Here is a 144,179-nt window from a genome sequence, read left to right as displayed (position 1 = left end):
TAGCCTTATTCAGTTTTGATTTAATGCACCCGGATGTACTAAATGGCACGGATCTGTTTAATTTCCGTTTTGAGATCCTCTGCCGTTTCTCAAAACCAGAATTAATAACGCAGATGTGAAAGTAGTCTAATAAATTAAGCGCATTCTACGCCAGCTCAGGGGATATAAAAAACTAGAATGTGTCGGCAGATAAGAACCATTTGGCCCATCTAGTCTGCCCAATATACTGAATACTATGGATAGCCCCTGGCCCTATCTGATATGAAGGATGGTCTTATGCCTATCCCATGCATGCTTAAACTCCTTCACTGTATTTGCAGCTACCACTTCTGCAGGAAGGCTATTCCATGCATCCACTACTCTCTCAGTAAAGTAATACTTCCTGATATTACTTTTAAACCTTTGCCCCTCTAATTTAAAACTATGTTCTCTTGTAGCAGTTTTTCTTCTTTTAAATATTCTCTCCTCTTTTACCTTGTTGATTCCCTTTATGTATTTAGAAGTTTCTATCATATCCCCTCTGTCTCGTCTTTCTTCCAAGCTATACATGTTAAGGTCCTTTAATCTTTCCTGGTAAGTTTTATCCTGCAATCCATGTACCAGTTTAGTAGCTCTTCTCTGAACTCTCTCCAAAGTATCAATATCCTTCTGGAGATATGGTCTCCAGTACTGCACACAATACTCCAAATGAGGTCTCACTAGTGCTCTGTAGAGAGGCATGAGCACCTCCCGCTTTCTACTGGTAATGCCTCTCCCTATACACCCAAACATTCTGCTAGCATTTCCTGCTGCTCTATGACATTGTCTGCCTACCTTTAAGTCTTCTGAAATAATGACCCGTAAATCCCTTTCCTCAGATACTGAGGTTAGGACGGTATCACTGATTTTATATTCTGCTCTTGGGTTTTTACGCCCCAGGTGCATTATCTTGCACTTATCCACATTAAATTTTAGTTGCCAGATTTTTGACCATTCAAAACTGGCATACAAAATGCTGGTCTTCATAAATGACCCCCTTTATATTTCAATTTCTCATGATCTTGCTTGACGTCACAGTGCTAAAAACTACAGCCTTGCCTTCAGCCCTGAGGAATAAGAAACCAGCTTCAGAATTGTTAGTTGTCAGTGAATGGAAGGACTGTTTACATTCATAGACCAAAAACTTAGAGTGATCTTGAGGATGTTTAGGAACTGAAACAAGTGGTAATAGAAAGTATTTACTCCATACACATTTTTGAACGGGTTGGAAATTTCTCTCCCAAGAAACAGCAATGTCTGTCGACGAGCCGCATCTAGAATTGGCGCTCAGTCCATAGATGGGTGTGACAAAGTGTCGGGGAGAGGAAATATTTTTGCTAATCTTGGACTGCTCACTTGGTATTTTAACAAATACCTGAATATACTAAGTATGCCTGATTGTTACTACAGCATTATAGGTGCACCCCTAAGCTGGGAAAATATGGGATGAGGGTTAAACAGGCAGCTATAGTTGCAAGAAAAACTAAGTGAACCCTTTGGCATTACCCGATTTCTGCATGATTACTCATAAAATGTGATCCGATTGTGGTTGTCTGGGATTGGCACTTGGTTAGCAATCTAATAATACGCAAACAGTTGTACCGTCCACACGTTTTATTAAGTAAACATTCAAAGTGCAGAGAAAAAGTAAGTGAACCTCCATGTTAGGGCCGATGCACACGACCGCTGTAGTTTTGCGGTCCGTTTAACCACTTCAGCCCCGCTAGGTGAAACCCCCTTCATGACCAGGCCACTTTTTACACTTCGGCACTACACTCCTTTCACCGTTTATCGCTCGGTCATGCAACTTACCACCCAAATGAATTTTACCTCCTTTTCTTCTCACTAATGGAGCTTTCATTTGGTGGTATTTCATTGCTGCTGACATTTTTACTTTTTTTGTTATTAATCAAAATATAACGATTTTTTTGCAAAAAAATGACATTTTTCACTTTCAGCTGTGAAATTTTGCAAAAAAAACGACATCCATATATAAATTTTTCGCTAAATTTATAGTTCTACATGTCTTTGATAAAAAAAAAATGTTTGGGCAAAAAAAAAATGGTTTGGGTAAAAGTTATAGCATTTACAAACTATGGTACAAAAATGTGAATTTCCGCTTTTTGAAACGGCTCTGATTTTCTGAGCACCTGTCATGTTTCCTGAGGTTCTACAATGCCCAAACAGTAGAAAACCCCCACAAATGACCCCATTTCAGAAAGAAGACACCCTAAGGTATTCGCTGATGGGCATAGTGAGTTCATAGAACTTTTTATTTTTTGTCACAAGTTAGCGGAAAATGATGATGATTTTTTATTTTTATTTTTTTCTTACAAAGTCTCATATTCCACTAACTTGCGACAAAAAATAAAAAATTCTAGGAACTCACCATGCCCCTCACAGAATACCTTGGGGTGTCTTCTTTCCAAAATGGGGTCACTTGTGGGGTAGTTATACTGCCCTGGCAATTTAGGGGCCCAAATGTGTGAGAAGTACCTTGCAACCAAAATGTGTAAAAAATGACCGGTGAAATCCGAAAGGTGCACTTTGGAATATGCGCCCCTTTGCCCACCTTGGCAGCAAAAAAGTGTGACACATCTGGTATCGCCGTACTCAGGAGAAGTTGGGGAATGTGTTTTGGGGTGTCATTTTACATATACCCATGCTGGGTGAGAGAAATATCTTGGCAAAAGACAACTTTTCCCATTTTTTTATACAAAGTTGGCATTTGACCAAGATATTTTTCTCACCCAGCATGGGTATATGTAAAATGACACCCCAAAACACATTCCCCAATTTCTCCTGAGTACGGCGATACCAGATGTGTCACACTTTTTTGCTGCCAAGGTGGGCAAAGGGGCACATATTCCAAAGTGCACCTTTCGGATTTTGCAGGGCATTTTTTACACATTTTGATTGCAAGGTACTTCTCACACATTTGGGCCCCTAAATTGCCAGGGCAGTATAACTACGCCACAAGTGACCCCATTTTGGAAAGAAGACACCCTAAGGTATTCCGTGAGGGGCATGGCGAGTTCCTAGAATTTTTTATTTTTTGTCACAAGTTAGCGGAAAATGATGATTTTTTTTTTTTCTCTTTTTTCCTTACAAAGTCTCATATTCCACTAACTTGCGACAAAAAATAAAAAATTCTAGGAACTCGCCATGCCCCTCACGGAATACCTTGGGGTGTCTTCTTTCCAAAATGGGGTCACTTGTGGCGTAGTTATACTGCCCTGGCAATTTAGGGGCCCAAATGTGTGAGAAGTACTTTGCAATCAAAATCTGTAAAAAATGACCGGTGAAATACGAAAGGTGCTCTTTGGAATATGCGCCCCTTTGCCCACCTTGGCATCAAAAAAGTGTGACACATCTGGTATCGCCGTACTCAGGAGAAGTTGGGGAATGTGTTTTGGGGTGTCATTTTACATATACCCATGCTGGGTGAGAGAAATATCTTGGCAAACGACAACTTTTCCCATTTTTTTATACAAAGTTGGCATTTGACCAAGATATTTTTCTCACCCAGCATGGGTATATGTAAAATGACACCCCAAAACACATTCCCCAACTTCTCCTGAGTACGGCGATACCAGATGTGTCACACTTTTTTGCTGCCAAGGTGGGCAAAGGGGCACATATTCCAAAGTGCACCTTTCGGATTTTGCAGGGCATTTTTTACACATTTTGATTGCAAGGTACTTCTCACACATTTGGGCCCCTAAATTGCCAGGGCAGTATAACTACGCCACAAGTGACCCCATTTTGGAAAGAAGACACCCTAAGGTATTCCGTGAGGGGCACTGCGAGTTCCTAGAATATTTTTATTTTTGTCACAAGTTAGCGGAAAATGATGATGTTTTTTTTTTTTTTTTTTTTTCTTACAAAGTCTCATATTCCACTAACTTGCGACAAAAAATAAAAAATTCTAGGAACTCACCATGCCCCTCACAGAACACCTTGGGGTGTCTTCTTTCCAAAATGGGGTCACTTGTGGGGTAGTTATACTGCCCTGGCAATTTAGGGGCCCATATGTGTGAGAAGTACTTTGCAATCAAAATGTGTAAAAAATGGCCTGCAAAATCTGAAAGGTGCACTTTGGAATATGTGCCCCTTTGCCCACCTTGGCAGCAAAAAAGTGTGACACATCTGGTATCGCCGTACTCAGGAGAAGTTGGGGAATGTGTTTTGGGGTGCCATTTTACATATACCCATGCTGGGTGAGAGAAATATCTTGGCAAACGACAACTTTTCCCATTTTTTTATACAAAGTTGGCATTTGACCAAGATATTTTTCTCACCCAGCATGGGTATATGTAAAATGACAACCCAAAACACATTCCCCAACTTCTTCTGAGTACGGCGATACCAGATGTGTCACACTTTTTTGCAGCCTAGATGCGCAAAGGGGCCCAAATTCCTTTTAGGAGGGCATTTTTAGACATTTGGATCCCAGACTTCTTCTCACGCTTTAGGGCCCCTAAAAAGCCAGGGCAGTATAAATACCCCACATGTGACCCCACTTTGGAAAGAAGACACCCCAAGGTATCCAATGAGGGGCCTGGCAAGTTCATAGAATTTTTTTTCGCATAAGTTAGCGGAAATTGATTTTTTTTTGTTTTTTCTCACAAAGTCTCACTTTCCGCTAACTTAGGACAAAAATTTCAATCTTTCATGGACTCAATATGCCCCTCAGCAAATACCTTGGGGTGTCTTCTTTCCAAAATGGGGTCAGTTGTGGGGTGTTTGTACTGCCCTGGCATTTGAGGGTCTCTGCAATCATTACATGTATGGCCAGCATTAGGAGTTTCTGCTATTCTCCTTATATTGAGCATACAGGTAATGAGATTTTTTTTTCCGTTCAGCCTCTGGGCTGAAAGAAAAAAATGAACGGCACAGATTTCTTCATTCGCATCGATCAATGTGGATGAAAAAATCTCTGCCAAAAAAAAAATGATGATTACACTTACCGGTAATCGGATTTTCCTGACCCCACGACAGCACCTTAGAGAGATGGCTCCGCCCCAGGACAGGAAACCTGCAGCATAAAAAAGGTGGAGCCGCTCTCCCACCTCAGTGAGTTTCCAGAGCATGAGAGGGACTCCCCCTTACGTTAGTTTAATTTACATACTGTATATATATATATTTTTTTTTTATTTTTTTTTTGCAACACCCGTGAACACACCGACTTACACCAATAGGGTGGGAATAAAGAGGTGCTGTCGTGGGGTCAGGAAAATCCAATTACCGGTAAGTGTAATCATCATTTTTCCCCTCCCCCACGACAGCACCTTAGAGAGAGATTTCAGAGATCATCCTCAGGGTGGGTGACAGAACTCAAAACCTTAGTGCCAAAAAGAAGGTCAGAGATAGAATCCAGCTGAAGCCTATAGTGCTTATAGAAGGTGGACGGAGAAGACCAGGTGGCTGCCCGACAGATCTGTTCAATAGATACACTAGCCCTCTCCGCCCAAGACGTGGATACCGCCCTCGTGGAGTGAGCCCTCACCGAAATCGGTGGAGACACGCCGGTTACTGAATATGCCAAGGATATAGCTTCTCTAATCCACCGGGCAATAGAAGCCTTAGAGGCAGTATTACCTTTTCTTGCCCCACCGAACAGAACAAACAAGGCAGAGGACTTCCTCCAGTCTTTAGTCACCTCTAGGTACTGCAAAATGCACCTCCTGACATCCAGAGAATGTAACTCCTTCTCTCTATCATCCTTAGGCTCTGAAAAGAAAGCTGGGAGAACTACCTCCTGAGTCCTATTAACCCTGGAAGGAACCTTTGGCATAAACGCAGGATCTGGCCTAAGAACCACTCTGTCCTCCCTGATGGACATAAAAGGGGGGTTAATAGAGAGGGCCTGAATCTCCCCAACTCTTCTGGCTGAAGTTAAAGCTACCAGCAAAACTAACTTAAGGGAAAGTATTTTGACCGAGCAAGATGCCAGAGGTTCAAAGGGATGTCTGGTAAGGGCATTAAGTACTAAGTTAAGGTCCCAGGGAGGAAACCTAGGGCCTGCTACTGGCGTAATCCTATCCACTGCCTTAAAAAACCTAACCACCCAAGGGTCCATGGCCAAACTTCTTCTCCCCAGAACTGATAAGGCTGACACCTGCACCTTTAGTGTACTTTTTGCTAATCCGAGGGACAATCCCCTCTGTAAGAATTCCAACACCTGAACTATGGAAAATTCTAACGGCCAGGGAACCACTTCTGTGCCTATAAAGGACAGGAACTTTCTCCATACTCGAGCATAAATAACATTTGTTACCTCCTTCCTACTTTTCATCAAAGTGGAAATTACTTCCTCCGAGAATCCCTGACTGGCTAAAAATGACCTCTCAAATTCCATGCTGAAAGATGTAGGGACCCTACTTCTGGGTGGGACACGGGACCCTGAGATAATAGATCTGGAATTTCTGGGAGGATCCAAGGATCCGAGACTGACATCGCTCTCAACAGGGAAAACCACGCCCTCTTCGGCCAGAAGGGGGCTATCATGATCACCCTGGCTCCTTCGTACCTGATCTTCCTTACTACCAGAGGAATCAGCTGAAGTGGAGGGAAGGCGTAGCCTAGTGGAAAATCCCATTTCTGGAGAAGGGCGTCTACCCCAGATGGGCACTCCTCTGGACTGAGGGAGAAAAAATCCCGTACCTTTCTGTTCTCCCTTGTGGCGAACATATCTACTGAAGGTAATCCCCATAATCTTACTATCTGGGAAAAAATCTTGGGATTTAGAGACCATTCTCCCTGACGCAGTCTGTGGCGACTCAGAAAGTCTGCTCGAGAATTCTCGACCCCTCTGATATGAATGGCCGAGAGATGAAGCACTCTCCCCTCTATCTCCTCGAATATCCATCTCGATTCCCTTAGTAAAGAATCTGACCTGGTCCCTCCCTGGCGATTGAGATATGAGACCACTGTCCGATTGTCGGACATCACCCTCACATGTCTGTTCAGGATCATCGGAAGAACCGCTCTCAAGGCCAGCAGGACTGCCCTCAGCTCCTTCCGATTTGATGAAAACTGTTTCTGACCCTGGGACCACTCTCCCTGAAAGATCCGATCCTCCACATGAGCCCCCCAACCCCAGGGGCTGGCGTCTGTAGTAACCACCACCGGTTCCGGAAAGGCCCAGGGAAGTCCCTGATTCAGATTTTCTACCTCCTTCCACCAATCCAGGGAAGAAAGGGTCACCTCTGACAAGCTCATCACTGACTCCAGGGATGCCCCCGCCCGTCTTGTAGCAGCCAAGATCTCTACCTGTAACTGGCGGGAATGTCTCTGAGCCCACTGGACTGCTGGTATGCAGGAAGTTAGAACTCCTAACAGAGACATAGCTTTTCTTATAGACAGGTTCCGTTCTAATTGAACCCTCTGAACTCTTCCTTGAACCCCAGCTACCTTCTCGTCTGTGAGAAAGGTTCTCTCCAGCCTGGAATTCAGAACCAGACCTAGAAAAACCTGGCTCGTTGCCGGCTCCAACCTGGACTTTTGGATGTTTAACAGCCAACCCAGAGACCGAAGAACCTCCATAACCCGATCCAGAGACCTGGCACACTCCTCCCGAGACTGGGCTACTACCAGAAAGTCGTCCAGGTAAGGCAAAAACGTGATGTCCTCTCTTCTGATGAAGGAAGCCATCTCCGCCACTACCTTGGTGAAGATCCGAGGTGCCATGGAGAGGCCAAAGGGAAGGGCCTGGAACTGAAAATGAAGAAGTCCCACCTCGGTTCTCACTGCCACCCGGAGGAATCTCTGGTGATCTGGATGGATCGGAATATGATGGTAAGCATCTTTTAAATCCAGAACTGCCATATGACACCCTGGAGATAAAAGATATATTGCTGATCTGATAGTCTCCATCTTGAATTTTCTGGCTTTTAAGAACCTGTTCAGATATTTGAGATTTATGATGGTCCGGTATGACCCATCTGGTTTCTTTACTAAAAACAGGGTGGAATAAAATCCCTGCCCTAGCTCTGACTCTGGGACAGGAATCAACACCCTCTTGCTTATCAATTTTTTTATTTCTTGCAGCATGACAGGGGAAGACCTTGACACCACCAATCTTTCTGCGGGCCAACGCAGGAATTCCAAACTTAGACCCTCCCGCAGAAGACACACTAACCATCTTCCTGCCATCCTTTCCCAAGCAGGAAGAAAGAACTTTAACCTTCCTCCTACTGGGATCATGGCGTCATTGCTTACCCTGTTTAGATGTACGGCCTGTGGCAGATCCAAACAAAAATCCCTTATTTCCTGGTCTGGGCCTAGAACCCTGTTCTTTGTCCCCCATCTGCCTCTTACCCTGGAACCTTGACGGGTTCCGAAAGGGCCGCTTATATTGTTTAAACTGCGTAAGAGATTCCTGGGGAAACTTCTTCTTCCTATCTGCCGCCTTCTCGAGTAAAGAGTCAAGCTCCGACCCGAAAAGAAACTGGCCATCACAGGGAATGCTACAAAGCCTCAACTTGGATGACAGATCTCCCCCTTTCCAATTCTTCAGCCACAAAGCACGTCGCGCAGAATTAGAAAGGGAAGCGGTCCTTGCTTCCAGCCTTACCGAGTCCACCGCGGCATCCGCAATAAAATCCGCGGCTTTCTGGAAGGTCGGAATTGAAGCCAATAACTGCTCCCTAGGGCATTTTTCCCTAATCTGCCCTTCTAACCTTTCCAACCATAGCGACATAGACCTTGCAACAACCGTGGCAGCTATACTAGGTCTAAAAGCAGCCGCAGAAGACTCCCATGCATTCTTAAGGGAGGAGTCAATTCTTTTATCTAAGGGGTCTTTTAAAAACCCCATGTCCTCAAAGGGTAGTGAGGATTTTTTAGAAATCTTGGAAATGGCTACATCCAGCTCCTTGTCCCAAGATGTAGACGCTTCCTCCTCAACCTATCACTGCTGAGATAGACCTATGGACTGGGAAACATCTACGCTTCCTTTCCCTAAGGCCTTCAAACATAACATCCTCCACCGACCTATCCTCCCTGGTATCTTCTAACTCCAAGGTAGATCGGATAACTTTTAATAATTTGTCCGTATCCTCCGCAGGAAATAAGAACTTCCCTTCTTTTATATTATCTTCCGAAGAAAGGGAATCATCAGAGTCCTCCTTCCTGGATAAAGAGTCGCTATCCTTCGATTCGACGTCGGACTCCTGCCTTACTGTTTTTCTCCTCTTCCTACTTCTCAAGGAACTTTTCACTTCAGACATGATAGACTTCAGGTCTTTCAGAAGACTTGGAGTCTCCTCCGCCACCGTCTTCTCAATGCACTGCTGACAGAGCTTTTTAGTGTAAGAAGAAGACAGCGGGTTTTTGCAGATAGGGCATTCTTTATTCTTTTTCTTTGCCTCCACCTTCTTAGGCACCGTCTAAGAAAAAACGGAACACAATACTGAGGAACAGTCCAGATCTCTCTGACAACCGAGAATAGGACTCACAATACCGGTGGCAAGATCTGCACATCCGCACTTTCAGACCTCTTCTCTTCGTCCATAGTGGGGGCAACAACCTGCACTGATAAACAATGCCTTTATTATAAATTGCCACCAAGTGCTACTCTCACCTGAGAGATCACTGCTTCTGCAGACCCACCACGCTCAATTTGTCCAGGAACCCCTTTCCGGCCTCTGGATATCCGTCCCTGGCATCCCGAACCACCCAGTTATCATACCTGCCTGGAGCCGGGTTTAAAAACTACCGGGAAGCCGAACTTCCGGTCACCTGACCGGAAGTGCACTGCCGTGGAACGCACGGCCGTGGACCGCATGGCGCTTCCGGTTCGCCATTTACACATCCGGCGGCGCTTGGTGAGTCTGTAAGTCAGCAAGGCCCTCTGGCCTTCTTCAACCGCCGGCGCCGTCCTCCTCGCCTGAGGGACCAGCACCTTCCGCCCTGGATCCAGAGAGACGCCTCGGCCGCCTCCGGAACTTCATCCCCGCGCCTGTGGGGAACAATCGGGCAGGTACCGACTGCCGCCCCGACCCTCCGGCTTCTACCGGGACTTCAAGGTCAGGACGACACTGCAGGCTCCCGTACCAGGACAGGAAACCTCACTGAGGTGGGAGAGCGGCTCCACCTTTTTTATGCTGCAGGTTTCCTGTCCTGGGGCGGAGCCATCTCTCTAAGGTGCTGTCGTGGGGGAGGGGAAAAAAATGGAGGGGAAAGGCGTCTGCCAGGACATAGGAGCTCCGCCCTACATCCATACCCACTTAGCTCGTATGCCCTGGCAAACCAGATTTCTCCATTCGCATCAATCGATGTGGATGAATAAATCATTGCCGGGATTTTTTTTTTATATATATATATATATATATATATATATATATATATACACAAAATGCTTGCCAAAGCATAGGAACGCCGCCTCCTCCTCAGCTCGTATGCCTTGGCAAACGTATCTGTCACTGCAGAGGAGAAAATCCCGTCTTGCAGCGCCGCATACACCGACTTGCGTGTAATCTGACAGCAGCGCAATGCTTCTGTCAGAATGCACATCGGTGCTGCAGCTAGTAGATCGGTTGGTCCACCTGGAAGGTAAAAAGACAAAAAAAAAAAAAAAGAAAAAACCAGGCCACAACGCAATACTTTTATTAACTTTGGAACAGAACATGTAACTTTAACTTTTGGAACTAAACATTAACCTGTTTGCTTACCTTTTTTTTTTTTTTTTTTACCTTTATAGAACAAACCTCTCCTTCCCCATGGGTCAATGTGCAAAGCGCAAAGCGCCCAAAGATGTGGCGAAGTGCGTTATGCACTTTGTCCCATGTGAAAGGAGACGTTTGCAGCAGCTGTGAGTGAATGGGCCCTAATAGCCCTGTGTGCCTATCCTGGTGAGATGTGATCCCTATGCTAGGTGTACCTGTGTGTGGTACTTTCGGAAACACTCCCCTAAGCATAGGGCAGGGTGGTCGGGACAGTCAGGACAGAAATAGCGGGTGTCACGCCTTATTCCACTCCTGCTACAGACACGACATTTTTTTCGGGGTGGCGGTCGGTTTGAGGTACCAGCAACGACACTGGGGAAGTGTCGCTCGTGTAGACGGCTAACTACACTGGTGGATGGGGCCACGGAACCTCCTGGGTACAGGAGGTTCGCGATGATCTCTTCCTGAAATTTGAGGAAGGATCCAGTTCTCCCAGCCTTACTGTAGAGAACAAAACTATTGTACAGAGCCAATTGAATTAAATATACAGACACCTTCTTATACCAGCGTCTGGTGCGTCGGGAAACTAAATACGGAGCCAACATCTGGTCATTGAAGTCGACCCCTCCCATGTGGAGGTTATAGTCGTGGACTGAGAGGGGCTTCTCAATGACACGGGTTGCTCGCTCAATTTGTATTGTCGTGTCTGCGTGAATGGAGGAGAGCATGTAAACGTCACGCTTGTCTCTCCATTTCACCGCGAGCAGTTCTTCGTTACACAGTGCGGCCCTCTGCCCCCTTGCAAGACGGGTGCTAACGAGCCGTTGGGGGAAGCCCGCGCGACTAGTTCGCGCGGTACCACAGGCGCCAATCCGTTCTAGAAACAAATGCCTAAAGAGGGCCACACTTGTGTAGAAATTGTCCACATAAAGATGGTACCCCTTGCCGAATAAGGGTGACACCAAGTCCCAAACTGTCTTCCCACTGCTCCCCAGGTAGTCAGGGCAACCGACCGGCTCCAGGGTCTGATCTTTTCCCTCATAGACCCGAAATTTGTGGGTATAGCCTGTGGCCCTTTCACAGAGCTTATACAATTTGACCCCATACCGGGCGCGCTTGCTTGGGATGTATTGTTTGAAGCCAAGGCGCCCGGTAAAATGTATTAGGGACTCGTCTATGCAGATGTTTTGCTCAGGGGTATACAAATCTGCAAATTTCTGGTTGAAATGGTCTATGAGGGGCCGAATTTTGTGGAGCCGGTCAAAAGCAGGGTGGCCCCTGGGACGGGAGGCGGTGTTGTCGCTAAAGTGCAGGAAACGCAGGATGACCTCAAATCGTGTCCTGGACATAGCAGCAGAGAACATGGGCATGTGATGAATCGGGTTCGTGGACCAACATGACCTCAATTCATGCTTTTTTGTCAGGCCCATGTTGAGGAGGAGGCCCAGAAAAGTTTTAAATTCGGAAACTTGGACTGGTTTCCACCGGAAAGGCTGGGCATAAAAGCTTTCCGGGTTAGCGGTGATAAATTGTGTGGCATACCTGTTTGTCTCTGCCACGACTAAGTCTAAAAGCTCCGCAGTCAAGAACAGCTCAAAAAATCCCAGGGCCGAATCGATCTGAGCTGTCTCAACCCGAACTCCAGACTGGGCGGTGAAAGGGAAAACTACGGGTGCGGCTGAAGTTGGGGACTGCCAATCAGGGTTTGCCAGCACCTCTGGGATTCTAGGGGCTCTACGGGCACGTCTTTGCGGTGGCTGCGACGGGGTCACTACTGCACGTGCCACCGTACCAGCTTCAACTGCCCTTCTGGTGCTCGCTACTTCACCAGGTTGTACGGCAGTGCTGGTACTAGGTCCAGGAAGGGCTGGGCTGCTGGTGTATGCCTCACCACGTAATCCGACAGCACCAGCCCCACTCTGCTGCTCTTGAAGCGGATCCTGCGCAACCTGTGGTCTAGCGACACAGGGCCGGGTACGCCTGCTGCTATCAGGGACCTCAGCCTCCTCGTCCGAACTTTGGGTCAGAGAGCCACTGCTTTCTACAGGTTCGTATTCTGACCCGCTGGATTCATCAGATGAGGGTTCCCACTCCTCATCCGACTGGGTCAGAAGCCTGTAGGCCTCTTCAGAGGAATACCCCCTGTTTGACATGTGGGCAACTAAATTTAGGGGTATTCCCTGAGACTACCCAAGAAAAAAAAAGCAAGCCTGTCTTACAAATGGGAGGCTAGCGAAGTACCGGAGGCTGCTGCGGTTGATAAAAAATATCAAAACTGATTTTTTTATCGCCGCAGTGCGTGTAAAGTGAATGTGCAGTGATCAAAAAATAATAATTTTTTTGTCACTGCGGTGGGGCGGGTGTGGGCAAACGCACAGGCCTGATCGGGCAAACACTGCGTTTTGGGTGGAGGGCGAACTAAAGTGACACTAGTACTATTATAGATCTGACCGTGATCAGTTTTGATCACTTTCAGATACTATAAAAGTACAAATGCTGATTAGCGATACGCTAATCAGCGAATAACGGACTGCGATGCGGTGGGCTGGGCGCTAACTGATCGCTAACTACCTAACCAAGGGACCTAAACTATACCTAAAACCTAACGGTCAATAACAGTGAAAAAAAAAAGTGACAGTTTGCACTGATCACTTTTTTCCTTTCACTAGTGATTGACAGGGGGGGATAAAAGGGGTGATCAAAGGGTTAATTGGGGTGATCTGGGGGCTAAGTGTGGTGTAGTGGGTACTCACAGTAATGATGTGCTCCTCTGCTCCTCTGCTGGAACCAACCGACCAAAAGAAGGAGCAGAGGAGCACAGCAGCCATATAACCCCATCATATTTACTAATATGTGGGGTTATATGGCTGCTGATTGGTTTTTTTAAAAATCATCAACCTGCCAGCCAATGATCGTGGCCGGCAGGCTGCTGACGAAATAGTCTTCTGCGAAATGCCGGCCCGCGATGCGCATGCGCGGGCCGGCTGTGACGTAATCTCGCGTCTCGCGAGAGGACGCGCCGATGCGTCCAGGAGGAACTAAACAACCACCTCCCGGACGCATCGGTGCGTACAGCGGTCGGGAGGTGGTTAAACGGATTCGTTGTTCTGTATCGAAGGTTGTTTTTTTTTCTGTTTTGTGGCCGCCTCCATTGTTATGCCACAAAACATATCCATATGCGATCCGTTTTTTGCGGATCACAAATAGAAACAGGAAGTTTGTTATCATTCGGCCTCATACACACAACCGTTGTGTGTTTTGCAGTCCGCAAACCATGGATGGCATCAGTGTGCGTTCCGCAATTTACGGAACAGCACGGACAGCCATTAATATAACTGCCTATTCTTGTCCGCAAAATGCAGACAAGAATAAGACAGGTTATATTTTTTTTTGCGGACCACGGAACGGAGCAATGGATGCGGACAGCACACGGAGTGCTGTCCGCATCCTCTGCTGCCCTATTGAAGTGAATGGGTCCGCATCAGAGCCGCCAAAACTGCGGCTCGGATGCAGACAAAAACAACGGCTGTGTACATGAGGCCTTACTGTAATGTTTGCAAACCGTAAACACATGGGCAAAGTGGGAACGGATCCGCAAAATACAGATGACCTACGGATGTTTTCCGTATTTTTTGCGGACCCATTGACTTGAATGGAGCCACAGACCGAGATTTGCAGACAATAATAGGACATGCACTACTTTTTTGTGAAACAGCCAAGTGGATATATGGAAACAGAATGCAAACTGAGTCATTTCTGTTGTTTTTGCGGACCCATTGAAGTGTATGGTTACGGCCTGCAAGAAAAACTGAACGGAAAGAAAATACATTCTTGTGCATGAGGCCTTAATGACTTTTCCAAGAGCCAGTTGGTAAAAGTTGTTTCAATTAAGGAGGCAGACTTGGAAATATGGGTTTCACAGGTGCTTTGGGCACAAGGGCTAAGGAGGAACGTGGAAGAAAATGGCATCATCCACTCAGGCGGGATCCATGATTTGTGGGCCACGAAATGGATGCGGTTGTGTGCATGAGCCCTTAAAGGCACACAGTCTAGTTACTGACAAATCTCCGATTGGTTAATGTGATCCATGCCGCAACGCTGATGCACAGCTAAAGACATGAAGTATATCAATCCACAGGGAGACAAATTATCTACAAATGTAGAAAATTTAGGACTGCTGGTACTCTTCCTATGGGGAACATTTATCAACCCCTGTATGCCAGAAAACTGGTGTAAAAAAGCAAAGCTTGGCACACAGTTTAGGGCTCTTTCACACTTGCGTTCTTTTCTTCCGGCATAGAGTTCCGTCGTCGGGGCTTTATGCCGGAAGAATCCTGATCAGTTTTATCCTAATGCATTCTGAATGGAGAGAAATCCGTTCAGGATGCATCAGGATGTCTTCAGTTCAGGACCAGAACGTTTTTTGGCCGGAGAAAATACCGCAGCATGCTGCGCTTTTTGCTCCGGCCAAAAATCCTGAACACTTGCCGCAAGGCTGGATCCGGAATTAATGCCCATTGAAAGGCATTGATCCGGATCCGGCCTTAAGCTAAACGTCGTTTCGGCGCATTGCCGGATCCGACGTTTAGCTTTTTCTGAATGGTTACCATGGCTGCCGGGACGCTAAAGTCCTGGCAGCCATGGTAAAGTGTAGTGGGGAGCGGGGGAGCAGTATACTTACCGTCCGTGCGGCTCCCGGGGCGCTCCAGAGTGACGTCAGGGCGCCCCACACTCATGGATGACGTGATCGCATGGCACATCATCCATGCGCATGGGGCGCTCTGACGTCATTCTGGAGCGCCCCGGGAGCCGCACAGACTAAGTATACCGCTCCCCGCTCCCACTATGGCAACCAGGACTTTAATAGCGTCCTGGGTGCCATAGTAACACTGAAAGCATTTTGAAGACGGATCAGTTTTTCCGGATCCGGCGTGTAATTCCGGCAAGTGGAGTACACGCCGGATCTGGACAACGCAAGTGTGAAAGAGGCCTGACTTAATCAAAGATTTTATACTTTTTTGGGCTTTAACCATTTAGAGCCCTACTCACCAGAGCAGGGAGGCCATAGCCTGCCTGGCACATTATGATCTGTGCCAGGAAACTGGCTTCCTTGCTGGCAAAGATTCTTGGTTTTGGATGGATCTAAAAGCTGTCAAAATATTTCTAGCCACAGAAAAAAAAAAATTGGAGGAGGGTTGACAAATGCAAGGGTTCACTTACTTTTTTTCCACCTCCATTGTGCATGCATGCTCGCTCACCAGTCCATTATTTCAGGGGACTCGGGCCATGGTTCTTGTGATCAATGTGGGTCCCTGTGCTCAGATTTGTATCCCCTATCCAGTGCTTGTATCTTGGGACGACCCCTTTAACAGGACAGTTTCTGCATTTTGCCACTTCCCATTTATTCTTATTGGAAGCAAGTGGCACTTGTAGTCATAAGACATAACTGGGGGGGTAGGACTGATATTAGGAGCATGCATTTCCCTTTAACATAGAACTAAAAAGAGAGAATACACACGATGGCTGAAACGTGGCACGCAGTATTCGGTATCGATGATGTCACTTATTCCAGATGAATAATGAAAGGCTCTATAAATAATTCAGCACCTGCCAGAACGTGTCTTTCTCATGGACGGGTTCTGGGTGAGGAGATCATCTACGCATTCATTATTACTTAACGGTGTTGGCCTCCTTAGTAAATAAGGAGTGGGGGGGAGGAGAGCTCAGGGCATCCAGTTATTACAGGCCTCCCAGGTTTGGTGGCTTGTTCTGGGTCAGTTTCCGCATGGAAAATCAACACACTATGTAGTACCAGTATATGCTAGGCACAAATCTGCAGCATTTATTATTTATATACGTACCCTATAGATACTTAATATGTTGCAGCATGGTGGTGTTTCTCTTCACCACCACAATATCTCCTATAGAAGGGTTTCTCAATTTTTCGACTAGGGCCTCACCAGTAGTGGTCAAAAGCAGCTCCAGAATTAATATTGCTCAATTTACTTTTCATTTGTCTCCTAAATTCTGTAGAAATGTTAAAAAAGGCACAAAATGAGTCAATTATGTTAAACAGATTTCTGCAGCGTGGACAGAGCAGTGCTTTTAGGCTCGGGCTACACTGGTCGCAGCCAGGATCGGTGATTCCATAGAAATGAACAGCATCACAGCGACAGTCGCAAGAAATCCAACACAGATTTAGAAATTTATCTTTTTGTGGAACGGATGAATGCAGACCCGTTCAAGTTGAATGGGTCTGGATTCATCCCGGCGGCCTTACGGAGGTTGCCTGTGCATTGGGGACCGCAAATTGTGGTCCCCAATGCAGAGAACGGCCCATATATAGCTGTGTGAATGAGCCCTTAGGGATCATGTCATTATAGAGGCCTAGTATCCTCCCATAGTCCATAGGCTTGGCTGCATGTGGACCAGGGGAAAACTGGGTACAGATTTCAGTCACAGGTCACAACCAATGCCAAAAAAACTAAGTAAGAAGGGAAAATAATTTTTTTTAAAGACTATTCAGCATAGTTACATGTCACTATGTGTAAAATTCTGTACCATTACATTTCCTAACACATCACAGAACTTTATACTGTAGATGTAGCAGGTCATTTGGAGATTAGTCAGAACAGTGTTCTTTTACAAGTTCTGCCTGTTACCACTAGGGGGAGCTTGAAACTCATACAAGGAACTTTTACAGTATAATGGAATCAGTCAGTGTTTGGTCAGTGATTACCATCAGCAATTTTGAGCCAAAACCAGGAGCGGCTCTAAACCCAGAACAGGGACAGATCTTTCCCTTATACCTTATGTCTGTGGAGGCTCCAATCCTGGTTTTTGCTCACAATCACTGATGGAAATGACTGACCAAACACTGACGTGTAAGGCTTTCACACTAGCGTTCGGGGCTCCGCTTGTGAGTTCCATTTGAAGGCTCTCAGAAGCGGCCCCAAACGCATCCGTACGGCCCCAATGCATTCTGAGTGGATGCGGATCCGCTCAGAATGCATCAGTCTGGCAGCGTTTGGCTTCCGCTCAGCAGGCGGACACCTGAACGCTGCTTGCAGCATTCTGGTGTCCGCCTGGCCGTGCAGAGCCAAACGGATCCGTCCAGACTTACATTGCAAGTCAATGGGGACGGATCCGTTTGAAGTTGACACAATATGGCTCAATTTCAAACGGATCCGTCCCCCATTGACTTTCAATGTAAAGTCTGGACGGATCCGTCTGACTAACTTTCAGACTTAGAATTTTTTCTGAAAGATAATGCAGACGGATCCGTTCTGAACGGATCACATAGTTTGCATTATAGGAGCGGATCCGTCTGTGCAGACACCAGACGGATCCCCTCCTATATAACTAGGTAACATTATCAGTTTACTACTGCTGTGAGGAGAAATGTTAACAGCAAGGTGATCATTATAATAGTGTACACTTTCTATGACACAATATGGCTCAATTTCAAACGGATCCGTCCCCCATTGACTTTCAATGTAAAGTCTGGACGGATCCATCTGACTAACTTTCACACTTTGCATTATAGTTCTGAAAAAATTCTGACTGATCCGTTCTGAACAGATCCCATCGTCTGCATTATAGGAGCGGATCCGTCTGTGCAGACACCAGACGGATCCGCTCCGAACGCAAGTGTGAAAGTAGCCTAAATAAGGCCTAATGCTGAGAAAAGCACATAAGCTAAAATGTACTCAAGGCTGCATGCACAAAACCATATCCGTTTTGCACTCTGCAAATCGCAGATTTGCATAATAGAGGTGGTCCATGTTGCATCTGCATTTTTCTTTTGCTGACCCATCGACTTCTGCATTGTGTGTAAATATCTTTTTGTGTAATGGACATACAGATGCAGAAAGCTCCCAGATGATCTGTGCACCTTCTAGATCCATAGGTCTGCTCCGCAAGAAGAATATGTCCTATATTTGGCTTCAACAGGCCTACAAAAATGCGGATGCAGCATGGTACGGTATCCGTATTTTGTGGACTGCAAAATACATACTGTATGTCGTGTGCATGAGGCCAAAACAAATCCCTTAAAGGAAAAAAAAAAACGACTTCAGACATTTTACATTATTTTATTCATGTTTAAGATTACAGATTCTTTATTGCTGATCTAATACAATCACTCATACATTAAAATGTAAAAGACTCTGTCTGGGGGATGGGGTGACCCCTGCATCCCCATTCTGACTGCAGGACTATAAATGCAGACTTCAGAGAAGCCTGCAGTGGGCTGTGCATTGCAGACCAGCAACATGGATGTGTATTCTATTAGGTAGACAATGCCCAGAGTGTTCAAAGAAATTCTGCTGGTATGTATGTCCTGTTAAATGTGGAATTCTCAGTTATTATCCATAAAGATCATCTTCAGACACCAAAACATTGATTAGGAGGAGTGGTAAAATGCAGGCAAAGTGTCAGAGACCTGCAGAAGGTGCGCATCTATCTGAATGCTAACTACAGTGCAGAAGCCATACCGGAATCGGAATATATATTCTCATTATCAATCCATTTAGTCAAAAAGGCCTGGTGGTTTTCTTGCTTTGGATTTCTAGTTCCTAGCGATTTTGATCCACATGAATACCGATTCAGACAATAAAACATCTGGCCTCCTGTGTGTTTGTGCCTGGAGGCCCACATTTACTAATCCTATAGATGGAGACCGGCACCAGATTTATCACAGTGGCTCAGATTGGAGGATAAATCTGGTGCAAGGACAGAAACTTTTCGAGAACTATACCAACTATTGGTTGGCTTACTTTGAGACAAGTTTTTGTGCCAGAATTATGCAGAAATTTTCAGGTCCTGTCCCTTTCCCAGCTCTGCCAATGTTCAATTAATCCCCAAACTCCTTGAAGAGCGTGTTGAAAAGCAGAGAAACCCTAGATGCCCCAATTTGCACCACTTTGTTAGATATCTGGCGCACTCACACATCAATCTGGGCCAAAAGGAAAAAAAAACAAAAAAAACACTAATTTGAAAGATTAACAACTTGTAAAATATATTTGGAAAAAAAAAACACTTTAAAAAGTACTGCTAGCAAACCACAGTGTGGCCGTACATCAGTACCTTTAGTTCACAAGGACCACTTGGCCTGAAGTATATATGTGAATATTGGCTGTGCTGCATATATCTGTACATATACAGTTTCTCAATATCCTCCATAGCACTGGACATCACGGTATACAGTCTGAACCCTTGTTACATAGCAGCAGAATACTGCATGTGCAGTAAAAAGGAACAAAATCTCTAGATTAACTTACATACTAAAAATGTGAAAAATAGAATTACCAGATTCAATATAAGAAATCAGCAAATAAATCTCTTTTCATTCAAGCTTTTGGGACAGGACACAAATCAAGAGAACTGCAGCTTATCCCTACTGGGACCTGACATGGCTGCCCCTTGGAACAGGTCTGGAGGAATTCACAGCTTCTGCAGGGAATGTGTAGGGTCCCTATGGTGGGACTAGGAACTACAGCCAAATAATTAAGGGGGTTTCCAGTACTTTGATATTGATGGCCTATCCTATCCATCAGATGGCGCCAGAAAACGATACAGTGGGCTGCATTGGAAGGAAAAGGTTTTGCGCACTGTGTAAGTGGCATGCTGGGGTACTGCAGCTCGGCTCCCCTTCAAGTGAATGCCAGCTGCATAATCTACACCGTGGATGAAGCCTTCCTTTCACTGTATAGTTTCTGGTGGCTGCCCAAAATAGGCGATTGGTAGGGGTGAAGGGTGCAAGACTGATGACCTACCCTGAGGAAAGGCCATCAATATTTAAGTCCCGAAAACCCCCATTAAAGACCTCCAAATCAGGTGAAGGGCAAAAACCAAGACTAATTCAGTGGTCAGTTGTGAACTAATGGGCTACCTTGCAAATTCAGGAGCGACGGACATGTACTGTACATTACACATTAGTGTCATTTAGCAGCAGTTATTTTCTATATGCTTCCTATTGAGTACCCTATGGCAGAATGAAGAGACTTGCCATGCTCCAGAACAATGAAAGAATCAGGAGGTTGGATGGGAACATGTGCGGAGCCTGGCAATGGTCAGTAAAGCTACAGATACAGGCAGAATCAGCTATGGCCTGATGCAGTCCACTTCTCAGGTTAAAGTTTAAGACTCCAGGATAAAAGGGATCATTGTACTTTACTTATACAGATCAGGAGCCAGAAGAAAACGGATTATCTTACTAGCAGTTTATTTCACTATGCTGAACACATTTGAACCACTACATCTCTAGCCAATATGGCATCTTCAGTTTTTGGCTAGAGATTCACTTGTTTGTTACCCTTCTAACTGGGTAGACAGCGCGAAAGATTCAAGAATTCCCCTTCTCCTCTTGATCTCAGGAAAAACAAAAAACAAAACATGGGGACCATGGGTGGAGATGGACTCACTAATCCACGGTGTTCCAAAGTATTATGCATGTGAAATATTAATAGGATTTCACAAACTTTTTAAAAGCCATTGCACCTAAATTTAAGCACAAGTGGCGAGGCCAGGACCAGCGAGCTCAGCATACAGCATCTTCTTTTACACCAATTTTCTGGCATGAAAGACAACTGCTCCGAGCTGGCATAGATAGACTACTGGAGGATGTGCTTAATATATGATGAGGCATGCGCCCCCGACAGACAGACATTCTTCCTCCCCACATGCAATATGGGGAGGAAGAAAGACCTTTCTGAATATGAAAATTGTAAAATAGCTCAATGTCTTGCAAAAGGCATGAAAACAATTGATATTTCACAAAAACTGAAGAGAGATCATTGAGCTGTGTGAGTGATGAAGGCTCCCTTTAAAGGGCACCAGTCAGTAGTTTTGTACCTATGAAGTGGACTGACCTGTTGCATGGGCGCTTGGCAGCTGAAGGCATCTGTGTTGGTCCCATGTTCGTATGTGCCCTCATTGCTGAGAAAAATGTCTTAATATATGCAAATGAGCCTCTAGGAGCAATGGGGGCGATGCCGTTACACAGCTGCACCTTCTACAGGACCAGGCAGTGAACCTCTCGATGCAGGACCCTCCACAGGCTGGCAGTGTATAAGCCTGTAGTTTGGCCGCCACTAACCAAAGCTCCCGAAGAGAAGCGTTTTCAGTGGGCTCAGAAATACAAGATGGCTAATTTTCAAACCTTTTTATTCACTGTTGAATGCTGTGCTATGCTGGATGGAGGTCTGGTCAGCTTGTGAACAGCCACTCTGTTCCTCCAAGACTGCAATGTCAGCAAGGAGGGGGCAGAGTGAGGATTTAGGCCAGAAGGTTCTTTAGGGTCCCTGCTGGTGTCAAAGTGAACAATTTGTGGAGTTTCTGCCACGATATAGAAATAAGAATCATGCCTTCCAAAATAAAATCATGTTTCATGAAAGATGATCCACCATCCCAAGCTGCAAAAAAACAACAAAAAAAAACAGACCACTGACTCCTTGGCTGCTATGGGCATAAAAAGCAGGTCAAATAATTGTTCGGCTAACATAATTTCCTGACCTCAATCCTATTGAGAGCCAGCACAGGCAGAGCACAGAATGTAGGCAGGCTATCATAGCTAAATGATAAAGTACATGGAAGTCATACTATATTGGTACTCAGTTTTGGTTTGCCGTTTGGGCACTGTCTCTAAAAGGTTTGCCATCACGGATCTATGAGAAAGGCCAAAACAGCAGCTCTGGGAGGCAGTACTGATAGAAACTATACATGGACTTAAAACAAGTTCAGTGTATAAGAGTTTTTTCTTTAAAGGGTTTCTGCAGTTCTTTTAAACTGTGGATAGATCATCAGCATCCGATCGGCGGGAGTCCAACACCCCGGACCCCCTCCAATCAGCAGTTTGATAATGCAGCGGCGCTGGTAGTAGCACCGCGGCCTTCTCGCCGTTTATCGCAGGCCCAGTGACGTCATGATTAGTATCACTGGCCTTGGTGCGGCTAAGCTCCATTAAAGTGAACAGAGCTTAGCCGCGCCCAGGCCAGTGATACTAGTTGTGATGTCACTGGGCCTGAGGGAAACCGAGAGAAGGCCGCGGCGCTCTTGGAGCGCTGCTGCCTTCTCAAACAGCTGATCGGCAGGGGTCCGACATGATCATCTATCCAGAGGATAGATCAGTTTAAAAGAACCACAGAACCCCTTTAAGTTTATTTTTTGTTAAATTATCTGTGCATGCAGCAAATAACAGATTTCTGATGGAAAAGATATAAATGTCATTATGCCACATTGCATGTTTTCAAAGACTGAAAACTGCTGAAATTGGAACAGATTGTGTGCTTTTCACAATATACTGTAAATGAAGCCATCATCAGCACTTCCACTTGTATTCACATCCACAATGTAATAGAACTGGTAAGGATAAAAAAATCCTTGCACATACTGACTGTTTAGGAAAACAACCAAAAATAGCACGTGCAGAATAATTTGGAACATGGTGTTCTTTCAAGTCTTGTCTCCTTGGTCAGCAGTCAACCTATGCATTAGAAAAACACCGCCAAGCAACAGAAGAAACCATTCAGAAGCCTTGCATTAGTTTCATGATAGCTAGTAAAGCGCATCACAGTTTAGTGAATGACTATGTAGTGTTGTCACTTTTTTGGAGCCATTACAGTAGCTTAAAGGGTTATACCCATCTCATACATTGGAGGCATACTGCTAGGATATTCCACCAATGTCAGATAGGAGCGGACCCCAAGAACAAACCCCCCCCCCCCCCCCCCCAAAAGATCAGGAGAGCATACCATGCCTGAGCTCTCTACTCAATTTCCTAAAATAGCCAAGCGAGCATGCTTGGCTTTTTGAGGAGCCCCATAGCAGTGAACGGCAGTGAATGGACAGAGCACCACCTCTTCATTTTGCTGGAAATAACATAGCCAGAGCTCAGCCATTTCGGAACTCGCATACTAGTGAATGGAGAGTTGCCGTGCTTGCGTGGTGCGCTCTCCTTCGCTTCGGAAGAGGGGGCCAAAAATAATTATACCATCTCCACTACCTGACAAGGGGAAATTAAAACACAAACTTTCACTGTTAAAAACCACATTAAAATAGGATTTAAGTCACTTTACAGTTTTCATTAAGACATCCGCTCTTCACATCCTTTAGAATCATCAATATTAAAAGAGAAAATAAAAATGCAAGTTAATGCAAAATAATTTGCAGGATTCACGCTTGTTAACTTGTTCCCCTTCCCATGTGCTGCTGGGATGAGCAGTGTTAACGGATAAGTACAGCATAAATCTGGAGGGACTTGTCAGAGACCTAAGAACAAGCCCCCCCAAAAAACAATCTGTGAATTCGCACAGACCGTATATTCTAGGCATCTTCACTTTAATAAATACCCTAGTAGAATGTTTGCTAATATGGCAGAAAGTCCAAGTCTTGTAGTAAGAGCTGGCTGTACAGTGGCTGCAAAAGGCTTCATATTTCATTTGATTTAATCCAGAATCTTCTCATCTTCCAGCAGCTTCTGGTGTGCAGTCTTCATATGCACTCAATACCTAAAAGAGAGAAGGCGGCATTGATGGAGATTCTTGCTGCGGACTGCTCGATTTTCAGGTGGTTACCAGTAACTGGTATACCTGCTGATAGAGGTATACCAGGAAAACACTATTCGGAATTTATCCTAAAGCAATGCGTATAAAAGCAAGTTGTTTAAAAGGCTAGATAGAAAGTCACGAGGGACTTCTCAAGACGAGCACTAAGGACAAGTGGAGCCCTTAGCAACCAAACTCCTTTTCTGAGGGCCCTTTGGAAAATTAAATGCCCTAGAGTTTAAAGTGATACTACTATCATAAAGGGGATTTTTTTTTTTTTTTTTCATTTCGTCAGTACTGCGACATTGAAAATGACATACATATTGTACTTCTGTAGCAATCAGTACAGATAAGGCTACTTTCACACTTGCGTTCAGGGTTCTGCTTGCGAGTTCCGTTTGAAGGCTCTCACAAGCGGCCCCCGAACGGATCCGTACGGCCCCAATGCATTCTGAGTGTATGCGGATCCGCTCAGAATACCTCAGTCTGGCACCGTTTGGCCGCCGCTCCGCTCAGCAGGCGGACACCCAAACGCTGCTTGCAGTGTTCGAGTATCCACCTGGCCGTGCGGAGCCAAACGGATCTGTCCAGACTTACCATGTAAGTCAATAGGGACGGATCCGTTTGAAGTTGACACAATATGGTGCAATTTCAAACGGATCCGTCCCCCATTGACTTTCAATGCAAAGTCTGGACGGATCCGTCTGACTAACTTTCAGACTTAGAATTTTTTCTGAAAGATAATGCAGACGGATCCAGTCTGAACGGATCCCATAGTTTGCATTATAGGAGCGGATCCGTCTGTGCAGACACCAGACAGATCCGCTTCGAACGCAAGTGTAAAAGTAGCCTAAGTCCTCCTATATAACACATTATCAGTTTACTACTGCTGTGAGGAGAAATGTTAACAGCAAGGTGATCATTATAATAGTGTACACTTTTTATGACAGCTATTTTTTCTCTTGAAAGGCCTAGGTAAAGATGTCCACAGAAGAGCATTGCACTTACAGTAAAGCTCTAATTGAACCACTAAAGGTAGGCCTTTCCCTGGCCGCAGTGATGGCCTGACTGAGAAAGTTATAATGTGGTATTCAACTTATGTGAAGTTATCCCCCATCCACAAGACAGGGGATAACTGGTGGATTGGTGGGGGGTCTACCACTTTCAGCTATCACAAAAACAGTAAACCCTGTACCCCATGGAGCCCCCCCAAATGAACGTAGCTGCGGTTGAGCATGCATGCTATGGGAGTTCCGGAGACAGCTGATCACTGTACTTAAGCGGCTGCTCTATTCATTTTGACAGCAACTAGATGTTAGCGGAAAGTAGAGCGTTAAAACATAGAAACCTAGAATGTGTCAGCAGATAAGAACCATTTGGCCTATCTAGTCTGCCCAATATACTGAGTACTATGAATAGCCCCCGGCCCTATCTTATATAAAAATAAAACGAACGGCAAACAATGCTTCTTTGTTTGTAGAAGTTGTCTGGCTTTTTGGTGCATTTTCTTGGGTCCTTCTTAAAAAGCAGCGTACTGTTGGCAAAGCATTTTTATGCCATTTTTCCCATAGGCTTCTCTAGAACACTTTAAAAAGTATTAAAAATAAATAAAATAAAGCTTACAACAAAAGGAATAAAATAAAATGTAAAAATACCATGTAAAAAGCTTACAATTATACATGAATTTATTGCAATCGGCTCTCTGAAATTTAGATTTAGGTCAGCTAAACATTAAGACATGTTGGCGAAGAGCCGCTAATTAGCTTGCGTCAGCCAAACCAGAAGCGCCTCCAAAAGAAAAATCTGATCAAGTGAAGATCATGTCTCCCGGGATTATTTACTTTATTTCATTAAACTTCTTAATGAAACAAGCAATAAACTATGTACATTAATCATAGATGGTCACTAAAAATATGGTATGTTTTAAGAAATGTAGTGAAGTTAAAATAATCCAGAGGGACAAGCTTCACTTGATCCGACAAAATCACACCATCCTCTTTTGAGGAGTCTGCTTTGACTGACAAGTGCTACTTGCCCCCACCCCGCATTTTTAGTACTGTTCTATGAAGTACAGATGAGCCATGGCCCTGGGGGCATCCAATTCTATACAAATGTATCCTACGTGTGGCCACAGTTATAACTAAAGGACTTTGGTTTGTGGGAAACCTGCACATACCTGTAGTAGTTTGGTTTAAAAGGACCATTCTTGTTGAGACCCAGATATTTGGCCTGCTCATCAGAAAGTTCAGTCAGATGGGCATCAAAAGTGGGCAGATGGAGGCTTGCCACATATTCATCTAAAACAGCAAAACATCCAGTAAACGAATGCAAAGACTGAAATGGCTTTTGCCAAGTTTTGAAGTTATCCCATGTCCACAGAATAAGGTATAACTAACTGATTGGGGGGGGTTCGACCAATGCCCTGCCACTCCATTCATTCTCTAAGGAACCACCAGAAAGAGAGCACTGGACTCTGCTATCTCTGGCAGTTCAGTAGAGGATAAATGTGCGACCTGCTGCTCCATTGAAAATGGGGGTCCCATTCCCCTGTCCTTGGATTAGTAGGGGTCCCATCTATCAGTAAGTTATCACCTATCCTGTGGATAGGGATGACTTCAAAACTTGGCACAACACTTTGAACTTCCAAATGATCTTTTACTATATTTAAAGCCAATGGTTTTATTAAATGCAGCTGCATCAACCCAAAAAGTAGCTTTTGTTGTGGAACACTCACCCATTTTCTTAGGCAAAAGGTAGACATCCTGCTTGTATCGCCCCTCAGGAGCATTGTAGAGTTCTATGAGTGCGAGTGCCTATTATGGGGCAGATACGTTGGTCAATGTAGCAGAGGGCAATGCTCAGATCTGTAGTACAGTGTGGTAAGAATGCCATTTTAAATATGCCAATTGGAAATAACTTGAAGCTAGACGTTATTGTGAGAAGTAGAGGCCTGGGGACCATTTATGCTGTGACAATTGCATTCATCCATTTAGGTTTTGTAGTGGAGCGATACGTAAGAGGGTATGGTATTTTTAGGGCTGTGAAGCGGGTATCCTAGTTCAGTCCTCTACTGCTGCCTGACCAAATGACTCTTGAAAATAAGACCAAAGCTAACTAAATAACATATGCTTGTCACGTGAGTCAAAAGCTTCATAATAAACATCTTAGGCCTGTTTCACACCTGTGTTGTTGTTTTCCGGTATTGAGATCTGGCAGAGGATCTCAATACGGGAAAGAAACTGTTCTGTTTAGTCCTCAGGCATTCTGAACAGAAAGATCTGTTCAGGAGGCATCAGGATGGCTTCTGTTCTGGCAGCATTCTGTTTTCTGACCGGACACAAAACTACTGCAAGCTGGTTTTGTATCCGGTCATAAAAACAGGGGGGGTGGAAGAGACGGAATCATCACTAAAAACAATGTAAATCAATGGTGAGCCTAAAAACAAACAACAAGACAGGTCACCCACTGACTTTCAATGTATTTAGTGAAGGATCAATTTGATTTCACACAACCGCATTTTAACGGAACAGATGCATCCTGGTGTGCAAAATCAAAACGGATCCTTTGAATTCTGGCATTGAGATCCCCTGCTGGATCTCAATACCGGAATTAACAACGCAAGTGTGAAACAGGCCTTAATACATGACATACAGAATTCTATCTCCAGCTCTCTAAATGTGAAATACTAACCTGAGTTGTGGCAGTAATGGATAGCACAAAAGTGGGAACAGTAGAACAGCTCAGGTTAAGCAGTCGTCCCTATGAGAAAAATACATTGACAATTAGTTTACATGTCTAACCTGTTCAGTAATCAGTCTCACAAAAAAAAAGTTACAAAAATGAAAAGAAGTCACAAGAATGGGAGACAGACCACAGTTGCAGTCATTAAAGGGGTTTTCTGGTCTAAAGCATTCCTATATACAAGATCGGTCATAATGCTACAGAGTTGGTCCGATCACTGGTGCCCTCTACTAATCACCAGTATTCGAATGGAGCAGCAGTCAAGTATTCACCCTGCAGCTCCATTTACAGTCTATGGCACAGACAGAAACCACCAAGTGCTGTGCTCAGCTGTTTCGGTCAGGGCTATAGACTTTGAATGGAGTGGCAGAGTGCATGGTCTAGTGTTTCTCACCGATCCAGTGGCTAGGGGATAAATGCTTCAGGCTGGAATACAAGGTAGACAACACCTAAAGCTGTGCTCACATCTCCATCAAGATGTTCCGGATGTCTGATCTGGAACAAATGCCAGCTATCGGCCAGATCAAAAACTACTGCATTCAGCGTTTTTGTCTGGCCGAAACCTGGTATTTATGCTGGAAAACAGACGAATCCCATTATAGTCAATAGGGAATCGGCGGTGATCTGTTGAATCTGGTGAACTCTAGCAAGCTGTTCTCTTCCGGATACGGTTCACCAATGATGTGAACATGACAAGTGTCCCTTTATATGTGACACTGTTGTCCAGGTCCCTTGTAGGTTACAGACACTGCAGTTTTATACAGTCAGTGTGTGCGTTGTGTGTGATGAAATAACTACAGTTTCTAATACCTCAGCCAGAAGAACAATCCTCTTGCCATCAGGAAAAATGACATGGTCAACCTGAGAGCGCACTCGTTCCCATGTCAGTTCAGGAGTGCGCAGGCTTGCCTGAGAAGACAAAAGAGAAGCATACACAATAGGATTCTTTAAAATAATTTCTTGTGAAAGTAAATATAAAAGAGACATAGGAGTCATCACACAACTGATCCTACACCATCGCCCTTTTGGCACATGAGCTCCTTTGTTTGGTAATGTGCCAGCACCTATTCAATAGGTCAGCCCCAGAGTACTGATGGCTACTTACCACATCTATCTCAGTATTGGAGTGCCCCATGTTGCAGACAATGCAGCCGTTCTTCATACGATCCAGGTGTTCTCTAGTCACCACATTCTTGTTCCCTAATGGATGCACATTACAGGTTACGCCTAGTTACACTTCTAAATTTAAGCCTCACACAGTGTAGATAATCCATTTTATGGGGAATTATTGTTGTAGCCAGTGCAGGTAGATCTACATTCAAAAAGGTTACCCATCATTTCCTGAGCTGCATCAGACAGACATCTGCAATACAACTCTGCCCAAGAAGCTCTAGTCTTTGTATGGTTTTAGATTCTGTAGCTTGGCTGTGAATATATTTTTTAAAACTTATTTCTACATTGTATTTCAGAGGTCGCAGTGCTTGATCACCATCAGGGCCCTTTACACACTATGGGGGTGCCATGCATATGCATTGCAATGTGCAGGAGCAGGAGGGGCTGAGCAGACTGATCTAGCTTTGGGGAAAACTATTTTGTAAAACTTGTAGTTTATTTATTTAAACCTCAGCTCTATCTATGCTTAGGAGTCATGTGGGCGGTCCCATCAGTGATTGACATATAACTCATACAGGAAAGGCTGTCAATCACTGATAGGAGTCATGTGGGAGGTCCCATCAGTGATGGACAGCCTTCCCTGTATGAGTTATATGTCAATCACTGATAAGACCTCCCACATGGCTCCCAAGTATAGAAAGAGCAGGGGTTTAAATGAATAAATTACAACTTTTACAAAATCTTTTCCCATCAAACTATACATCAGTCTGCTCCGCTTCTCCTGCTCTATAACCTGCTGCATGCAGATTACACTGTATTTTCATAGTGACAGGTTCCCTTTAATAGGAATTTGCTGCATCTCACTCCAGCGCACTTGGACTTAACCCCATCTTCACCCCTTCAGCTCCCCTGATATGAGCACTGGAGGACTGTTAGCATCCCAAGGTAAATACTCGGTAAACATGCAATCACTATGAAGGACCATAATGAATGGGCATGTTCGCTCCAGAGAATCTGGTGGAAGGAAAGCATGGATAATACGCCAGCTCCCACATATCCTACCTGTGCACGTGATGACAATATCCACTTGTCTGATCACCTCATTGAGCTTGACAAGCCTGAAGCCATCCATGCTGAGGATGAAGCATATTACTTTACAAACATGCAATCACTCAAAAATGCTGATTTTTATTTTTTTCTGGACATTTTTATCTTGTACATACCAAGCCTGCAGGGCACAGATTGGATCAATTTCTGTCACATACACAATGGATCCCATGGCCTTAAGAGCAGCACAACATCCCTTACCAACCTAAAGAAAGGAGCTGCGTCAGTTTCCAGCAGAACACGAAACATGGCTACTGTGTACGGAGCAATGGGACGTTATTCTGATACTAAACAGATCTGACGCTATGGAGAACATACAGAACTGGAGGAGAATTCTTGGCACACATATTGTGCATGTCTGACTGCTGCACTCAGCACCTCTATACTGTTAAGACAGAGCGAATATCGTACAGATTCTCGTGGATCTGAGCAACAATTAACAAGAATCGTGTGATGTAATAAGTATGGACGAGTCAAAGACTATCGACAAATTGCTCATTTCCTGTCCATCGTGATCTTTCAGCTGCTAAAAACTATTATTCCTTGTTAATAGATCTGTTCATATAACATGGAGTCGTCTACTCGCTAACGATCTCCCTTTTGACAAAGCATCTGTCCCCCATCTTTACATGTAATAAGGAATGATTTAAAAGCGGACAAGTAACAGCCGCAAGTATGGACGATTATCTATGTCAGGGATCCGCAACCTTCGGCACGCCAGCTCCTGTCAAACTGCTGCAAACATGCTTGTGAATGAAGCATTCTGGGAGTTGTAGTTTCTGAACAGCTGGAGTGTCGGAGGTTGCTGATCCCTGTGTATAATAAGCAAAATGTCTGTTGTTAACGAGTCACTACATCTTCGATCATTTATCCTTATTTGTATTACATCTGCTGGTGTAATAGTACCTTTAGTTTGGGTAGATCTAAAGCTATGATTAAAAACAATGACTAATTGTACCTAAATACTAGGTTCAGTGACGAGCGTGTAATATGTAAACCCTCCCCGCTTACAATAGAAGAGACCCGGCTAAGGTACTTACCTCACCATAGCCACACACCACTACCTGCTTGCCCCCGAACATCATGTCTGTTGTTCGTTTCAGACTGGAAAATAAATGCAATTTTCTTTTAGTCTTTCAAGAACTGTGCCACAACCTCACAATGCACATAGAGTCTCATTACGCCACCTGAGATTAGCCCTACACCAATTTATTAACTGAATATTAATACCCGTTCCCATGGGCCAATGATCGGACAGAAGGCTTTCATAAGAATGTTGGGAACGAGCAATGTGCCACCTCTCCATTCATTCTGCACATGGGTGTGTATCCCAAATATGTGGCTAGGTCAAATATTAACGGTGGGAATACTCATTTAATGAGGTAGTCCCATCTCAGCCTTTCATGGTTGAGATGGGAATAATCACAGTAAGGCCCCATGCACACGGCCGTGGAACCGCGGCCTGGATCCCTCCTGAGAGCAGGAGCGCACGGCGTCACTGGTTGCTATGACGCCGTGCGCTCCCTGCTGCCGGCACAGTACAGTAATACACTGGTATAGATCATACCAGTGTATTACTGTACTGTGCCGGCAGCAGGGAGCGCACGGCGTCATAGCAACCAGTGACGCCGTGCGCTCCTGCTCTCAGGAGGGATCCAGGCCGCTGTTCCACGGCCCGCACACGGCCGTGAACAACGGCCGTGTGCATGGGCCTAAGGGTCAGCTGGGAGCGACCAGTTATGGAATCATCCGTGCTGGTTGCACTACTGTTTCCTTAGCTTCCGTAGGAGTGAATAGGAGCACAGCGATTCAGGAGTTACGGAAGCAGTGTCATTTGCCGTGCTCTGCCGCCTGCGCAGATCCCAACCAGTTACAGAAACGGGACAGGCAACTCTGTGGGGGAGGGAGGGGGGATTTATCAAGCCCTGCGCTCCAGAATACAGCCTTCAAAAAGGGCTTTGTGAACTTTTGGGCTTATTTGCTGAAAAGGTTTGAGACATTTAGCATTAGCATTTTTTCTCCACTTCAGTTTTGAAAGTTATTTTCACATCTACGTTTTTCCTTTCAGGTATTGAGATCCTCTGCTGGAGGAAAACGCTTTCGTTTTGTGCCCATTCATTGTCAATGGGGGACAAAACTGAACAGAACGGAAAAGCTCCAAAGTGCATTCAGTTCCGTTTGGTTGCGTTCCCATACCGGAGAGCAAGCCGTCGCATGCAGTGTTTCTGTTCAGCGTGGGATGCAGACCAAGATAGATCCAGCATGACACACAACGTAAGTCAATGGGGACGGATCTGTTTTCTTGGACACAAAATAAAACGAATACGGCGGTTTTAGTGCCTGATCAGTCATAGCCATTTTAGAGATAATACAACCAGATCCATTCATAACGGATGAAGACTGTTGTATTGTCCTAACAGAAGCATTTTTTTGCTAAATCCTGCCAGATCAGGCAAAAACGCAGATGTGAAAGTAGCCTTAGTCCTTTTAAAGTGGTGACATAGAAAGTGGAGTAACATAGAAGTGTAAAGGGCCTGGCCCATTTGGGACACTGGTAACATATTGCTAGGATATGCCAGGATACATAAAGGGAATCAACAAGGTAAAAGAGGAAAGAATATTTAAAAGAAGAAAAACAGCACACTGCGCAAGAACAGCCACTCTCTTCTAAAAATAACCATTTCCCTTGCCAAAGGGTGCAAACTTAGTCTAACATTGACAGCGCTGACTGTAAATATTATCAGTGAGTGTAGACACACCTCTACATGGTTAAATCTGTAGTGGAAACAGAAGAACAGGACAGTTCTTAGAAAGATTGCTGCAGAATTGTGATATTATGGGGAAAACACTTAATAACACGGACCTGTCAGGGTATCATGATGGGCAATTAGCAGGAACATTAGATACACACCAATGCAAAATCACATTCCTTTTCTGAATTTTGGATTGTCTAACCAACATGTTACATCTGTTCTCTAATCTAGACTATGAATAAGCTTTCACAAATACCATCTTTATGCAGAGTAATATAGTGATAGCAATCTCTAAGGAAGAGCAAGCCACTAAAGTTTTGGCTTGTAAAATACTTTGCCTTTATGTTATTTAGAGCAGCCATATTTAGTTCAATTCTGTAAATAGTATTGACCATTACAATGAAAGAACTTCTCTAGCACGTGATGTCACGTGACAGCTCTTGCATGGTAATGGTACTGTGTAGGTGGAAATGTCCTTGGCTTTCCCCACAACTCCCATTGGCTGTGGTGCTGTGTAGGCGGAAACGGCCTTGGCTTTCCCCACAACCACCATTGGCTGTGGTGCTGTGTAGGCGGAAACGGCCTTGGCTTTCCCCACAACCACCATTGGCTGTGGTGCTGTGTAGGCGGAAACTGCCTTGGCTTTCCCCACAACCACCATTGGCTGTGGTGCTGTGTAGGCGGAAACGGCCTTGGCTTTCCCCACAACCACCATTGGCTGTGGTGCTGTGTAGGCGGAAACGGCCTTGGCTTTCCCCACAACCAACATTGGCTGTGGTCCTGTGTAGGTGGAAACGGCCTTGGCTTTCCCCACAACCACCATTGGCTGTGGTGCTGTGTAGGTGGAAATGTCCTTGGCTTTCCCCACAACCACCATTGGCTGTGGTGCTGTGTAGGTGGAAACGGCCTTGGCTTTCCCCACAACCACCATTGGCTGTGGTGCTGTGTAGGTGGAAACGGCCTTGGCTTTCCCCACAACCAACATTGGCTGTGGTGCTGTGTAGGTGGGAAATGTCCTTGGCTTTCCACACAACCAACATTGGCTGTGGTGCTGTAAAGGTGGAAGTGTCCTTGGCTTCCCCATAACTACCATTATCAGGCAAAGTCACTGATTTGTGTATCTACATGAAGCAAACATTTACAGAAGAACAATGGACCCATAAAATAGGAGGACAGCCAACCCCCAGGTTTACAAGATGCCTTTTTCAAGTTACTTATTAATCAAGACTGCTTTACACAAGGATACAGATCAAACAAACTGCAAGTAAATCTACTTGCTCTATTTTCCATTTCCTAACTGTGCAAATGAAGTGCAATTACAGAGAGGAAATCATATACCACTCCCTGATAAGGCACAATGTCTTCACCACAACCACAAATGTATACAATTAGGTGATTGATCTATAGGAACATGCGGTATGCGACACATTCTTCTGTTACTATTTGTAGACCGACTACATGAACGGTTTGTGTGATTTCACAATGTTAAAGGGAGCCTGTCACCCCCTCTTCACAATTTATACTACCAGCAATGCCCAACAGGACATGTAACTACCATTGCCAACTTACTTGTATAACACCAGGGTGTGAAGTCATTGTCCCAAAAAATAACTGACAGATTTCTGCAGTTAAAAACCCACTTGCATTAAAATAACAGCATGGTGACATGATTTGGGCCACATGAAGACAACTTGTGTGACAGGGTGAGAGCGAAGGGGAGAGGTCTGTGCCCTTTTGTATGGAGAGCCAGGGTAGAATGACACTGCTGTGTGTCCAGTGTCATAGGCGGTGGCCCATGACCATTGTTGGTGCTGGTAGTGTTCTGACCAACAGGATTTATTTTCTGCTTTTATCTACTCTATAAAAGTTGGCTTCCATTTCTGGATGGAAAATGAAACGCAGGTAAGCCCCGTTTTTGGATTGTGTCACTGCCTCTACCAGACCCAATACAATAACACTCGGCAAACACTGAATATATGAAATAATGCTATACTCAGTATGTAAATGAATTTGGTACTTATCAAATATATTTTGATCAAAATCATTTGTGCCCACGGCAAGGCGACCTCTTTTAGATGGGACCCTACTCTATAATGACTCCTCTCCTTGTGCCAACAGGCCTCCAATGAATTCAAGGAAAGCAGGCCCATCTTTCTCATAGGCTGTGTTTAATCAGTGTAGTATACAGTCGGAGCAGACTTTCCCTGTATTTATTAGAGGCTTGTTGGCACGAGGCGAGGTGGCCTAGGCGCACCTCAGTTGCGATCAAGTGAATGGGGCTGAGCTGCAATACCAAACACAGCCGATACCCAGTGAATGGGGCGGTGCTTGCTAAGCTGATGGCGCACCGCAGCCTCCTCAAACAGCTGACTGGCGGGGGTGAAGGGTGTCAGACCCCCACTGATCAGATACTGACGACCTATCCTAAGGATAGCAATCAAATACAGATGACGGCAGCATCTCCAAATGCAACGTTTCGGCTACATAGGAGCCTTTTTCAAGCATTGTACTGAAGTGAAAATGATCATATATTATATAGTGCATATCCCTCCTCCCTAAGGCTCCATTGACACGTCTGCCATTTCGATCCGCATTTCCGTTCCCGAAAAAAATAGAACATGTCCTATTCTTTTCCGCAATTGCAGACAAGAATAGGCATATTCTATTAGTGCTGGCTATGTGCGGTCCGCAAAATGCGGAATGCACATTGCCGGTGTCCGTGTTTTGCGGATCCGGAAAACACACTACGGACGTGTGAATGGAGCCCAAGTCTAGGGGACCAATAGAAAAATTTCATAACACCCACCAATTAAAAACATTCTCCTGTGATCACCAATAATCACCGTCTCCTGTTAATATTAATTAGTGAAAACCTGTGTGTTACCTCAGGGTCAATGGCGACCGCTGGAGCTTCATCATCAAACACAATGATTCCCTGTATATCATGTTCGCGTCTCTCAGTTCGCACTGCGCATGTCTGAGGGACGTCATCTGTAGCTGCCTCACCCTAGACCATCTCCATCACTCATGTCACCTGCCCGATCACATGGTCGTGCAGCTCACCTCTGAGATTACAACCTCACGGACTGTACATTGAATTCAACGTGCTTGGTATTGATTAGCTCTGAGAGCTATGTCCCATCACTGTTGAGCTAGGGTTGTTTTTATGATACTGTATTTATTGCATAATGTTTTGTTTTCACAGATGGTGGAAATGGATGACGTTGGAGCTACATCAAACACGGAGATCTTAGTGTTAACTATAGAGGGTGATTTAATGAACTATTGATTGCTGTTATCTTTAGATATATATCCCTTGAATGACTGAGGGTGATCACTATGAGCTGCATAACAGTGCTATTCACAGTTGTGCTGCGCAGTGGAGCGGGTCTCCATGGTAATGGCGACGCTCCCTCCTCTGGGCGTGACGTGATGGGCCGGGCGGCGGTGAGCTGTGCGACCATGTGATCGGGCAGGTGACATGAGTGATGGAGATGGTCTAGGGTGAGGCAGCTACAGATGACGTCCCTTAGACATGCGCAGTGCGAACTGAGAGACGCGAACATGATATACAGGGAATCAATGTGTTTGATGATGACGCTTCAGCGGTCGCCATTGACAATGGGGTAACACAGGTTTTCACTAATTAATATTAACAGGAGGCGGTGATTATTGGTGATCACAGGAGAATGTTTTTATTGGACCGTTTTTAATTAGTGGGTGTTATGAAATTTTTCTATTGGTCCCCTGGACTTAGGGAGGAGGGATATGCACTATATAATATAACCATTTTCACTTGGGTACTATGCTTGAGAAAGACTCCTATGTAGCCGAAACGTTGCATTTTCTTGCTCTTTTTTTACATATTCATGTAAGTACGCTGAATAAATATTCATCTGGAGATGCTGCCGTCATCTGTATTTGATTGCTGATCTGCGGACTGGTGAGGATCTGCGGTCGTGGACAGGCTACTGCATTCCGGTAAAAGTCTATAAGGCCCACAAGTGCTGCTCCTAACTACTATTGTTACACCATCCTAAGGATAGGTCATCGGCATAAAACACCTGGAAACCCACTTTAAACATGAATAAAAACCACACTACAAAATGAATCATTACCCATCGAGGATGGACTCGCGACAGCAGTACAAATTGTCAAATTTCTGTTTGGTGACAGAGTCATTGACGTTCATGGCAGGAACACAAAGCTTTCCAGCTTTAGACAACTGGTACAGGCTGTGAACAAAAATGAAACGCAACATGAGAACAGTTTGATACAAACGTCTGTAGGCACACTAAACTAGAATATGAAAAAACAGCAGTGAAAACGACTAAATATATCCTGTATCCTGTACACCTACTCACCGATGCACACCAGTGACGCTTTCCTCCACAATGCCCTTTATTTTCTTGAACATGTTAGGATATTTCTTATATATCCAGTGAGTGAGGTCTCCGCCGTCATCGAGAATCTGCAGAAACAACAACTCAGCTCACCATTGCGTGGAAATTACGTATTGGCGTTAAAACAGTAGCGCGAGATAAATTTACTAATTCCGTAGACCGCAAAAAACAGTCTACACAACGGATTTTGAAAAGCAACAGCACAAAAAAAAAAAAAAACATGAGTTTCTTTTTGTGCGGCTTTATCAGTGGGTGTTGAATACAAAGCTGCATTTTCAGCTCAAGGTTTTTGATGTGGATCAGAGCTTAAAAAAAAACAAAACAAAAAACAAAAGGATTTGCATGAACCTTTTTTTTTTTTTTTTAATGCTTCAAATGGGAGATTCAGCGCCAATTCTGCCCCAAGATAGGGGACAACTACTGGTTGGATTAGTTTGAGACAAAGGTTTATGCAAAACTTAACGCAACACGGACACAACGACCATATGGTCGCGTGAATGAGCCCTAAAATGGGAGGTCCAAATAAACTTCTTACTTATGCCTCACTTGACTTGCCATTATGGCTCATTGGGTGATTTTACTTAGGCCCCTTTCACACGAGCGAGTTTTCCGCAGGTGCAATGCGTGACGTGAAAACATAGCACCCGCACAGAATCCTGACCCATTCATGTCAATGGGTCTGTGCATGAGCGTTGTTTTTCACGCATCAGTTCTGCGTTGTGTAAAAAAGCAGCATGTTCTATATTCTGCGTTTTTCATGTAGCCCTGGCCCCATAGAAATGAATGGGGCTTCAGTGAAAAACACATTGCATCTGGAAGCAAGTGCAGATAAAATGTGTTTTTCACTGATGGTTGCTAAGAGATGCTGTTTGGAAACCTTCAGTTTTTTATCACGCGCGTGAAAAACGCATCAAAACGCATTGCACCCTCGCGGAAAAAACTGAACGCAATCGCAGACAAAACTGACTAAACTTGCTTGCAAAATGGTGCGAGTTTCACTGAACGCATCCGGACCTAATCCGTCTTGCTCATGTGAAAGAGGCCTTACTAGGGGGAAATAAGAAAAAAAATAACTAAACTCCCAACATAAGCTGGCTACACATTACAGATCTGGGACTCCAAAAAAGGAAGATTTAGGATCCGGCAGGGTTCAGCAAAAACGCTTTTGCTACTGCTAAAACCACCATCTTCATACTGATCCAGTTATATTATCTTTAACATATCTTTAAAAATGCCAAGACGGATCAGTCATGAACACCACTGAAAGTCAATGGAGGACGGATCAGTTTTCTATTGTGGCAGAGAAAACACATCCGTCCCCATTGACTTGCATTGGGGGTCATGCCGGATCTGTCTCGCGCCGCATCCCAGGGTGGAAAGCAAACTATAACATGTTGAGGTTTGCTCTCCGGTCTAGGAACGCAACTAAAAACGGAACGGAATGCATTTTGGAGCACTCCGTTCTGTTCAGTTTTGTCATCCATCAATAGACCAACACGTCACACAGAAAACGGCCACCTGAAATCTACGTATACCTGGTGACCTTATGGTTGTTAATGGTAAACCAAGTGATTAGATATTGTGCCCAATGAGCCAGTCAAACCTATTCACAGTGGTACATTGACAGTGTCCAATATACTCACAGGGGGCATAAATGCTGCGCTGGTCATGCAGGAGTTTATCTGATCACTATCTAGATTGTACCCATGGCAGTAAGGTATTATTATGGCACTACGTGGCAGCAGGATAAAGCCAGGCATCCCGTGTGCCCAGATAATTGCTCCTGATCCCTTTTGCATTGCTTTATGTCAATATCCATGTAAGGTGTTAATGGGGGCCTCTAAAGCCTCCAAATTGCCATCTCAATTGCTCTGGCAGTTCCCACAGTCCATAGTACATTGTCCATCTTTGCTTAAGCTGATTAAGATGCTGCAGCACATCTTGTACACTTCTCCTCTGTCCAATGTGTATCCAAGCAACTTCTCCTACTTGGCAGATCTCTGCCTCCTTCCGCTGCAGAGCCTGGTAACGACCATTGTGGGGTCCTCACAATGATCAATGGTCTACATACCGGCTTCTTCTTCCCAGAACGAGCTCATACACTGCAGCTTCTTGAAAGCCCATTCACGTTTCCTGGGACACATTACTTAGCCAGACACAACCCTTCTGGAAGCAGCTATGTTTGTAATATTCAATATAAAAGATGGACTGTGCGACAGCAGCAGCCCATAGCAAGTCCTCAAATGATAAGGCAGTAGCATGTACATGTACTATAGCTAGACAGAAAGAGATGGGGGTGACAATATGTGGAACCAGCATAAAAAGGGTTAAATCTTGTAAACAGCCTCTCATGGAGCACGTGGAACTACAGCAACATCATAGATCCCAGTTTCCTATTAGATTTTGTCTCCCTCCAGCAAATGTCATTTAGGCCTATTGCACACGACCGTATGGCTTTTTCAGTGTTTTGCGGTCCGTTTTTCATGGATCCGCTGTTCCGTTTTTTGTTTCCGTTGTGTTTCCGTTTCTGTTCCGTTTTTCCGTTCCGTTTTTCCGTATGGCGTATACAGTAATTACATAGATAAAATTGGGTTGGCCATAACATTTTTAATAGATGGTTCAGGAAAAAACGGAACGGAAACGGAAGACATACGGATGCATATCCGTATGTGTTCCGTTTTTTTTGCGGATCCATTGACTTGAATGGAGCCACGGACTGTGATTTGCGGGCAATAATAGGACATGTTCTATGTTAAAACAGAACGGAAAAACGGAAATACGGAAACGGAATGCATACGGAGTACATTCCGTTTTTTTTTTTTTTGCGGAACCATTGAAATTAATGGTTCCGTATACGGACCGTATACGGAACGCAAAAAACGGCCAGTAAACGGGGAAAAAAAACGGTCATGTGCAATAGGCCTTACCCTGTAGAGAAAGTTAGTACAAGGCACTTACTAATGTATTGTGATTGTCCATATTGCTTCTTTTGCTGGCTTAATTTTTTTTTATCGCATTATACACTGCTCGTATCCATGTTTTCAAGTTTAAAAATAAAGCGCCAAAGTCAAAGTATTGAACTACTTTCAACTTGCTAGGGCCCATACATGTGAATACTGTACAGAGACGAATCTACGTACAGTATTCAAATGAAGTTCTGACCGAAGCGACTTAGGATCCAAAGCACGCGTCACTCATCACTAGTTACGACCACCCTGTAAATCCATCAGCGGTGGCCGTGCTTGTACACTATTGGAAAAAGCCGCAGCCTCTTCTGGTGGCCGGGACTGTGGGAGTGCACATGGGCTGGTGCTTTTCCCAACAGTGTGCAAACACAACCACCACTGATGGATTGCAAGGTGGTTGGAACCATGGAAACAAGCAGTGTATAATGTGATTGAAAAATGAATCCAGCCAGCAAAGGAAGCAATATGGAGAATCACAATACATTAGTAAAGGCCCTGTAGTAACTTTCTCAACATGATAAATGCCATTTGCTGAAGTGACACAACCCCTTTAACTAATAGGACTCATGCACATGGCCGTCTTACAGCTTCATATAAGCTCCTAGATTTCTGTAGTCCATGGGGTATTACTATACCCCAACATTCAAACGTGGCATGCTCCACAGGAGGATATCATCAATGTTTTCCTCCTGGAAGCATTGCTTCCATAACTGACATTTTGACAATGCAATACGAACAAACACTCCACACTGTGCCACACAGAATGCCCACGAGTTTGTTCATGGTAAACCATAGGAACTCTAGGTGGTAATGATGCTTCAATGGTAGCAACATAACTATCCTAGACACTAAGTGGGGCTGAACAGGAATTAAAACTTCCATAAGACTCACCATGTTGGGCTGCCAACCCTCCACATTTACACACCGGTCAATGCACCACCAAAAGTCATCTTCTGATTCCCCTTTCCAAGAGAAGACTGGAACACCTGAACATGGAGACGTTTCACAAATTACCAACACATTTTTGCCCTCCTTCATGTCGTGTCTGTTCATTACCACTCTTAAAGGGTTTCTGTGACCTGAAAAATGGGTATTAGGCTGGCTGACATTAGCGATGTGCTAATGTCAGCTGCACATAACTATATTAGTGCCATCTCACTGCCTAAAGCCTTTACTGAGAAAAACAAACTTTTATTATATGCTAATTAGCCTCTAGGAGCAGAGGGGGGGGGGGCTCCTAGAGGCTCCGTTTGCCCACCTCTTTTCACGCCCTTATTCTCTTGATTGACAGGGCCAGGGCAGCGTTGCTCTCCTCCCGCCGGCCGTGTCTACAAATATCGCGCCATTCAGTATTCGGCGCAGACGCAGTGAGGCAAGGACGCTCGGCAGATGCTGGCTTCCTCACTGCACCTGCGCCGAATACTAAACTGCGCGAGATTTACACTGCTGACAGGGCCTGCAGGGGGAGAGCAGTGCTGCCCTGGCCCGGTCAATCAAGAGAAGAAGGGCGTGAAAAGAGGTGGGCAAACGGAGCCTCTAGGAGCAGATACAACACCCCCCGACTCCTAGAGGATAAATTCGCATATTATAAAAGTTTGTTTTTCTCAGTAAAGGCTTTAGGCAGTGAGATGGCACTAATATAGTTATGTTCAGCTGACATTAGAACATCGCTAATGTCAGCCAGCTTAATACCCATTTTTTCAGGTGACAAACCCTTTAAATGTTAATGTCACTAATGTACAAACTGGTTTACTCTTAAGGGTGTGTTAGACTGCCAGATGATTGCCAACAAGCGTTCCTATGAAGGCTCGTTATCGATCATCTGACAGTCTAAGGGCTTGTTCACACGAACGTATTTTGCGTTCCGCATACGGAACCATTCATTTCAATGGGTCCGCAAAAGATGCGGACAGCACTGTGTGCTGTCCGCATCCGTTGCTCCGTTCCGTGGCCCTGCAGAAATTATGAGTCCTGTCCTATTCTTGTCCGTTTTGCGGACAAGAATAGGCATTTCTATAATAGGCCTCCTGTTCCGTTCTGCAAATTGCGGAAGGCACAAGGGCGGCATCCTTTTTTTTGTGGATCTGCAATTTGCAGACCGCAAAAAACGGCACGGTCGTGTGAACGAGCCCTAATACTGCCTCCAAATGCTCAACGAACGAGCAAATGATCGCTCATCGGGCAATTGTGATTTTTAAACATGCTGAAAAATCATAATAGTGCCAGCGGCAGATTGCACTGTGGAATGGCGATCTGCTGCCAGCAGACAGTGGGGACGAATGTTAGCATAGCGTTCGCTCCTCCCCATGCCACGGAGGACATAGCTGCATGTAATAGCTGCGGTGTCCTCCGCTAGCTATCTGACTATTGCTGTAAGGAACGCTTCCCTCCCGACAATAGTCTGCGGCATCGGGGTGTCTAATACACCCGTTACCAAGGTTATACATGTATGTTTGTAGAAGGAGATAACTGGGCGTCACCAGCAATTCGCTGTGTTGAGAGCTTACCACTTTCAGCCAAGGCTGCAGCCACTTCATTAAGAGTAGAGTAGATGTTGCAGGCAGCCCATCTACACTGAGCTCCTAAAGCTCCCAATGTCTCAATGAGGACCTAGAAAAATAAAATAGTTTAACCAACCGGTCTTTTGCCATCATTACTAAATATCCATCAGAAGGTGGCGATCACATGCACAGGAATTATAATCATCCTTGCCATCATCACACTCAAACCCAGTGCAAGAATTGGTACAAGATTAACCCTGATGAACTATGGCAGTATATAATGATACGTTATAGTGGCCACGTTCACATCACCAGTCAGTTTTTTATTCTTCAGATCCATCCGAAGAACAGTAAAATAGAAAGAAAAAAAAATACTGGATCCTTAATTCGGAGCCTCCGCTATGCTCATTTTACATCAGTTTTTGTGAAGTCTTCCATACAGTAGTGTGGTAATAAGAACTCAGTCAGGATTTACTCACTCTTTTTACTCAGAAATCATGTTCCAAATCACAAACACCTACAATGTAAACCAGGTTTGTCTTTTTTGCCAACTCCAATACTGGACAAGTTACAGACTTACTAATACACTTTAAATGGCTCCTCCAGGCTTTTAATATTGATGACCATTAATATCAGATTGGCGTGGGTCTGACACCCGGCACCCCCACCCATCAGCTGTATGAGGGGAAGGTGTGCCCAGCGCGTGTGACGTCTCCCTTCTCTCTTCCTGCTCACCATAGACATTAGCAGAATTGAGAAGGGAGACTGTGCGCACCTTCTCTTCATACAGCTGATCCGTGAGGGTGTCGGACCCCTGCCGATTGGATATTGAAGACCTATCCCAAGGATAGGTCATCAATATTAAAAGCCAAGAGAATCCCCTTTAAATACAGGAGACCCCTGCACCTGAATCACAGCTGCACATCCTACCATAGGTCTGTTCCCCGAATAAAAGGTTTGTCCTTATTAGACTCGCGTGAACTTGGTCTTAAAATGTGTAATCAATTTTTTTTTCAGTAATTGAAAAATAGAATATATTTTTTTTTTGGGGGATAATATTTCACTAAAGGATGTGAACTTCTCTATTTCAGAGACAGACCAGAGTAAATGTACTTGACAAGAGTTTATTCCATTAGAAAATAACAAATCTCCAGGCCCCAACTCACCGCAGTTTGCGCAGTTATGTGCGTACAGCCAACAATCTTGGCTCCAGCCAATGGTTTTTCTCCTTGTGCTCTCTTGCGCAAAGCCATCAATGCAGGCATCTCTGCATGACCAAAAAAGAAATCGTGATGTGAGCAAGATTGGGGGGTTGCATCATAATGGACATTCATTGCCTACCCCAGGCCCCCCACTCCTTGTCATGTGGAGGAGATTTTGAACAGACCAGCCACGCTATTCAATGTCTATGGGGCAGACACATAATGGCTAAATATTTCCCAATGAATCCTAGCACAGAGAACTACTGACTACCTGTGACATGAGAAGTTCTGCTAACGGGATCTACACATCTTCTGAGCTGGAGCCTCCTGGTGGGGATGTTATACAGTATAAAGTCCATGCAATATACTCCGTAGACGTGTGACGTATGGGCCTGCACGGCTCTCTGAGCAAGCTTCCAATACTTTTCACAGTTTGGACTGAATGTTACAAAGGCTAGAACTGGAGGAGGACATTATGAGAAAGTGGTGGCAGTCCACTTTGGGCCACTTTCTGTCCGTGTGCTTCCCAGACTGCAGGATCATAGCTTTTAGCCACATTCATGCAGAATGTACCATCCTTCCGGGATTCATTCAAATGAATGGGTCAGGGAGGGGGGAAAAAATTGGATGCACCCAGACGTCCAGATATATCAGTGTTTTGGCGTTGGGAATCGCAGCAGTCTCCTAAATCTGTTCTTATTTTCTATACTCTGTGTTACTTTAAAGGGGGAGTCCCACAAAAAATAGTCAGCATTTTTCAAACCAGCACTTTGATACTTTTTGATAAGTTTTGATTAGCCACTGAGTTATGCAATTAAATCTGTAAGGTGCCAGCTGCTGTTTTTCTAATTTCTGTGTCCACCCAACTGAAGTGGACACACATGCTCAGTTCAATCTTTCAACTGCCACCAGCTGCAGCAGAAGACACTCCCCTTGAGCTGTCAGCTTGATATAAATCCAGCAGAGCAATGAATGAGGAGATCTCTGGATCCATGTGAGGTACAGGGCTGGTTCTAGCTTTATTAGAAAGAGGTTGTCATGTACTATATGATGTCAGATTTTCATTTTTTACATTAATCATGGGATACCCCTTTAAAAAGCAATGTCAGGACAATTTCCAGACCAACATCCTTACCTTGCTCAGCAATTTCAATCTCCCGACGGCCAAATTCAGCTTGCTTGATGTTTTTGACACAGAAATCGCTGCTGCCCTTGGAGTTCTTCTGCTGTTTGTCCCGCGGAGAGGTCTCATCATCTGAGCTGTCTGTGTAGGAAGCAGCTAGTGAAAGAGGATATAATCGTGATGTCTGTTCAGAGATATCTGAACAACATAGTCCAACTCTATTGATTGGCTAATACCTCTACTAATCAATACACACGACCGTGAGCGGTCCGTGGTATGCCGGCCTGGATTCCTGCTGAGAGCAGGAGCGCACGGCGTCATTGGTTTCTATGACACCGTGCACTTCCTGCTGCCGCCGCAGTACAGTAATACAGTAATCTCCTGCACCATTATCTTTTAGGCCTCTTTCACACTTGCGTTTTCCGGATCCGGCGTGTACTCCACTTGCCGGAATTACACGCCGGATCCGGAAAAACGCAAGAGTACTGAAAGCATTTGAAGACGGATCCGTCTTCAAAATGCTTACAGTGTTACTATGGCACCCAGGACGCTATTAAAGTCCTGGTTGCCATAGTAGGAGCGGGGAGCGGTATACTTACAGTCCGCGCGGCACCCGGGGCGCTCCAGAGTGACGTCAGAGCGCCCCATGCGCATGGATCATGTGATCCATGCGCTCACGTCATCCATGCGCTTGGGGCGCCCCGACGTCACTCTGGAGCGCCCCGGGAGCCGCACGGATGGTAAGTATACCGCTCCCCACTACACTTTACCATGGCTGCCAGGACTTTAGCGTCCCGGCAGCCATGGTAACCATTCAGAAAAAGCTAAACGTCGCATCCGGCAATGCGCCGAAACGACCTTTAGCTTAAGGCCGGATCCGGATGCCTTTCAATGGGCATTCATTCCGGCCTTGCGGCAAGTGTTCCGGATTTTTGGCCGGAGCAAAAAGCGCAGCATGCTGCGCTATTTGCTGCGGCCAAAAAACGTTCCGTTCCGGAACGGAAGACATCCTGATGCATCCTGAAGGACGGACTGTCCATTCAGAATGCATTAGGATAATCCTGATCAGGATTCTTCCGGCATAGAGCCCCGACGACTGAACTATGCCGGAAGACAATAACGCAGATGTGAAAGAGCCCTTAATCATGTCTGTTAACAATATGTGATTTTTGTAATAAAGTTTTGATTCATTATAAGCAGTCTGGAATTTTCTATGTAGGTTATATGTTACGGTGGCATGCCATAGGCTTATGCTAATTACTTGTATAAGTAATCATCCCCTAGTTGGGGTATATATCGGATATTGTGGTATAGATCATACCAGTGTATTACTGTACTGCGGCGGCAGCAGGAAGCGCACGGCGTCATAGCAACCAATGACGCTGTGCGCTCCTGCTCTCAGCAGGAATCCAGCCCGCGTCACCACGGACCGCTCACAGCCGTGGAACACGGCCGTGTGCATTCGGCCTAAGGAATCCATGTCCACTCCCAAATCATTACTGGGAATGAACATGTATCATTATATGGTGATAAAACTACAAAATATTCATGACTTTTACATTAAAATTTATGCGTCATAAAATAAAAAGGTACGTGATGTGTAGGAAAAAGTAATCAGGTCTTTAAACCCCAAAAAATAAAAGACCAAAGACCTTATTTTCCTAAAACTGTATTTGAATATTAAATCGTGCACTAGTTTCTTATGTGACAATATCCAGCATCTACCTAAGGTTCTCTTGTGTGCAGGTAGACCATCTAGACACTTGCACATTATGTAATATAGTAGAATGAAGGCATACATGCCATTTTATCGCTAAATGAATCTGAACCATTATCTATGTCAGGGCTCAACAAATCCCAGGCACCAGGTCGCCATAGCGATCAGGAATTTGGTCCTGGCACTTGGGTACTTGTCAGCCAGTTTTCAAAGGTGCACGGGCGACGGGTGCGGAGCGCCGGAGGGGGGCCCGTTCTGTCCGGAGGCAGGAGTGGAGATGAGCGCTTCTATTGTGGAAGCGCTCATCTCCATATTCATCTGTATCGCCGCCCTCAGGACAGTGATACAGATGATTGGTGCGGAGGAGCAGGGGAGAGGCGTCTCCCTTGCCTGTTCCTCTGATAGGCTACAGGCGGCGAGATGACGTCATCGCGCCGCCTGAGCCGTACAGTGCGGGACACAGGCCGGAAAAGGCCTGCATTGCATCACTGACAGCAGCATAAGGCAAGTATATGAGTTTCTTGTTTTTATTATTTATAGTATACTGTGGCAAAAAGGGGGGTGGGGGCCCCATATACTGGCACAATATGGGGGGCACTATGGAGAAGAGGGTAAGCACTATGGGGCCCTATATACTGGCACAATATGGGGGGGCACTATGAATAGGGGAGGCACTATATACTGGCACAACATGGGGGGCACTATGGAGAAGCACTATGGGGACCCTATATACTGGCACATTATGGGGGGCACTATGGAGAAGAGGGGAAGGAGCACTATGGGGGCCCTATGTACTGGCATGCATTATTGGGTGGCTCTATGGAGAAGTTTGGGGGGGGGGGGGGCACTATGGGGGCTTTATGATGATGCTGCTCCACCTGGCTTCTAACTTTTTTTTAGCTGACCTGTGATCTCTTATTTCCATATTTTTATAGGAAATATGAGTATTTGATCAAACAAACAGGAGAGCTAACCGGATCTCTTTACGGGTCTGTTCACACAGGGCAATTACTTGTTTTATTGCCTTTGTATGGAATGCCCAGAGAAATGAATTAAACAAAACAGCTGATCTTGGGGAAACCAGCTCCAAAAAAAAAAAAAGCTTTAGTTAAGAGTCTCAAAGCAGCAATCCAAAGTGGAAAGCTCCCTGGGAAACTGCAAACTAATCGTGGAGCCCCAGTTATGAGTCTTCAACACAGTGAAAGCCAGATATCCCTCAAAAGGAAGGAAAACCGAGCAAAGGGGTGTCCCCATTATAGAGATCACCGGATCCACCATATTAAGTGGCCCCTGGGCAAGAGTGGGGTCACTTGAGCCAGGACTCTAGGAATGAATAGAAATTTGGGACTCTCCTCAATCTGACATCTATAGCATATCCTAGAGCAGGGGTAGGCAACCTCTGGCTGTTGTGAAACTACAACTCCCAGCATGCATATTTGCTTTGCTCAGAAACGAATGGAGCATGCTGGGAACTGTAGTTTCAGCTGAAGTGCTGAAGGTTGCCAACTGCTTTTGAAGAAAAAAAAAAAAGAAAAAAAAAAAAAAAAGGAAGGAAGAAAAAACACACAACCCCGACCACAAAAAAAGTCTAAGGCCTCTTTCACACGGGCGTCATGTTTTTTGCCCGGATAAGAGGCGGGTGCGTTGCGGGAAAATGCGCGATTTTTCCGCGCGAGTGCAAAACATTGTCATGCGTTTTGCACTCGCGTGAAATAAATCGCGCATGTTTGGTACCCAGACCCGAACTTCTTCACAGAAGTTCGGGCTTGGGATTGATGTTCTGAAGATTGTATTATTTTCCCTTATAACATGGTTATAAGGGAAAATAATAGCATTCTGAATACAGAATGCTTAGTATAATAGTGCTGGAAGGGTTAAAAATAATAAAAAAAAAGTTAACTCACCTTCTCCTCTTGTTCGCGTAGATCCCGGTCTGTTCTTTAGCTGAGGGCTGAAGGACCTTTGATGACGTCAGATCACATGCTCCATCACCATGGTGATGGACCATGGTGATGGAGCATGTGATCTGACGTCACCTCAGGTCATTTAGCCCACAGCTAAAGAACAGACCGGCATCTAAGCGAACTAGAGGAGAAGGTGAGTTAACTTTTTTTATTATTTTTAACCCTTCCAGCACTATTATACTATGCATTCTGTATTCAGAATGCTATTATTTTCCCTTATAACCATGTTATAAGGGAAAATAATACAGTGAATAGACTGTCACCTAGAACCCATGCGTGAAAATCGCACCGCATCCGCACTTGCTTGCGGATGCATGCGATTTTCACGCAACCCCATTCATTTCTATAGGGCCTGCGTTACGTGAAAAACGCACAAAGAGGAGCATGCTGCGATTTTCACGCAACGCACAAGTGATGCGTGAAAATCACCGCTCGTGTGCACAGCCCCATAGAAATGAATGGGTCAGGATTCAGTGCGGGTGCAGTGCGTTCACCTCACGCATCGCACCCGCACGGAAAACTCGCCCGTGTGAAAGGGGCCTAAGGCTACTTTCACACTTGCGGCAGAGAGATCCAGCAGGCAGTTCCATCGCCGAAACTGCCTGCCGGATCCGGCAATCTGCATGCAAACGGACAGCATTTGTAGATGGATCCGAATCAGTCTCCCAAATGCATTGCAAGAATGGATCAGTTTTTTCAAACTTTTACTGGTCTGCGCATGCGCAGACTGGAAGGATGGATCCGACATTTTTTTATATTATTTTTAATGCTGGATTGGCACTAATACATTTCAATGTAAATGAATGCAGGATCCGGCGTTCCGGCAATTGATCTGGAATTTTGGACGGATATTTCCTCCGTCCAAAACGCCTTTCAGTGGACTGAACTGAAGACATCCTGAACGGATTTCTCTCCATTCAGAATGCATGGGGATAAAACTGATCAGTTCTTTTCAGGTATTGAGCCCCTAGGACGGAACTCTATGCCGGAGAAGAAAAGTGCAAGTGTGAAAGTACCCTAAAAAATAAACGTATGCAGACTTCTCATCAATACTCTGTCGTAGACTTTACAGGTACATCTTGCCATAGTTCTCTGGCCCAAAAATGCCACCCACACACCTCAAAACAATATGCATGAAACCCGTCTAGGGCGTTATTGTAATGTGGATTGAGAGAGGAACGAGCAGCTACTCAACTACTACAACTACATGTTGTGGTGGTCCATTGTGCCAGAAGGTGAGCACAGCTCCAAAATATTTCATCGCCCTAGATCCCGGTGGTCACACTCAGGGGTCATCCCACCATTTCAGAGAACTAGACTTCGTTCACACCTGTGTTGGAGGCTCCATTCCTTCATCACTGATTTAGTCAAATATAGCATGGCATAAAAAAAGGAGGTATGTAATAAAAAAGAAAAGCCATAATTGCATGTGTCTGTAGAAATGCTCATCAGAAAAATAAAATTAGGAAAATTGCCTTTTCAATTAGACTACCATACTGCACCAAGTATGAAACCAAACGAGGTCGATTCAAGTCTCTGAGCAGCAGATTAAGTTGCGTGACCGGGGATTAGGGCGTGCACAGAAATATTTCCCTGAAGGCCAGTCCTCAGCAGGGCTCTGCCTAGCAGCACAGGCCGACCTGCAAATCCCTGTGAGACAGGAGCCTGGCATTTTCTGGGCTAGATTCCCACGTTGACCTAAAGCCCTAGAAATCTGTGCTTAATAAAAGGAATGACATTGACTGAATATCTGCATGGGAATGAAGAGAGAAAGGCCAGGTCAGAAAAGATCAACCAGTTAGAAGTGGATTTCGGTCAGAAGGAATAAAAAAGGCAGATCTTGTGACCAGCATCATGTTAGAAAGCCCTTCACTTCAATTCTGTCTGGTGTTAAACGTGAGGGGGACATTCCTACATTTCTGTTTGTCCAGAGACTAAGCATGGATTACAAAAAAATGTAGACCCAGCTTTAGGAGAGAAACGGCCCATTTTTTCTGGATGCAGGCCATACACAGCAGTGCTGCCATCTCCTTCTACCAATAAAACAGCCCTATGCGCTGTCTTCAACGCACCTTCAACCTGGAGACCCAGAGCAATCCTACGATCCCTGGTCTGCCCGTTATAATCGTAACTGTGTACCGAGACTATTATAGCAGTTAAAACGCACACATTATAGTGCTTGCTAGCTTAAAGGGGTATTCCCACCTTAATTACGGCATGAGCACATAACTGTATATGCCCGATGCAGTAAGTGAGGTCCGAGAAGTGGAACCAGGGTTTGTGACCACTGTTCAGATTCCCACTCAAAAGGACACACTACATTTTTTCTGGCAGAGTAAAAAATACTTCCATTAGCATTTTGAGTATTTTCAGCCAAGGAGTACGCAATAAAGCACTGGGTCCCCGTTTTTTTTTTTTTTTTTCTGGCTTAACATTGTAACTTTTCTGTAGCTGTAGGAAGGACATTTTGGGGGTACATACAACTTAAGGGTACTTTCACACTTGCATTGTTTGATTCCGGCAGGCAGTTCCATTGCCTGACCTGCCTGTCTGATCAGGCAAACTGTATGCAAACGGATGGCATTTTTTCTGACTGATCAGGCATTTTTCTGATCAGTCAGAAAAATGCATTGCAATACCGGATCCGGTTTTCCGGTGTCATCAGGCAAAATGGATCCGGTATTTACTTTTTTCTCATTTTTAAAAGGTCTGCGCATGCGCAGACCGGAAGGACGGATCCGGCATTCTGGTATTTTGAATGCCGAATCCGTCACCAATAGATTCCTATGGAAAAAAATGCCGGATCCGGCATTCAGGCAAGTCTTCCGTTTTTTTCGCTGGAGATAAAACCGTAGCATGCTACGGTTTTCTTTTGCCTGATCAGTCAAAATGACTAAACTGAAGACATCCTGAACGGATTGCTCTCCATTCAGAATGCATGGGGATAAAACTGATCAGTTCTTTTCCAGTATAGAGCCCCTGTGACGGAACGCTAATGTGAAAGTAGCCTAACTTTTATTACCTTTTTTTGGGTTAAAAAGGAAAGCAATTCTGCCATTGTTTTTGGCATTTTAAACTTATGATGTCCACTGTGCAACGCCCACTGCGCGGCACAAGTAGCGCGTTACTGCTATACTATGGGTCAGTATGAATATAGCAATACTAATATGCACACGCCTTTTTTTTTTTTTTTTTTGACTACTTTTGCACAATAGCATGCCTTGTACTCGTGCCGCATTCCAAGAGCCAGAACTTTTTGCGTTGATGCAGCCCTGTATGGCTTATTTTCTGTGGAGTGAGATGTGGTTTCCACTGGTACCATTTTTGGGTACATGTGAGTGAATCACATTTATTATTTTCTGGGGATGGGGGTGAATAAAAAAAAAAAATCCATATTTTTTTGTGTGTGCCCTTTTTTTTTTACATCATTCACAGGGCAGGTTAAATAACATTTTCATTATGTAGGTTCTGGGAAGCATGGTGTGGTATCAGATGTATGTGCATGTGTGGTTTTTACTACTTTAAATAGAATATTTTTTATTTTATTTTTTAAATAAGCTTTGACTTTTTTTTTTTACTAAGTAGGGAACATTGTTTTTATAATGCACTGGAATACATTGTATATCAAAGCATTATAGCCCATCACTGTACAGGCAATCTACTTGGCACAGTCTAACAGACATACAAGTATAAGTTGTCAAACAAAGTTCCAGCACTAACGTTTTCTTTGGTAGCTAAAATCCTCATCTGTATTCAGGCAGTAAACAATGTACAGGACATGCACCCACTAGTGTAGCAACATTGACGCATTTCGAACGAAGTTCTTATTATTAACAGTTAAGAATAAGAACTTTGTTCGAAACGCTTAAATTGAGAAAAAGCTTAGAGAAGGCTCACCTCCTAGGCAAAAAATGGAGTGGGTGCACCTGCGAGAAGATTACACCCAATCTTCAAAAGGATTTGGTAAATATAAAGTGTAGCAGGGCACACCTGCATTTGAGGTCACACAGGAGAGTAGGGTGGATAGTTATATATATTTATTTGTGTCAATTCAATACAACAAAATAATACAACAAAATATACCTATAAAATTATTAAACAATATGCTATATAGACTTAGATTCCTCTAAAAATGGGTATCGCTAAAATATAACAACACATGTGTGATCCTATGGGAAGGATATCTCAATGGCCAAGTTCCTTACTACTGATAGTGTCCAATACACTTGGTGTAGTCAGGTTTGTATTGTCAAGAGTTATAGATTGAATGCCGTATAGTCAGAGTGCCACTCACTCCGATTTCTTTTGCCGTTAGTTGACAATGCAACTGATCGCTCTGCCTGTGTATACACTCGTTCGGCACTTTTGTTACTTACAGTTCTGTAGGTTTGTGCCGACTGTGCTGAAATTTCACGTGGCGTCCCACGTGTGATGCGTTATTCAGGCTACGGTATATCCTCCAGGAGATAAAATCAGGGATCCACGGTGATCAGTTGTAGAGGTGCAGTCTCAGTAATTTGGTAGACTTCGATTCCTGCACAGGTACTCAATCACGCAAGCAGGTCAAATTTTGCTGCGGCTGATGAGTTTTCAGTTTTTTCTACCAAGTTGTGGTTACCAATCCCGTTACTCCTGGTCGACTTGAAGCGCTTCAATACGTCCTTAGTCTCATGGAATTGTCCTACCAATTCCATGAGACTAAGGACGTATTGAAGCGCTTCAAGTCGACCAGGAGTAACGGGATTGGTAACCACAACTTGGTAGAAAAAACTGAAAACTCATCAGCCGCAGCAAAATTTGACCTGCTTGCGTGATTGAGTACCTGTGCAGGAATCGAAGTCTACCAAATTACTGAGACTGCACCTCTACAACTGATCACCGTGGATTACCGTGGATCCCTGATTTTATCTCCTGGAGGATATACCGTAGCCTGAATAACGCATCACACGTGGGACGCCACGTGAAATTTCAGCACAGTCGGCACAAACCTACAGAACTGTAAGTAACAAAAGTGCCGAACGAGTGTATACACAGGCAGAGCGATCAGTTGCATTGTCAACTAACGGCAAAAGAAATCGGAGTGAGTGGCACTCTGACTATACGGCATTCAATCTATAACTCTTGACAATACAAACCTGACTACACCAAGTGTATTGGACACTATCAGTAGTAAGGAACTTGGCCATTGAGATATCCTTCCCATAGGATCACACATGTGTTGTTATATTTTAGCGATACCCATTTTTAGAGGAATCTAAGTCTATATAGCATATTGTTTAATAATTTTATAGGTATATTTTGTTGTATTATTTTGTTGTATTGAATTGACACAAATAAATATATATAACTATCCACCCTACTCTCCTGTGTGACCTCAAATGCAGGTGTGCCCTGCTACACTTTATATTTGTTCGAAACGCGTCAATGTTTCTACACTAGTGGGTTTATGTTCTGCACATTGTTTCTACTGCCTAAATAAAGACGAGGATTTTAGCTACCAAAGAAAACGTGAGTGCTGGAACTTTGTTTTACAAGTTATGCTACTGAGGCTCACCTGCCTGTTCCGTGCACGCGGGTGATCCAGGTTGATTGAGTGAGCTGGACTTTTTTCTACGTATTTCCAGACATACAAGTATGGCAGACCTTAGGATCTAAATTAGACCCCCTGGCTGCCATGGTCGATAGTGGCAGAGGGAGTGCTGTCTCTCCAACTGCCTAGATGCCGCTGTTGACCGCAGCATCTAGGGAGTTAAGTGGCCTGCACTGGTGTTTATGACACCTGTACAGGAGCTATTGGGGCTTCTGTTTCCACCAATCACATGCTACTAAGGAACTTTCACTGGCCATTAATCATATAATTATGGAAAATCCTGTAATTATGCTTATGATGGGACTATTCCTTTAAGCTATCAGTATATGAGGCCCACAAGATTAGTAAAGAGGTAAACCTGACAGTGTGCTCACTGGAAGTGGACGGTGTTTTAGGCTTACCTTGTCAGATGGATCTCAGCCCACAATGTATAATTCAACAAATATTAGTTTTTTCCACTTACCAGAGCTGTAACTATCAGTTGAGGATTGGGATATAGAGCGAGACAAAGAGCGCCGTCCAATCTTTGTTGGGCGTTTATTAAATTCTCTCTTCTGGTCCGCAAACTGGATCTGCTGCGATAAATACAAGGAGAAGCTGAATCTATGGAAACATTTTACAGTTCACAGCTGAATAATAACCAGTGTCTATATTATGTATTAAAAGGTCAAATGTAGTTGTTTCAGAAAGCTCAGACCCTTGAAGGGGTTGTCCACTTTTTTCTATTCAATATCAGATCATCTGCTTGAAGAGAAAGCGGCTCTTGTACGATCACTGCCTTCTCTGCTGTTTACCTGCTCGCTGAGGACAACTAACAGTGTAATTACAAGTATGGCATCCCCATTCACTTCTATGGGACGGCTCCCGTCTGTTCAAGTGAATACTACAGAGCCGCCCCATAGAAGTGAATGGAGACGCCCTACTTGTAATTACACCTGCTTAGCACTGCAATTGCAGCGACGAGCAGGTAAACAGAGCAGAGAAGGCAGCGCTCATACGAGCACTGCGTTCTCTTCAAACAGCTGATGCCAGGAGTCGAACCCCTCTAATATTGATGAGCTATCCTGAGGATAGATCATTAATAGTAAAAAGCGGATAACTCCTTTAAGGGGTTGTGCAGTCCGATGATACCGATGACTTATCATCCCAATGAATGGAACGAGCAGTTACACTGCACTGCCGCTACAATGTAGTGCAGTTAAACAGTCAAGAGGACATGCGAGTGCTGCGACCCCTTCAAACAGCTGATCTGTGGGGGCGCCGGGAGGTGGACCACCACCGATCTCATATTGATGACATATCCTGAGGATAAGAACTTCAAGATACCAGAAATTGTGGTTAAAAAAATAAATAAAGTAATTCTGCTCAGCATCACTGGAATTGTTCACCATGTTCGTTCACTTTATTACACTCCATCATGCCGGATTTGTACCCGTAAATATGGGTGCATTTACACTTTAAACCGGTCATAGATCTATATAGCTGCCACTTAGACAAAAGCTCCCAAGCAGATCCATTGCTTCAGATGGTAGTGGATTTCACCTAGTCTACTGTTAAAATGTGAAAAAAATTGACATATACAAAATGACTTGAATTTATTGTATGTCAATGCAGCCCGTTACACAGACATCACATTGTACTTCTGGATTTTGAGTGCAGAATACACACTTACAGACCATTTTATAGCTACAATTCTTCTGCCAAAATAGAAGTGAAAATCCTGGAGCATAAAAACGGCAGCAAATCGCAACGTGAACAGAGCCCAAATGCACCTAAACTTCAATGTTGGAAAATACCTTTCAACAACATCCTGTAAGGGTGGGGGGATGCCGGGAGAAGTGGAGTCAAAATAGGTGGCAAATCTACGGTAATTCAGTTTTGGCTCTAACACTTCTTCATTGAAGCACATAGCAGCAGGATTTCAGACAGAACAAGCTTTACTGAATACATCTACCCCACCAACTAGATTATAGTAAAACTGGAAGGAGAAAAACAGCTCTATGTGGCTGTACACATTAGATGAAGGCCAGGGAAACCTGCTGGATCAGCTAATCTAAAGTGTAAGGAGGCCTCCCAAATCTCAGATGAGTCCATTAAGAACACTTGCATGCTTGGCTGAGCACAGAGGGTGCATGTGTATGGAAGAGATCCTGAGGTATGGCTGTAAGCATATGGAAGGCTTATGATTGATCCAAAGCAACCAGACAAAGAACTGCTACAATAAGGGTTCAGGGTCTAGCAAGTCCATAAACCAGGTTCAGGTGATAAACAGCTGTAGACTTGGCCTTGGCTCCATAAAAGTCCTCGTGTTCAAGCAAATATACGTATTGTATAACAATTAAGAAAAGTCTGTACGGGTGATGGAAAAAGTCTAACATTTCTAGCAGGTAACGAACTATGCCGGATGTGGCTACTAACGCACCCAGTAAGCAGGCCTTCACCGCCGCCCTCACCTGAGATTTGTCGTCGGCGTCACCATTGACAACGTATTTCTTTCGGTTATTCAGCATCCCGAGAGACCACCAAGAATCAGACATCTTTGTAAAAGACCTGGGCACAGTGAGTTCATGTTTTATATCCCAGATCCTGCTAGTTCTGGTTTCACCCTGCATTATCTCCCGGTTTGGACAAAATTGGACCTCCCACTCCCCAAGTTAATGAGACATTCCAGAATTCACTATAGCACATAGTTTGGTTTAATAGGCAATTACACCAAGACACATTAACCTTCAAACTCTTAACGGCAGGTCCTTACAAGGCCTAGACAAAGTAGACATCAATACTTTATGGGCTCTCAGTAATTAGCTTCTGCATTAGGTTAATTGTACGACGCCTGCAGGTAGGCACAGCTTTACTAATGGGTATCCTCACTCTGTTCTACAACACTAGGATAGTCCAATTAGAAGTCATATTACCAAATAAACATGTGCTAATGGTTCTCATGACCAAATACAATGCACTGGAAAGAGCTTGTCACTTGGTCTCCTCTACTAGAACAAACCCACGGCTAACAGATCTCCCGTTTTGGAAGCATGTTCACACAGCTGGATTTCTGGTCATCATTCACATTAAGAATAGGGATCACAAACCTAACTGTGTGAATGGGCTCTCCAGCTGATTCGCATAAGTATGCCAAGGTGGCGCTTGGACGGCAAAGGCAATCCATGTCTTGAGCGACCCTTGGTAATTTTACATGCCCACAAGGTGTCCAATGCAACGTTGGATTGGCCCACCAGTGTACCAGAGGATCCTCCGGTGGCCCCAGATTCTAATACCTTTGTGGGCCGCAAAAGTCAAGGAGAAAAAAAACAAACATTTGGAGTTTTCTTTGGAGACAATAAATTTCCACTGGGGTCTACATCTAGTAATCAAAACTATTAGACTTTATTCCTGGGGCCCAAAGAACACAATCATTCTCCTCTTGTTGGCCCAAAGAACCCCAGTCCAACCCTGGTCACCAACTGCCTAATTATCAATTAAGGTTTAAAATCCTTTTCACTTAAAATCCAGGCATCAAAGAATGCGAGAATACCAGTCTAAAGCTGGGCATACAGCCAATGCTACCTATATCATCACAACTAGGTAACAATCCTTTATATGACGATCTTGCAGGATGTTTGGCTTCTGACATCAGATTTTTGCCCTCAACCACGCCAATATGTAGAATTGGAAGAGAAGCTATCGGATGGTATGGCCAGCTTAAGATGTTGTCTCTGACAAAGCGAACCAAGCAGTAACAATAACAGGATCTATGACATGGCTGCAAACAAATCTACTGTGTACTTTATAGGGAACCTGTCCCCAGGAAAATGCTAAGTAATCTGCAGGCATGTGGTAGAGCAGGAGGCGGTGATCATATATAGCTTTATGGGAAAAGACTCAATAAAACTTGTATTTTATACATTTATATATCTCTGCTCATTCTGGACTTTGAAGTCTAGAAGACTGTCCTATCAGTGACTGACATCTATCTCTGTATACACAGTCATAGAGGGGAGGATGTCAGTCACTGATAGGACCGCCTCCTTGTCTTCAAAGCCCAGAATGAGCAGGAATATAAATGTATTAAACACAAGTTTTACTGAACCTTTTTCCACAAACTATAGATTAATCTGCTCAGCTTCTGCTGATCCATTACATGTGGTCTTCAGCTCAGACATCATGTTCAATGTGACAGGTTCCCTTTAAGAGAATAAGTGGCATATGTAATGTGGCCACAGAAAAACACCCTTTAATGTACAATGAGACCACAGTAGTGTAAACACAAACACATACAGTTCAATATAACGAGCCCAACTGACCACTGCACCTCACTGCCAAGCTAGGGTGCGATGTGCCATAAATGTCTGATACATGCAGGTCCCACCTCTGGGACCCACACCCGTCTCCAGAAGTGAGCACCTAACCCATGCTGTCTAGATGCGATGGCCAAAAGTGGTTGGTAGCAGAGAAACAACCAAGTGGGCTGTGCTATGCTGTTTCTCTAGCCCCCTTTAACCTATTTCCCATGTTTCTGCCCTAAAGCCCACACTCCGGAGCCCTGTCCCAGTGGGTCACATCCCCATCTTCTCCTTACAGCTCCTCACTAGGAGAACCCACTTAAACAAGCTTATTCACAGTCTTGCTCATATTCTGATTTTCACATAGAAGAAAGACTACACGACCACACTGAAATATCCGCACTAAGCTCTTCATTCCAAGCATAGAAATATTAGTCTCTAGTAGACTGAACGTCCTACCTCCAGGCACACGACAGTTAATGGGAAAGTGCAGGCATTCAGAAAACATTTCATCTATAAAAGCAATTCAGCCCAAATCCATTTCCTATTTGTGATCTTAGTAAGAATGTCTGATACTTTCAGGACAGGACTGTTAAGCACATTTCCTCACACATGGACAGTCCCTCTGTATAAGAGCATAGATCTTCTATCCACACATACAGCCGGGCCAGACAAAAGATATACCACGCAAGAACAAGAACTAGCAGCGATATGGGACGAGTCTTCGTATCCTCTAGTCATGGTCTGTGTGCTCCTGATCCTCCAGCTTGGCTTTCAACAAGACAATGAAGCCATAGAAATGTGTCCTAGGGTAGACCAGTAACAAAGCATATACGAGTGGCAAGGGAGGGCCAACACACCAGCGTTACCTGTTATGTCACAACCCTTTATATGTCCTGATCCTGAATCTCAGATTACCTCTATGGAAGTAGGTCATTCCTCTCACTTGCAGGACATACATGGTTTCACATAATGATCTTCTAAACCGCTGAGAACTTAGGCGTAGAGGATCAATAAAACAGGTTACCAGGAGACTAATCCATACGAAAAGCCAAACTAAATCATTCCTTCTCTGCATTCCCACATACTTTATGGTAAATACAATGTCATTCAGCGCCATACCTCTAATCTGACCCCCCCAGAGCATAAACCTTCTTTGCAGGAAAGCCAAGACTACCAGCCCCCCCCCCCAAAAAAAATAAAAAAAAAATCTTCTACTAGCCAAAGCCATTTGATGAGACATTCCACCAAAATCTGCTCAACCATTGTAACACATGCTCAGGGAAGGTTAAAGGAGATATTTATTTTTTCATTTTTAGTGTTAACATTAAAATAAGGCAAGCTCACTTACTATTCCCCCCTGCTCCCGTTCCAGCACTTAGTCTACTTTCACACTCGCGTTTTGGCTTTCCGTTTGCGAGATCCGTCTAGGGCTCTCACAAGCGGTCCAAAACAGATCAGTTTTGTTCTAATGCATTCTGAATGGAAAAGTATCCGCTCACAATGCATCAGTTCAGTCTCCATTCCGCTTGGGAGATGGACACCAGAACCCTCCTTGCAGTGTTTTGGTGTCCGTCTGATGAAACTGAGCCAAACGGATCAGTTCTGACACACAATGTAAGTCAATGGGGACGGATCCATTTTCACTGACACAATCTGACAATAGAAAATGGATCTGTCCTCCATTGACTTTCAATGAGGTCCATGACTGATTTGCACAAAACGTGTGTGAAAGTAGCCCAACCCAGGTTGCCACCAGTCCCCACTTCCTGGTCCCATGGGAATGCCAATCATTGGTTGAGGTGGTTCACCAGTAAACATTGCAATGGGAGCAGCGGGGAAGCGATAAGGCAAGTATCCCATATTATTTTTCTCCAATTGGAGCCAGTTTTAATAAATATTCAGCAGCGAAAGATCATCTCAGCCTGTAACCTAATTTAGTAATGGCTTTTTATTTATTAATCCCAAGGCGTTGTGAGAGCACTTTCAATCTACAAGGGAAGGAGACAGTAGGTGAGGGTAGGAGCTGCTCAGATGGCTGTAGTGGCCGCAGGATTACTGTAGGTTGTATTTCCTGAATAGAGAAGTCTTGATGTTGGGGAAGAGCCAAAATGTGCTGAAGTAGCAAGTTCCAGAGCATGGGGGATGCACAGGAAAAGTCCACAGATTATGAGGTGTGTACAGCATCATTTCTCAAATTGATATCAAGCATCCCAATTATGAGAACGCTGAACTACAACTTAGGCCTCATGCACACGACCGTGTGCATCCGTGACCGTTGTTCCGTTTTCCGTGATTTTCTGCGGACCCATTGACTTTCAATGGGTCCGTTGAAAACTCGGACAATGCACCGTTTGTCATCCGCGTCCGTGTTTCCTTTCCGACAAAAAAATATGACATGTCCTATTTTTTTGACTGACAACGGTTCACGGACCCATTCAAGTCAATGGGTTCGTGAAAAAACACGGAGGCACACAAGATTGCCATCCGTGATCCGTAGGCTACTTTAGCACAGACTGATCCGCTGATCCGTCTGCATACAGCTTTTTCAGAGCTGAGTTTTCACTTCGTGAAAACTCAGATCCGACAGTATATTCTAACACAGAGGCGTTCCCATAGTGATGGGGGATGCTTCAAGTTAGAATATACTAAGAACTGTGTACATGACTGCCCCCTGCTGCCTGGCAGCACCCGATATCTTACAGGGGGCTGTGATACCCTTACAGGGGGCTCCGATCGGTAACCATGGCAACCAGGACGCTACTGGCTCCGCACGACCAGGCGGACAACTTTCCTTCATGTCTGGCGAGCCTCCAAAAATCACGGAAGACATGGAAGAAAAAACAGACACGGAACGATGGAACCCCATTTTGCGGACCGTGAAAAAATACTGTCGTGTGCATGAGACACTGATGGTTTTTCTGACATACGCCCGCTTCATCCACTAAGCTCCTTTTAGAAGACTTCAATGAGATCCCTATCCACGCACCACACCAGTGAAGTTTTGTGAGTACAATTTGTTCGCAAGGTGTATTGGAACATACTACACTATAGTGTTCTTCTTTGCAACAGAGTTCCGAAGGGAGACACTATCAAGATTTTATACACGCTCTCACTAGCAGACCTTTGTGAGTACAGCTCATCCACATGGTGCGATAGGTGTTTGGGGCTTACTACACCATAGTGCGCTCTCTCATCACACTACAGGTTTCCATACCATTGATGGGATGTGAGGTGTGCTTGTGGTCCCATTAAGCTGATGATTATACAGAGAGAACTATAACACACAGAAGATTTTTCTCCTGCAGCGCAATCCTTTTTCTATTTATATACACTCAAAGGCTCTATATCAAGGATGGGAGTAGTAGTTTCACAGCAGCTGGAGTGCCGAAGGTTGCTGATCCCTGCTCTACATTATGCCTCTCCCCTGCTAGGCTAGGTTTAGACGCTGCAGAGGCTACATGTGGCCATAACTACCTGCTGCAGCCAAAGGCCAAGTGATTTTGAAGAGAATACATCATATGTTGGCCAAGTTTCTCCTGGATGCAGCGGCCACCATTACTCACTGGTCTCTGGTAACTGTAATGAGATGTCTCTATTAACTCACATTTCTTTTAGCTGTCAAAAAGCACATGCCCCATCTATACAGAAAGAACAGGAACAAAGTGTGCCCCCCCCCCCCCCAAATAGTTTTATAGGTAGACTAACTGGATCCTTACTGAGCTCAAATGGGGAGATTTAGCTCACTGCACCAGTTTTCCTGCATAAGAGTCGCTCACACAGAGTACGCTGCGGCAGATTTCCCTCTGGTGCACGGGCTGGCAGAGGATGTGCCAAGTTTTATCACTAGGCCTGCTCCTCATCATAAATCAGGTGCATCCCCCACCAGTGATCAATCTACTCCATAGTCTTGTCACTCAGGGTGGATTTCAGTGGAGAACGGAGGGCGAATGATCAGTGATTTTATATTCACCTTTTTATCTTTGTTAAAGTTTGTTGACTCTACTCTAGGAATCAAAAACTGCATGTGCCATACCAGCCTTTTGGCGTATTCAGATCTGGCGGTGTTCTGTTCCGACAGAAGAGCAGACTGCCGGATTTGGAGTACCCGGCACAGCTGGACACCACAAGGATCCCCATTCACTATAATGGAATCAGACGGGTTTCCAACATAATTGCCAGCTTTCTGATTGGGGGGACGAGGACGACACAAAAACACACACACAAAACCTGCATAACAAAAAAATCTGTCCGATTCCATTATAGTGAATGGGGATCTGGCAGTTCCCCATTATGCCGGATACCATAACAAACTACCAAAACAGACTACCAGAGTCAATGAATGCAGATGTGAATGTAGCCTTTTTTTATTTTTATTATTTTACGTGATGTTAGTAAAATCCAAAAATTATGCCTTCTACAGTCATTCAGAAGGTAACTTTTCTGGGGGGGGTGTAGAAGTTCATGTAAAATAATCCATTCACACGTCCGTATGCGTTTTGCGGATCCGAAAAACACAGACACAAGCAACGTGCATTCCGCATTTTGCAGACCGCACATCGCTGCGGTCACCTATGAAGCTTCTAACACAAGGTTAAGTACACGCTACTCCTTTTCTTTTCAAAGTACACTGTGATAACATTATCAAAATGAAGATAAAGTGGTTCTGTGGTACAAGGCATTCACTGACACCTCCACACACCTATAGGAACCTATACAAGACGAGCGCTGCACACTACATGCAAGGGAACAGCAGAGTCTAAAGTTTGGCATTTGAAAAATGACCCCAAAATACGATGTCAAGGAATACAAGCTCTTTGCATGCAGCTTGATTAGTCGAACATCAATTCTATGCTTACCATCCAGTCGGGCATATTAAAGGCCGTGGTGTCTTGTGTGCTCTCTGTCCTCTCCATGACTTCACCTGAAATCTCTGCCCTTACCCAAAACAATGTGAAGAGTAGATGAGAAAAGCTCCGAGTCGGTGGCAGCTACTCCAGGAGCTTAGTGGGATCCAGCCTGCCTCCGAGCACAAAAACTCCACTATACTCCGAGATCCCGGCTCAGGCCCCTCCTCACACCCAGCACTATCTCACATTCCCCTTACACTATTGGTAGCACGTGCACTTTGAAAAGTCAATACTCTAAAACAATGACTCACTGAAATCCCTGGCCACAAAGGTCAGCAAATTCTATCAAGGTCAAGAAGGAACCTGGAGGGAATTTCCACTCCTGCCCCTCCTAGTCTCAGGTAAGGTACTTTCACACTGGCGTTTCTGGGTCTGCTTGTGAGATCCGTTTAAGGCTACTTGCACATTAGCGTTATTCTTTTCCGGCATAGAGCTCCGTCACAGGGAACTGATCAGGCATATCCCCATGCATTCTGAATGGAGAGTAAGGGCTCTTTCACACCTGCGTTATAGAGTTCCGTCGTCGGGGCTCTATGCCGGAAGAATCCTGATCAGTTTTATCCTAATGCATTCTGAATGGAGTGAAATCCGTCCTTCAGGATGCATCAGGATGTCTTCCGTTCCGGAACGGAACGTTTTTTGGCCGCAGCAAATAGCGCAGCATGCTGCGCTTTTTGCTCCGGCCAAAAATCCGGAACACTTGCCGCAAGGCCGGATCCGGAATGAATGCCCATTGAAAGGCATTGATCCGGATCCGGCCTTAAGCTAAACGTCGTTTCGGCGCATTGCCGGATGCGACGTTTAGCTTTTTCTCAATGGTTACCATGGCTGCCGGGACGCTAAAGTCCTGGCAGCCATGGTAAAGTGTAGCGGGGAGCGGGGAGCAGCATACTTACCATCCGTGCGGCTCCCGGGGCGCTCCAGAGTGACGTCAGGGCGCCCCAAGCGCATGGATCACGTGATCGCATGGACACGTCATCCATGCGCATGGGGCGCTCTGACGTCATTCTGGAGCGCCCCGGGAGCCGCACGGATGATAAGTATGCTGCTCCCCCGCTCCCCACTACTACTATGGCAACCAGGACATTAATAGCGTCCTGGGTGCCATAGTAACACTGAAAGCATTTTGAAGACGGATCCGTCTTCAAATGCTTTCAGTACACTTGCGTTTTTCCGGATCCGGCGTGTAATTCCGGCAAGTGGAGTACACGCCGGATCCAGACAACGTAAGTGTGAAAGAGGCCTAAGGGTACTTTCACACTTGCGTTTTTCTTTTCCGGCATTGAGTACCGTCCTAGGGGCTCTATAACGGAAAAGAACTGATCAGTTTCATCCTAATGCATTCTGAATGGAGAGAAGTCCGTTCAGGATGCATCAGGATGTCTTCAGTTCAGTCGTTTTGACTGATCAGGCAAAAGAGAAAACCGCAGCATTCTACGGACCGTTTTTAACAGCTGCTTAGACGCCGTTAAAATGCTGCAGTTAGTACTTACCAAAAGTGGTCCAAGACAGGACAACTGGTGAAATGGCGTCAGGGTTATGGGACCCTACGGTATAATCATGCACACAAGGAGTCAAGGGTAGTTTACCTGATCCGATCCCACAGAAGAGCTATGGAATCACAAATCACTGAAGTTAAAAGGGGTTGTCCGTCTTTTTTTATATTGATGACCTATCCTTTATATCATACGTACATTGAAAAACGTAATGTTTGAGATGAACACCATACTTAATCTGATGCATGCATGAGATTAGGTATCTGTGGGGCCCTACCCCATGTTTCCAGCGTCACAGCTCTCCTCTGAAGTCTCCCAAACACAACTGGTGCAAGGAATCAAGCAGAGGTGTGAGGTCGGAAAAGGTGGCTGCTGTAATTATATCACCTCTGTATACATAAGACAGGATCCACCATTCACAATAAGTGATTGTTAAAGCTCATCTATTCTTCCCTTGTACAATGACCTGGCAAAACTCACCCATAGAAGTCAATAAGGTCCCCTCCAGACCATTGTGTCTATGGACAATGGGGTTACTGTAAAGCAATCTTTTTAATGCTGTGTAAATGCTGTTAAGAACAGTTTAGTCAAGTCGGCCGCCCCCATAATAAAGTTCAGGAAATAGAATTAAAAAATCTACAATTAGAAAATAGCAGATTAGAAAAAAAAGGAGATGTGTCCCAATCTGGTTTTAACTGGCAGATAACATTTGTGGTAAAACATCTGCTTTAAAGACCAAATTCTCAGGAATGCTTTGAATTACCACAAAAGGTATCTGTACTTAAGTGCCGTGCAAAGCGCTGGGCGTGCCAACATCTTGGTGCCAAAAACCACAAACCCCTTTAGAGATCTTGGACTCCATACATCGAAGGGGCAGGGGCTGTTCTGGTAGTAAAAGGGGGGCCTAAACAGTATTAAGATTTGTAGACTAGTCCAGCTGCAGTTTACCAACACTGCCTGGTAACCTGTCCATAAATCACAAAGAAAGGGGTGATCAAAGAGCTTCAAGAACAAGCTAAAGTTCTACACACCATTTCATGGGGCTCTAAAATCGAAGCTGGTTTTGGGTGTCTGGGCAGGAGTCTAAAATCGGTAGAAAAGTACCAAATTCAGCTTTACCATAAAAATTTTTATGGTAAAATGTATTAACTTTCATATAAAATTTAGAATAGCTTACAAATGGTAATCAAATATATTTTATGTTCTATAAATCTAAGGCCCTTAGATTTATAGAACATAAAATATATTTGATTAAAATAACTGATAAGGGGCGTGGCTAGGCTGCTGAACGGGATGGCTGCCTGAGTACAGAGCTCCTGCACCTCAGCGACTATAATCCTGCATGCCTGTCTTTGATCACGCTACAGAGCTACCTAACTGCTCCCACAGATGAACAATACCCCCGGTGACATTATGGGGAAAACAAAAAAGCATCTGCAGAGGCTACAGGACGGTAACCTGGAGAGCTACTTTGACTGGGGAAAGTTTAAAGATGGCGCCGACGATACAGACAGAGGAGCACTAAGATCGCCTGTGAGTGCAATGTCTCCAGCACCTGCTGTTCGATCGCCCTCCCCACCGGACATCTCCGACAGCCAAGTCCTTGTGCATACTTCACCTCCGTCTCTTCCACCGACACCAGAGGAGGCCAGGGCCGCAGGACAAACTCACCATAGATTCCAAGATGGCGCCCGTCCTCCTGCCCGACGGGACCAGCTGCCTGGATTTCCTCACCCCCAATTGATTGCGGGACACACTGGGAGCGGAACCCAGCTGAGTGAGTACACCTCATATGCTAGTGCCACCCCAGATCCCTTCCAACTGCTCCCCACCTCTGACAAGCCTGTCACCGAGGATTCCCTGAAGAATATGCTGCTAGCTTTGAAGTCCTCTTTGCAGACGGACATTGCAGGGCTGATTAACCCTCTCTCTGCTAGATTGCAGACTGCAGAGGAGAAAATCCATCATGTGGAAACAAAGATGGGCGATTTTGCCTTGTCCCAGAATACTGTTATCGATGCCCACAACACCTTAGCTGATGAGCTAGAAGCTATCAAATTTAAAATGGCAGACTTAGAAGACCGCTCAAGACGCAACAATGTAAAGTTCAGGGGTATTCCTGAAGAAGTTGCCCCTCAAGAGCTGCAAACCTATTTAAAGGGATTAATAAAAGCGCTTCTACCGCAGATTCCAACACCAGACATGATTATTGACAGAGCCCACAGGCTTCCTAAACCCCCACACTTGGGTCCGAATGTCCCGCGTGACACTTTGGCGCGAATTCATTTCTTTCACACTAAGGAGGCACTTATGGCTGCAGCGCGAAACAAGAACCCACTACCTGCTCCGTATCAGAAAATCAAACTTTTCACGGACCTCTCTATGGTCACCCTTCGTCGGCGCAGAACGCTACTGCCTATTACGACGGCCCTCCGGGACAATGATTTCCCCTACAAATGGGGTTACCCCCTGAAGATTCTTGTCCGGAAAAATGGACAGACCCATGCCATCAAGACCCTGGAAGAAGGGAAACATCTGCTTCAGCTGTGGCAAATCCCGCTGCCTTCCAGCAAGGCGGATACTGACCCTACCTCCATGACCTCCAGTGCCACCCTTGCAGCGGAGGGCTGATGCCCTAGACACCCTCATATCAGATGACATCTCCTATATCAGGACTGCCACGGGGGCGAAGCTTTGTTTACTCTTCCCCCTTGGCTTCTCTGTGACATCCTATTTGGGCATTTTTATAGCATCCAGTTGTTATGGTGCAGGCCCTCGGATACCTCGTTTTTCTTTTTGCTTAGTTCATTTTGATTCTAGCACCGAACTCTCGCCTTACCTATACTTAGACGGTTACCACCGTCTCGTTTATTGCCTACTGAGATTTGGACGGCGACCTCCGTCTTATCTGTTTTGTTTGTTGTCTCTCCCACCCTCCCTCTTTCCTCCCTCTCTTACCCTCAATAGTGCCTTAGTAATCGTACTCTAACGTATTGATATTGCATACTTTTACTGTGTCTTCTTCTTCTTAGCAGGAGCTAGGATAACTATACTCTTTTAACATCATGGGTCTCAAGATTATGTCCCTTAATGTTAAAGGCCTTAATTGTCCTCAGAAAAGATCTTACATGTGGAAAGAAGCTTTGTCAGCTAATGTTGATGTTTTATGTATCCAGGAGACTCACCTACTGCCAGCAGACGCCGATAGAGTACGCCACCGCCTGTTTCCTAATATTCTGCACTCCCACTGTGACCGGAAGAAAAGAGGTACCCTGATCGCTGTCAAAAACACTGTTGCCTATACCCCCATCAAATCCAGACTTGACCCGAACGGTCGCTATATTATTCTAGTTTGCTCCATCAATAACATTACATATACACTGGTTAACTTATATGCCCCCAACTCCCGACAACTGGCCTTCCTACACAAACTGATGCGCAATGTGAATAAGCTCAAACAGGGGAAAGTAATCCTCTGTGGAGATTTTAATACCGCTTTACAGCCTGACATTGACTCCACATCTCCTGCAAGGAGACTTGATAGAGGGGTCGCTTCCTTCCTGTGTTCTGAAGGCCTAACGGACATATGGAGAGCCCAACATAGCCTGGAGAGGGACTATACCTTCTTCTCCCCGGTACATATGACATACTCAAGGATAGATATGTTTATGGTGGATCATCCTTCCCTACTCCACACACTATCTACTGAGATCGGCCTTATCAAATGGTCGGACCATGCCCCGATCGCTATCACCCTTGAGGAACGGTTTCAATCCTCAAGAGCCCCTATTTGGAGGAATAATGCATTTCTCTATAATAACCCGAAGCATGTTTTGGAACTTTCCACACACCTGAATGAATACTTTCATTTTAACAGCGGATCAGTTTCAAACCAGTTTATCTTGTGGCAAGCCCACAAAGCGTTTATACGGGGATCTATGATTAAGCTAAACTCCACAGTAAAGAAACTCAGAGAGCGAGATATTACACAAACCTTAGAACACATTGCTGACCTGGAAGCCATAAATAAACCCTCCCCCACCTCACAGACCTCTAATGAACTTAGACTTGCACGGAATAAACTTAGCGGCCTACTACTCCAAAACTACCACAAATCCCTTTTGAGGCTCCAATCCAAATTTTACTCCCAAGGAAACAAAGCGGGCAGACTTTTGGCCCAACAGTTGAAGGCCCAACAGTCGAAGTCGAAAATCTCCCATCTGGTACATCCCACCACTAAGATGAAATTAATTCATCCCAGAGACATTGCCAACCAATTCAAAGCATACTATCAAGCACTATACAATCTAAGAGATGATACTCCACTACCTGAAAACTACTCGGCCTTAGTAGAGGAGTTCCTCCTGCAAGCGTCCCTCCCTACTCTTTCCCAGTCACAACTACAGTCACTAAATGCTCCATTTTCAACCACAGAAATCAAGAAAGTGATCACGTCACTCCCATTGGGCAAATCCCCTGGCCCTGACGGACTATCTAATGAGTACTTTCGCCACTTTCAGCATATCTTGACTCCTTACATGTTGGAAATGTTTAATGCCATACAGGAGGGACACTCTTTCCCCCCAGAAATGCTAGAGGCACTAATTGTCACCATCCCAAAACCCGGCAAAACACCTGATGTACCCCAGAATTTCCGACCTATCTCACTGCTTAACTCTGACGTTAAAATTTTTGCCAAAGTCATTGCTAACAGATTAGCTCCACTCCTCCCATCACTGATCCACCCGGATCAAACCGGGTTTGTGCCAGGCCGACAAGCTTCTGACAATACCAGGCGAATCGTGGACTTATTCAATTATGCTGAGGTGCGTGGTCTCCCAATGCTTGCGGTCACATTAGATGCGGAAAAGGCGTTTGATCGCCTGCACTGGGACTACGCATTTTCGACACTCCGCCACATGGGCTTCTCAGGACAGATACTACAGGCCATCCAATGCCTATATTCCTCTCCCTCCGCGAAAGTATGGGTCAATGGAGTACTATCGGATTCGTTTGGAATCACCAACGGATCTAGACAGGGGTGCCCTCTATCACCCCTATTATTTATCTTAGCATTAGAGCCCCTAGCACAGACTATAAGAAACTCGCCTTCAGTAGCGGGGATGGAGATAGGGGGAAGATCCCATAAAATTACACTTTATGCGGACGACATCATTCTCACTCTAACCGACCCCATCAACTCGTTAGGAACTGCCCTTGAATTGATCTCACACTATGGATCCCTCTCCTACTATAAGATTAACAACACTAAATCTCAAGCATTACCCATTAACATACCCACGAAGGAGAAGGCCACCCTACAATCTTTTCATGAACTAGACTGGCAAACGTCAGAAATCCCCTATCTAGGAGTGAAGATTACTTCACCTTGCTCCCTTCTTTATGATAGGAACTATCTCCCCCTTCTAGCCACTCTATCGCGTGACTTGACTAGCTTCGCCATGAAGGCATTGTCCTGGGTGGGTAGAGTAGCTTCTTTCCAGATGATGACCCTCCCCAAGCTCATATATATTCCGTGCCCTACCAATCCCGGTCCCTGCAACATTCTTCAAAAAGGCACAGTCGATTTTGGGCAAGTATGTCTGGGGTCCGACCAAGCCCAGAGTAGCTCGAGCATTATTGACTAAGAAAAAACACGCTGGAGGGTTAGGCCTCCCTGACATTAAAGACTACTTCCGAGCCGTATCACTCTCATTTGCTCGGGAATGGTGGATCCCTGACAATACAAAAGCCTGGATTCAGATTGAGTCCCACACAATCAAAAATGCTAGTTTGAAAGACTACCTGATCCATTCGTTATGGAACCCCTCCCAATCGCACAATGAATTGCTGACAGTACGGCATATCGGCAACCTGTGGTCCACAGTTCACAGAGCGCAGGCGGACTCCAAATCCACCCTGCTACCTCAAGCTGACATAAGCGCACTGGAACTCAACATTACTGACATTAACCTGACAAACTGGCGGGGAAAGGGGATTGTTTCCATATCCCAAATAATGCCGGATGGCCACCTCCTCCCCTTTGATTCACTTCACAGCTTATTCGCATTGCCGCATACAGAATTCTATAATTATTTGCGAATACGACATTTTATCGCAAATATTAAACAATCTCCACCCTCAATAAACTCTTGCATACTAAGACTGTTTCAATTCCCGTCCCTCTTCAGAAAACATACCACACGATACGTATATGACGTATTAGGAGACAAAGCCACATTCACCAAGACCTTACCCATAAAAAAATGGGAACGAGAGTTGGGGAAGACTTTCCTAGATGAAGATTGGATTTTGGCTATTAGGTTTTTGACTTCTAATTTTAAATGTGTCACACACTACGAGGCAGGGCTTAAGACCCTATTACATTGGTACCTTACTCCACAGAGGCTAAACATAATCTACCCCTCATCCTCTCCACATTGTTGGCGAGGTTGTGGCGCTAAAGGCTCTCTACTTCACATTCTATGGGACTGCCCAATACTTACCCCTTATTGGCACAGTGTTTTTGACTTGATATCAGGGTTGGCAGCCCAGAATATTGATCCTATCCCGGAGCTGGCTCTTTTGTTTCTGGGTATACACGCTATCCCTCCAGTACATAGGAATATCACAGGACATGTTTTGCTTAGTGCTAAGCTAATTATCACACGTCACTGGAAGCAACCAACCTCGCCGACCTTAGCTGAGGTCATACAAGAGATTAACACGTCTTGTAGGTATGAACATTCCATACCTTGCACGACTATCTCTTCTAAATCCAAGCAACTTACCTGGGGTCCTTGGCTCCAAAATCCTAATTACTCACCCTAAATTTTGGATAAATATGTACTATTCACTGCTGTTGGACAATACCACACATTACCTGAAGGCCCTTCCTTCCCTTCCCCCCTTTTTTCCCTTCCCCTCATTCCCCTTGATTGTTATGGTCCTTTTGTTGCAGACCTTACTGTACTTTGTTCTCACTTTGCAAACCACCTACGTATTATGCTTTAGTAACAAGCCTATTGTATAAGCGTTTACACATGCTATTTTGATCAGGAATTTCTGGATATACGGCTTGATATCTATGCTTTACTAAAATGCCAATAAAAATGATTTACTCTAAAATAACTGATAAGCAGGGTGTTCTAGTGGTGATAGATAATCAGTTCTCCCCTGTCCCCCATACTAGGTATCTTCTCACCTCTCCTGTCCCTTATACGAGATATCTTCTCGTGTCTCCTGTCCCATATACTAGGTATCTTCCCACTTCTCCTGTGTTCTGCCCTGTCCCTTATACTAGGTATCTTCCCACCTCTCCTGTGTTCTGCCCTGTCCCTTATACTAGGTATCTTCCCACCTCTCCTGTGTTCTGCCCTGTCCCTTATACTAGGGATCTTCTCACCTCTCCTGTGTTCTGCCCTGTCCCTTATACTAGGTATCTTCTCACCTCTTCTGTGTTCTGCCCTGTCCCTTATACTAGGTATCTTCTCACCTCTTCTGTGTTCTGCCCTGTCCCTTATACTAGGTATCTTCTCACCTCTCCTGTGTTCTGCCCTGTCCCTTATACTAGGGATCTTCTCACCTCTCCTGTGTTCTGCCCTGTCCCTTATACTAGGGATCTTCTCACCTCTCCTGTGTTCTGCCCTGTCCCTTATACTAGGGATCTTCTCACCTCTCCTGTGTTCTGCCCTGTCCTTTATACTAGGGATCTTCCCACCTCTCCTGTGTTCTGCCCTGTCCTTTATACTAGGAATCTTCCCACCTCTCCTGTGTTCTGCCCTGTCCCTTATACTAGGGATCTTCAACTCAAAGCCCTTAGTTACAAGGCCTGAAACTGTGCTGCACATGCTCAGAGTAAGGGTCCATTCACACATCCGCAATGCTGTTCTGCCTTTTGCGGAACAGAATTCGAGACCCATTCATTTCTATGAGGCCACACGATGTGCTGCCCGGATCCGGAAATGCAGACCCGCACTTCCGGGTCCTCAATTCCGATCCCGAAAAAAAAAATTAGAACATGTTCTATTCTTGTCCGCAATTGCGGACAAGATTAGGCATTTTCTATTAAGTGCCGGCGATGTGCGGTCCGCAAAATGTGGAACACACATTGCCAGTGTCCATGTTTTGCGGATCCGTGAATCCTGAAAACACATACAGATGTGTGAATGGACCTAAAGTTCTTCCTCTAAAGACCAGAGGAGGAAGTTTACTACTAGGTATGGTTGCAGTCATCTCAGAACAGGCCAGGAAGACAGCATCAATAGGGTTGTCTAGAAATAAGTAACTTTTTACAGGAGCCTGCAGCTTGTCTCCGCCACGGAAAGAGTCATACTTGCCTGCCTGCTGCCGCTCTGGTCCTGCGTGCTGGCTCCCGTGTCTCCATATTGTTTAATTCTTCCCCTGACTTGGGCATGACCACCTGCTCTGCTGCAGCCGATGACTGGTTTCAGTGGCGAGGTGTCTGTAGACATCAGTCATTGGCTGCAGAGGAGTAGATGATGCTACCCATGCTGGAGAGGAAGTAAACAAGCCACGAACCAGAATATAGACGCAATGGATCCAGTGCGCAGGACCAGAGCTGCAGGGAGCAGGTTAGTATGAATCTTTGCATAGCGGAGGCAGACTGCAGGAACCTGTGAAAAGTTTTTTCTTCCCAGAAAACCCTTTCATGACAAGCACCGAATAAACCCACAGCTACACTTTTTACATGTTTCCTTTATTCACATTTAGATTTGCACAGGATTCTCTGCATTTCCAGGACATACATATATAGTGTAGCTTTTATAACTTTTTCTGAGACCAAATTCATAGATTTCTTACAATTAATCAGTGTATAACAGTGTTTCCCAGTTATTAAATGCACAGTCCATTGCATATTTACTTACAGGAATTTAGAAATGTATAGCCCAATAAATATGGTTTCAGTTCTATCCAAGTAGCCCGATTACTTCCATGATGGTAAGAGAATGCCCGATGTTACCAGTTTACTACAGTGTGAGAGAGAACGTACTGACTCCACAGCGCTGCTGTTCCAGGATCGCAGCAAGCCACGGATACAGGTGCGTCTACAGCGCGGCCAATGTCGTTCATGCCGCAGGCAGAGAAAGTTACAGTCTTATATAAATCGGTCAGAGAGTCAGCACCACATACAGGGACATGCAGATGAGAGGTGGTCACTGTGCATTCTTGGATTGTAGGTCTGCAATAACTTAGGCACCTTCGGCTTAAAATTTCAATCAAGAGAGATTTGCAGGAGTAAGTAGTGGCAGCGGGCATCAAGAGTTCACACGAGAACCTATGGGTTTCCCTGGAATGTAATTCTCAGCCTGATAGAACGTTAAATAACTTTATTGAGTAATTCTATGATAAAATCAGGGCATCTAGACCCAGGTCTGAACCAAGAACAGGCGGTAGGGGCACCCCACCTCCCCTCAGGTGCACCCTATAAACTACTGATCTATACTGCAATCACCCTTCTACTAGTAAGAAAAAGCTGCCAATCTAAATCACAGCCTTTCCTATTAGAAGGGTAAAAGACAAGGGGGAATCACACCAGAGACTGAAAACCAAATAATTAGCGCTCGTGTACATGCGCTCAAGAACCTAGCCAGTCTCCTATTATAGAACAAGAGTTCCACCTCCCTCAGATCGACGCGTTTCTATGTGTCCACATGTCATCAGGAGCTTATTTTGATGAAAAGGAGAGCAATCAGTGCGAAAAGTATTTAGTCCACATCGGATGGCGTGCGGACCGCATGTGCTCGGCGCTAGGATAACTTGGGCACCTTAGGCGTCAAGATTACAGGCAAGAGTTCACATGAGAAACTATGGGTTTCACTGGAATTTGCCTTTAAGAGCTGATTACCCACAATTCACTAACCACTACCTCATCTTGGACACCATACTGCTGTGCGCTCTTCACCACGCCTGGGCAGCACTACATCTGGAAACGGTGCTCCTAGGGCTAACCATGGGACCCGTAAGCATCACTATCAGTATAGCAGGAGTCTGAGGTTTACATTTGTGTCTGCGTCGGAGGAGGGGGCCAGATGACTTGACCCTTTGGCTACCGGAGGTTTTTTCGTTTTCATTTTTCTTCCCTATTTTCCGTGAGCCACAACTTTTTTCTTTTTCTGGTCACATAGCTGTATGTGGGCTTATTTTTTTCACCATTAATTATGGCATAAAATCTTGTGGGAAGCGGTAAAAAAAAAAAAAAAATCCAAATGGGGTGGAACGTGCCCACAGAGTTTTGTTTACGGCAAAACTAACCCATGCCCTTCATTATCTGGGTCAGTACCATTAGAACGACAATATTCTGACCATATAGTATGTCTAAATAGTGTAAAAATAAATGTAAACTTTGAGAACATTTTTATATATTTTTTTTATATCACCATAACTTTTATTGTTATGTCTACTGAGCTGTTTAGAGGCTCATTTTTTGCGGAACAATACATACTTTTAATTGATACCATTTTGGAGTATGCGTGACTTTTTGATCACATTTTATTACATTTTTTTTGAGTAAGAGAAGCAATGAATAAATGGCAAAATCGGCCATTTTGACACTTTTTCCGTTACGCCATATTGGAATTTTTTATTTCTATTTTAATAGTATGGGAATTTTCAGTCCTGCTGATACCCATGATATTTATATTTATTGTTATTTAGGTATTTTTTTTTTTATTATACGGAAAGGGGGGTGAATTAACCCTTTATATATTTGTTTACTTTTTGTGATCATTATGTGATTTTTTTTATTTTTAATTTATTCATTAGCTTATTTTGCTCACTTCTTATACTGGCCTGCCATCTGGTGGCCAAAATAAGAATTGCAGTTTGAATACTATTAGCCTACTCAGTAAGGCTACCAGTATGCAGCGCAACTACCTATGACTGGATTGGACACACGGCTTTTGCACATTTAGGTGCCATGATCTAACTTGACGCCCACTGCACGCGCAAGCAGGTGTCATGTTTACACCTCACACCAGTGCCGTACATGTAGCCTAAGGGTTAATGGCCATGGTTTTCAATGATTCATGTATTGGTACACCTGTGCTTATTGCATAATAGGGGGCCGGATGATTTACTGGCCACTATAACTGGTGACTTATTTCTTGCAGTATTGGTCACTCTTGGTAGTAGTATTCTGTCGGATAAGAATATTTTGGTTACCACTGCTTGAGGGCAGCACTATTGACCGTGATTTTTTTTTTGGGTCCCCTGATGAGCCCTTAAACTGTATAGGGCGAAACGCGTTGGGGCTATGGGATCAGAATACGGGACATTACATGACATTGATTCGCAATAAGTTGCTCATTATTGGTGACTGTATATTTTGCTTAATTGCATGTGGAAATAGTATCCGACATTTTATTAGTGAATAATCTGTATATCTATAATTATTTTTTTGGGCATTTAGGTTTGGTCAAATATATTTGCTCTAGGTTATACCACCACGGTGGGCCGCCCCCTGCTAGGGTCATCTAGGGGCTTTCAGGAGGTTCCTGAATACGGGATCGGCCATTCCGTTTGTAGGAAGGGCCGAAGGCATAGGGGCAGGATTAGGGAAAGTCTCCATTCAGGGACTCGAACTTTGTATGTACAAGAGCCCTATCCTGACTACCCAGTTGTTATATTATGTATGTTTATTACCTTCTTTATGTTGATTGGGGGGCGACGGCGACTTTTTAATGTCTAGCTATTAAAGGCCATGTTTTATTTTGGTGGTAGTCTGAATTACCCACAATTCACTAAGCTACTAAGGAATTATTCACGACTCAGGCTTTTCCTTCTTTGGGGCTCATAGACATGACTATATCCATTTTAAAATTGATAGCAGATTATTCCATGCAAATTAAAGGGGCTATTCATACTGCAGGTCCTATTCTTGTCTGTTTTTGCAGAGAATAGGCCTTTCTATTAAAATGGGAAGAAAAATTTAATATACATGGAAGACATTTATCAAGGCTTTGTTTTTCTGTGGACCAAAACTCACATACGGCCATGTACATAAGACATTATCCAGAACAGAACAACCACTGCTCGGGAGGACTTGGCTCTTCCAAGTATTAGATGATCGCCTATTCACCTAAAGCAGGCATGCTCAACCTGAAGCCCTCCAGCTGTTGTAAAACTACAACTCCCATGAGGTCCTTCTGTTGGATGATAGCTGTAGGCTGTCAGGGAATGATGGGAGTTGTAGTTTTGCAACAGCTGGAGGGCCGCAGGTTGAGCATGCCTGACCTAAAGCAAGCAGCACTATTCTGCACACCATACCCTGGAGGAAAAAAAAAAAAAAAAAAAAAAAAAAAAGGGGGGTTGGCCAGTTTAGGTCTACTGTTCACCAACGTGTAGGTGAGACTACTATATGGCAATTACTAATATAGCCTTTGTTGATATTGTATGCCATTTTCTAGATTTCAAAAGCCATGCCTCTTACTTGGGCAGATCTTCTGTGTTGTCCTGCTAGAGGTCGTATCCATAAGATGACCGTTCTGGACTCACAACTCAGCCGCCACCATTCTGACATACTGCAGCCGCACTAAACGCCCAACAGTAAAAGTACTGATAACAGGAGCAGTGCATATGAATGAAGGAGACATCAGGAGGAGGGGGCTGGACGCTAGACAGTGTGAAATTCCACTTAACTCTTCATAGGTCATTAGCATAAAGCACAATTTTATTGCCTTCACCAATTCTGAAAAAACAGACATGGGCACTCTTGAAAGGAATGTCAGGTCCTCTACTATGGCAAAGTGGTATTTTAGGGAGGTAAAAGGACCCGACAGGTCGTTGCTATTGCTGCTCATTTCTTTCAATGTGTAGTACTTTCAATCAGCCACTAGATGGCGAGCATGTCATTTGGTTACTCCTATGCACACTAGGCATGGTGCTTGGGAATCACATAATGTCAAAGACTGCATTGTGACAAATGGGCCCTGCAGTAGTCAAGGTTTGGCATTTTTTCCCCCCTGTACATTCACAAAGTTATCATTGATGCCTATAGTTTAACATAACTGAGGGAAGCTTACAATGGGCGAATGTCAACTAACCTTTATCAAGATAAGAGAAAGACTAATGCAAATGCTGCAAATAATTTACAGAGCCATGACTTATTAATAAAGTACAAAATGAACCCAGTGTCACTGCAGCGTTATCGGAGCGGGCTTATACCTCAATGCTATCAGCATGCAGGATCTGCGGTCCCCACACGCAAACATTGTGCACTGAACATGACAGATAACTGCATACTGGCCTGTCCACTACTATTTTCTTCCTGGTGTTTTTCCCTACGGAGAAGGTGATGGTGAAGACTGAAAAAACGCCAAAGGCTATAGCACGCTGCATTTCTGAAAAGATGCCAGAGAGACAAAAAGCTAACTAATGAACAAAAACGCCAGGAGCAAAAATTGCTTACGTCCTTCAGCTAACATCTGGAGCTCGTGTTTTTAAGGCAAAAATTAAATAAAAATGCCATTGAAAATGCAAAAGTGCAGAAAACCAGTAAGTCCAAGTGAGAACTCCCCCTCATACAACTCATTTTAATAAATTCAGCCCCCGAGTCAGTCTCACATGCCGAGAGACAGCTACACTTCTTTTCAATACAGTTGGAGGGGCACTTTCAAAGACAACATGGGGCAGATAGGGGCCGTTTGATACTGATGGTCTAGTTCAGGCATGCTCAACCTGCGGCCCTCCAGCTGTTGTAAAACTACAACTCCCACCATGCCCTGCTGTAGGCTGTTAAGGCATGCTGGGGGTTATAGTTTTGCAACAGCTGGAGGGCAGCAGGTTTAGCATGCCTGGTCTAGTTCATCAACATCCGATTTGTGGGGTTCAAATCCAGGGACACCCACTGATCGGCAGTCTGAAGAGGCTACGGCGCCATCTATTGGCTACTGAGCTGCACATAGACCATGTGACAGATGACGGAGGTCTGGCCTAGGAAGAGACCAGAGCACTGCTACCTCTTCAAACGGCTGATCAGTGAGGGTCCCGTGAGTTGGACCCCCAAGCGACCATATACTGATGACCTTTCCGCAGGATAGGTCATCTGTATAAAACACCAAGACTACCCCTTTAAGTAGTAAAGCTTCAGGATGGAATACATTTTAAAAAATTATTTTCCACGAGGTTTTAATGCATCACTTCTAATGACTGAATTGTATATATTGAACAGAAAGGCTAGGTCTATAGGGGCCACAGCGGCCATATTCTCCTTCAATGTCATTGACCTTCTAATAAAAAAAGAAAAATGTTCAAACACTGCAATGGTGACTGTTAAAGATGTCCTAGAATATCTGCACTGTACATCACATGCAGTGTGAGCCACTGTGCCACTTTAACAGGTTTGACTTGAGGCTACTCCTAAAGGGCTTTATATGAGTGGTCCCCCTAGTTCAGTGATGGCGAACCTATGGCATGGGTACCAGAGGCGGCACTCTGAGCCCTCTCTGGGCACCCACACCCTGGAAAAAGTCTATGGTGTATCAATATGCCTTAGACTTTTCCTGCCATTCAGCAGCGCAGGGCGCTCTATGAACGGCACAGGCAGAGCACTGAATGTAGGCAGGCTATTGTAGATAAATGATAAAGTACATGGAAGATATACTATATTGGACTGTAGTATTCAGGGTAAATTGCTGTGTTGGCACTTTGCGATAAATAAGTGGGTTTATGTTGCAGTTTGGGCACTCGTTCTGTAAAAGGTTCGCCATCACTGCCCTAGGTCCTTACCCTACGTTTAAACCCTGTACAGGGATCTGCACTCCACTGCAGAGTAATCGCCAGGCTACTACCTCTAAGAGTAGTTTCTGTTCAAGTGGCTGCTGATCCATGGGGGTCTAGAGAAGCTGGTGCTGGACACTGAGCAATACTGTAGTCTGTGACAGGCAGAGTTTGTGGAGTCTGATAAACAGTCAGGTCACGCAGCTCAGGGTCAAAATCCAGCAAACAGGCAGTAGTCAGTACATTAAAAACAGACCTAGTATGGCGCACCTCTGCAGGAATCCAACTAGTAGAACCTATTGCTCAGGCACCCTCCCACTGGTGGAAGTTGCTGCATATAGCCTGGGGAGATCTGCCAAAGATTGTGGACAGTTCAGAAGTGCATGCTGGCCCTTTAAGAAGCCTTGTCCTGCAGCATTCGGTTGCATGCAAACAAAATCAGCTTTATGTGTAATAAATAAAATAACTACTATATAAAAAAAAATTGAGTTACATTTTTATTTGGGGGATGGATCCTTGATGCTATCCTTTTGTTTAAGGCACAAACAACAATCCACAGAGCAAGTGTCTGCCACCAATTACTAAAAAGCGCCGGAAGGGAAACGCTGGGTAGATGAGAACAGTGTGCTGTACACCTGTGCCATAGTAATTAGTGGGACATGGTGCTGGAGTGCTATTTGAGAAGGCACCACAACTGACACGCTGAATATACGTGAACGATCCCACTGATCTATGGGCTCAGTTCTATGATCAGTTTGCCTTCTGCTTTTGAGGACAAGCCAAAGGGAGACGTGGGAAGATCACCACATACACGTGAAGTAGCCTTATCACTAGGGACTAACTAGCCAGAATATTCAGTAACAAATATGTTGACGTACAAGCCAGCAATTAGGAAAGTATTCACGTTTCTGAGATCTGTGTAGGCCAACACATTTTCATCCCGCACATCCTTGGTAGAACACCACTACAGGAGGTCACAGAAGCAGCCAAAAACATGGCTCCGGAAGAGGGCCATTGTGGGAAGCAATAATTGATTGCAAGCTCACTGAGGCAATGCCGGCAACACTGTCTTAAGCACTGAAAGGCACTCGTTGGCACAGGGATAAAGAAGATGGCAAAACATGACAACAGTATACCAAGGAATATATCAAGGGGAGAAAAACAGAACTGTATCTCACACCCACAATGCTATGATCTAATTGACCTCGCTTCTCAGCGCAATATTAAAGTGTACAACCCCCTATACTGCATGCTGTACAAGAGGCATTAGTGTACATTTTGATCAAAGGCATAAGCCCGCTCACCACGTCAAGGTTGCCTCGGAGTGGGACCTACTCTGACAAATAGGCGCAGTACAGTGCGGTGACAACGCAGCACTGCCCTAGTGGGCGGCCGGACCCAGGAGTCAAACAGCAAAATGTAATATTGCGCTGAGAAGAGAGTTTAATTAGATCTAAGCATAGCATTGTGGATGTGCGATCCAGTTCTGTTTTTCTCCCCTTGATATAAGTATACCTAGGAATTGCCGTGTATGCATTTCCTAAAATAAAAGCCTGGACTGAGTCTTGGCTTGGTTTTTGCTTTATTCCTTCATCAGTAGAAGTAACTGCCAGAGTAGTGGAGCTTCAATCCCCATTAGGGCTCATGCACACAAACGTATTTTCTTTCCGTGTCCGTTTTTTTTTTTTTTTTGCGGACCGTATGTGGAACCATTCATTTCAATGGGTCTGCAATTTTTTTTTATATTATTGTCCGCATTACAGACAAGGATAGTACTGTTCTATCAGGGGCCAGCTGCTCCATTCCGCAAAATACTGCATGCACAAGGACGTCATCCGTATTTCCTGCGGATCCGCTTTTGCGGACCGCTAAATACATACGGTCGTGTGCAAGAGCCCTTATTCTGCAGCTTGTATTGTCGCTGCAGCCGACGGCCTGGGTCCAGTAACCAGAGAACTAGTAACTGCTGCTGACCCAAAACCCATTTTTTAATTTTATTATACCATTCACCACATGGGATACTGAGTCTTACATTTCAATAGGGCATTTTCAGATACAGCAATATCAATGTTTTGTTTGTAAAATCAGGAAAGGGGGGTAAATTTAATTTAAATACAGTTTTACTTTTCTTAGGACCCTTTCACACAAGCGAGTTTTCCGCGTTGGTGCAATTTGTGAACTGAACACATGGCACCCGCACTGAATCCTGACCCATTCATTTCAATGGGTCTGTGCACATGAGCGGGTTTTTTTCACGCATCAGTTCTGTGTTGCACGAAAAACGTAGCATGTTCCATATGTTGTGTCTTCCGCGCAGCACTGGCCTCATAGAAGTGAATGGGGCTTGAGTGAAAAAAAGCATTGTAAAAATAATCCGGATGCATTGCGGGTGCAGTGCGTCTTTCACTGAAGGTTGCTATGCCGTTTGTAAACCTTCAGTTTTCCATCACACATGTGAAAAACGCATCAAAACTCATTGCACCCTCGCGGAAAAAACTGAACGCAATCGCAGACAAAACTGACTGAACTTGCTGGCAAAATGGTGCGAGTTTTACCAAACACACCCTGAACGTATCTGGAGCCAATCTGTCATGCTAGTGTGAAAGAGGCCTTAGGCGCCCTTTTTAGTCCCCCTAGGGTACCATTTAACAGCATATATCATAGACTTCAATGGCGAAGTCACGCAAGACTTCGTTGAATAACTAGTGGTTGTTTTTTAAAGTGAAAAAACACTTTGAACCTTGAAACCGAATTCGGCTTCCTCGGAACCAAAGCAGAGTTCGGTTTCAAGTTTTAAAGTGTTTTTCCACTTTAAAAAAAATCAACTACCGAAGTTATTCAACGAAGTCTTGCGCGACTTCGCCAGTAACTAATTTCGGCTCATTGGAGCCCATACATTCTGATACTGTACTGAGGCGGATCTTCATACAGTATTATTCAGAAGTTTTGAATGAATTGACTTCAGATGAAGCATCCGAAGCTCGCGTCGCTCAACACTACTGATGACCTATCCGGAGGAAAGAGTCAGATATCCCTCCTCAGTGCAGTTGGATTTTATAAGTAATGTAATTCAGTTTTGCTGCGTTTTCCATAAACTCAGTATGTGGTTGCAGAAAGTTGCATTTTTTTTCCGCTCCCAAAAACACAGCACAGCTGCGACGTGTGGCTGCACCCCGTGTCTTTATGCAGAGACCCCCTATATTGTACACAATAATTCATGTGCGGTCTGACTAGTCATTTGTATGGAGGCTAAACTATGTTCTTGCAATGAGCATCTGTGCCTCATTATTTGCCTTGGCGCTGGCTGTTAAAGAGGACGGGTCCCTTTTTCTGAAAGGTCCATCTGCATTCCCTATGTAATTCTGGAGCATCTAGTCATATGGATTGCAAGCAGCATGTGGGTCATACCAGTTGGGGACGTGTCCCTGCACAATGACACTGACTGGATAGTGTCAGACTGTAGAGGGACATTTCTCTCCCCCCCCCCCCCCCCCAATTGTTAACACCCAGATGGACCTTTATTGCAGTCTGCATAAACTTCTAGTGGGAATAATAAAGAAATGGTACAACACTACACAATCGTAAGAATAGCTATTAAATGGTGACCAAGTAGTTACCAAAACAGACATGTCCTCTAACGTTTCCTACAAACGTATCCCCTAGCCACAGGATTAGTTCCTGGTGGGGATCCCAGTGGCTGGATCACGAGAAGGGTCCCAGTCCCCTAAACGAATGTAGCAGCAGGTCCAGCATGTGCACTGCCGCTCCATTCACTCTCTATAGGACTTCCGGAAATAGCCAAGTGCTGTCCCATATAGTGCTCAACCTGATGCTTTCTTCATTGGGGCGAACCCCCCATTGTCTTACTCAGTGGGGGTCCTATTGGTCGGCCCCACACAGATCAGATACTTGGGGATAGGTCTGGAATACGGGGGAACCCCATAAAGTTTACGGTGCACTAATACTCCAAAGTCTTCTCACTGGCAGGTTCAATGCCTGAGATTCTTCCTTACAAGGGCTCCAAACCCGGTAGTCACTTTCAAAACGAGAAATCAGACTGACGTAAATAAGTAGACCGCTTCTGAATACATATGAAGAGACAAATTGTGCTTTTTACTGCAATTACAGCCTCTGCTATACTACTTGGTAATCCTCACTGGCGTCTATGTAGCTCCGATGAGCACGTCTGTTGCCAGGAGAACAGTGAAATTGTTCTAAAGAAAGAGGCTTTGTATAAGCAACACAAAGGGGACGCAGAAGACATCTTGAAGAACAGCCTTGCAGGCCGTGACCCCCTGGCCTGTGACAACCACGACCATTATGGAAGGGGCAAATCAACATGGAAACACAGTATCCTCATCATTTAAGGTACAGCCACCGAAAAGTTCAGAAATGTATGTATGAAACGTTACATCACTGTTAGATGCACACGCAACACTTTTTTGCTTTCACCAAGAAAATCGTGGCAAAAAGGAGGGAAAAAGTGGCACAAAAAATGCGGAACGGAATTGCGGACGTGTGAATGGAGCCTAATACTGTATGGAGCTCCTGCTCCGTACAGTATTAAGACAACGTTTTATGCGAATCGACTTTGGATGTTTCATCCGAAGTCGATTCGCTCATCCCTACTGATGACCTATCCTCAGGATAGGTCATCAGTATGTGATTGGGGGATTAGATGCAATACCAAGCACAGCCACTATGCAAAGGACGGCGCTGTGCTTGGAAAGCTGCGAAAGGGCCGAGGTGTTCACAGGAATGTCAGTGCCTTCTCAAAAAGCTGATTGGCAGACATCCTGGATGTCAGTAAATAAAAATAAAAAAATATATAAAATATAATATATATTAAAAATGACCCGCTTTATTCCCCTCTGCAATAAAGCGGGTCATTTCACCTTTTATATTGGAGTGCTGCCTCTTTTTTGGAGAACTACTACCATTGATGACTACTTTGCCCATGGTCGAAAAAACGTCTCGAAAAAAACAGTTCAGGTAAAAAGTGGTGACTGCTGGAGTGTGGCAGGATCACCATGTGTAATGCCAGACATCTGCTGGGGTGTTGGCGCATACCCTGAGAATACTACCTACAGGAATGCTTAGCGCCTAATAAACAATCTAGCGGAGGTGGGATGATGGGGGTTGTTTTTAAAGGCCTCTGCTATGGGCAGCATGCAACATTTTAGACATTAATAGGTTTCCAACTTTGTGTTAAATGGGTATTTCTTTGTTACAAGTTATCCCCTAGCCACAAGATTCAGGATAATTATTAGTTTGGTGGGGGGCCTACCGCAGGGACCCTGCATCCCTTGGAGCCCCCAGAAATTGTTGAGCATGCATACTCCCCTCCAATCATCTCTACGGCAGTTTACAGATTACAGTGCCACCCATTTCTGGAAATCCCATAGATGACTGGAGCGGCAGTCTACATGCCTGTCCTGCTGCAAGTGGTATGGGATTCCCGTTCTCGTGATCAGTGGGGGTGGTAAACCCCACCAAGCTAATAGTTGTCCCATATTATGGGGATAGGGTATATTATGTAACCAGAACACCTCCTTGAAAAATATGGAAAACGTCTCACAGGTGATTGTCAGAGCTCATCTATTCTTTCCTTGTACAATGACCCCTGCACAGGTCACAGAGCATGGCTAGAAAACTTTCCTATGAGAGTCAATAGGGTCCCCTCCTGTCCATTGTGTCTATGGTCCATGGGGCTGCCATAAGGCAATTTTCTTAAAGTCATGACTACCAGATATACATATTCCACCCTCTTGAACATGTGTCTCCTTTGTAATTCACAAGAGTACTTACAGAGGAGAGAAGATACCACCAGCCCACAGCTTCTGATAAAAGGGGGACAAGAGACTACATGACCCGCACACGTCTCCATCTATAGACAATACAGTAAGCAGCCCGGGACATTCAAAGGAAGCATAAGCAGCCACCAAGGGAAGGGGGTCTTCAGTAGTTTGGGCTCTCTTCTTGATGCGCAGGTTAACCAACAGTTTTTTTCCATTTATTATTAGCAGATGCACTTTATAGTCAGATGAATTCTTCTTCTTGTACCAGGGCAGGCCATGTTAGTCTGTGTTCGTTGTGCTACACTGCCAAAACGGAAACAAACGCAAGACAGCCCAATCCTTGAAATGAGAGTACAGGCTGTGCTGCCAAGGGGCATTCAATGGCTGTTTGGCCACAGGACAGACTCTCCGAAGCCTTCCAGATCCTAAATCACATGGACCGTGGATGGGATTGAATAACTGGCCAGCATTAGGTAACATCAGTTTCTCTCCAATTCACACATCATAAAAGAAAAGCCCAGGAGTGTACCCAGATTAAGCAGATATGGTGCGTGCCCTGGAGGGACTCGACAAAGCCTCCGACACTGGCTGATGGGGAGATTAGTAATAATGCACAAAAGGCATATTCTCTTCCTTTGATGCCAGCCCTGACCAGAACAGCAGACAAGCAATTACAGTATGTGTAGATCCTGTGCCCACTATTACAGGGACTGATGGACAACACATTCAATTCCATTTAACCCCTTCAGTACCGGGCCACTTTTCACCTCAAGTCCCAAGCCGATTTTTGCAAATTAGACATGTGTCACTTTATGCGGTAATAACTTTGGAACGCTTTTACTTATCCACGCCATTCTGAGATAGTTTTCTCGTGACACATTGTACTTCATGATGGTGGTAAATTTGAGTCAATATATTTCAACTTTATGAAATAATCCAAAATTTACCAAAAATGTACTACATTTTAATTTCACTACTTTTAAGACAGATAGTAATATCTCAACATAGTTACCAATCAACATTCCCCACATGTCTGCTTTATGTTGGCATCATTTTGTAATTGTCATTTTATTTTTTTTTAGAAGGCTTCCAAAACCATTTTTTTTTTTAAAAGCACAAATTCAGTTATAAAGTGATTTTGAGGGGCTTACATAATGGAAACCACCAATTAATGACCCCATTTTAGAAACTACACCCCTCAAATTATTCAAAACTAATGTTACAAACTTTTTTAACCCTTGAGGTGTTCCACAAGAATTAAAACAAAATGGAGGTGAAATTTAAAAAATTTACTTTTCTGGTAGATTTTATATGTTAATAATTTTTTTCTTTCAACACTGCACGGGTTAATAGCAAAATAAACCTCAATATACATTACTCTGATTCTGCAGTTTACAGAAATACTTCACATGTGGCGGTAAACTGCTCTATGGGCATGTGGCAGTGGTCAGAAGGAAAGGAGCGCCATATGGATTTTGGAGGCAGATTTTGCTTAAATGGTTTTTAGGCACCATTTTGTATTTGAAGAGACACAGACGTACCCCTAGAGTAGAAACCCTCAAAAAGTGACCCCATTTTGAAAACTGCACGCTTCAAATAATATGGGGGGGGGGGGGGTAACTGACCACTTTGACCCCATAAGCGTTTTACAGAATTTGGAAACACTTGGCTGTGAAAATGAAAAGTTTTGTTTCTTTCAATAAAATGTTGCTTTAGCCCCAATTTTTTTTCATTTTCACAAGGAGTAACAGGAGAAAAAAGCACCCCATAATTTGTTACCCATTTTCTCCTGAATACGGCAACACCCCATAAGTGGTGGTAAACTGCTATGGGAGCACATGGCAGGACTCAGAACGGAAGGAGCGCCATATGACTTTTGCAGCGCAGATTTTGATGGATTGGTTTACGGGGGCCATTGGTTTTTATTTTTTAAGTTATTGTCTTCTGTATGAGCTCATTTTTTGCGGGATGAGGCGACGTTTGATAGTTACCATTTTGGGGTACATAAGACTTTTTGATCACTTTGTATTACACTTTTTGTGAGGCAAGGTGACCAGAAAATGGCTTTTTTTACACTGTTTTATTTATTACTTTTTACGGTGTACACCTGATGGCGTGGAGCATGTGATATTTTTACAGAGCCGGTCGATACAGTCTGATCCCCTTTACAATGCATTACAATACTTCTGTATTGTAATGCATTGGCTGTAAGAGTATTACACACTGTACAAGCTTTCTGCCTGTGAGATCCAGGGGGCTGGATCTCACGATGCCTAAGAAAGGCATCGGGCTGTCTTCCCTGCCATCAGGTACCCGTCACAGCAGCGTGGGGACCCGATGGCCACCCGGCAGGATACCGCACGTGCCGCGGTCAGCAGTGACCACGGCAGTGCAAGAGTTAATGCGACGGCATCTGTGTTTTCACAGATGCCAGCACGTATAGCAGGGGTCCAGCTATCCATGACTGCTGGACCCCTGCAGGAGCTGCGCCTGCCTGATCAGAGCACCGTAGCTGTATGGCTCTGGGTTTGTGACCCCGATAGCCACGCCGTACATGTACAGCGCTGGTATCCTAAGGGTTAATGTGTCACCAATTTTTTATTTTTTTTCACCACATAGCAACATCTTTTTTTCTAGTCAGTTTTTATTTTCCAACTACAGATTTCTTTATTCTATTTCCTGAACAGGATTATGGGGGGTGGCCATTTTGCCTGAGCTGCTGTTAACAGTAGGACCCTATTGACTTCTATGAGGGAGTTTTCTAGGCATGCTCTGTGACCTGTGCAGAGGTCAGGGGGGAGTAGATAAGCCTTGACAACAATCAGCTATTGTGAATGGTTCCTGTGTTATCTGTATACACAGGTTATAACTGTCATTGTCATCCTGCCTATAATAAGCAGATAACTGCAGTAAAGTTATTTATACAGACCAAGAAGTGGGGCCTAGTATTAGGCTTAGTGACCAGTGCAAACATGCAGGATTTTATAGTTTTTGTTTAAATACAGATATCCACATGAAAAAATTCTTAAATATGAGATTAAAAAAATATAAAAAATAAAATGGTGTAATCAGAAAATTACCTAACTTTAAAGGTAGGAGCAAATCTAGTCTGACAAGACCGTCAGTAGCACTGCCATTAATGTTGTACGATCATGAGCCACGTTTAGGGCAGAGTTCATGGTATGCTATGTAAGTGCTCAAGGTAACTAGTAAAGGAGAATTTTCATTAATAACTCTGATGATAATCAAGTACAGGCAGGTTTATTGCTGCAGATAAACCTCAAGCACTGGGCCGGTCACATAGGCCAAAAACAAAGGGCAATGCTCAGGAACAAACCACTTGCTGCATGTAAACACTCCTAAGCAGGTGGGGTGCAATGATCCAAGAACAATTATCTTTATGGGAATGAAGGATCACTACTGCGATCGTTTGTCCCGATACAGTTTCATGGTTTGTCGGCGCACTTCCTTGTTTACACAGGGCGATGGCACATTAAGGCTACATTCCCACAGTGAAGAAAACAATAATTGCTCTTACCGGTAATTGTTTTTCTTGAAACCCATGACTGCACCCATGCGACTAGCACCTCCCATTCAGGACAGGAAACCTGAAGAAATAAAATGGTTCACACCCCCATCACACCTCAGTGATTATAATAAACCGACCTCCAGAGGCGTGCCAACCACCAAGAAAGCAGCGATGAAAAAAATAATTTTTCATCGCCCCCATGCGAGACTAAACTATAAAGACAAAGAAAATGTAGGTGGAGGGGGGGCGACGACGACACTACAGCTTGTAGCACTTTCCTCCCAAAGCCTGCACCTGAATCAAGATGCAGTCTGTAACGTTAAAAAAATAAAATAAAAGAAGTATGGGGAGAGCTCCAAGTAGGAACGCACGCAGCCGGTATCAGTGTTTTGTGAATCTGCAATTTGCAGACCGCAAAACACTTATGGTTGTGTGAATGCTCCCTAACACTAGTGGAAACTTTGCAGCCCCTACACTTTCCCTGAAACTGGATAAGGAGATTTTCCCATATCCTCCAAGGTGGCGTGGAATCTAGGTAAAACACTAGACACCTCCTGACATCTAGGCAAACGCATTGGTTGGATCTGGTCAAAAAGAGGGTAGTATCACATCCTGACTTCTGTGAAAATCTGAGACCACCTTGGGCTGGAAAGATGAAATTGGTCTAATGATCACTTTATCCTGCAAAATCGTGGTACAGGGAGGGAAGGCAGAAAAAGCTTGAATCTCAGATACCCGTCTAGCCGAGGTTATTGCTAGAAGGAAGGCCATTTTAAAAGAAAGCATACTGAGAGAGATTTTGCTCAATGGTTCAAACAGCTTCTGAGATAGAGCCGAAAGAACAGTATTCAAATCCCAGGGAGGAGACAATGGTCTTAAGGAAGGATGTAACCTGGAGGCTGCTGACAAGAATCTTTTAATCCACGGATGATCAGCTAACCTATGATCAAAGAAATAACTTAGAGCAGCCATCTGAACCTTTAGTGTGGAAGCCTTAAGATCCTATCTAGCCCTGCTTGTAAAAAAAAAAAAAAAATCTAGTATCCTTGGTATTTGTGGAGATTTAAACGGATCTGGGCTCTGACCTAGGAAGGTAGAAAAAAATATTCCAAATTTTTATTTTATTTTTTTCTAGAGGTAACCGCCTTCCTACTTTTTAGCAAGGTGGAAACCACTTTGTTCGACAATCCCCTTCCCAACCAGACTTCCCTTTCAAAATCCATTCTGAAAGATGAAGGACTTCTGGGCTGGGGTGAACTAGCGGACCCTGGTAAAGAAGATAGTCTCTCAATGGTAGAGACCATGGAGGCTGTACTGCCAACCTGCCAGACTCGAATACCAGGATCTCTTGGGCCACTTTGGAGCTATCAGAATAACAGAGGATCTATATTTTCTTCAATACTTGTGGGAGAAGGCAAAATGGAGGGAAGGCGTATCCCAATTCTTGGCTCCAGTCCTGTGCTAACCTGTCCACTGCTGATGGGCTGTCCAAATAATTGAGGGAGAAAAAAAAAAAAAAAAAAAAAAAAAAATCTACCTTCCTGTTGGCAAAAAGATCCTCCCCCTTCCGGTCAGCGCTGCCGGAAAAAGCCACCCGGCGCGCATGCGCGTAGCGTATTGGGAGCACGCTCAGCCATTTTGGAAGTGGGATACTGGCCATCGCACTATGGACCTGGAGCCACCTGAACACCGCAGCTCCCAATGAGGCTTGGGAGGAGGCAGGAGAGACATAGGAGATGGCTCCCCCAGGAGACTTACGCTGCCAGGGTCCCGTAGACCCAGACCTTCCCCTGTGTGTGTGCAAAGCACTTGCGGGCGTGTGCATGAGCCCTAAAACTTGTCATTTATATCCCTGTGCTTAGTGGTCATGGGGGCAGTACTAATCAGTGATTGACAGCCTGCCTTGTATGACAGAGCTGTCATTCACTGGTTAGTGCCACACACAATCTGCTCATTTCCTCCAGCAGACACCCATACCCAGACTGTTCACACCACAATTTTGCCATTTTTGCAACTTGATAAAAGGCACATTTTGTCTAAGATTAGAAATAAAGGTAACCTTTTGATCAGGAAGCCCTAAAAGCAAGGAAGAAAACTGAAATTCCGTCCCTTTCAATGGGATGCAAACCTAGCCTTATTAGGACATGTGTAGGAGAACTGTCATCACAATGGACTGCAAAGGAATCCCACAAAGCGTGAAGAACTAGATGCCACTAACAGGAGACCATGGCAGACACCAAAGCCTGGAGCTGATCTCCTGAGTGTACAGGCTGCTGCGTGGGATACAGGATGGAGAAGCAGGCTTTCATTCCGCCACACACGCTGACTCCTTAAGTCTTCAGAAAACAGACTAACATTTGGAGATCAGCTGGAGCCTGCTCACACAGAGTGCTGTTCTTAGGTTTAGGAAAAGATGCCACATCACACATAAGACAGCAGTACAACATTCCCTGCCTGCTAAATGGGAAGCCGAAATTATACTATATAAAGCAAGGGCATTTACAGAAATACCAGCAACGTGCCAAATGGGAGGCAGAGCATTTCTCCCAAGCAGTCTAAAAAATATACATGACTTTTCTGACATTTTGCAGTCGTTTTAAAGGGGTTCTACACCATTTCCTTACCAGGAAGGAAGGCAATATGTGCCGAAACGCGTGCAGTTAGAGGACTACTGTTTGATAAATAAAGATACAAGATTGAAGCAAGCAAGGCAGCTGGGAATTTTTTTGAATTGGATTTTGTGTGGGGATCCCTCCCCTTTTCCTGTGCAGCCGAAATAGGAACGTGAGCTGTTAATTTGGATTACTATCATTAGGACATGTCATCAGCATCTGATCGACACCAGGGACTGCTTCCGGCAGGCTAGAGACGTCACGGCTGTGTCACATGTTCTGGGTACAGCTCAGCCCCACTCACTTCAATGTCATGATGTTACTGGCCTGCAGGAAGCAGAGAGAAGGCCGCTGCCTTCTCTAACAGCTGATCGGCCGGGGGTCCCAGGTGTCTGACCCCCAGCGATCAGATGCAGATGACCCATCCCAAGGATATATGATCATTAAGGAAAAAAAGTGTAGAACCCCTTTAAGAAACGTCAATTGCAGTTTTTCAAAAAAAGGTTGAGCTCGCTTTCCATTCTTCTGATCCATTAGAAGAGCAGAAAAAAGAAAAAACCCGCACTGCCTATTCACTATAATGGGATCTGGACACTTTCCGGTATATATGCCTGCTTTTGGACGGACAGAAAATCCTTTGTGTAGTATTTTTTTGTCTGGCTGAAAGCTGGCATATACGACAGATACACTATGCCGGAATTCACATGGCAGATGTGAACCCGGCCGTATGTTTCATTTGTGTTTTGAAGGACTGACAGAAGTGACACAAACTGACCACAACATTTTTTCCCTGCTCCTCTGACGGATCAGTAGAACAGAAAGCTACACGGTGATGTGAACCCAGCCTAATGTAGGAAGCTTTTCCTAGAAGGAGCTAGTCCCCACTGCGCACCTAGACGGGGGCAGACACTATATCACAGCGCTGCGGGTGAAGGAATGCATTGGACCGCCATCAATATTACCAGGCTGCCAAATTAAATTTCTGTGCCAAAGCGTAATGTGAACTTTACAATCGAAGAGCAAATTATTATTTTGTCATTAATAAAGCTCAAGGCTTTAGCAAATGTACAAGTATTACTTCAAGGACTGATAAGAACTGATTACAAGTTAGAGAGCAAAGGGAACAGATAATGTACAGCATTGTCCATTAACCTTTTCCTCTCCACAAGCTGCACAAAGTAAAAAAAAAAGCCACAACAATCTCATAACGTAAAATACACACTCTCGAGGGACAGGCATCAACCTCAAGAGTCAATATTACGGGGGCATAGCCCCTATATCACCATTAGCGGTCTAACCTATTACAACCAAGCTCCCCTCCCCAGACCTGCTGGCATGTAAACCAGGATTTACACTCGTAAATCCAGGAATCAGTCTTGGTAATTTTCCCTCTGTGTACTGAAGGTACCAAGACTGATTATAAACTATTAATACCCACTCTCAAGGCCTCTTTCACATGTCAGTGAATCACGGACTATCCATTGATAACCATCAGTGGTTTGGTGACATCCCAGAGGAATGCCCTAATTTTGTCCATTATTATGGAGCCCTCGTGCACACTATAGTTGGGTACAGGAAAAACCACGGACTCCCTGATGGCATCCATATTTGGGCCATGGTTTTCAGAGTCCATTAGTAGGAGGTGCTCTCGAAATTCATTTTCAGACTACCAGTGTCCATGGAATGTAGATGACACATGGAGGTCAATAAACAGACACATGGACATCTTCACGGATAAACCACTGAATGAATGCGTGAACGAGGTCCAGGTCTCACTTCTCTGCATTTAGGTGCCTGATCCAAGAGGTTTTGTTCCTTACAGAGACATTTCAAGCCCATATTAGGGCCCATTCAGATGGTCGTAGTGGTATTGCGGATCCGCAAAACATTAATACCGACCATGTGCGTTCCGCAATTTGCGGATGCGTCTCATTCATACGGCCGTCTGAATGAGCCCTAAAAGTCACACCAAAAGAAGGGAACAATTTGCTAAACTTTGTTCCTGAACTGCCTATTATAGATCTCAAACTTTTTTCTAAGACCTTGCGCACTACCTCTTGAATGAATGCCCACCCATGAGTCCCAGGGTTAAACCCTTTAAGGCAGGTGTGCACAACCTGCGGCCCAGGAGCCACCTGCAGCTCACAACTATCTGGTAGCAGATTTGTATGTCTAGGTCTTGCGGATGCTCACGTGCATTTTACATGTATTCTCCCATTAGATGGAAGTACTAGAAGTACAACCAGACATTTATAGTATATACTGTATGTTCAATATGCCATAAATATAGTATTTTAGTTGGTACTAGCCCTTTAAGTTTTATTTTCGGCCTTTGGAATTGGTTCAGGCTGACAATGTGGACCCCAATCAGAAAAGGAGTCTAGAATTACCTTGTAATTCTTCATAAGAGACTACAATGGATTGACAAACCACTTGTCGATTATCTTCCAGGTACTCTGGTACATACAGTACACGTCTGGACTGAGAACTACTAGAATGATGTGGGCAGGAGTTTCCCCCTTTTATTTTTACCTGAACTAAAACCATGAGGCGATGTCCACTAGGATGACATGTGGGAGCATAAGAAAGCTTGTGATGTATAGGACCTGCTCCATGATAGATCTGCAGGGACAACTCCCAAATTAATCACCATTACATAGAACTCAAAGCTTTCCAGCTCAGGAAATCTGCTATGCCATCTTCTGGCTTTTCTGATTAGAACTGCTGTCAGGAAAATCATCTTCCCCGAATATCTACTGAAATGCACCAGACGTTTACTCCTTATGTTCCTCTGTGTGCAAGTAAATGCATTTTTCAAACCTAGAAGGACCACTTTAGGTAAAACGTCTAGTGTAGGGCGGCGTGGCCAGCAGCCAAGATGGCTAGACGTGCCTAAGCAGAGCTCAGTTGCCGGCACAGCACTGCGGGATAAATCTGTACTCCATCCACTCCCATCGGAGCAGAGAACTGAAAGTGGCCGACTCCGATCAAAGGCAAGTGAGCCATAATGGAGACGGCCTGACCCAGCTGCACGAGTGTCGGGACAGATCTCCATCCGGCACAGATCTCCAGCTGGAAGTACTCCCAGCGCAGCAGTGCCCCTGAATGAGGTGAGAAGAGGAGGGAGGAAAGCTGATTCGGGCGGAAAGAGAAAGGAGCGTGGGAGAGCAGAAGATACAGCGCACTCGCTGACTTTCCCGCCAGTCGGCCATATTGCCAGCCGCCGGCTAGTATAAGGGAGGAGGTGAGAGCTCTAATACAACGCAGCATTCCGCTGCACAGGAGACCCCAGAACCCTGCAGGGTACAAAGACTTACCGGCACTTATCACTGCAGGGACTCCACAATCCTGATATAGGAGCATTAAAAGCAGATTTGCACAACCTCTGCAGACCTCCCCAACAGTACACACCGTTTCAAGAAGGCCCATTAAGAGGCGCACAAGAGGAGTACAACTCCATCTTAGACATTAACCTCTCAAATATCAGAATAATTGGGCCACAAAAAGCTCAAAATGCGGCATATAGGCTGAAAGAATTTGCCAGACAACCAGAAGAGGCTCCTGCGGTCCCCTTTGCCACAGAGAAAATATGCGTACTAGAGCCAGTACAGATTCAGACAATGCAGCCCCTGCTATGGCACCTGAGGAGGCTCCAGATGAACCCACTCAAACAAGTAACAGCACAGGTACTGGAAGCCATCACTGACTGTAAAACGTCTCTAACAGGAGAACTGGACGAGGTCAAAATTGACTTAGGTCTCCTTCGACAAGACATGCACAACCTGAGGGACAGAGTCCAACACACTGAAGAGTATATCCCGAATAGAGGATGCTACAGCCAATGTTCCTAGGTCTATTTCTGAACCCAACACCAAAGCAGATCTCTGGAGACAAAAAGTGGACGACTTGGAAAACAGGCTCCTTAGAAACAATATAAGAATCATCGGCTTGCCAGAAAAAGCAGAGGGTCAGTCACCAGATGAAGTCATAGAGAACTGGATAAAATAACTTTTTCCGGATGCAAACTTCTCCGCAGCCTACGCAGTGGAAAGAGCCCACAGGGTATCAGCCATACCGCCACCTCCTGGGGCCCCACCTCGACCTATGCTCGCAAGGTTTCTAAATTGCAAAGACAGGGACAAAATATTGGCATTAGCCAGAAGACAAGAAATCAAGTATGACAACACCAAGGTTTCCATCTTCCCGGATTTCTCCATGGAACTGCAGAAACAACGTGCCACCTTCAAGGATGTCAAGCAGGATGTCAAGCGGCGGCTGAGAGAGGCCAACATACTGTACTCCATGGGTTACCCAGCGAAGCTACGAATAATAGATGGTAATCGAGCGGTCTGCTTTACCTCTCCTAGAGAGGTTAACAAGTGGCTAGTTATACCAGACATAACAATTAACCAACAAATATTCCGTTGTTAAGAGTTAAAGTTTTTGTGGTTTCATTGCTATTGTTAACATGTTTATGGTTATCAAAAACAAACCTGTCCAGAACTACCATGGCCATTGCAATATGCGTACCTCCTGAGGTTACATACAGGCAAAAAATTCCGTGGCTGAATTGAAAATTCTTTCGTGGAACGTCAGAGGATTAGGCTCTCCACAAAAAAGATCAATGGTGCATACTTTTAACAGAAACACTAACCCGCATATACTATGTCTCCAAGAGACACACCTCACACCTAATACATCACGGGTACTAAAAAAAAAAAAAAAAAAAAAAAAAAAAAAAAAAAAAGGGTACAATGATCCGCACATTCCTATCACTCCTCTTCCTCAAGGGGGGTGTCCCTGTTAGTGCACAAGATGGCAGGTAAAAGAACAAATCTAAAATATGGTAAAGGTCGGCTCACCCCTGATTCCAGCTGGCAAGGTGCTCCACCCCGATGTCGTACCCCGATCACCAGAAAAAGAGCAATAATAATTAAAAGGATGGGCACTCTAATATCTGGATCGCAGAGTAGGCAATATGACAGTAATTTATTTATAACAATGCAAGTATCAGTCAAAACAGATCAAAATCCTAATAAAACCCAATGGATAAAATTAATAGTTATTAAAATAAATAAATATACTCGATAAAGTATACTGCAGAAGGTCCACTGGTATTAGTATTATGTGGCCTGGTTGTACTGGCCAAGGATCATGGATATGGCAGCCGTAAGTTCTGATTATGTACAGACTATAGGACTTGGCAATATAGTCTGTACATAATCAGAACTTACGGCTGCCATATCCATAATCCTTGGCCAGTACAACCAGGCCACATAATACTAATACCAGTGGACCTTCTGCAGTATACTTTATCAAGTATATTTATTTTAATAACTTTATTAATTTTATCCATTGTGTTTTATTAGGATTTTGATCTGTTTTGACTGATACTTGCATTGTTATAAATAAATTACTGTCATATTGCCTACTCTGCGATCCAGATATTAGAGTGCCCATCCTTTTAATTATAAAATAACAAATCATCTTATGTCTATATACACGCTCTTATTGACAATGCACATTATGTTTTAATAGGCATCTACAAGCCTCCCCCAGGATCCATGCAGATTTTACATCTAGCAGCCACGTTTGCAGCTGCATATCCAGACGCCAAAATACTTTGCATATATGATGTTAGATCCCTCACTGGATCGTTTCCCGGATGTGGTAAGCCCACCTAATACAGGGAACACCTCACAACTCAGCAGGTTCTTAACAGAGTTTAGATGGCTCGACCTCTGGAGGTCCAAGTATCCTAGATCTAGAATATACTCATGTCACAGCAGCAGTCATAACACCTTAACCAGGATAGACTTTATATTAATTAATGAACCAGCACTACTAAACATGAGGTCTATAACATACATGCCGCAAGGAATTTCAGATCACTCGCCAATTTTTGGCACACTGATTCGCAGTGCCCCCTCAGTCATGTACAGATTGAACATGCACCCAAAAGCTTCAACCAGAATGGGTGTATCAGATAAGATATCATACCAACTACAGGAATTTCTTAAAACGCACAAAAATGAACCCAATACGGGACTGGTGTGGGACACTCAAAGCTTTCTGCGCAGGGCACTGCATTCTAGTATATCTTATATTAAAAGAGACCCTAAAAGATCTGAGCTGGAATCCTGGTGCACCACACTGGAACAGCAGTATATTAGTCACCCGACTGAGGCCAACAGAAACAAATGACTGTAGGCAGGGCGATAATATTTGGCAATACTTAAAGGGGTTCTGCCGTTTGGATAGATTATCAGCATCTGACCGGCGGGGGTCTGACACCCGGGACCCCTACCGATCAGCTGTTTGAGAGGGCAGCGGCGCTCCAGCAGCACCGGGGCCTTCTCAGTGTTTATCACTGGCCCAGTGACATCACGACTAGTATCAACTGGCCTGGGCAGGGCTAAGCTCAATTCAAGTGAGCGGAGCTTAGCCCCGTCCAGGCCAGTTGATACTAGTCGTGACGTCACTGGGCCAGCGGTAAACAGTGAGAAGGCCGCGGCGCTGCCTTCTCAAACAGTTGATCGGCAGGGGTCCTGGGTGTCAGACCCCCACCGGTGAGATGATCATGATCTATCCAGAGGAAAGATCATCAGTTAAAACAAACTGCAGAACCCCTTTAAGGATAAAGCTGACAGGAAACTGCTTTATGAAACAAACTGCCTTCGAGCTAGGAAACCAATCGGCTAAACTACTGGCCCAGTTAATTCAACATGACTCACCATCTACAGCGATTTTAGCTATTAGGGACCACACGGGGCAAGAACCCAAGAAACCATTCTTGATGCCTTCACACATTTTTATCAAGATTTATACAGGTCTAATATAATGGTTTCTGAAATGAAAATAGCAAAATACCTAGAAGACATTTCCTTCCCCAAACTCACTACATCTCAAAGTGCCCAACTGGATCGACCTATATGCTTGGAGGAAGTACTGCAAGCTATAGCAGATCTCAATAATTGGGAGCCCATCTGGACCTGGGGATTTCCTAAGAGGTCTATACCAGGTATGCAGAGGTGTTAGCTCCCCAACTGTTGACCACTCTTCACTCTGCTCTGGAGACGGGACACCTACCAGAATCATTTAGGGAAGCCACTGTAGTACTTTTGCTTAAACCTGACAAGGATCTTAGACTGTGGGTCCTATAGGCCCATAGCACTGCTAAATGTGGATTATAAAACCCTAACTAGAATATAAGCCACACGCCTTAACCAGGTAATCCTCACGTTAGTTCACGAGGACCAGACTAGCTTTATGCCAGGGAAATCCACCGCTGAGAATATAAGGGTACAGGTGGTGACACAGCTGGGACACTATGAATGCAGACTGGACTCTGGCCTCACTGGACGCAGCCAAGGTGTTTGATTCTATAGAATGGCCAAATTTGATTGGCTGTCTTAGAAGATTTGGTCCTCCGTTCCTCAGATGGTGAGCATCCTGTACAATAACCCAATAAGTAGGCTATTAGTAAATGGAGAAATGTCAGACAGCTTCCCCCTCCAGAGGGACGAGGCAGGCTTGCCACCTTTTTACCCCTTCTATTCGCCCTGGCAATTGGAACCTTGTCCATTAGAGTGAGAAGTAGCAGTAATATAACAGGAATAATCGTACGGGAAAGGGAGGTTCGAATAGGACTGTACGCCGACGACAATTCTATATCAGTCATCGCCTGACTCGTCTCTCCATAATGCGGTGAACCCAATAGATGAGTTTGGGAAATACTCAGGCTTGGGAATTACCTGGGAGAAATTGTTGTACATGCCACTGGGCAGGACAGATTAGAGTGGACCCTCCCAGGTTTCCCAGCTGAAAGTGGTGGACACCTTCAAATACCTGGGTGTCAAAATTACCAGGCGACACTCAATATACTTCCATTAATTGAACATATCCGGAATAAATTTGGAAACTGGAAGCCGTTGCCCATCTTGGTGGCAAAGCGTCGTAACCTAGTGAAAATGATTATTCTTCCAAAAGTATTGTATGCTGCCCAGCACTCGGACATGTCTATACCCAAATCAATGTTCAAGGAATTAGATGCCATGACTAGGATATTTATATGGGGCAGATCCCGTGCTAAAATCAGAGGGAAGTATGGCCTAACAGACTATTTTATATATTACTTATCTGGCCAACTACGGCTCATTCACACCTGGTTTACGACAGAGGACCTTCCCATATCAGACTTCTTAAAGTTCTACCTTAAATGTAAAGCCTTATGGGCAGTATTAGAAGGAACAGCTAAATTCCAAAAGCCAATGCTACCGGCACAAGGACTAGCCCAGAAGGTCTGGAAAGAGGCCAAAGCACTAGCCAAATTTACTGAGGCAGCCTCAGACATACCTTTGTGGGATAATCAGATTATACTGACTATGCAGGAAGTAATGGGAGCGGACATATGAAAATTGGCGGGAGCCAGGATTCTAGGTGACATATGATCATGACGACATTTGAAGCCTATGACTTACCACGTGCCCATTTTTTCCCTATCTGCAACTTAGGGCTGCAGTTCAGAGCAAATTCCCACACCACAGAACCAGAATATCCAAGTATCCACTTATAGGAGTCGTCAAAACCCAGGGTCCCAAAGGATTAGTACCGTCAGTTTACTCACATTTAGGTCAAGCAAAGATTAGTGCAGAACCTCTACCAGTAATTGACAAATTGAAAAGAAGGATACCCACACTTACAAATGAAACTATACCCCCTATAAACTATAACTCCCGCAATAAATAACTAAATAATTTAACTCTATATTATCCAGTCATATCTAACACCAATTAGGATGTACAGAATGGGCAGAGCAGTTTCCACTACATGTCCGAGGTGTGGGGAAGTAGAAGCAGACTTCTGGCACATGATCTGGAGCTGCAACTCGATAGCTACATTCTGGAGGGAAGTGACAGATCTTCTCTTTTCTCACTACATCCGGTCCAGGTGCCATGCACTCCTGAGGTCTGCCTGTTGGGTATACTTGAGTGATAATTGGGATCACTATATGACAATATTCCTAAGGGAATCTGTTTATGGCACGCAAGTGTAAAGCACTGAGATGGTACAGTTCTTATACACCGACTCTGACCATGTGGAAATTACAAATAAATCAGATTCTACCCTACATAGTATTAGTTTAAAAAAACCGCAATAAGCCACAAAAATTTGACAAGGTGTGGGGCAGCACAAACTATGTATTCAACCTCGAGATTGCGGCAGGGAATCGCAACATCTCAAGGGGATATGGCTCAACAGGTAACAGGAACCCTGTATGCATCGAATCAATATATTTCAAGCGTTATTAAAAAGTAGATGGCGTTGCAATGGCCGGTCAGCAGAATAGTCAAGACAGTCACTGAATTATTGTTATTCGTTTTTTTTTTTTTAATTTTTTGTTGTTTAATGAATCAAGAAACTCGGACCATAAAGGTCTTAAATCTGTCATGTATATTCTGTACTTGATAACATACGTGTATACTGTTGTGGTACTGGTCACTTTGTCAATAAAGACAGTTTAAAAATAAAAACTTCTAGTGTAATCGTGCAGGCACGGCAGGCTGGTGCTTAGCACAAGGAGTGTTTCTTAGAACACATCGTTGGCCATCTGCAGCACGTTGATGGCTAGTAACAAATGCTGAATCAGAAATGATGTTCTAGAGACCGAGAAAGGAAGGCACAACCCTGTCAGGAATACAGGCAGCAGGTTGGAAAACTTCAGGAGACTGCACAAGTGGAGATGAAAGCAGGCCCAGGCCATTTGACTATGCGTTTACGTACCATAGCCTTGTTACTTCATCAGGCCATGGTACACCATTCTGGTGATGAAACCAGTAGCCAAATAAAATTACCATTCACTTTCAACTACCTGGGCCTGCTTTCATCTCCACTTATACCATTTCCTGAAGTTTTCACACCTTCTTCCTGCATTCTCCTGAGGAGTTTCTTACCAGGCGGCTGCAGATGTTCCTGTATCTACTAAACACCACCCACTGATTCTTGTGCCAGGTCTGCACAACCTAAGTAGGGGAGCGTTCTTACACCTTGCCCTCTGGACTGTGGGCACAGCATGCTATGAAGAGCTCCTCAATCAGTAATACAGGATGTAGTGGTGTACTAGGATAAAGAGTCGGCACTAAACAGAAAACATACAGAACACACACAATGTGCCAAGCTTAGCACATTTTCACCTGAGTGGATTCACAGGTTTTCATTGTGTTGTTCTTACCAAAATTTACATTCAGATTTTAGCATGTGTCTTTTTTTCTGCCTTTATATGGTAAAAAAGCCAACTCAAAGTATTTTTCATATTTTTCGTCCTATAAGACGCACATGCCTATAAGACGCAGTCCCCCCCCCCCCCAATAACAGTGTCACCCACAGTTCCCCCCCCCCAATAACAGTGTCACCCACAGTTCCCCCCCCCCAATAACAGTGTAACCCACAGTTCCCCCCCCCCAATAACAGTGTCACCCACAGTTCCCCCCCCCCAATAACAGTGTCACCCACAGTTCCCCCCCCCAATAACAGTGTCACCCACAGTTCCCCCCCCCCAATAACAGTGTCACCCACAGTTCCCCCCCCAATAACAGTGTCACCCACAGTTCCCCCCCCCAATAACAGTGTCACCCACAGTTCCCCCCCCCCAATAACAGTGTCACCCACAGTTCCCCCCCCCAATAACAGTGTCACCCACAGTTCCCCCCCCCCCCAATAACAGTGTCACCCACAGTTCCCCCCCCAATAACAGTGTCACCCACAGTTCCCCCCCCCAATAACAGTGTCACCCACAGTTCCCCCCCCCAATAACAGTGTCACCCACAGTTCCCCCCCCAATAACAGTGTCACCCACAGTTCCCCCCCCCAATAACAGTCACCCACAGTTCCTCCCCCCCCAATAACAGTGTCACCCACAGTTTCCCCCCCCCATAACAGTGTCACCCACAGTCCCCCCCCCCATAACAGTGTCACCCACAGTTCCCCCCCCCCCCATAACAGTGTCACCCACAGTTCCCCCCCCATAACAGTGTCACCCACAGTTCCCCCCCCCATAACAGTGTCACCCACAGTTCCCCCCCCCCATAACAGTGTCACCCACAGTTCCCCCCCCCCCATAACAGTGTCACCCACAGTTCCCCCCCCCCAATAACAGTGTCACCCACAGTCCCCCCCCCCATAACAGTGTCACCCACAGTTCCCCCCCCCCATAACAGTGTCACCCACAGTTCCCCCCCCCCCATAACAGTGTCACCCACAGTTCCCCCCCCCCATAACAGTGTCACCCACAGTTCCCCCCCCCCCATAACAGTGTCACCCACAGTTCCCCCCCCCCATAACAGTGTCACCCACAGATCTCCCCCCCCCCCCCCATAACAGTGTCACCCACTGTCTGGGGGACGACGACGACTGTGGGTGACACTGTTATGGGGGGGGGGGGGAGATCTGTGGGTGACACTGTTATGGGGGGGGGGGATCTGTGGGTGACTCGTATTGGGGTCTCTGGATGGCACTGTTATTGGGATCTGTGGATGACACATATATAGCATCTTATTATAGTGAATGGGATCCATAAGGCACTGGCAGTGTCCAGCGTATGCCGCATCCAGCAATTTCTGTATTCTGTTCCTATGCCGGGATTTTAAACAGTGATGTGAATCTAGCCTTAGGGCTCATGCCCACAAATATAAGGGCTCAGAGCCCATGTTGCGGACCACAAACAGCGGTCCACAATACACGGGCACTGGCCGCGTGAACTCTGTGCTGCATATATGGCCACATTGACTTAAATGGGTCCAGAAGATATGGCAAAAGATACGTCTTATCCTTTGTGGTGCAGAAGCACAGACCCCCAAAGCCCACAGAAGCGCTTCCAAGTATTTCTGTGGGCTTCCAATCCGTGCCTCCGCTCCACAAAAGATAGGACATGTCCTATCTTTGCCTGTCCCTTGTAGATGGTGAACCCATTCATGTATAAATGGGTTCGCAATCCGGGCACTGAGCCCTTACATTCGTGGGCATGAGCCCTTAGTTGCTGTGATAGTATGGACATTAGACAGTTATGTCTAGTACAAAGCTACAATCTAACTACACATTACAGCAGGAGTATTGGAGTGCATTCACATGGTCACTTTTTTTTTGCAATTAAGAAGTAGGGCAAGAAAATAGTTAAAAAAGCTCCTGCAAATGCACCCTTCAACAATAGTCAGCAGCGCGTTTATGGGAGATTTTTCTTGGTGCCAACAACATTAAGGTCATTTTCTTATCTGCTTTGTTTATAGCTATGAACATAATAAAGTTGCGTTAACCATGTATTATTAAAGGGGTTATCCAATTTCTCAAACGGCTCCCCATGTGCCGGGCCCCTCACAGGTAATATACTTAACCCGCTCCTGGTACACCACCGCTGCTGCTTCTCCCTGTACACTGATGAAAACATCCAATGTTGGGAGGGGAAGGGGGTGATAGCAGTCAATGACAGGGACGAGCCTCCCCAGCATCACGGGTGACACTGGGGAGGGCTCGTCCCAGTCCCTGCCATTACCCACCACTAACAACAAAAGTTACACTCACTGGTTGAAAACCCTCTGCTCCAGCGCCACAACCCTTACCTCATCTTCGTGGCTGCAGCAATGATGTGTCTGTGCCTTAGCTGTCTACAGCATGAAACCTCTGAGGCCAGTGACTGGCTGCAGCAGTCACATGCGGTAGACATGCAAATGACTACTCTCGCCATGTAAAAGCCAAGGAGTACAACTTCTGGTATATTAGCGCCATCCCTGGCTTTCATCATTTTTTGCAGGAGTTCACAGCGCAGTTGCAAACGCGGCCTTATGCTTCACACTTTGATACGTAGATACTGATGGGTGATAAAAGAATCACTGACTGCTGGGATCACACAATCCCTACCCCTTACTGTACAATGACAGTGAGAACCTGGAATACGTCATGTGCCCTGCTGCCCCATTAGAGGTTTACAAGGCGGATGTAAACAGCAGAGTGTCGCACCGCGTCTTCATTGGCTCACAAAAGATCTTGAATGAAGTGGCAGGGCACATGCACGTCCCCCACTCCATTCAAAGTTTCTTGTGCAGAGAATGGATGGCGGCATGAGTCCAGGGATTTCTTCCTGCAGTGAAGCCCCAGCAATCAGACATTTTTTGCCTATCCTCTGGAGAGATAATATTTTTCTTTGGTTACCCCTAACAGGGACATGGACCAAATGTACATGTGGACCATCACTGTTCAGCGCAGCAGAATATTGTACCGCAATATACATGACTAAATAAATAAAATAGCATGTCTGCTCCAGAAATTTTTGAATATCCAGAGTTCTGCTTGATTCGGTCTGGAGTGACTATGGACCTGAAAACATCCAGGCTTTAATGCGCATGCGCCAATGTCCAACAGCGCAGGACTTGTGTGAGAACACGGGGCTAGGTAAGGTGACGTATCTAATACCAGGGGGCTGATGGAGGGGATCACTCCTGCACACAGAGTAGCGGGTACACCCTCGGTGCACGGATGTAATGATTTGCATATTTTTGTTTAAGGTGTTATTTTGGCACAATGGAGATACTGCATTTTAAAACAAAAACTGTTTAATTCAAGTCAGCAAAGCCTACTTGTCAATGTGCTTGGTTGCTACTGCTGACAGATTCCCTTTAACGGGGGGGGACACAGCCGAGATTTATACAACTTTATAAATACATTCTACAAGGTGAAACCGGATTCTTAAGAAGTGTCTTCTACTTCTTCCTGGCAATAGGCTCCATGAAAGCCTCAGCAATACGAGCCTTGTGTGCCTGTCACATGGCCGGTGAATGCAGAGCACACAGTAGAATGGATCACGCTTTCTGCCTTTATCCTGCAGCAGTTGCCAAGGTTATAGTGATTTCGTCACAAGCACCGCTCTCCTCCCCCATCCTATCCGCCCGCACTGCTGCTAAAGAGATTGCCTCGTACCCAGAGGTGCAGTCCATTCACTCATCATGGCTCATTATTTTGTGTGTCACCAGAATGTACTAGGACAAGCTTCAAGCAACAGAAGAATTCCAGCCATTGGAGGCAATTCTGAGAACATGAGGACCACCAATTCAACCATCATCTTCAGCCATGCATAAATTATGACCCCCACCGCCTTATAGTAAGATTCCAGCATCTCCGCCAGTAATGACGACCCCCAGCCCCAATCAAACCCCCTACGTACAAGCTTCTGATTTCAGTATCCTTGCAATGAACCTGCTGGTAAATAGTGGCCATTCTCCTGCCTCTTCACAGAACAGCAGGGACGTGAGAATGTAGACATGTCCTCCATCACACAAGTACCTGACATTGTGTCTATAGAGGTTTTCCGCCTTAATGGCAGGATTTAGGAACCACAGAAATAGAAACAGACTATGGACTGGCGTCCAGCCTCGGAGAAAACACAGGCGCACTTCATTCAGGTTTACTATTAATGTGCTGTGCATTTAATTATCTGGAGGCAATCTCCGGACGAGCAGAGAGGTCATTGCGTTTGGGTAACCGAGAGGAGCTCAGTAAGGGCGGAGAAGAGGCGCCTTCACCCCTTACCACCCATCCACAGTACAAATAACAGGCCTTGCTGGTGAGTGGAAGCAAAGCTCAGGGACTGAAACTTCATCCTCTTCAGTGGGATGTCCTCGAGTACCTTCAGTGTTAGTACAAGACAGGCATTGTGTAGGAAAGCCAGGGTATGAATACAATCCCTCATACAAGGTGAGGTTACCCCATACAGAGATTCAGCTCATATTACCCACTCCCCCCACCGAGTAACTTTGTTTAAAGGGGAAGACTTATTAACTAGATACAGAACTACTCTGCGGCTGAATAGGCCACCTCCGTTACTGACGTCTATAATGAAAATATTAATCACGGCTTCATGCTGTCCGAACCACAGGCCGGCCGCCTCCATTACAAAGGACTACTCTAAGAAAACAAAGAGCCAGGCACGTGACAAGAAGTGTCTGCGGGGCGGCTCCCCACCATGGACAGGGCTCTCTCTCTAAAATGCAACATCACAGTCACCAAGACGTTATGGAAGATTTGGGGTGCAGGTTTCAGCGCGGATTTGGTACAGAAAGCCAGTCTGAATCTGCACTGAAACCGCCTCCCACTTCATGCGGCAGAAGGGTTGTGCTGCGTGGTTTTCAAGACCATGCCAAGAAGAAAACCCAGCACAGTGGTTTCTGCAGTGGGATACACAGAGGATTTTGACGCCGACAATGCTCTATGTGAACCTACCCCTATTAGGCATCAAATTCCACGGCAGAAACAGGTGGGCTGTGCTGGGGTTTCTGCCATGGGTTTTCATGCCGACTCGCTATAGGTTTAGCAAAAAATACTCCTCTGACCATTTTTGAGGAGTATTTTTACCCGAGGAGGAGTACAAAAGTTGCGTTAGTTCAAATACATAGGCCTGCGCTTGTTTGGAGCCTTTTTTGCAGATTCTGTCGAAAGACCAGACAAAAAAGCCTTAGTCCCCTTGCAAACGAGCGTTCCTCCCGCAGCGAGTCCGCAACGCAGCTCCCCTCCTAATCTCCCAGCTCTGCTGGGGCTCACATAGCATTATATTAATTTATGATGCTATGTAAGGCTACTTTCACACTGGCGTTTCTGGGTCCACTTGTGAGATCCATTTCAGGGATCTCACAAGCGGCCCAAAACGGATCAGTTCAGTCCCAATGCATTTTGAATGGATTTGGCTGCATTTGGTCTCCGTTGCATTTTTTAGACGGTCACTAAAACGCAGTTTAGACAGTCTGACTATGCGGAGCCAAACAGATCCGCCCTGACTTGGGGACGGATCCGTTTGTCACTGACAATATGGTGCAAATGAAAACGGATCCTTTTTTTTAATTGAATATTGCAGATCCATCTGTGCAGATACAAGACGAATCCGCACCAAACACGAGTGTGAAAGTAGCCTAACCCTTAGGCCTCTTTCACACGGGCGTCATGTTTTTTGCCCGGATAAGAGGCGGGTGCGTTGCAGGAAAATGCACGATTTTTCCGCGCGAGTGCAAAACATTGTCATGCGTTTTGCACTCGCGTGAGAAAAATCGCGCATGTTTGGTACCCAGACCCGAACTTCTTCACAGAAGTTCGGGTCTGGGATTGATGTTCTGAAGATTGTATTATTTTCCCTTATAACATGGTTATAAGGGAAAATAATAGCATTCTGAATACAGAATGCATAGTATAATAGTGCTGGAAGGGTTAAAAATAATAAAAAAGTTAACTCACCTTCTCCTCTTGTTAGCGTAGATCCCGGTCTGTTCTTTAGCTGTGGACTGAATGACCTGAGGTGATGTCAGATCACATGCTCCAATCACATGGTCCATCACCATGGTGATAGAGCATGTGATCTGACGTCATCAAAGGTCCTTCAGCCACAGCTAAAGAACAGACCGGCCTCTACGCGAACAAGAGGAGAAGGTGAGTTAACTTTTTTATTATTTTTAACCCTTCCAGCACTATTATACTATGCATTCTGTATTCAGAATGCTATTATTTTCCCTTATAACCATGTTATAAGGGAAAATAATACAGTGAATAGACTGTCACCTAGAACCCATGCGTGAAAATCGCACCGCATCCGCACTTGCTTGCGGATGCATGCGATTTTCACGCAACCCCATTCATTTCTATAGGGCCTGCGTTACGTGAAAAACGCACAAAGAGGAGCATGCTGCGATTTTCACGCAACGCATAAGTGATGCGTGAAAATCACCGCTCGTGTGCACAGCCCCATAGAAATGAATGGGTCAGGATTCAGTGCGGGTGCAATGCGTTCACCGCACGCATCGCACCCGCACGGAAAACTCGCCCGTGTGAAAGGGGCCTTACAGTACTGGAATGTATTGGATAACACTGGCACAATACTCCGTGAATCCAATCAGCGCTGGGAGGTCAGGCCAGGTGCTGTGATGCAGAAGCGCTGCGGGACGAACGCTCGTCTGCAAGGGGCTTTATATGCAGCACTTTTTTTTTTTTTTTTTACTGGACAAAAAAGACAGATCCTGAACACAAACTGAACGAATCCCATCACTAGTGGGGTGACAGGAGGAGAGGGCGGAGCAGGGTCACTAGTGGGGGTCTCCACTTCTTGTATTTCTGTAGGTCACGTCCTCATAACTATTCTGCACACCTAGAGACTAGGCTCTTCATTATCCTGCAGCCGGAGGGGGTGCTAGTTATGGGGTGATAGCAAGGTGGATAGAACAAGAACTCTACCACCCCCAAGCCTGCGTTACCCGTTGGCCAGTCACATGAGTCCGCGGCTCCTTACCTCTCCAGTGGCCCTGTCAAGTTTCCCGGGGTCCTCAGGCAGCGAGCCCTGTTCTCCTTACAACAGCCATCCCCTGGAGCAGGCCCCTCCCCCTTCCAGTTCCTGGCGGCTTTCCCTGCTGCTGGACCTGTATAGCTCCGGCGAGCGCCTATGCCCACCAATAACAAAGCTCCTTGCTCTAAGTAGCTTTGCTATTGGTTATTTCAGGCACACTGCCTGCACTGTTCACAGCGCTGATGAATGTGGGGGAAAAGTCTAAGCGTATTGGTACGCCTTAGACTTTTCTGAGAGAATAAAATGGCCTGATGCTTGTACTGTCTGACGTTTGTACAGGCGTTACTGCGACCTCTGAGCACTACTGAATAGAGTTGGATCCCACTGTGGCTTTGAGGGATCTGCGCAGTAATCTTAAAACCTGCACAGCAAAAACTCTCAGCAAGGGAAGTTCAGCACAGCCTCCCACTGAAAACGGCAGGTGGTTTTAGCATAGTCGGCCCAGTTTGACAGCGAATCCGCACTGAAATCCTTGTCTGAACCTGTACTTACAGCATTTCACCATACAAGCATTGCTTCTAGAGGTGAATACCTTGGTAATGCAAAGACATTTGCCATTATTTTTACCCTTTCACAAGCAGCAGAATTGCTGCAAAAAAGTGACTGATTAGAGACAGATTTTCTGCTGTGTTTCGGTTTGTAATCTGCATCGGAAAAAAAAAAACGCATCAAATTATGCATTGTCGCAGATTTTCTTGCAGAAAACAGGCTGAATAGACACAGATTTCATTCTTCACATAGGAAGGCTTGAAATCTGCAATGAAATCCGCTGAATTAATTGACATGCTGCAGATTTAAAGGGAACCTGTCACCGGGATATGCAAATTAACCTGAGATGAGTCCTGTACGTGAGATGAGTCAGGGACAGGACTCATCTCATGTTAATTTGCATATGTATCAAATCGTTTTTTTACACAATAAAAGCACACAGAGCTATGGGGACTGGGTACTGCGGATGTGCTAGTGGCCATCTAGCAACCAATGTCCTCAGCTCTATACCCCAAATCCTGGTGACAGGTTCCGTTTAAGACCCGCAGCATAAGTCAGTTTCTCCTGCGGATTTTTTTTTTTATCCATGTGCGACTGAGAATTGCTAAAAGCTCACTCACTTTCCTGCTAGTGTACAACGCTGCAGATCTGACACAAAAATCCACAGCTAATCAGTAACGTGTGAACCCAACCTAAAAAGCCTTTGCATAAATATATTGTGCACAGTGTAAAATCCCATTTAAATACTTATAGTTGGGACAGATGAAAAGTTTTTTTTTTTGAGATTTAAATACTAATGACTTTTTCCCTAGATAGGTCATCAGTATCTGATCGGTGGGGTGGGGGGGGGTTCGAAAAGGCAATAGTGCACCTGTGAGAGCTGCGGCCTTCTCCATGCTCACCAAGCACGGCGTCGTACATCATATAGCAGCCGTGCTTGATATCGCGCTCAGCCTATTCACTTTTATGGGGGTGAGCTACGCACATGAACGTGTTGCCACTCGGCCTAGGAAAAGCTGAGAGAAGGCCGCGGCGCTACTGCAGACCCCCCCCCCCCCCCCCACTGATCAGATAGTAAAGGACATATCTAGAGGAACCAGAAAAGTTCCTAAAGGTTACGTTCAGCTACACATTTTTTGTTATTGCTCTAATGTACTGAAAATTAAGTAACTTTGTAACAGGTCATGAATGAAAGTGCCCTTTGTTTCTACAGCTCCTAGCTAGATCTATGCATCTCCATGGTAACCAAACAAATCCCTATTATATGACCCTTCAGTCATACACCTATTTATCATTCCCATCATTCTTGCTAACCTACTGGAGGTATTAAGGACAGATAAGAGGTTATGACTATTATAAAAGTTGCTTCATTTTGAATAGCATTGGAGACACTAAAAACGCGTCCAAAATACAATACTAAAGTGCGGCCATGGAAAGCATGACTCAATTACACTAGAGAATGTTAAACGGCTATGGCAGCAGTGGAAACTCCAAATTCTCTGCAGCACCTACAGCAGGGGTGCACAACCTGCGGCCCGGGGGCCACATGCGGCCCTCGATACCATTCTGTGCGGCCCCCAACCATCTGGTAACAGACATGTATGCCTATGTCTTGTGGCTGCTCACATGTATTTTTCATGTATTTCTCCCATTAGATGGGAGTCCTGGAAGTGTAACTAGACATTAATGGTATATAATGTGTTTTCAATATGCCATAAGTACAATATTTCAGTTGTTAATACACCTTTAAAATTTAATTTCGGCCCTCCTCATTGGTTCAGTCTGGCAATGTGGCCCCCAACCAGGAAACGTTGTGCACCCCTGACCTACAGACTGCTACTAGCACCCGTCATCAGAAAGCACATTAAATTACCACCATGAAACATGCTCAAATTTTGGAAAGAAAGCTAAAAATGCAGTTCTCTAAAACTATAGAAGGAAACTGGGGCGCATTCTTAAAAGGGACTACACAAGAGTGCTTTCTTCCAGAATCAGCGGCACACCTATCCATGGGTTGTGTCTGGGATTGCAGTTCATCTTCATTGAGGTGAATGCAATACCACACGTAACCCGTGTGGTGTGGTCTATGGAAGAAAGCAAAACTATGCAACCGGCATTACATGGGCAGCGCAGAATGTGCCAATATGCTCTGGGTGCAACCGCACACTCATAACACTCCAAAATCCAAATTCCCAGCAGAAAGATTCAATAAAATCAATTTCAAACTGCCCACATGCTTGCAGAAAAGGTCATCTTTGGACAACCCTTTCCATAGTTTTACTAGTAAAGTAGGGTTATTGTAGGGGTTAGTTCACCAAATGGAAACCCCGCATTTAATACCAAAATGGAGACTCGCGCCCCCCCCCCCCCCTCCCCAACGCATAGGATAAACAATTTTATATTTTAACCCCTTCTCGACATCTGTAGTACATTTACAGTGGAAGCTGGGTCTTTAAGGATGGCTGAGCAGGTGCAATAGCAGCTGGTTGCCTGCTGTATTGGGCTGAGTTGTGTCCCCTGTGGCCGTGCTGCGAACCACAAATTGCGGTCCGCAATGCACGGGCATCAACTATGGGCCAGCCGCAAGCGGATCGCTACCCTATTCACTTGAATGGGGGTACGCAATCCGTCCAGTCCGCAAAAAGATAGGACAAGTTCTATCTTTTGGCAGAACGAAACACTGTAGTGCTTCCGTTCGGCATCTCCAGATTTGGGGACCCATTCAAGTGAACAACGGCCATGTGCAAGATGCCTTAGGCTGAGTTCACACTTAAGTTGTTTGGTCAGTGATTGTGAGCCAAAACCAGGACTGGGTCCTCCACAGACATAAGGTATAAGGGAAAGATCTGCTCCTGTTCTGCGTTTAGAGCCGCACCCGGTTTTAGCTCAAAATCACTGACCAAACACTGACGTGTGAACAAGGCCTTACACTGCAGATACCCTTAGCATTTAAGCAGTCTTGTCCCCAGGAGCGCTGTGCTCTCGGGGACTGAACAGCACCTCCACATCAAGATAGCGGGAGCCATACAGTTGCAATGGCAGCTTCCTGTCTTCTGATGGCTTTAAGGCCTGCCAAAGCGAAGTTAGTATCAAGGCCTGCCTATGGCATGACAGGAACTAATTTCTCCCACAGACAGCAATCCTAAATCAGACGATGGCATGTCAAAGTCCTCTACTGTGACTACAAATTGGCAAAAAAGTCTGGTGAATGTATGGTGAACCGCATAATGAAAAAAACACTATCAAAATGGCAGATTTTCAGTTTTTTTGGACAGTTGGCCAACCCCAAAAAAATTAAAAAAATTATAATAAGTTTAATAAAACGTTATCAAAAGTAAAACCAGAAAATGGTATCAATAAAAACTATAGATAGCCCCACAAAAAGTGAGGCCCCCCCCCCCCCACATAGCGCTGCAGAAGTAAAGTAAATATAGTGATGCAAAGAACAAATAAAAAAAACTTAAGCCGACTGCCAATAGAAAGTCATCATATGGTGTATACGGGCTGCAGCCATGACAAAGCCCAGCTGGGAGGACCACAGCATCAATGGTGGAAGCAGAGGGGGTGAAATGGGCAAGTATAGCTCCTTTTATTATTTTCTCCAGTTGTTTGGCTTTAGGGAGCTTTCTGATTATCTTAGACATGCGGCAGAATAGGTAACAAACAATGACATGAACCCATAACGCCAATTGGAAATTTTAGGTGTGCTTGCTCCTGTATTCAAGTCAATGTACAGCTGACACACGTATATTCATTACACCATGCAGTATATCTACTGGAATAGCACTGGCTGAAAGAGCTGATCTCAGCACACAGTCAGCTGTCATAACCGAGGAACAGACGTGGCTGGCTGAGCAAGAACAAGTGACGTAACCAGGCATGGAGAGCTGCCGTCCCTGCGTCCCCCAGTAATGGCACAACGGGCTGCACATGAATAGAGCAGAGACGCACTGATGACGCAGAGATTGCAAGGACACATCACCCCATCAGTGACTGATTCATTCATTTAATCACTGCCTCGCATACAGCGCAGCACAGCCACGCCATGTTTCCAGAGCGGCAGCACAGTGGATTCTCTTGCAGTAAATAATGTAGTACAAGGTCGGGCAGGATATTCTACACCCCCGAAAAAATTATAGGTCACAAACGTATGAAAGGAGCTCACAGAAACTATGGAGAGCCTTGCAATCACCTCAAGGACCGAGAAGGGGTGTTTGTGCGCTAACGTACCTACATTACAATGGTTTTGCCTAAAAATTAGCAACATGCCGCTCTCGTCACTTTTGAAAAGCATGTGGAAAAGTGTGCACGTTTAACTCTTACTTAGGCCTCATTCACATCCCCATCGAGCAGATCTGGAACGCAAACTACCGGGGATTGCATGTGCTGCTTTTTTCTGTCCAGCCGACAGCCAGGATTTGTGCTGGATCGAGATGTGAACGAGGCCTTAGGTTGACATAAGATTTATCAACTGAAAATGTTTAAAAAGTCGCAAAATTCTTAAATATGAGAAGTCTGATAAATGCAACACAAATTACCTCAATCCAAATTTTGGCCGGACGGATATTACCAGTTTTTGTCCAGACAAATCTAGGCGTATTTGTCAATGGGGCCGGAAGGCATTCCAGTAACATCCGGCAATCCCAGATCCAGTAGAACAGCCAGCCGGAGAGCAGGCCTTAAATTTCCTCATCAAAACCCCCACCCCAGTGTGTAATAAAGGGGTTCTTCAGTTTGTTTAAACGGATGATCTATCCTCTGGATAGATCATCAGCATCTGATCGGCGGGGGTCCGACACCCGGGACCCCTGCCGATCAGCTGTTTGAGAAGGCAGCGGCGCTCCAGCAGCGCCGCGGCCTTCTCACCGTTTACCGCAGGCCCAGTGACGTCACGACTAGTATCGACTGGCCTGGGCGGGGCTAAGCTCTGTTCACTTGAATGGAGCTTAGCCCCGCCGATCAGATGCTGATACTGTAAAGGAAAAACTTCCTGCATCACATCATTTTGGGGCTCTTTTGGACTGGTCACCTATCCCGACATGTCCGTTTTAGTAACTACTTCTATCCCTCTTGTAATCAACAACCTGAAGCATTGATGCAACTGTATGTCAAACTATTCCTCTATTATTTCAAACAGAAATTTATGAACAAACTGCTAAATGTCCATCTGCAAAGACAGACATTATCCAATGAGTGCTAGGCTGTGCAGTGACACACCCTCGCAGAGTGCTGGGAATTCATCCCTAAACTTCCAGTAGGAATAATAGAGGAATGGCACAACACACTGTCAAAGGAATAGATGGCACAAAATTGTCATTACATGAATTAAAGTAGTTACTACAACAGACATGTCAGGAGAGGGGACAGGTCCTCTTTAAAATGGGTTGTGTCATTATTAAAAGTTATCCCCTGTCCACAGAAGGAAGTCCCATACCCCTCTCCTGATGAAATGAAAACCCATGATGCTAGGGAGGCTCGTTCCCGTCGCAGCCTGCTCCTGGCATCCTGGCAGTAGAGTTGTCACGATACCAAATTTTGATTCGATTTCGATACCATAAAATAGTATTGCGATACTCGATACCAATCGAAAAAATATAATAAAATCTGCAGGTCGTTAAAGATCACCTGGACAATCTAGAAGGCTATTGGAACAATGCTTTGTGGATGGATAAGACCAAAAGCATTCTATCTGGAGAAAGGAACGGACTGCATTCCAGTATAAAAACCTCATTCCATCTGTGAAACACGATGGTAGTAGTATCATGCTCATTTCTGACAGAAGCTGCAGTGGGCTTTTGATTCCTGCACAGGGGGCTAATGTCTGCAATCGGCAATAATGCTAATCTCAGACATGTCACCCCTCACATGCTGTGATCAATTTGACTGCAGCATCTGAGGCGGCTTTTCCAGTAGCACTGCACTGAGATCGGGGAAGCCATTCGTTGCTGGCAATAAGCTGCAGTCTGAATGAGTCTACCAGGCCTAGGTATATTCCTATAGAGGCCTGCAGGTGGCCGTGCTCCATAGGAATAAACAGACTTTCCCATACACTACTGTATGAAATCACAGTTACCGTATGGAAAAAGTGATCTAATGATCACATGTTCACATCCCCTAGGGAGGGGCTTTAAAAAATAAAATAAAATAAAAATGCGCACCACCGTGTCCCAAAACGCCCAATCTATTAAAATCTAAATTGATGACAGCAGGTCATCAATATCCTTGCGCTGCACATGCTCTTTTAAAAGGGAAGATCACTTTAAGGCCCCATTCACACGATCGTATTTTTCGTGGATTCACTGTGGACCTATTCACTACAACGGGGCCACAAAAACGCAAACGGGACACGGTCCGCATCCGTATATCCGTTCCACAAAAAAGATGGAACTCCTTATTCTTGTCCATTTTGCGGACGAGAATAGGCATTGTTACAATGGAACAGCAAAAAACACGGATCCTCTGTGTTTTCTGCGGACTACAAAATGCATACGGTCGTGTGAACGCAACCTCAGGACGCATTTACACTGCAGCAGATTTGGCACGGAAACTTCTGGAAGTGTATGGGGCTTGCAGAAAGTGTAGTAAGGCAGTGTTCACACCGGTGTCAGAGGCTCTGGTGCAGATTCTGTGATAAAGGCAGGCTGGTACTGCGATATCATCACTGGGACACTATGCTCTAGGAGAGGTCAGCTGCAGCCAACCACAGGCATGCTGGTTTATGTAGTACTACAATAGAAAGTCACAATTCGCCGTGTAAACGCAGTGACAGAGGACATGCCAAGGTCAGCGGAGCACAAGGCGCCGGGACAGCGCGGCCACATCTTGCGCTCCTCCTCAGCGCATCTTCCGCAACCGAGACGCACTGGCGACGCTGCGTCGGAGAAAGCCAATCAACGCGGCCGTACGCCCTGACCAATGAGAGCGCAGGATGGACACGGAGGAATCTCACAATGACAGCCGGGGCACACACCTGGGCGCCTCACAACATAGCAACTACCAAGTGTTCTTCCGCCGATAGATGATGGAGGAAAAGTAGTCCGCAGCTGCATAAGGAAAGCTCCACTAGACACGCGCTGCACACACAGGCTTAGAATTAGAAGCTAACGGCAGCGGGGACCGGCGGGAGACAGATTAAGATTCCCTGGACCGACTGAGAACAAATGGAACAGGGAAGGAGGTGACATTGGGCACCGGGAAGCAGCACGAAAGACAGGCCGGGTGACGTCACAGGACAGGTAGTGATGAGCGGCTCCCGGGAACATTACCTTCTTCACTGTACGAGGGGCCTCGCTGACGGCGCCCTCGGGGCTGCTGGCTCCCTCCCCTGGGCGCTGCGCCGGGTCAGTCCTCTTCATGGCAGAGGCTGGGACCCCCTTCACCGGCTGGCTGAGCGGAGACACGGCGGTGTTGTTGTCGGGCTCGTTATTCAGGACAGCGGGGTTCGGGGTCGCTAGAGCCGCTTCAGTCGTCGTCGTCTCCCTGGGCGCTTCCTTCAGCTCCACGTCTGCCATCTTCGCTGTCACTACCTGCACGGACATCGCGGCAGACACTCGTATGTCCCGGCTCTAGCTCCAATCTCCTCAGCCGCCTCCTGATGCACACAAACACTAGCACGCTGCCGGCAGCCTCTGGCACGCCCCCGCAGGCTGTCCCGCCCCCGCCGCAGGGGATCCTGGGAAAGCGAGTTTCTCCCACAATCTGAGCTAGCAGCGTATGGCTCGTAGTGCTAAACTACAACTAACGGCGTGCTCCACGTTCACTGCTGTGCTTAGCGAGGCATGCCGGGATTTGTAGTCTGTGCGCCTAGCTCTTACTGTCTTGAAAACGGACTCTTTACTACAATAACCGGCATGCCACGCGTGCCTGCAGGAAAGGAGAGGCGGAGCTGGGGCGGTGCCTTCTATTTCAACACGCTTTATTGGCAACATTACACACACAAGCTTGTGAATGCAGGCCTTCTGGGTTTACACATACATTGGGGGTCATCACTCCTCTTTTACTTACGCCTGTTGGCCGCCATAAGTGTGGGTTCAGGTGGAGTTCTTCTGGAGGAGGATTTGAGGCAGATTTTCCTATAGGCCTGTCAGCCACAGCCAGAAGTGGTTCCAGCAGGAACAACCTCCAGGAAAATGTGCCTCAATTCATCCTCCCAAAAAACAACTAACTGGGGCACCTTTGCTAAGCCCAGCTTTATACGCGGGGGTCTCTGCTGCTGTAATAGTCTAATGTGTAACGAGGCGTGCACCTATTAGGCGCATCTGTGGCAGGCCTTGCATCTGGCGTAAAAACAGTAGCCTATGGCTGGCATCGTTTTTCACTAACATCTGCCTGGCATGCCCATACTCCTCTTCCATCCCACCCAGCTGACAGACATGGCCTAAAATCTATATCGCAATATAATTTGAACTACGTGTGATAACAATAAATATTGCAATATATTATTTTTTTCTGCCATGCCATAGCCATTTGCCATCATCCATGTCCCCCAGCCAGCGTCATCAGCCCCATGCCATAGCCATCCTCCAGTTGATAAATCTCCCCTAATGAATGGGAGCAGTGCTGCAAGTCCAGCCTTAGAGCCCCATTAGACTGCCGGACGTTCAGGAAGCATGAGCGCCAATCAATGATAAACCCGTCAATCAGCCGTCGATGCAAAGGGTATTGCTAACGCAACCACTCTTCCCCTGTTCAGTTGTGTGAGGATTACACAGGGAGCTGCCAATAATCATGCACCTTCCATTCTGAATGAAACAAGTAGATGCCCGTTTATTAGCTGATGAACAAAACAGCACTCGTCTATGAATGATTGTTCTTGATAACTGGCCTGAAAATCGTTCAGTCTAAGGCTACTTTCACACTAGTGGTTTAGTTTTCCAGTATTGAGATCCATCATAGGATCTTAATACCGGAAAAAAACGCTTCAGTTTTGTCCCCATTCATTGTCAATGGGGATAAAAAATGAACAGAACTGAATGCTCCAAAATGCATTCCGTTCCATTTAGTTGCGTTCCCATACCGGAGAGCAAACCGCAACACGTATTTTGCTTAACTTTCCGCAAAAAATGTATAACATGTCCTGTTCTTGTTCAAAATCACAGACAAGAATAGGCATTTCTATAGTGGGTTGCCCGTTCCATTCTGAAAACACGGTGCGGTCGTCTGAATGTGCCCTAAGGCCGCTTGCAGACCAGCGTTTGCCATGCTGCGAGTCTGCAGTGCAGCTCCCGGCCTAATCTCCCAGCACTGCCGGGGTCACATAGCATTATAATGATTTATGATGCTATGTAACCCTTAGAGGTCTGGAATGTATTGGATAACACTGACATAATGATGCCACTGTTATTCAATACATTCCAGAACTGTAAGGGTTACATAACATTATAAATATATATAACTGATGCTGCCACCCTGCTTGATTTTTTACAATATGCCTCCTATGCCCCGCCAGATTTCTCCCGCTCAGTATGCGAATACTGAGCATCAGAGCAATGAAGAGGAGACGGAGTCTTTCTCCGTGGGCATCTCCTTCTCCCTGGCTGTAGAGCTGTCCAAGCGCGGGAGGTTTTTTCTCCCTGGCTGTGACGCTCTGCACTGCGATTGGACAGCGCTACAGCCAGGGAGAAGGAGACACCCCGCAAGTACAGGTATATATCTCCCTTAATAAAATAGCATGAAAGGCTCTCTTTAATCAAGCTGGGATAAAAACAACTCTCTGTGTATGAGTCTGGGCGAGAGGAAGTGACCCTAGAGAGAGGGAAGCCTGAGAGGCTTGTGTGGTCACAGCCAGGTGGGCTGCTAGACCGTACGGCTAAGGGTACTTTCACACTAGCGTTGTTCTTTTCCGGCACAGAGTTCCGTCGTAGGGGCTCAAATCCAGAAAATAACTGATCAGTTTTATCCCCATGCATTCTGAATGGAGAGTAATCTGTTCAGGATGCATCAGGATGTCTTCAGTTCAGTCTTTTTGACTTATCAGGCTTTTCAGAAAACCGTAGCATGCAGTATTTTTACCTCCGGCCAAAAATCCTGAACACTTTGACTGAACACCGAATCCGGCTTTTTTCCCTTTGACTTGCATTAACGCCGGATCCGGCGCTGTGTGTTCAGTCAAACCGGATCCGGCTTTTGCATGTTAAACCCGAAAAATGGGGGAAAAAAAGTTAAAATCCATAAATGGCGGATCCGTTTTTTCCAATACATTCTTTCATTGTGATCAAAATCCTGATCAGGATTCAAATGTAATCCGTTTTCACACGTTTTTCCGGATCCGGCGGGCAGTTCCGGTGTCAGAATTGAACGCCGGATTTAAACAGCGCTAGTGTGAAAGTAGCCTTAGTGAAGCCGGATCTCTCCCGTGGACTTATGTTAGCTGACCTGCTAAGGGTTGGAGCCTGCAACCCTGTAGGTAAACTGCGTTTTAGAGGTGAGTCAGGGAGAAGACCTCTGTATTAGGCCGAATGCACACGGCCGTTTTTCACAGCCGTGAGCGGTCTGTGGAACCGCGGCCTGGATTCCTGCTGAGAGCAGGAGCTCACGACGTCATTGGTTGCTATGATGCCATGCGCTCCCTGCTGCCGCCGCAATACAGATCTATACAAGTGTATTACTGTATTGCGGCGGCAGCAGGGAGCGCACGGCGTCATTGGTAGCTCTCAGCAGGAATCCAGGCCGCAGTTCCACGCACCGCTCACGGCCGTGAAAAACGGCTGTGTGCATTCGGCCTTAGCTAGGGCCCAGACGGGCAGGTGTTTATTTTGGTTTGGATTTATCTGTGTGTTGGTGCTAAAGTGCCAAAATAAAGCACCATTTGGACTTGAACCCCGTTGTCAAAGGAGAAGTCTGTGATTGTGACCCCCCTGTGCGAGAGTGATCCCTTACTGTACATATATATTGTGGGGTTTCGCTCTGGTAGATAGGGTAAGCGGACACAGTACAGAGGCAAAAGACAAGTTCTTAACTCAAAACTTCAGTGTTTATTCACACTTGAGGCAAATGCACAAAACAATGCATTACTTTGCAGTCTTGGTGTTTACTTCACACACAATGGAAAGTACATATAAGACAAGTAAATGTCAGTTCTGCCTCCAGCAGTCCATGGCAGGCTTTAGGGGGCCTGTTTCCTCGGCCCATGGATCTCAGCCCTCAAACCTGGCACCAAGCCTCTGATCCCAACACAGAGATCCTGCTGCTGAGCCCAGCTGCCTATTTAAAGGGGTTCTGCACTTTGTTTTAACTGATGATCTATACTCTGGATAGATCATCAGCTTCTGATCGGCGGGGGTCCGACACCCGGGACCCCTGCCGATCAGCTGTTTGAGAAGGCAGCGGCGCTCCAGCAGCGCCGCGGCCTTCTCACTGTTTACCGCCGGGCCGCTGGCACACTGACGTCACGAATAGTATCAACTAGCGTGGGCGCGGCTAAGCTCCATTCAAGTGAACAGAGCTTAGCCGCGCCCACGCTAGTTGATACTAGTCGTGATGTCAGTGGGCCGGCGGTAAACAGTGATAAAGCCGCGGCGCTGCTGGAGCGCCGCTGCCTTCTCAAACAGCTGATCGTCGGGGGTCCCGGGTGTTGGAAGCCCGCTGTTCAGAAGCTGATGATCTATCCTGAGGATAGATCATCAGTTAAATGAAAGTGCAGAACCCCTTTAAGGACAGCCAGGTGCTGCCAAAAACCCGGATCGGCAATTAAAATCCAGTCCGGTACTTGACCCCACCTGGCTGCAAATCAGCCCCTGTTTTCCCAGACCATTCCCCTCACTGTGTCACATATACCCCCCCCCCCCCTTTATTCAACCCTGAGGGGGTCAACACTCGCCAGACAATGTACTCGGGACAGGGCATACGCGTTTCCCTGCAACCAGCCTGCCCTGTGTTCCACTGTAAATTTTAAGTTCTGTAGGGAAAGGAACCATCTGGTGACACAGGCATTTCGGTCTTTGGCCTGGCTCATCCACTTGAGAGGGGAGTGGTCAGTTACCGGGCAGAATTTTCTCCCCAACAAATAATAACCGAGAGACTCGAGTGCCCACTTTTTTTTTTTTTCAAAGATATTTTATAAAAAATATTTTTTTTTCAAATGACTCAAACAAAACAATAATTTTAGAGTATATGCTTGAGTACATTAACTGACAATCAAGGCTTCTTACAAAGCGACGTAGGTTATGCAACAGTACACAATATCCTGATACTCGTATACAGTAATATAACCGAAGCAAACACAATATAGTATAGTATTCGCTAAGTTAGTTCCAATCCATTAGGGGAAGAAAAGGAAAACAACATACTCCCATACACTAAGACCCTGATAAAGTTTTGAGTATTGTCTGTACTTTAGGTGTTGTTTCCCCTTAGTCCCCCTAGACTACCGCTAATCTCTTCCATTAGGTACCATCTCGTATATCTAAAGGGATTGACCACCTGTTCTCTTTCCTTGTCATCACAGCATCGTATAATAAAGGACTTCCATTTCTTAAAAAAACTTTTTGACTGGGTCTCTTTTTCTTTGGAAGCTATCAATTGATCTATCCACAGGATTTTTTTTTTGTGGTCGAAATTACTTGATCAATGTTTGGAATCTGTGGGAGTAGCCAATCTGTTAGTATGCATTTTTTTGCCGCCATTATGATGGTGTGTGCCACCGGCGAAAGGGGGGTGGCACTCCCTGTCTTGGGATTGGTACTCCCGCCACATGAAACAAAGCCACTCTACAGTCCATAGGTAGTGTGTACTGGGGGTGATTGTAGATATGACTCAGTAATTTCGGAACGGGCCCTCAAAACCCATCTTGTCCAGCACTGACCCCAGTCAGTTTCATTGAACATTGTCGAATGCTTTTTCTGCGTCAAACGTAAGCAAGGATGCCAGTTTCCCCTTAAGGGGCTAGTGCTGGACACTATCTAGAACCGCCAAAACGGTGGAAATATTGGTCACCGCCTCTCTGCCCGGAGTAAAACAGGACTTATTAGGGAAGGCATGAAAGATCCCAATCTGTCAGCCATAATCTTCGACAGTAGCTTTGCATCTACATTGATCAATGAAATAGGCCTGTTAGGAGCCTGGGTGCAGCTAGTTTTTGCCTGATTTAAGCAAGAGTTTAATATATGCCAGAGAGGAGGACTGTGGTAGACCTCCACTCTCCAAGGCAGAGTTAAACACAGCGGTGAGAGTATACCCTAGCTCAGTGTTTCCCAACCAGTGTGCCTCCAGCTGTTGCAAAACTACAACTCCCAGCATGCCCGCACAGCCAAAGGCTGTCCAGGCATGCTGGGAGTTGTAGTTTTGCAACAGCTGGAGGCACACTGGTTGGGAAACCCTGCCCTAGCTGATCCTTTAATATTTTTATAAAATTCCCCTGTTAGCCCATCCGGGCCTGGCGCTTTACATGTTTTCAATGACCTAATTGTTTCCATAACTTCACTCTCTGTCACTGGGGCATTTAAATAGGCCAGCTGCTCGGAAGACACCCTAGTGAGAGATATTTGATCCAATGTCGTGGTCTGTGGTATAGGATCAGAGGTGTCTGTATATAGCTGTTTGTAGAAATCTCCCAAGATCATATTTATAACCTGAGGGTCTGTAGTTACTTTCCCTGTATCATCTGCCAGAGCCCCAATATGAGTGGCTGGAGGTTTTTCTTTAGATAGACCTGCCAATAATTTCCCTGATTTATTGCCATATCTGAATAGGGTGGCTTCCCACTCTTTCCTATTAAAAACTCTCTTTCTCCGCTGCCCATTTGTTAAAAGCTTGTTGAGCTTCCTTCCACGCCTGAAAGTGGATAGATAAGGGGGACTTCACATATTCAGCGTAGGCACCTCCCAACGTCCGACTAGCCTGCATATATTTGTTCCAGATTTCTTTCTTTTTTTCCCGCTACATAAGAGATAATCCTGCCTCTCAAGACAGCTTTTGCAATATCCCAGAACAAATTGATATTCTCTCTATGACCCATGTTGTCCATGTCACATTCCCCCCACTAGCCTCTAAGAAGTGAAGCAAAGTTATCACCTTTAGCCAAGTGAGCTGGGAACCTCCACAAAATGTCACTGCCCTTTTTATGGAATTCCGCCATCGTTAGCACCAATGGGGTGTGATCTGATATAACTATGTCTTTCGGTTCAGATGAGATAACCCTATGCAGTAGGGAGTGTTGTACAAATATGTAGTCTATTCAGGACCACGAGGAATGTGCCTGTGAATGAAAGGAGTATTCTCTCCCCTCTGGGTGAAGGTATCTCTATGTGTCAACTAATCTAGTGGTTTCAATTAGTGGGGTGAGAGTATTGTCCTGATTTGTTTTACGGGGTTGCTTTTGCAACAATGAACAATGGCTCCTATCAATGTCTTGGTCTACAACGGAATTGAATTCTCCTCCTACCACCCTTGCTCCTGTCACCTGGTTTGCCAACTTAGTCTCCAGATTCTCAAAAAAACATTTGTCACTATTTGGACCATAATTATTAAACACCTCCAAAAGGCCACATGGAGTGTCCATGGTTAAATGCAGCAAGCTGCCTCCCTCGTCTGGCACTACCGACAACACTTTATCTGAGAAGGACTTATGAATTAGAGTGAGGACCCCTGCAGACCTGCCCTGGGCTGGAGAGCCATGAACTGCGCCCACCCAAAGTTTACTCATTCTTCTCCATTCCCCCTCTCTCAAATGTGTCTCCTGTAGAATTGCTATGTCTGCTTTTAATGTTTTCAAATGGCGAAGGACCGTCATTTGTTTTTCTGGGGAACGGAGCCCCTTAACATTCCAGGTTACTACGCATTAAACATTATGTGAACAGTGATATGCAGAATCATATATATTATATATTCAATATGGCGCAACCTATTGCCTTCTGCGGGGCGATGCCATTCACCCCTCTTAAGTTTTTTGGGTGGTTATTTAAACTCAGAGAGATGTGAAATAAATGATTATTCTCACAAACTTTAAACCTAAACAAAAACATAAACGTAAGCATTATTCTGATGTTGAAAAGATTGTTGGTGATTGACACCTCTTCCCGCACTCCACTCCTCATCATCAACTGACTATCTCTGGACTTCACTTTTTTCTGGGATTAAGGCTCAACCAACCTCCACTCACTCCCCCCTCTCCTGTCTTTCCTAACTATACTGAAACAGAACCTATTCAACCTTCTGGATAATTGTGTTCACCCAATAGCTGCGATTTCTGTGAGCATACTAGGTAAACTTTCTTACTACAACCCTCATAGTATAATCCCAATACTTATCAGTCCACTGCTAGCATTGCATATCGGTTGGATCTTTGGGATCTTTATTTCTTCGGAGATGATATGGTATCTGCAACTTGCGGTACTTTCCCAGGAACACTCCTCCATTCATTCCATCCATGTTCCCCTGTAGTGGATGGCTGGGCAGTGCGATGTATAATGATCTCGTCATGTTCTTGACGCTTCGATGGCGAGTGTCCCTTACCTTGGTTGCTTGTCTTGTCCAGCTCTTTTCTCACCAACCTGATTCTCTGTAAAATTCAGCGCCTCTATTGGTGATTTGAAAACACAGGGCGCCTCACCTGCCAGTTGTATCTTCAGTGTCGCAGGGTACTGCAATTGAAACTTTATCTTTTTGGCATATAATGTGGAACATATTATGCTGTATTCCCTTCTCCTCTTTGCCACTTCTGCGGAATAGTCTGCAAATATCAGCAGCTTTTCACCCTGTAGCTCTAGGGGAGATTTCCTTGTGCAAAATTTCCTCCTTGTGATTGTAGTCAAGGAAATTTACAATGACCTGTCTAGGCCTGTTCATGTGAGGGTGCAACGTATTCGCTCGACTTGATGTTATAACCCAAACAGGCCCTACACGATGGGCTCTTTCCACTCTTTTGAGGTCTGTCAAGCCTAGAGCTTTGAGAATCTCATTCTCGCATAAGGCATGTAAGTTGTGCAGGTTTTATGGCTTCAGGAACCCCCAAAATGCCTATTCCTACGTGACCATTATTCCGTTGCGGTCACTGTAATGAGGGAATCCTTAATATCAGGGGCGAGGTACTTAGCCACCTCAATGGCCAGTCTCTTATAGTCTAGCAGGGCTCTCAGGTTTTCAGAAAGTGTCTGCTCTATTTCTCCCATGAACAAGTCCAGGGAGCGAGCTGTGGACTCCGTCCTACTCGACTGCCAGTTTCCCATTGTTCCTCAGTAAGTATCTCTCCATGTGATAGCAGGAGAGGTAGGTGAGGGGTGAAGAGCCGCTGGTGGCTCAGTGTGCTTTTAAAATGCCGATCTGAGGAGAGGGTGCGGCGGAGCTCCTCACTCAGCCGCCTCACATTCCAGCGCCGGAACCGGAAGTCGAGTGCCCACTTGATAGCAAGGTACTCTCTCTCCACTATACTGTACCTGGTCTCTGCTAAGGTGAGCTCACAGCAGAGGAAGACAACGGGATGCTCCTCTCTGTTGATTTCCTGAGACATTACAGCACCGAGGCCTACTTCAGAGGCATCGGTCTGTACTATAAATTCCTTTTTGAAGTCGGGCGTAACCAAAACCGTGGTCCCGCACAGGGCCGACTTCAAAGCGGAGACAGCCCCTTCCACCTGATCATCCCAGCGAACCATCACTGACCTGCGTCCCTTCAACAGCCGTGTCAATGGCACGGCCACCGTAGCAAAGTGGGGGACAAACCTCATGTAATAGCCCACCATTCCCAAGAACGACTTTACTTGCCTAGTAGTGACAGGTCGGGGCCGATTCCGTATCGCCTCTATTTTGTTCACTTGGGGTTTAATGACTCCGTGCCCAATGACATACCCCAGGTATTTAGTCTCCTCTAACCCTATTGCACATTTTTTGGGTTAGCGGTTAGTCCAGCCTTTTGAAGGGAGTCCACTATGGCCTGCACTTTGGGTAGGTGACTTTCCCAGTCGGTACTGTGGATGACAATGTCGTCCAGGTAAGCCGAAGCGTACCGATGATGTGGACGAAGCACAATGTCCATAAGTCATTGAAAAGTGGCAGGGGCGCTGTGCAGACCAAAGGGTAACACCTTATATTGGTACAGCCCCTCTGGTGTGATGAAGGCAGTTTTCTCTTTGGCAGCCTCCATCAAGGGTACCTGCCAGTACCCTTTGGTGAGGTTCAAAACAGAAAAGTACCTGGCTTGCCCTAACCTCTCGATAAGCTCATCCACCCGGGATACGCATCAAATTTGGAAATCTCGTTTAGTTTACAAAAATCGTTACAGAACTGTAACATCCGATTCGGTTTGGGTATTAAAACTTTAGGACTGGCCCACTCACTTTTGGACTCCTTAATAACGTCTAGTTGCAGCATTAGCTGCACTTACTCCGAGATGGCTTGTCGCCGAGCCTTGGGTACCCGGTATGGTTTTAAAGGGAACCTGTCACCTCTACTATGCTACGCTCACTGAGCGTTTCTAAATGTTAATTGTGTTACCCTAAACATATAAATTACACTTTTAATTTCATTTGCAGACTAATTCAATAAGTATTATGCATTTTTGTACTTCCTGCCTTTTATGCAAATTAACATTAAAGAGTCATATGTTACTTGTGTGACCAGAGAAGAGTCATATTTTCAAGCTCTGACTCATTTCAGGTTAATTTGCATATGTATCAAATACGTTTTTTTAACACAATAAAAGCACACAGAGCTATGGGGACTGGGTATTGCGGATCTAGCAACCCATGTCCTCAGCTCTATACCCAAAATCCAGGTGACAGGTTCCCTTTAACCGGACTTTTGCCTGAGGCTCAGTGATGATATCATGCTGAATTGTGGAAGTGCGTCCGGGGAGGTCTAAGAACACATCCGTGTGCCGGCTCATGAACTCCCTGGCCTCCTGAGTCTGTTTAGAGGAGAGGCTGTCAGCATTCTTCACTGTGGCAACCGCTTCCCTTTCATCAGACGAAGGGGCCAGAACCTGTTCCCCTAGAAAACTTGGCCACGGGCTGTCGTCAGTACCAGTCTCCCTATCTTTCCAAGGTTTGAGTACATTAACATGGTACATTTGCTCCAGCTTTCGCCGCCCCCTGGCTGGTGTACCTTGTAGTTTACCTCTCAAAGTTTTTCGATTACTTTGTAGTGTCCCTGCCACCTAGCCAGGAACTTACTGTCCACGGTCAGTACCAGAACCAAGACCCGATCTTCCCGGTTAAAGATCCGGACCTGAGTCTGCCGATTATAGACGCGACTTTGAGCTCGCTGAGCTGCCTCCATATGTTCTCTTACAAGAGGCAACGCGGTTTCCATACGTTCCTGCATCTGGATGACATATTCAATAATACTTTTATATGGGGTGGGTTACTGTTCCCACACCTCTTTGCTATGTCCAACAGACCACAAGGATGTCTGCCATATAGCAGTTCGAAGGGCGAGAACCTAGTAGAGGCCTGGGGCACCTCTTGCACTGCAAACATAAGATAGGGCAGAAGGAGGTCCCAGTCCTTCCCATCCTTAGGCTACTTTCATACTAGCGTTGTTTGAATCCGGCGTTCAATTCCATCACCGGAACTGCCCGCCGGATCCGGAAAAACATGTGAAAACTGATTTTGATCACAATAAAAAAATGCATTGGAAAAAACGGATCCGCCATTTATGAACTTTAACTTTTTTTTCACATTTTGCGGGTTTAACATGCAAAAGCCGGATTCGGTTTGACGGAACACGCGGCACCGGATTCGGCGTTAATGCAAGTCAATGGGAAAAAGGCCGGATCCGGCGTTCAGTCAAAATGTTCCGGATTTATGGCCGGAGGTAAAAATACAACATGCTACGGTTTTCTGAAAATCCTGATCAGTCAAAAAGACTGAACTGAAGACATCCTGATGCATCCTGAATGGATTACTCTCCATTCAGAATGCATTAGGATAAAACTGATCAGTTCTTTTCCGGATTTGAGCCCCTAGGACGAAATTCAGCGCCGGAAAAGAAAAACGCTAGTGTGAAAGTACCCTTAGACACCACTCTTTTTAACATGTTTTTTAATGTTTGATTAAACTTTTCTACCAGGCCGTCAGTTTGCAGATGATAAACGGACATCTATAGCTATTTGATGTGCAGCAGATTTCCCTCATAACCTTAGACATAAAAGGGGTCCTCTGGTCAGTCAGAAACTCTTTAGGTAGCCCCACTCAGGAAAACATCTCCATTAACTCTTTAGCTATAAGTTTGGCCGATGTATGTTGCAGTGGCATCGCCTCCGGATACAGAGTGGCGTAATCTAGGACAACCAAGATGTGTTGGTGTCCTCTGGCGGACTTCGGTACTGGACCTATGAGGTCCATAGCGATTCGCTCAAACGGTAGAGGTACTAAGGGACTGCGCAAAAGGTGCTGGGGGCTAGTTGTTTGGCAGGTTGGGCAAGAATTGCAAAACTCGTCCACCTCTCTCAACACACTGGGCCAGTAAAACCGTTGTAATATCCGGTCCTGTTTTTTCTGCATTCCCAGATGACCCCCGAAAACATGTTGGTGGGCTAACTTTAACACAAGTTTTCTATAAGCCTGGGGCACCACCAACTGTTCAATATATTGACCCCGCAGCTGGTTTACCAGAGCATATTCTGATGAACCACAAAAAGTGGAAACATCGACTTGGCTCCAAGTTGTTGTGGTTAACCATCAATTTTTATCATGTTCTCCCAGTCTCGGGATAGGGTTGGGTCCCGGTATTGTGCTGTACCAAAATTTTCCCCGGAGACACTGAGGTCTGCCAACTCAAGACCGGTGGCAAGTCCTCGACGTCTCCCACCAATACACTCAGCGGGGTTGTCTCCCCCTCTTCACCCGAAGTGGTGGTCACACCCAACTGCTGGCCCTTCAGCCTCAGGTTCCCAGGGTTCTGGCCTTCCTCCTGGGCAAGGCCAATCTCCTGGGTTTACTCCTAACTCTCACAACCGGCCATAGGGCCGGGAAGCCCGGAAAGTCTCTCCCTATTATGAGTTCGTAGTGTAGATTTGTGGCGACTTCCACTTCGTGGGTTCATCTGCCGGCTACTGTGGTTAAAGACACCAGCGCAGTGGGGTAGTCTTTTAAGTCTCCATGGATGCACATCACCCCGACTTTCCGGCCTTGAGTGTCTCCCACTTCCACCTGGCACAAGTGGTCTAGAGATTCCGGGGTACCTGTTGCACACAGTGTCCTGGCATAAAACAACTGAAGGTAACCACAATTAGTGTCCATGGGCTCAATCCCCGATGAGGACAGTCAGCCCTTATGTGGCCAGGCTCCTGACACTGCCAGCAGACTTAACGGAGCCAGGCCCATAGTGGGTACATCCCGGGTGGGTTTCATAGGCTCAAATCTCCAGGCTTGGGGTGGAGATTTCTGGGGTTTAACTGCCCCCCTCCCAAAAGAAACCCCCCTTTAGATTCATAGTAGCCTCATAACGTTCCACCAGGTCCACCATCTCCAGGGCATTGCCAGGAGACACCTGGCCGATCCAGTGCTGGAGAGGAGGACTCAGCACATCAGGCTGTAGCCATTTTTGCAAGAGGTGAAATAAGTCATAATACTGGGGTCTCGCGGGCTCAGCCAGGTTGAATCCCCACTGATGTACCTGCTGGGCCCAGACCAACACATTCACCCCCAGTCTTGCCAGAATCTCACCGAAATACACCCGCTGAGAATCGGATGCCAGGAACGGAGTGACGACCTCAGCCCATTGGTCTCGGGGTAATTTCTCCCTTGTGGCCACCTTCTCGTACATCGCCAGGTAGGTTTCAACGTCATCTTGGGGATCGCCGCACGGACCGCTTTCCAGATATCATGGATGCTTTGGGATGTTCCTGCCGTCTGTATAGCCATCACCTGTTGTAACAGCAGCTGGTTTGTTTCTAGCCGCCCATTGTTGCAGGTTGGTTTCTCGCTGCAGCTGGTTAGCCTCCACAAGAGCCTTTATTATGGCCTCAATTTTGTCGAGGGTCAGGGGTTGAAATTTAGCGATGCAAGACATGCAACCGTTCCCGAAGCAAAAGTAAAAAAACAACAGTACTTCAGCGATCACGCCTGCCTCACTGCGCTTGCACTTGCACATCCTCTACCAATTGTGGGGTTTCGCTCTGGTAGCTAGGGTAAGTTCTTAATGCAAAACTTCAGTGTTTAATCACATTTGAGGCAAATGCACAAAACAATGCGTTACATTGCAGTCTTGGTGTTTACTTCACACACAATGTAAAGTACATCTTGGTGTTACTTCACACAAGTTCATATAAGACAAGTCACCTTGATGTCAGTTCTGCCTCCAGCAGTCCACAGCAGGCTTTAGGGGGCCTGTTTCCTCGGCCCATGGGTCTCAGCCCTCCAACCTGGCACCAAGCCTCAGATCCAAACACAGAGATCCTGCTGCTGAGCCCAGCTGCCTATTTAAGGACAGCCAAGTGCTGTCAAAAACCCGGACCCGCAATTAAAATCCAGTCAGGTATTTGACCCCACCTGGCTGCAAATCAGCCCAACAGCACACGCTGGGAGGAAAATACCTGTTTTCCCAGACCATTCCCCTCACTGTGTCACTATATATATATATATATATATATAGTGATTGGCGTTAAGAGGTTGAGTGGAGCAAGCTCACAAGCTGAGCTCGCTCCATACATGGTGGCTGGTGGCTGTGCTTGCACATTATAAGAAAAAGCACCAGCTTATGTGAGCTCCCATGGACCCAGCCACTAGACAGGCTGGCACTTTTCCTATAGTGTGCCTGCATGGCCACCACTGGTGGATTGCAGGGTGGTCATAACCATGGAAACGAGCAGTGTTAGACAACGGGGGTGGGATCCCTCTGTCCTCCGATCAAAGCCCCTGAGGCGATATTGTGGGGCTTCTATCAGTTGCCTGGGGGCATTGTGAAGGTTCCTAGGCCTGTTATAGCTAACTGCCTGAAATCCATTCCAGAGGCTTGGTTTCTCAGACAGTCTGTCAAAATCCCATAGACTGCAATAGTTTTCTGTTGCAGTCTGTAGGATAACGACCAGGAGATCACCTGTTCAAGTCCCTTAAAGGGGAGGGGTGGAACAGATGATAAATATAAAAAATTCAAACAACCCCTTTCTCAATAAAAAAAAAAAAAATTAACATTAAAAGCATCATTGTGTCTGAAAATGTCAAAACTATTAAAATATCTAAATATTTTTCCTGTGCAATAAATGCCATAATGGAAAAAGAAAAATCACAATTTGCCAGTTTTTGGTTATCTTTTCCTCCCACCAAAATTAAATAAAAGGAGAACAAAAATGTTGCACGTACCCCAAAATGGTGCCAAAAATAACTACACTTCCCCCACAAAAAACAAGCCCTGTACAGCTCTGTAGACTGAAGTATAAAAAAAGTTAGAAGTAAAACATAATAAAAACGATACAAGTATGGTAATATCAAAGCCCAAACACCTAAATGTGTTGCTAGTATTATAAACCATATACTCCAGTAGGTATGAGCCTTGCGAGGAAAGACGGCACATGCCATCATGCCCTTCAGCTTTAGAATGGCATAAATAAATTCATCCCCTATTCTTAATACATTTTCCTCAATATCCAGTATTTAAATGTGTCACTATACTTATGTTTTTCTAGGCGCAATAATACATTAATCCATAACCCTTTTGATCACATCAGCCAGAGCTGTTGAACAGTCTAATGTAAATGGGGCAGTTCCAGAAGAAGGACAGGGTATGTTGTGTTGCAATATGTCTGACCTTTTATTCCCCAGGAGATAAACCGCTGGCAGTGTTATTGGGAGCTAATTTTTATTTGGAAGGTGTGGACTGTTTAACAAAACGGTTATTCTGCAAGAATAGAAAAAACATATCTAAGGTATAAAGCTATAGAGCTTTTCATATTGTCATATCAGTCTCCTTTATCTAAATAAAAATATACTAGTCTTTCCCCCACCTGTCTTTTCATTTTTGATAAAAAATCACTTTAATCTATATGCTAATTACCTTCGTAAGGTGTCCAAGAGGCTGTCCCTCCGGCCAGTGGAGCCCAGCCGCGCCCCTTATCTTAGAGCCCAGAGCCGCCCCGCTGTTAATTATTGACTCCACTCCTCTGCTTTTTTTTTTTTTCGCTGTGCGCCTTACGAAGTATAACCATTTTGTTAAACAGTCAGCGGTTAATCTCCTGGGGAATAAAAGATCAGACATATTGCAACACAACATGCCCATATGAACAGCTCTGTATCGAAATCTGGCTGACAGAATCCCTTTAACCCTACAAAGTATCTCATTTGTTAGTTGGGCAAAGGGAGTCGCTACATTTTCCAGCTAAGTCACATAAAGCAACAGTATGATGACCCCTCCAAACAATTCACAACAGCAGGTAGTCCTGATATTTTATAACTGCAGGAGTGTGGAGACCACAAAAGTATGGTGGCAATGCCAACGGTTGTGTCACTGTGCGGTTCACCGTGACGTATGGTCGTGTAGGCTGGCTGCTCGCCCCCTGGTGTACTGGCTGCGGACCACTCCGTACAGGCTGGTTTCTAGCGGCAGCGTGCTGGCTGCAGCAGCACATGTGAACCTGCCCATGTACCTCTGTACCCCTTTGACTTAATTTCTTATTTGAGATCTCTTTTGATCTTTCTCCTGGTGCAGCTCTGCCTGCGTCTGTTTTGCCGCTTCTGCTTTGGCACAGGTATCTTCTTCCGATTTCCCTGTGCTTGCCTTCGGAAGAGGGTGTCAGCATGTTTGGCCAATCGGTCTTTGGCATTCATGTCATTCTCCGGAGGGAGGGTGGAGGGGGAGATAATGTCATGGTGCGGTTCACCCTGACGTATGGTCGTGTAGGCTGGATGCTCGCCGCCTGGCGTACTGGCTGCGGACCACTCCATGCAGGCCGGTTGCTAGCGGCAGCGTGCTGGCTGCAGCTTCATGTGTAAACCTGCCCGTGTACCGGTTCCCCCCTCATGGTGGTATGTTGGTTGCCTTTGGCAATGTCCGGTGATACCTTTTTAGCATGCACCTCTGCCTGCGGCCGTTTTGCCGCTTCTGCTTCGGCGCAGGTATCTGCTTCCGATTTCCCTTTGCTTAGCCTTCGGAAGAGGGTGTCAGCATATTTGTCCTATCGGTTTTGTCCGTGTAAGTTTGGTTGCCATCGGCAACGCCCGTACTACAGCTCCCTCGCTGCAGATTCATTCTTGTACTGTTAGGGTTAACTCCCCTGTCTTGTTCGTTTGGAGTTAATCTTCCATGTTGGGCTCCATGGGTGTGACCTCCTTTTGGCACTCATGGAGCCAGACAGGGAAGATTAACCCCAAACGAACCAGACAGGGGAGTTAACCCTAACAGCACAAGAATGAATCTGCAGCAAGGGAGCTGCAGTATGGTCGTTGCCGATGGCAATCAAACTTACACAGACAAAACCGAACACAAATACGAAATTAAGTCAAATGGGTACAGAGGTACACGGGCAGGTTCACACGTGAAGACACAGCCAGCACGCCGCCGCTAGCAACCAGCCTGCACAAGCCAGGGGCAGAGCAGCCAGCCTAAACGACCATACGTCACGGTGAACCGCACCTTGACAGGTTGGCATAAAAGACAGAAAAGCAAGGTCAAGCCAGGCCAGATGTATAGCCTCTACCTGGTAGCCAGCAGACAATAGCTGGTGGGGAATGGAAAATTAAGTGGCTATTAAATGCAGTTTTTGAGCCAAGACCAGAAGTGCCTTAAAAGACAAAGAAGTCACATCTGTCCTTAATACTTTCTCTCCCTTTATGATCCACTCCTGATTTTGGCTTCAAAAACTGTATAAAATATAAACTGAACAAGTGGCAGTATCCTCAGAAAGTAACAAAAACCTGGTTGGACTGAGTAGCGGTTGCTCCACCATTATCGAAAATCTCCTGCCACTGCATTGATGGTAATAACTGCTTTAAGCACATTTCACTAGTAGGTACTGTTCCATTTCTCATTGAATGACTAAAGGCCCATTTCCTTGGACCCTCATATGAACATTTATTTTCAGTGATTGACCTGTGCAAGCATTATTAATGCAGATAGGGCGATCTGTCACAAAGACCGGGATCGCCGAACGTTGTGTTGTCTTCCAGGTGCTCGAGTTCGACACATCGCGGATTGGGTTGACAGATTACTGGGAGAGGCTGGAGAAGACCCAGCGGTCATGGTCCATATCGGAACCAATGACAAAGTTAGAGGTAGGTGGAGAGTCCTTTAAAATTATTTTAGGGATTTAGGTCACAAGCTTATGGCAAGGACCTCAAAGGTAGTATTTTCCGAAATACTGCCTGTGCCACGAGCCACACAAGAAAGACAGCAGGAAATTAGGGAGGTAAACAAGTGGCTCAAGAACTGGTGTAGGAAGGAGGGGTTTGGGTTCCTGGATTACTAGGCCTACTTCTCTGTCAGCTACAGGCTCTATCGTAGGGATGGGCTGCACCTCAATGGGGAAGGGGCAGCTGTTTTGGAGGAGAAGATGGCTAGGAGGTTGGAGGAGTGTTTAAACTAGGGACTGGGGGGAGGGTAATTACATTATAGGAGGGGAAAGTAGTGAAGATAGAGACCAGGGGAAAGGTAGGGTAACTGGGAGAGGAATGGAAGGAGGGACTAGAACAGTTCAGAAGGAAAGGTGTAGGGTAAAAAATACACATAACCCTCTCAATTGTATTTACACTAATGCCAGAAGCCTGACTAATAAAACTGGTGAACTGGAATTAGTGATGTGTGAGGAGAACTATGACATAGTGGGAATTACTGAGACATGGCTGGATGATAGCTATCACTGGGCAGTTAATATACAGGGTTACAGTCTGTTTAGAAAGGATCATCAAAACCGGAGAGGAGGAGGGGTCAGCCTTTATGTAAAGTCCTGTCTAAAGCCCACACTCCGTGAAGATATAAGTGAGGGACATGAACATGTGGAGTCCACTGTGGGTAGAGATACATGGAGCTAAAAACAATAATAAAATACTAATAGGAGTTTATTATAAGCCAGCTAATATACTAGAGTCCACAGAAAATCTACTTCTAAACCAGATAGGCAAGGCAGCAAATCATAATGAGGTGGTTATTATAGGGGACTTCAACTACCCAGGTATAGACTGGGAAACTGAAACCTGTACATCTCATAAAGGAAACAGGTTGTTTGCAATATCCATAGACAATTACCTTTCCCAACTGGTTCAGGACCCGACTAGAGGGACGGCCATACTGGACTTAGTATTAATCAATAGACCTGACAGAACAACCAATGTGCAGGTTGGGGGATACCTGGGAAATAGTGACCATAAAGTAATAACCTTCCAATTATCCTTCAAACAAGCATTTCTACAGGGAGGAACAAAAATACCAAACTTCAAAAAAGCTAAATTTAGCCAACTAAAAGAGGCCATAGGCCTAACTAACTGGGACAAAGTCCTCAAAAATAAAAATACAGCCACAAAATGGGATATTTTTAAAGGGCTTCTGTCAGCCCACTAAACCCTTTTTTTTTCTTTTCCGTTAATATTAATCCCTACACTGCAAGCTCCCTGTACATATGCTAAATATTAATTTTCGTTCAGTAGATATTGTTAAAAATCAAGTTTTATCATATGTAAATTACCTTGCTACCAGCAAGTAGGGCAGCTACTTGCTGGTAGCAGCCGCATCCTCCTCTCATCATGACGCCCCCTCCGCCGTTTGATTGACAGGGCCAGGGAACGGGTTCGTTCTCTGCTGGCCCTGTTCGAATTCAAAATATCGCGCCTGCGCCGTACCTTTCTTTAATCGGTGCAGGCGCACTGAGAGGCGGCCTCTCTCCCGGCCGCTCCATCCTCAATGCGCCTGCGCCGGGTGTAGATGTGACGTCATCGGCGCAGGCGCATTGAGGATGGAGCGGCCGGGAGAGAGGCCGCCTCTCAGTGCGCCTGCGCCGATGACGTCACATCCACACCCGGCGCAGGCGCATTGAGGATGGAGCGGCCGGGAGAGAGGCCGCCTCTCAGTGCGCCTGCACCGATTAAAGAAAGGTACGGCGCAGGCGCGATATTTTGAATTCGAACAGGGCCAGCAGAGAACGAACCCGTTCCCTGGCCCTGTCAATCAAACGGCGGAGGGGGCGTCATGATGAGAGGAGGATGCGGCTGCTACCAGCAAGTAGCTGCCCTACTTGCTGGTAGCAAGGTAATTTACATATGATAAAACTTGATTTTTAACAATATCTACTGAACGAAAATTAATATTTAGCATATGTACAGGGAGCTTGCAGTGTAGGGATTAATATTAACGGGGGAAAAAAAAAAAAGGGTTTAGTGGGCTGACAGAAGCCCTTTAAAACCATCCTAAAATACATATTCAATTTTTTTCCTTATAGTCTTTCAATGCTTCTTCGCCCCCCTCCTGTTTTAGTGATTTAAATGCTTTCTTTTTGTCATTTATTTATTTATTTCCAGTTCTATTTATCCACATTGGTTTCTTCTTGTTCCTTAAACTTTTATTCCCATAAGGTATGAAAGGTACCGCATGAAAGGTTAGTATATAAAATGAGAATGCTTGGGCTGGGAGAAAATGTCTGTATGTGGGTAAGTAACTGGCTCAGTGATAGAAAAGAGAGGGTGGTTATTAACGGTACACACTCAGATTGGGTCACTGTCACTAGTGGGGAACCTCAGGGGTCAGTATTTTCGCAGATGACACTAAACTGTGTAAAGTAATTAACACTGAAGAGGACAGTATACTACTACAGAGGCATCTGGATAGATTGGAGGCTTGGACAGATAAGTGGCAGATGAGGTTTAACACTGACAAATGTAAGGTTATGCACATGGGAAGGAATAATGCAAGTCACCAGTACATACTAAATGGTAAAACACTGACATGGAAAAGGACCTAGGAATTTTGGTGAACCGCAAACTAAGCTGTAGAAACCAGTGTCAGGCAGCTGCTGCCAAGGCCAATAAGATAATGCGTTGCATGAAAAGGGCCACAGATGCCCGTGATGAGAACATAGTCCTGCCACTTTACAAATCACTAGTCAGACCACACATGGAGGACTGTGTACAGTTCTGGGCTCCTGTGAACAAGGCAGACATATCAGAGCTGGAGAGGGTTCCAGAGGAGGGCAACTAAAGTAATAACTGGAATGGGTGGACTACAGTACCCTGAAAGATTATCAAAATTAGGGTTATTCACTTTAGAAAAAAAGACGACTGAGGGGAGATCTAATAACTATGTATAAATATATCAGGGGTCAGTACAGAGAGCTCTCCCATCATCTATTTATCCCCAGGACTGTGACGAGGGGACATCCTCTGCGTCTGGAGGAAAGAAGGTTTGTACACAAACATAGAAGAGGATTCTTTACGGTAAGAGCAGTGAGACTATGGAACTCTCTGCCTGAGGAGGTGGTGTTGGTGAGTTCACTAAATAAGTTCAAGAGGGGCCTGGATGTATTTCTGGAGTGTAATAATATTACAGGCTATAGCTACTAGAGAGGGGTCGTTGATCCAGGGAGTTATTCTGATTGCCTGATTGGAGTCGAGAATACATTTTTTCCTCTAAAGTGAGGAAATTTGGCTTCTTTCTCACAGTTTTTTTTTTCCCTTCCTCTGGATCAACTTGCAGGATACCAGGCTGAACTGGATAGATAGATGTCTTTTTCAGCCTTATAAACTATGTTACTATGTAACCCAAAATCATTTCTGGACAGCAGATCATTTTGTGTAAACAAAGACATTGGGGCACATTTACTAAGACAGCTTTTTACGCCGGTCTTAGTCTTCTCCTTTGCGCTGTCATTAGATTTGGTCTCATTTATCTAAGGTTTTATGAGGTTGAAATTGAAACGACACCCCCCACCCGCCATGCAAAATTTTTGACCTAACCCCTTCCCTCCAGCCAGAGGTGTAACTTGACCTGCATGCACTTTCTATAATACTGGTGTCTTCTTATGTGGCACAAGGTCTTTGGGCGACTTCTACCTCTGCACCCCCTATAGCTACGCCCCTGGTCCTCTTCAATGTCTACCTGCATGCTGTCTACTTTGTAGTGGCGGTGTAGTGTAATTAAGTGTTATTGCATGGCAAGACCACTTACTGTTATCCCACATATATATTCTTATTATTATAGCCAAATTTACCACCCTAACTCCTCCCACAGTTTTTACACTACATAGACAGTAATATATCGAAACGTGCGGATTGTTTCCGATTGGTGTTCTATTACTTTGTGGAACGTTTCGCCGAGTGGTTCACAAAATATCAGCATTTATGTGGGGAAATTGGTCCCATAGGAATGAATGGCGGAATGTTCAAAACTAGAGTGTGAGCTGACAAAAGCTAGAGTGTGAGCTGAAAAATCAGGACATAATTTCGAAACTGCCACCACTCCCTCATTTTCAAGCCCACCTACACAAATCTTATATCAAACCGTTCAGCTATCCCTGCTGCCACTAAAAATGTCCACGGCTAAGCCATAGTCCTGATAGTTTTCACAATATGACCATTTGTTTGCAACTCACGCCGCCCATTGACATTCATTGAAACTCCACTCTAGGGCAATTTCTAAACTGTGACTGTGCCTTCATTTTTAGTATTTCAGAGACATACTATGCATCAAAATGTAGGTCTGGGTCTTCACTCTTCACTGTAGGATTGATTATTTTTAAACTACAACCGTTTGAAGATGGCAACCAGCAGTGAAGTGACCTCTCTTTACTGCTGGGACGGGGTGTGCTTTCTATTGCTGTCTGTACAGAAGTCTGAGGGGCTCTTTTCTCTATAGGAACAGAGGTGGGCGGGGATGTCATGTGACTGCTCCTCAGAAGATGCTTGCTGCAATGCATGCTGGGATATTTACTTTCACTTTACAGCCGGTCTGAGCAAGCTCCTCAGGGGAACATATCATGGTGAACAGATTCGAAAAATGACATATAGCCAGCACATTTAGCATGATATAAATACTTCATAGTTTGGGCTATTGACTGGGGCACTTTGGATTTTTGATACTTAGGGTGGCCAACCCTTTAAAAGTTTGGAAATAAGTTTTCTACAGTAGAGTATTTGAGGTGTTTCAACTAGCTACATTTACAAATAGAAATTACAGCTGTGTGAAAATCATCATGCCATCTAAAGGAAAGAGATCTAAAGCTGCAAAGATACGCTGGACTAAACTGGACCTTTCATACCCACGCTTTCGGGATCCAGAGCCCCCACAGCAGCATAGTGGAAATAGAGGTTTGTGACATTCGGGACCTGGAGCCCCACAGCAGCATAGTGGAAATGGAGGTTTGTGACATTCAGGATCCGGAGCCCCCACAGCAACATAGTGGAAATGGAGGTTTGTGACATTCGGCATCAGGAGCCCTACAGCAGCATAGTGGAAATGGAGGTTTGTGACATTTGGCATCCGGAGCCCCACAGCAGCATAGTGGAAATTGAGGTATGTGACATTCGAGATCCGGAGCCCCACAGCAGCATAGTGGAATTGGAGGTTTGTGATATGCGGGATCCGGAGCCCCACAGCAGCATAGTGAAAATGGAGGTTTGTGACATTTGGGATCCGGAGCCCAACAGCAGCATAGTGGAAATGGAGGTTTGTGACAGTGAATGTGCCCAGGAGGTACATAGTGATGTGGTGTCACACGCTTAGAGCCTGCATAAACGGGGCATGAGCGTTGCCAGGAAACAGTGGTTGTGAACACTGATTATCATCAAACAGATTGCACACCTTCACCTCCATTCTACGTCAGGATGCTGAGACCCCCCCCCCCCCAAATGCGTGTGGTCATACCATCATCTGCTAGGCTTGATAATGCTGCTAATGTTTTTATAAATGTATGTTTTAATGTAACTGTGAAACACTTTGGGCAACAACATTGCAACTAAATGTGCTATATAAATACATAAAAGTTGAAATGCATTTCTCACTCTATCAAGCTTGCAATGTGCACTTCTTACATTTGATCAATCAATTGATTAGTGTAATGTTTACTATCCTTACTCTCTCCAAACACTCCACACAGTTACTCTGCCCACTCCATAAAGTTACACTTCCCAGTCCAACCTTTCCACAGTTACTCCAGCCACTCCAACCACACAACGGTTACTCCAGCCACTCCACCCAGTTACTCCGCCCGCTCCAGTTGTAGACTACTGGTGGAGGCAAGAACACTTCACACAATTTCCCGAGAAATTGTAGCTTTTCTAGTTATAGCTTCCTCTCCCATTCAAGTGAATGAGACAAATATCTGCAATAACTGCACCACCGCTACAATCTAGATGATATCCAGGTAAATATTAAAGAGGACACAGTAGTGTCACGAGGGCCACACCCTTTCAAACAGCTGATCGGTGGGGGTGCCTGGTGTTGGACCCCAATTGATTTGCTGTTGATGACTTATTCTGAGCATAGGTCAACGATATCATGAAACTAGACAGTTTTTTAAGTGTTTAAAGGCCGTCACAGTGCTGGGAGCTATGTGATTACGCTGCACGCACGATATCAGAGGCGTGCAGCTATATGCAACTATTGTTCTACTATTTTAGCTTAGCGCTTCCCCTGATGAAAAGCTGGTTATGTCCAGCATAGAAACGCGTCGAATCAGATGCTAGAAAGTGAACTAAGCTCTAAGTACAGCTCATAGGGTGATTTCTGGGGGATAGGAAAGTATCCGCCATAGAACTGCACTAGGGTTTATGCAACTTACCAAGAGCCAGGTGATTCAAGTAAGCCAAAAGTGGGGCTCCGGTGGTCAGTCCTGGAGGTTTGGATGCTCGTGTTATAGTGCAGGATCTGTCTCTACCTCTTGAGGTGCTGTGGGTTAAAAGAACCAGAGCCCACAGAGATAGAAGTACTTCAATACATAGAAATCTACTGATAATATATCCCGTATTATATGGGGCTAGAGATAGGCATACATAGATAGTGTGGACTCGTTACTCCATACACCCTGAGCAGTTTTAATTAAAGAGGCAGATAGCCATTTTATTTTTAAATCTGATTTCAATAAAGTTTTGTTTTGTTTTTTCCCTTTAAGCGCCATCCAATAGTATAGTTAAGAAATGATTCAGAACAAACTAAACAGTTCTTGATAATTATCTGGTCGTTAGGGAGAGTAGCTACAGTGAAAGTCTGTCCCCCATAGAAGATCATTGTTCTTGGGCAGCAGATCCGTGTTTACACAGGCCAACCTGCTGCACAGAAACAATGCCGTCTGAGAGACACAGTCACCTGATGGACAAGTGATCACGACACCTTTTACACAGTCCTATTATTGGGAACTAGCTTTTCTACAAACACTCATCCCGGATAATTGGCCTGATTGTCTTGTCGTTGATTGTATAAGGGTACTTTCACAAGGACTGACAAAGATGAAACAGAAATGTCTGTGTAAGGCCGAATGCACACGGCCAGGTTCCGCGGCCGAGAGCGGTCCGTGGTATGCCGGGCTGGATTCCTGTTCAGAGCAGGAGCGCACGGCGTCATTGGTTGCTATGACGCCGTGCGCTTCATGTCGCCGCTGCACTACAGTAATACACTATACGAGTGTATTACTGTAGTGCAGCGGCGGCATGAAGCGCACGGAGTCATAGCAACCAATGACACTGTGCGCTCCTGCTCTGAACAGGAATCCAGCCCGGCATACCACGGACCGCTCTCGGCCGCGGAACCCGGCCGTGTGCATTCGGCCTAAGGCTACTTTCACACTAGCATTTTTACTGGATCTGTCAGGCTTCAGCAAAAACGCTTCCGTTACTGAAAGAACAACATCTGCATCCGTTATAAACGGATCTGGTTGTATTATCTTTAACATTGCGAAAACGAATTCTTCATGAACTCCATTGAAAGTCAATGGAGAACGGATCCGTTTTGTATTGTGGCAGAGAAATCGGATCCGTCCCCATTGACTTGCACTGAGGGTCATGCCGGATCCGTTTTGCTCTGCATCCAAGGACGGAAAGCAAAATACAACATGTTGCGGTTTGCTCTCCGGTATGGGAACGCAACTAAACGGAACAGAATGCATGTTGGAGCACTCCGTTCTGTTCAGTTCAGTTTTGTCCCCATTGACAATGAATGGGGACAAAACGAAAGCGTTTTTTTTTCCGGTATTGAGCCCCTATGACAGATCTCAATACCGGGAAAACTAAAACGCGTGAAAGTAGCCTTAATTGCAAATTTGTGTTTTAGCTGTTGGTGAATATGTAATGTGAACATCCTGTTCCATATCATCCCACAGATGATCTTGTGACTGTGAAGCTCAACACTCTGTGATGTTCCAGGAAACATTCCAGCGTTTTTCTAGCCTTATGGTGCAGAGTATTGCAGTGACGACAAAGCCAGACTGAACGCACACTGAGCAAGGAACCTTGTCATGAAGAATGTTTGTATGTTCTGTAGATGTTATACACATGCTATGGTATGCTGAGATTAAAGCAAAGAAGATTTAACTCCATCCAGGAAGGATTAAAATAGCTGTAAACTGGAAATAAAGAGAAGACTATGGGCACATTGCTTTGTCTCACTGGAATATACAGATAGAAATCATATTAAAGAAAACTTCACTAAAGCAATGTTTTGTGTGAAGATTATTTTGAGGCAAATTTACTAGTCCTGTCTAATAAATATTAATAAATATAGATCAGACAAGTCTACAGATAATAATCTTTATTTATATAGCGCCACCATATTCCGCAGTGCTTTACAATTCTGAGGGCACATGTAAGAAGTGCCCTGGAGCATTGGTATTTCAGTCTGGACATTTATGGACATTTGCCCCTGTTTCCCCTATGCAAAGTCTGCAAATCCTTTATTTCACTTTAAAGGGTTAACTTGCACTGACATACTGTTTAATACTGTGTAACTGTATTTTATATGGTTATTGTCATATATATGCTGTTCATTTGCACTGTATTGAAAAGGGTTCATGAATACTGAGAGACGTTTGGGACTTTCTAGCCAATAATGAGAAGCTGGTAATCTTCCACAGTTACCATAAGAGTTAAACGAGAGCATGTTTTGAAGGGAAAAATACAGATTTGTTTACCACCAAAACCAGACAGATTGACCCTTTGGATTTTTTTTTGCCTGGAAAAAACTGCGGTGTCATTGTCATTGAGTATGCAAGTCTATGAGAAACCAGAATTGTAATTTTGTATTTGTTTGGGTTTTGTTTCTCCACTCCACCCCTCCCACTAGAAGGTTCTAGTTTAGCTAGACACTGTATATAAGGAGAGCAGTCAGAGCCCCTAGTGTTCTGCAGTTAGGGACCAGTGCTTAGAAGAAGAGACTCATGCCAGACTGCATGAGTGACCAGAAGAAGACACCGAGATGAGGATACTGAGCCACAGACCATGGGTCATCAGCTCTGTGACCAAGGAGCCATCTGGACTACTGAGCCATAGATCGTGGGCCTCCAGCCTTTGACCAGGGTAAAATACTTCTAAGATCATCCGTTCCAGAGAGCAGCAACACGTGGTGACACCTCAACAGTGTCCTGCACATCACTTGTAAGTTCACAAACCTGCACTATATGCTTCCACCATTTATAGCTTCTAATCACTGCGAGACCTCAGCATACGTCTTGTCAAGCTGCTTTTGTGGGTGCACGTCCCCTGACAGATTCCTTC

At 45.2% G+C, this 144,179-nt stretch overlaps 1 protein-coding gene across 10 annotated transcripts; it reads right to left on the bottom strand.

The window, feature by feature from the left end:
* Positions 1 to 23,749: 23,749 nt before the first annotated feature.
* AHCYL2 (adenosylhomocysteinase like 2) lies at positions 23,750 to 117,307 on the bottom strand. 10 transcript variants are annotated; one of them, XM_044279966.1, is made up of 17 exons: positions 116,896 to 117,307; positions 54,876 to 54,987; positions 45,154 to 45,297; positions 43,983 to 44,083; positions 42,823 to 42,925; positions 41,207 to 41,301; positions 37,311 to 37,417; positions 37,065 to 37,181; positions 31,234 to 31,297; positions 30,310 to 30,398; positions 30,149 to 30,219; positions 29,079 to 29,173; positions 28,784 to 28,882; positions 27,923 to 27,991; positions 26,967 to 27,045; positions 26,409 to 26,529; positions 23,750 to 24,196 (listed from the first exon to the last, which is right to left on the bottom strand). In XM_044279966.1, the coding sequence occupies exons 1-17, from the start codon at positions 117,166 to 117,168 to the stop codon at positions 24,190 to 24,192; spliced, it is 1,746 nt and encodes a 581-aa protein (XP_044135901.1). In that variant the 5' UTR covers positions 117,169 to 117,307; the 3' UTR covers positions 23,750 to 24,189. The 10 variants fall into 10 exon arrangements, with proteins under 10 accessions (XP_044135901.1, XP_044135903.1, XP_044135902.1 ...); XM_044279968.1 differs by having other exon boundaries at positions 45,154 to 45,282; XM_044279967.1 differs by having other exon boundaries at positions 54,876 to 54,984; positions 116,896 to 117,306.
* Positions 117,308 to 144,179: the final 26,872 nt, after the last annotated feature.

The sequence above is a fragment of the Bufo gargarizans genome, chromosome 2 (genome assembly GCF_014858855.1).
Source record: "Bufo gargarizans isolate SCDJY-AF-19 chromosome 2, ASM1485885v1, whole genome shotgun sequence".
In the NCBI taxonomy this organism is placed as follows: domain Eukaryota; kingdom Metazoa; phylum Chordata; class Amphibia; order Anura; family Bufonidae; genus Bufo; species Bufo gargarizans.
Note: the sequence above shows the minus strand (reverse complement) of the source record. Positions and strands in the feature narration are given on the sequence as shown.

Excerpts from the sequence above, each read along its gene's own strand:
- AHCYL2 (XM_044279966.1), bottom strand. The coding sequence starts at position 117,168 with ATGTCCGTGCAGGTAGTGACAGCGAAGATGGCAGACGTGGAGCTGAAG. Across the intron at positions 30,220-30,309 it reads ATCTGTGCCCTGCAGGCTTG|CATGGATGGCTTCAGGCTTG; the intron begins GTATGTACAAGA and ends CTTCATCCTCAG. Across the intron at positions 27,992-28,783 it reads GGATTGTTCTTCTGGCTGAG|GGACGACTGCTTAACCTGAG; the intron begins GTATTAGAAACT and ends TTTTTCTCATAG.